The 121,896-nt window shown below is 42.2% G+C and overlaps 7 protein-coding genes and 1 long non-coding RNA gene across 14 annotated transcripts; 7 read left to right on the top strand and 1 right to left on the bottom strand.

The window, feature by feature from the left end:
* The first annotated feature begins 3,791 nt into the window (after positions 1-3,791).
* Positions 3,792-11,537, top strand: LOC106587115 (ADP-ribosylation factor-binding protein GGA3). Its single transcript, XM_014175138.2, has 17 exons — positions 3,792-3,896; positions 4,520-4,604; positions 4,855-4,930; positions 5,024-5,122; positions 5,236-5,359; positions 5,463-5,566; positions 5,904-5,984; positions 6,171-6,308; positions 6,536-6,617; positions 6,739-6,858; positions 7,102-7,338; positions 7,556-7,617; positions 7,766-8,028; positions 8,269-8,564; positions 8,705-8,874; positions 9,509-9,619; positions 9,931-11,537. Exons 1-17 carry the CDS (start codon positions 3,857-3,859, stop codon positions 10,039-10,041), a joined length of 2,199 nt encoding a protein of 732 aa, XP_014030613.1. The 5' UTR covers positions 3,792-3,856; the 3' UTR covers positions 10,042-11,537.
* A 153-nt stretch (positions 11,538-11,690) lies between these two features.
* On the top strand, positions 11,691-14,160 carry LOC106587120 (small ubiquitin-related modifier 2). The gene is made up of 4 exons (XM_014175153.2): positions 11,691-11,894; positions 12,513-12,644; positions 13,015-13,086; positions 13,440-14,160. Exons 1-4 carry the CDS (start codon positions 11,874-11,876, stop codon positions 13,503-13,505), a joined length of 291 nt encoding a protein of 96 aa, XP_014030628.1. The 5' UTR covers positions 11,691-11,873; the 3' UTR covers positions 13,506-14,160.
* A 3,605-nt stretch (positions 14,161-17,765) lies between these two features.
* jpt1a (Jupiter microtubule associated homolog 1a) lies at positions 17,766-29,117 on the top strand. The gene is made up of 5 exons (XM_014175169.2): positions 17,766-18,010; positions 19,398-19,540; positions 27,023-27,123; positions 27,377-27,404; positions 27,716-29,117. The coding sequence occupies exons 1-5, from the start codon at positions 17,955-17,957 to the stop codon at positions 27,856-27,858; spliced, it is 471 nt and encodes a 156-aa protein (XP_014030644.1). The 5' UTR covers positions 17,766-17,954; the 3' UTR covers positions 27,859-29,117.
* Positions 29,118-38,947: 9,830 nt separating this feature from the next.
* LOC106587131 (uncharacterized) lies at positions 38,948-50,205 on the top strand. 5 transcript variants are annotated; one of them, XM_014175215.2, is made up of 8 exons: positions 38,948-39,230; positions 41,259-41,341; positions 41,568-41,897; positions 42,611-42,931; positions 44,528-44,653; positions 45,659-45,712; positions 46,756-46,803; positions 47,130-50,205. In XM_014175215.2, the coding sequence occupies exons 2-8, from the start codon at positions 41,269-41,271 to the stop codon at positions 47,171-47,173; spliced, it is 996 nt and encodes a 331-aa protein (XP_014030690.1). In that variant the 5' UTR covers positions 38,948-39,230; positions 41,259-41,268; the 3' UTR covers positions 47,174-50,205. The 5 variants fall into 5 exon arrangements, with proteins under 5 accessions (XP_014030690.1, XP_014030662.2, XP_014030654.2 ...); XM_014175187.2 differs by lacking the exon at positions 38,948-39,230 and adding an exon at positions 40,700-40,718 and having other exon boundaries at positions 45,680-45,712; XM_014175179.2 differs by lacking the exon at positions 38,948-39,230 and adding an exon at positions 40,700-40,718.
* Positions 50,206-52,544: 2,339 nt separating this feature from the next.
* Positions 52,545-81,443, top strand: LOC106587151 (V-set and immunoglobulin domain-containing protein 1). 3 transcript variants are annotated; one of them, XM_045706811.1, is made up of 4 exons: positions 52,545-52,634; positions 79,444-79,773; positions 80,288-80,466; positions 80,839-81,443. In XM_045706811.1, exons 1-4 carry the CDS (start codon positions 52,568-52,570, stop codon positions 80,950-80,952), a joined length of 690 nt encoding a protein of 229 aa, XP_045562767.1. In that variant the 5' UTR covers positions 52,545-52,567; the 3' UTR covers positions 80,953-81,443. The 3 variants fall into 3 exon arrangements, with proteins under 3 accessions (XP_045562767.1, XP_014030699.2, XP_014030701.2); XM_014175224.2 differs by lacking the exon at positions 52,545-52,634 and adding an exon at positions 78,799-79,074; XM_014175226.2 differs by lacking the exon at positions 52,545-52,634 and adding an exon at positions 79,108-79,266.
* On the top strand, positions 55,489-62,945 carry LOC106586503 (CD276 antigen homolog). Its single transcript, XM_045706815.1, has 3 exons — positions 55,489-55,817; positions 56,525-56,845; positions 61,162-62,945. Exons 1-3 carry the CDS (start codon positions 55,703-55,705, stop codon positions 61,203-61,205), a joined length of 480 nt encoding a protein of 159 aa, XP_045562771.1. The 5' UTR covers positions 55,489-55,702; the 3' UTR covers positions 61,206-62,945.
* An 11,663-nt stretch (positions 81,444-93,106) lies between the features above and the next one.
* Positions 93,107-98,952, bottom strand: LOC106587152 (uncharacterized). Its single transcript, XR_001324376.2, has 2 exons — positions 98,443-98,952; positions 93,107-95,254 (listed from the first exon to the last, which is right to left on the bottom strand). It is a non-coding gene; the product is annotated as an uncharacterized lncRNA (long non-coding RNA).
* A 10,425-nt stretch (positions 98,953-109,377) lies between these two features.
* On the top strand, positions 109,378-114,965 carry LOC106588476 (uncharacterized). The gene is made up of 4 exons (XM_014177563.2): positions 109,378-109,780; positions 109,903-110,232; positions 110,582-110,760; positions 113,204-114,965. The coding sequence occupies exons 1-4, from the start codon at positions 109,639-109,641 to the stop codon at positions 113,363-113,365; spliced, it is 813 nt and encodes a 270-aa protein (XP_014033038.2). The 5' UTR covers positions 109,378-109,638; the 3' UTR covers positions 113,366-114,965.
* Positions 114,966-121,896: the final 6,931 nt, after the last annotated feature.

The following is a 121,896-nucleotide window of genomic DNA, read 5'->3' as shown; positions in this document are numbered from 1 at the left end:
TCTGCTCTGGTGGTGTGGAGGTAGACCCGCTTGTAGCCAGCCTACAATGGCCATGCGTGCTTCAATTAGAAAAATCAGACTTTCGTAAACTCTTCTGGTTAAGTGATTTGGTTGTTAATCAGATCTAATAAATAATATCACATAGTGGCCACTGCCTTTGACATTAGATCATATTGGTCAACCTTTGAAAGACGAAGTAACGTTAGAATCCTCGTAAACAAATGCGGCGTCATTTTGGCGGAAAGTATTACCCCATGATACGTTTAGTTCGATTTAACGTTTGCTACGTTGAGGAAGGGTTTGTGCTGAACGACCCGATTCCCTAAAACTTCCTTGTACGGATGTGTTATTATCAGGTTTATCTTGACTGATTTGCGTATATATATATATATATATATATATATATATATATATATAATTTTTTTTTTTTTTTGTATAATCAAGCATATGTTTATTTTCTTACCTTTTAATCAAGTCTTATTAATGAAGATGTCTTATTTCACTAGCGTAGCCTTGGCCGATGTTGGTTGTTCACAATTTGAATCAGTCATTTTTCTACATTGCGTGAATATTTTATTTTGTAAAACGGTATTGCTGTTAACATTTGGAAACTGAAACCATTAAAGCTTGAATCCTTAGTTAAAACAATAACAAAGCGGCCAACCCACCTCTGTTTTGATAAGAAGCTGAGGGATGGGCCTGGAGAAATGTAACCACTCTCAAATTCATAGATAGAGCGATGGATGCAAGGACTGACCATATCAACATGTTTTGAGGCTATGCAGTGTGTTAACATTTACATTGTTTACAAACATTGGAGTAAAACAAGCTTATATTTGGGGTAAAAGAGATTCTAGCAAAAAAAATGTCATGTTACAAATTACTTTTTTGTTTTGTTTACAGTTGGGCTTATGCCTATCATATGGTCATTTTAAAGTTTGTTTCCCATACAGACTAGTAAACCACATTCAGTTTCTCTTAGAGGGCTGTAAAATAAAAGTTTACCCCGAATCCCATTTTATTACAATGAGGGTTATGGCCCGTCACGTGACCGGGCGAGGCCGCGATGGAGGCGCACCCTGCTCTAATCAGACAACAATCTGCAGCGCTCGGTTATATTGTCAAGGCAGCATGATCCATCGTTCAGAAACATGGGAATGCAGATAAAGCGTTTTTATCAAAAGGAATCCCTTTTGCATGTGAAAACACAGAATCCTACGCATTACTCCATGTGCTTAACCTACCTCACTTTTGTTTTGAGCCAACTTTGCCATTGGTCAGAAAAAGTACAATCACTTTTCACCCGGTGCTAACTTTTGCCTACTCAGGCGCCCAAACCAGATTAACAGAATACCTTCAATGATTTATCGTCATTCTTTCTACAGCCCAGTGGGTGACAGCGTGAGAAATTTGGTCCAAAGACATGTCATTTTGGTCGCAGTCACGTGGTGTCTCCCTCATATACAGTCATTATATTGTGCACCGGTCTATGGCCGTGACGTCAGCAGGCAAAATGAGAAGGGTCTGACTGCGGCCCGGCAGTGAAACTCCAGGGAAGAACCGCCCAGGGAAACCAAATCCCTCTCTAGCTTCTCTTTCTATTGGCTCCTGACTACTTCGTTGTTCTGCCACTGGGCGGATTCGATTATGCTGAGCCGCGGGGAACAAGGCAAAGGCCGTTACGTCATCGGGCGAAAGCGGAGAGGGAGTGCAGCCGCCCTTCTCAAATAGAATAGTAATCTGTGCCACTCTGTCATTGTCAACAAGGCATCATCCATTTTTTTCAATAAAATAAATGTTTGAATTTTCTCTCTCATTTTCATTGGGAAGGTAGATCAAATCTCAAAAGCAATCATTTTTGCATGTGAAAAAACTTTGAACAGGGCTTTGAACAGGTCACATGGCTCACGCCCAGGAGGCAGCCTGGTTCCAAAACTAATGCAATCAACTTTCACCTGGCACAAAACACCTACTCAGGCACCCGGGCGAGATTAAACAAACCCCCTCATTGTAGCTAAGCCTAACCCTTTTCCTAACCTGCCTAGGTGACTCCTGCCCGTAGCACTCACATCTGTAGCCATAAAATGATTTGAAAGGCTGGTCATGGCTCACATCAACACCATCATCCCAGAAACCCTGGACCCACTTCAATTCACATATCCGCCCCAACAGATCCACAGATGGCGCAATCTCTATTGCACTCCACACTGCCCTTTCCCACCGGGACAAAAGGAACACCTATGTGAGACTACAGCTCAGCGTTCAACACCATAGTGCCCTCCAAGCTCATCACTAAGCTAAGGACCCTGGGACTGAACAACTCCCTCTGCAACTGGATCCTGGACTTCCTGACACGTCGCCCCCAGGTGGTGAGGGTAGGCAACAACACATCTGCTACCCTGACCCTAAACACGGGGGTCCCTCTGGAGTGCGTGCTTAGTCTCTTGTACTCCCTGTTCACCCACGACTGCGTGGCCACGCACGACTCCAACACCATTAAGTTTGCCGACCACACGACGGTGGTAGGCCTGATCACAGACGACGATGAGACAGCCTATAGGGAGGAGGTCAGAGACCTGGCAGTGTAGTTCCAGGACAACAACCTCTCCCTCAACGTAAGCAAGACAAAGGAGCTGATCGTGGACTACAAGAAAAGGAGGGCCGAGCAGACCCCCATTAACATCGATGAGGCTGTAGGGAAGTGGATCGAGAGCTTCAAGTTCCTTAGTGTCCACATCACTAAGGACCTATCATGGTCCAAACACACCAATACAGTTGTGAAGAGGGCATGACAATGCCTATTCCCCCTCAGGAGGCTGAAAAGATTTGGCATGGGACCTCAGATACTATAAAAGTTCTACAGCTGCACCATCGAGAGCATCCTTACTAGTTGCATTTTCTTACTTACTTTTTTAAAACTGCATTGTTGGTTAAGTGCTCAAAAGTAAGCATTTCACAGTAAGGTCTTCAAATCAAATTTCAAATCAAATGTTATTAGTCACATGCGCCGAATACAACAGGTGTAGACCTTACAGTGAAATGCTTACTTACGAGCTCCTAACCAACAGTGCATTTTCAAAAAAATATGGGTAAGAATAAGAGATAAAAGTAACAAGTAAGAGCAGCAGTGAAAAATAACAATATATACAGGGGGTTGCCGGTACAGAGTCAATGTGCGCGGGCACCGGTTAGTTGAGGTAGTATGTATATTTGACTAGATGTTCAGGAGTCTTATGGCTTGGGGGTAGAAGCTGTTTGTATTCAGTGCATGTGACAAATACAATTTTATTCTCCGAATCTGTTAGGTTAATTCACATAACCTGCTTCGTTAGTTCTCCTAACCTGTATGTTAATTATCCTAATCCGCTACCTTAGTTCTATTAACCTGCTACATTAATTCACCTAACCTGCGATGTACAATTTCCTAACAGGCTATGATAATTATCCTAACCTGCTATGTAGGCTAAACAAACCATCTGTACCGACAAATTAGCATAACATCGGCTGCCTCCTGGGCTTGAGCCAGGTGCCCCTTTCAAAGCCCCAGCTCAGTGGGCCCCAAACAAAAGTGACATTATTAAGCACGTGGAGTAATGAGTAGGATTCTGTTTTCACATGCAAAAGTTTGCTTTCGCTAAAAACGTTTTATCAGCCTTACCAATGAAAACTCTTTGAAAATCCAAACATATTGTAAGGAAAGAGATGTATTCACCATGATGTAGACAACATGACCGATCGCAGCAGATTACTGTTCGATTTGAGAATGCGGTCCTCCCTCGCCGCTTTTTCCCGTTTACGACCGGTGCCCCGTGGCTCAGCATAATCGAATACGCCCATTGGTGTATCTGCAGTGAATATGGCGGATGCGGAAGGGGAGTCGCTGGAGTCGTGGCTCAGTGAGTTACATGCTTGGAAATTAAATTATATGTACTTCTTTATTAATCGTTTTAATGTTCAACAATTTGGCCATTCACAACGACATCACCAGTGCCAGCTAGAATGTACAATTTATACAAATGTCAACAATGGCTATGTTCATTTATTTATCGTGTTTTGAGTCAATGTTTGGGTCATGAGAGGTGGCTTGCAATGAGCTAACGTTAGCTAGCTATTTTGGCAACAACAGTTCATGTTCACAATGCCCACGACCCTTTATTGACTTTTGTTAGGTAGCTAGCTAACTAAGCTTCTATTTTTTGCTAGTTGTCAAGATTTTGGGAGTTAGTTTGTTAGCTAGATAGCTTAGCAACTACTGTAACTACTGTAGTTGTTTACAAATTAACCTCCAGCTGGCTACACAACTCTGTGACTAGCTAACTGGCTACCTAATTTCCTGCAAGGGCTGCCTGCATTCGACTAGATCTTGCAGTGCTTGCGTCAAGACAAATGTGCAGTAATACATGACATGTTTGGCTTTTATCACATTCAGGTGTCAGCCATGAGCAGTTTATTTTATAAAGGAGCCTATGAAAACCCAGTCAGGGATAGATATTCATGTGATCCCCCTTCCCCCTTGCAGACAAGGCCACCAACCCATCCAACAGGCAGGAAGACTGGGAGTACATTATAGGATTCTGTGACCAAATCAATAAGGAATTGGAAGGGTATGGATGCTTTTTCTGTGCTCTTCAAGTAACGTTACTGCAGGTCCCCTGGATCATATTTCAGAAGCTGAACTCATTTCTGCAGTGTTACGGTAGTAATCTCATTGTAATCAATAGGGTTTTCTGAAGATGTAATGGTTTTAACTTTTTATTGTTGTCAACTGCATAATCTCAAATTATACTCGCTTGGAACTGTTGAATCCTTGAATTGTTTGAGATTTGTTCTGATATTATATGATTTTAATTTCAGCCCACAGATTGCTGTGAGGTTGTTAGCCCATAAAATACAGTCCCCACAAGAATGGGAGGCGATACAGGCTTTGATGGTGCGTAACATCCCACTCTTACATTGAGTATTTGTAATTTATCTCTAGGCCTATAATTCTTGGAGCTTTAACATTGACTACTTACTTTTGCAGGTTTTAGAGGCTTGCATGAAGAACTGCGGGAAAAGGTTTCACAACGAAGTTGGTAAATTTAGGTTTCTAAATGAACTCATCAAAGTGGTGTCACCTAAAGTAAGTAGATAATATCAACTGTTTTGTATTGGTCCTTAATCCCATAGTTCTGTATGTCATTTGTGGCTTTGTTAAAATGGAATCCATCCAGCTGAACCCTGTTCCTGTTCCAGTATCTAGGTGACAGAGTGTCGGAGGTGGTGAAGAAGAGAGTGGTAGATATGCTCTTCAGCTGGACGCTCTCTTTACCCGATGAGGCTAAGATCAGTGAAGCTTATCAAATGCTGAAGAAACAAGGTAGGATTTCAACATAAAAAAATCACCCTATTTCAGGTTTTCATTGGTTTTTAGCCTGTACTGTAAAGTCGCCATGGCACTTCTAACTGTTGCCTTTTTTCAGGTATTGTCACAGTTGACCCTGAGGTTCCTCTGGATAAGACACTGATGCTGTCGCCCCCCTCCCGGCCCAAGAACCCTGTGTTTGAGAACGAGGAGAAGAGCAAGGTGAGATGCTTCCTTCTTATGATGTTTGATGGAAGATCTTTGTATACGGACGCTATGAATTTACTTTGTGAAGAACGTTTTAATTGTGTTATCTTTAAAAAAAAATATATATGTTTGAATTCTGTCTTTGGGATGCAAATAGCATAGGCTAGGTCTCATCCTCTTTCTCACTGGTTCTGGCATGTTTGCTTTTCAGAGCTTCAAGTTGATCGATGATCAAAGATATTTTCTCAGGCCCTGGGTTCTGTCACAGGGCTTGGCTGCTGTGACTGGACCCTACTGTGGGAAACAGACTAGAGTACTAGAGACTCTGACTTATTATTCTCTCTCTCTGTAGCGACTGGCCGAGCTTCTGAAGAGCAAAAAGCCTGAGGATCTACAGGAGGCCAACCGCCTCATCAAAAACATGGTCAAAGAGGTTAGCCTACATGCATCATCATACAGACATGCATCCAGTGATCTAGGGAGTAGTTGTGTAAACAGAGCTGCTACACAAACATCATAATGACGTTGATGACGACCATAATGACGACAAGTGATTGAATCCGACCCTCTCAGTCACTGTGTCCCAGTGGGTTTAAGGCAGACGTGTGCTGTGTTTCAGGATGAGGTGAGGCTGCAGAGAGCGTCGAAGCGCAGCGGCACCCTGGAGGAGGTCAACAACAGTGTTAAACTGCTCAACGAGATGCTCAGCCACTTCAGCAGGGACCAATCAACAGATGGCGATAAGGAGCTTATCAAAGTTGGTCCACATCTTACTTCACTATCACTATTGTAGACTCTTCCCCCTCCAAAAAAATGGAGGTAGACACTTTTTATAGATTAACTTTGTGGAAAATAAAATGAAATCGCTTCCAATACAATGAAAGTTTGCCTGAAAAATCTGTCTTTGTTGTTAATACACTTTGGAAGCATATATGAAATGTGTTTTCATCACATATTATTATTGGTGTTGCTTTTTCATTTCAGGAGCTTTACGGTGACTGTGACAAGTTGAGGGGGACTGTGTTCAAGCTGGCCACAGAGACAGAGGACAATGACAGCAGCTTAGGTAACCAACACCCCCTGAGGCCTGCCGTCTTATTGGCCAAAATAGTCAAATCCCTCCCATTGGCCATATTGATTGGTTGGATGAGCCTTCATTGTGACCTTTGACCTCTCGTGACCCCCAGGTGACATATTGCAGGCCAGCGATGACCTGTCCCGCGTCATCAACTCCTATAAGAGGATTGTGGAGGGACAGACTGTCAATGGAGAGATGGAGACACTTGGACCATCAACTACTACACAATGTAATAACATGAGGGTTCACAGATTTTATTTTCTACCAGGGATTGTCCACCTTTTCCTTTCTGAGGCCCAGGTCTGGGGATTCTTTACAAAAGTATAAGCCCCCCCCTTCATCTGAGATCACATTGGTGTCTTATTGTATTTACCATTTTGGACTGTTTCACCCTCATCTTGTGAACTTCCCAAATCATGATAGCAGCAACAAATAAGTGAAACTCAATCAATCTCTTTCCATCCCTGGCCAGGTACCAAAGACAGCAACCAGTCTGAGATCCTGATAGACCTGGCTGGTCTGGACCTCCAGAGCCCCTCCCTACCTGAGCATCCTCCTCTAGCCCAGCACCCAGACCTCATCCCAGCCGACCTGCTGTACGGGTCTGCACCCCTCCAGGATCTTCAGGCCTGCCCTGCCATGGAGGAACCCATCCCCAGCAAACCCTCTGCCGCACTGTCTCTACTGGACGAAGAGCTCCTCTCTCTAGGTACAGCACATCCTGTATCAGCAACTTTATGTCTTGGATCTGATAAGAAAGCATTCGTTTTCTGTGTGTCTTTGTGATTCATGTTTTTGACATTGAATTCACACAGTACTCACCTAATCCCCACATATATTGCCAAAGTCTCTCCCGGGAAATGTGGGTTTTCTTTATAGAACAGGAGAATAAATTGACTGATATATGGACTGTTTGTTTGTTTCAGGACTTAATGACCCAGTTCCTTCAAAAGATGACTTGAATAATCTGTGGACGACATTTTTGCAGGTAAATGGCCATTTAAGTGTCCTAACCAGTCAATACTTTCAGAAGCATTTATCTGGTAGAAATATTTATCCTTTCTGGAATTATTGATCTTAGCAATATTAGCATGACACACATTGTTTAATGTGATGTTAAACCCCTTCTCTTCCAGGCTCCCAACCCAGTTTTGGACCTGTTTGGCAGCGCCCTCCCAGCTACTGTATTCTCTGCAGCTTCTACGACAGCCGCCAGTTTGGACCAGTTAGGAGCTTCTACAACAGAGCCTGTTTCTAAGACAGCCGCCCATGTCAGTTGCCCACAATCCTCAGTGGCGGCCTCCTTTCCTTACCCCAGTGCTGCTGCCCAGGCAGTCTCCGCCTCCCTGAACCACAGTCTGCAGGACCTGGCCATGTTGGATCTGGGTAGCCCCAAGAGGTGCTCATCTCCACTACCAATCATACTTTATGTTCCTGTGAAGGTTAGATGCTAGCTAGCATGTAGCACATCATGTAACTGGAGGCTTGAAAGTGGATAACTGAAGTAACATTTAAATGCCACCAACTATAATAACCAATTGGCGTTATTGCTTGATCTATTCTTTTGAGTGTATGCAGTAGGGATGGGCGGTACAGAGTACAGTTTTAATGTACATCCATCTGTCATCATCTACTATAGCGTGCCTGGTGTGATCAACACCGGCGACCTGTTTGGGATGGGTGAGGCTATGGGTGCCACTGCCTCCCCGAGAATTGGGATCCCCGCCTCCAGATCCAGCCCTCTCCCTCTGGGCATCCTACCGGCTGCTGCTGCTGCAGCCCCTACCTTGTCGCCTAAGACCCAGGCTGATGACAGCCCCCTTCTTCGCTCCCTGTCCCCCATCCTGATTCTCCCGCTGGGGCAGGCCAGCCCAGCCAAGTTCCCTGAGATCTCCCTAAGTAACGTCCACGTACCCCTGGAAGCCATCAAGCCAAGTGAGTCCCAGGAAGACCTTAGCCTGATTCAGGGGTTTCTGGGTATTGTAGTTTGGTAAACGCAGATGGCTCAGTACAGTGGCTGGAAGTGCAGATACTGAGTGTTTTCTTCCTCTCTCTGTCATTCTGTGATGTTTAAGGCAAGCTGTGTCCTGTGACGGCCTATGATAAAGACGGGGTCCGCGTTCTCCTGCACTTTGCCACTGACTGTCCGCCGGGCCGGCCTGACGTGCTGGTGATGGTGGTGTCCATGCTGAACACGGCACCACTTCCCGTCAGGAACATAGTCCTACAGGCTGCTGTACCCAAGGTAAAGCTGACTTGGACAGTGGACACTCACACTGTTACAACCTATTCAACTACACTGTGTTCTGTACTTACACTGTGGTCTGTACTTACACTGTAGTACAGGGATAATCAACTAGATTCAGCCGTGGGCTAATTATTTTTCTTGAGCGGATGGTCGGAGCCAGAACATAATTACAGATCATTTGTAGACTGCAAATTGACTGCAAGAAGATATCATATTTTAAAACCTTGCTTACATTTGTATATGACCACATATCTCTGTGTGGGAATACTTAGCAACAGATTCCCAACATTAAAATAACTTGGAGCTAATTTCCAGGTGTTTTGACAGTGTTTTATGTCCAACAATGGAGAAAACAAAGTTTGCTCAAAACCTGGAGGGCCAATTAAAACCAACGCTGCCAGTTGGGGAACCCTGCTGTAGTTGAGGAAAAGAACTCCTGAGCGTCATTATTTTAGCCTACTTGAATCCTCACTCTCCTGACAAGTGACATGTTCAGTGAGGTACTGCTTCAGACAGGCAGTGAAGTTTGCTCAAACTATAATATTTGTGAGTTAATAAATAAATAAAATATATATATATATATATATATATATATAAACCAAAGCCTTGTTCATTCCTTCCCCCTTGCCAGTCGATGAAGGTGAGACTACAACCGCCCTCGGGAACTGACCTGGCGCCCTTTAACCCCATCTTTCCCCCCGCCGCCATCACTCAAGTCATGCTGCTGGCCAACCCACTGATGGTGAGAGTCCTCCTAGTGTAGTTAATGAGAGTTATTCATCTGATATTTGCATGAGTTGAATATGTGGTTATTATAATGTAATAATATATTCCACTTAATAGATGTTATGGTATAGTGAGTGCATACCTTTTGTCTGTGTGATCCCTGCTAAGGTTCAGGATCCATAATTTCATCCTTTAGTTGTTACTTGGTCTTTATGATTCCTTACATCACCTACACGTCTCATTTGTGTGCTTTAGTTTGAAATCGAAAGGATGCTACAATGCTAAGCTGGCATGCTAACTCTGTGTGTGTGTGTGTGTCTCTCGCAGGAGAAGGTCCGGATGAGATACAAGCTGACGTTCACACTGGGAGAGCAGCAGTGCACAGAGACTGGGGAGGTGGACCAGTTCCCCCCAGCAGAGATATGGGGGGCTCTATAGCCCCCCTAACCCCAAAATGGTGCCAAGGACAATACAGTAACACATGGTGGGGACAGCTTGAGCTTGAGTCAGTTGACACTACAAAGACTGTATTTGGGGGAGAATCAATGTATTTGTGAATGTTTCAGATACTAGTAAGTTATTAAGCGCTATTATCATTGTGCCATTTGTTACATTGTCCTTCTGTTAGGTGTCATGTTTATTTATTTATTTATACTTCAAGCCCAATCTTCTCTGAATGGAATTGTTACAGAATTGCTGCACTTTAGAAATGCCGTACAGACTTACAATGTTTGGCTTTAGAGCAGTCATATACAATTGGAAATGTAACTTTCAACGGTCAATAAGAGCCAGCCTAGCATGTGATAAGAGTGGAAGTTATCACATGATATATATCGGGCAGTTACACAAGACTGTTACAATGAACTACCAGTAATTGTCCCTGTCCAATCTCCCTATTGTCACAGTTAATGGAAAAGAAGCCCTAGACTAGTAGCATACGGTATACATATCTCTTTTCCTCCTGCCCCCTTTCACTTTATTCCAATACCTCAGTAGAAAATGATGGTGCAGATAAATGACAGTACAGATAGCTAAATGCTGAACACTTGCATAATGTTGTTGAGAAGAACTTTGTGAATATATTCAATTTAATGATTTGTATTTTTGGGAGCAGAGCGCTATATCTGGTCAGGTGGGGTTTTTCTATTTCTACCTATATATTTCTATTAGTGCTATTTTGACATGTTTCAGTTATGGGAGGTGGTGGCCTGCCAAGGTGTGTGACTGTGAATCCTTAAGTATTTATTTATTTTTAGGTGCTTGTCATGAAAGTATTGGTTTCTAGAGATGTTGTTAGCGAAGCAAGCTCCGTCTACTGCTTTGAGATCAGTTTACTGCTGAATTCTTCCCTGCATACTGAACTCTTCCCTGCATACTTGACTTTGAATGGCTTGGTAGCAATTTTATATTAGTTTGTAGAAACCTGGGGCTTATCCAGGAGGGTGAAATATCACAGCCCTTTCAGATAGACCTGTATTGAGTAGAACTTAGTTGTTTGAATAGGGAAGTTTGTCAGCTCTATACATTACATTTCTATCTGCGATGTCTCAAACCTTGCATCCCCATTCAAACAGCCCATGGTGAAGGTGCTTTGTCTGCAGTGGTACAATAGGACATGAATCAAAATAGGGCTTATGGGTGTCCCTTGCAATGTACTAGTATGTAACAAGAGTGTCTGACTATCTGTCTGTATTCAGTCTGTCTGCGTTCTGAAGCCATTTTCTGTTATCAGTACCAATGTTACAATGGGAGGACTCTTCCAAACTTCAATATAAATTGTTGCTGTATTTATTGTCCATTTTATAGACTGGCAAATTAATTCATGTGCATTAATGTGTGGTTCTTTAATGAGATTGAACAGAAGTATGTACTGTAAATGTATTTTCAAACAGCTGTTTCACCGCATGAAAAATTAAAGTCTTCATTTTAAAGAATTGCCACATGCTGTATGTGGTATGTTCATATGCTTGCCATGGCTGCCCTAACCCACTTGCGCCCATACGGACTGATTACCGGCGATGCAACACCTATAAATAATCAACTCTCTTGGAAAATGTCATTTTACTTTGTATTTTTAAGTTTAGTTTCACACCAACAAGCAACACTGGGGGCACACACTGTGGGTGCTCAGAAATGTAACACCGTGCACACACACTGAGTGCTCAGAAATGTATCGTCTGGAAAAAGCGCAGCACAGACAGCTCTCCAAACTGGCGCAGATGGAAGTGGCGCTCCTGCCGAAAGCGCACAGTCGCTGAAGTGTAGCAGCCATGGCAGACGAAAAACCCAAGGTGAGCAATGAAACGTATTTTATTCGCAATATTTACAGTGAAGATGTATTCTCGCTATGTTGGTCTGTATGATATTCTGAAAAGGTTTGAGGTTTAGAGCAGCTAATTTACTAAACCGGTTGATTTACTAGGAAATATTTCAGAATCGGTCTGGACCGCTAGGCTAACTGCTAGCGTGAAGCTAGCTAGCGAATAATATCAGTAATAATGTGCCTTTTGTGATTTATTCACGTTTTGTCAGTCAATATAAGCAGTTTAATTTTCTAATTTAATTGTAATATTTATATTGTTCATATTCATGTGTTTTCTTGTCATGATGCAACCTAGATGACTAGCTAGCTAACGTCGAGGGCCCGTGCCCGAATAACAGTATGGCAGCTAGCTAGCTACATATAGTAGTTAGCATGCTAACATGATCAATTAGCTTGATGTAAACATTGCATTGTTATGAATCGGAGTATTCCGTGCAGACCATTGCACTTCACAATAATGTCTCTATCCAATATAATCCGTGATTTGAAAGTTAGTTTTGATGTGAATGATAGTTTAGTTACTAGAGAATGTTCCAAATATCCACTCCCTTCTCTAATCATCGAATCTGTTTGGTTTGTTTTTTAGGAAGGAGTGAAGACGGAGAACAATGACCACATCAACTTGAAGGTGGCAGGACAAGACGGTTCAGTGGTGCAGTTCAAGATCAAAAGGCACACACCTCTTAGCAAACTCATGAAGGCATATTGCGAAAGACAGGTAAGGCAACATCAGCATCCATTGGCTGACAAACATGCATGTGTAGCACATGGGGATGTGTGAAACTTACTCCTCAGCCTGAAGTATCCCCACTTGCGCTAGCGAATAGCTAGCTTTTCGCGTGCCGCTGACTGGTAAGACGCTTCAGGAGGGCGGTCACGTGTGCTACAAGGCAGAGGTCTCGAGTTCATGCAAGGTATTAGCCAAATCGGGAGGAAGTTGTACTCACTAAGCAAGCAACATGACATCCTGTACACATGCACACAGACTGACATTATTATTACAATGCACAAGTTCCCTTGATTGAAGTATTGTGTATTTTACACTATTTGAAGTTAATATTTAAGTGTCTTGTGATGCCTTTCCACAGGGCCTGACGATTAGGCAAATCCGGTTCCGGTTTGATGGTCAACCAATCAACGAGACAGACACACCAGCACAAGTAAGTTGGTGGATAAGGTTTGTTATTGTTCCTCAAATCATATGGTTGAGTTGACTGTTCATTGGCAAACAGTTTTATCCTGTGCCGGGGGCTGCCTCAAGGACCACATAGTTCCCTGGAGCCAGAGGTTCAATCCCTGTTCCTCCACTTACTTTCTCTCCTGTAATCCTCTCATCTGGCTCCCCCTTTAACATTCTGATCTGAACCTGTCAATAAAACTTCAAAATACCCCCTAAAAATATATATATATTATTTTATCCTGCCCATTTGAAGCTTGTTTACTCTGGTAGAAAAATGCTTATAAATTGCTATGATGCTATAACTGATCTTGACTATGACTTTTGTTTTTTCAGTTGGAAATGGAAGATGAAGACACAATCGATGTGTTCCAGCAGCAAACGGGAGGTTTTCTTCACTAGGGTCCTATGTTCCCCACCAACACCCCTACCTCCCCTAATAATGTATTTTCTGAAACTCTGCTTTTGAATTCCAAATCGACTTCTTAACTCCTATCCCTAGGCACCCTCATGCAGATCTGAAAAGATTGGACCAATATGGTAATATCTGACTTGCTGTGTTATAGCCATATTGGATACTTCCAATCCTTTCAGGTCTACAGGAGTAGGAGTTTTGTCAATTTGGGATTCAGCATACCTAGTTCTACAAGTGTCAATACCGTTCACTCTGATATTCACAAAATGCACATAACATACTGTTGTATATTATATCACCCTTGCATTTATTCTGTACATAACTGAGTGAGGAGTCCTATTGTCAGGTCCTATTGTCAGATCCAGTTTCATGTGCTGAACTAATCCACCAATCAAAGCCTACAATTCTGGACAATGTCTTTTGGAAGGCGTGTGTAAGTTCTTTACATCTAAATCACCCGTTTTGACGATTGCTGGTCAGACTTTTCTGTTTTTATTTTCAGAGATGGATTCTTGATCTTCATTTTTTTTTACACTTATGTTGTAGAAGTTGTTTACCATGCAACTTGTATTGATGTTCTCCAATAAGCCTGCATTTAAATTGACTCATCTGTTATTGTTGAAATAAATGTCATCTTTTTTATATTTGTCTCTGTCATAGATATATACAGTGCCTTCGGAAAGTTCAGACTCCTTAACTTTTTCCACATTGTTAGGTTACAGCCTTATTTCTAAAATGTATAAAATTATTTTTTCCCCTCAATCTACACACAATAACCCATAATGACAAAGAAAAACGTTTTTGCAAATTTATAAAAAAATAAATAAACTGATTTACATTTACATAAGTATTCAGACCCTTTACTCGGTACTTTGTTGAAGAACCTTCGGCAGCAATTACAGCCTTGAATCTTCTTGGATATGACGCTATTTGGGGAGTTTCTCCCATTCTCTGTAGATCCTCCTAAGCTCTGTCAGGTTGAATGGGGAGCGTTGCTGCACAGCTATTTTCAGGTCTCTCCAGAGATGTTCAAGTCCGGGCTTTGACTGGGCCACTCAAGGACATTCAGAGACTGCTTAGGGTTTTCCTGTTGGAAGGTGAACCTTCGCCCCAGTCTGCGGTCCTGAGCAGGTTCTCTCTGCACTTTGCTCCGTTCATCTTTGCCTCGATCCTGACTAGTCTCCCAGTCCCTGCCTCTGAAAAACCATCACAGCATGATGCTGCCACCACCATGCTTCACTGTAGGGATAGTACCAGGTTTCCTCCAGACATGACGCATGCATTCGTGCTAAAGAGTTTAATCTTCGTTTCATCTGACCAGATAATCATTTTTCTCATGGTCATAGTCTTCAGGTGCCTTTTGGCAAACTCCAAGCGGGCTGTCATGTGCCTTTTACTGAGGAGTGGATTCTGTCTGGCCATAAAGGCCTGATTGGTGGAGTGCTGCAGAGATGGTTGTCCTGGAACATTCTCCCATCTCCACAGAGGAACTCTAGAGTACCTCTATCAGAGTGACTATTGAATTCTTGGTCACCTCCCTGACCAAGGCCCTTCTCCACCTATTGCTCAGTTTGGCTGGGCGGCCAGCTCTAGGAAGAGTCTTGGTGGTTCCAATCTTTTTCCATTTAAGAATGATGGAAGCCACAGTGTTCTTGGGGACATCCAATGCTGCAGAAATATTTTGGTACCTGTCGTGGACGAATCAGAATTAGTTGGGTAACATAGATAATTAAGATGTTTTATTAGTATAATATGCTTATTTGAGGTACTTGTCATTAGAAAGTGTCCATTGGACACTGGTGTCTTTTCAGGTGCACGTCTACCTTAGCTGGGGCTCAGACACTTGGGGCCCAGAGAAGGGAGAGGTCAGACTTGTCGTCATGGGAATGTGTCTTTACCTATTTTTTTAAACCATGTGAAGGGATGGCGTGATTGATGGGGAACCAATGACTTGCTCCACAATGTCTGTGAGCAAGTCACTCCCTCCTTTTCTTTATTGTGGGGAGGATTATGGCAGTAAATGGACCCTTGTATGTCCTCTCTTAGATCTCGCACTTATCCTGTGATAATATATGGCCTAGAGGCTCACTCCCCAGTGAGCCTGTCCAGGAGTAGGGTCAAGAGGGGGTTTGCTTGAGATGGGAGTATCTAGAGTTGACAATTGATATATGCCATTGGATGAAATGGTGTTTTTGTTCTATACCGTACCAGGGAGGGACGGTTCTAAGGAGACCAGCTACTGGGCTATTCAATGAACCAGGTTGACATAGCAGTTACTGTCTGCTGTGTTTTATGGATATCTGTCATACAAAATTTAACCTTTGTGAACTGTTACTAAGTATCTTGTCAATGTACGTTGAAGGGGGTGTATCGTTGCTATAAAAGATGTCTGTAGCCATTGTGTAATTACCTCATTCAATGGTTCATTCGAGAGAGTGCATTATTGGGGGTCAAGTGCTTTTGCAAAAGTATCTTAAGTATTAAAGATGTAGTTTAACTCAGACTGGTGTGTTTGTAACTCTTCTCATTTGGTAATGAAGAAATTAGCCACCACATACCCTTCCCCAGATCTGTGCCTCGATGCAGTTCTGTCTCAGAGCTCTACAGACAATTCCTTCAACCTCATGGTTTGGCTTTTGGTCTTTTACCTTTATTTAACTAGGCAAGTCAGTTAAGAACAAATTCTTATTTTCAATGACGGCCTAGGAACAGTGGATTAACAGCCTTGTTCAGGGGCAGAACGACAGATTTGTATCTTGTCAGCTCGGTGATTCAAACTTGCAACCTTTCGGTTACTAGCCCAACGCTCAACCACTACGCTACCCTGCCGCCCCCCATCTGACATGCACTGTCAACTGTGGGACCATATATAGACAGGTGTGTGCCTTCCCAACTCAAACAATCAATCGAATTTACCACAGGTGGACTCCAATCAAGTTGTAGAAAAAGCTCAAGGATGATCAATGGAAACAGGATGCACCTGAGCTCAATTTCGAGTCTCATAGTTAAGGGTCTGAATACTTATGTAAATAAGGTTTTTCTGTTTTTATTTTTAATAAATGTGCAAAAATGTCTTAACCTGATTTTGTTTGTCATTATGGGCTATTGTGAGGAAATTGTTTCATTTAATACATTTAAGAATAAGGCTGTAACGTAACAAAATGTGGAAAAAGTCAAGGGGTCTGAATACTTTCCGAAGGCACTGTAGACCTCTGCATGTTCAGATGGTAGAGAGGAGATTGATGATGCCATCATTTACAGCAATCCTGACATTCAAATATGTATGTACACTAGGCTTATTGAATTTATCCTGCCATGTACTCTTGATGATGGGTAGCTGATGTCTCAATACATTTTGTTAGGAAAAGTGCCATTTTAATGATATGCCTGTGTGTCAATCTCACACAAACTGTAAAAGGTAATTAGGGCCCTGTGTTTTGGTTAATAATGTCACAGGACCTGGATTTTAACTTGGATTTGAAGCCTTTTCCAAAAAATTCAAGCAATTGTCTTGAGGATGGTGCTGGACCATCAGACATAAAAAGAAAAGGGGGATGTTTGATGAATAAGCTTTAAATAAAGATTAAAATCCAAGTCATGACATAATGATAATATCAAATAGAAAGATTCCTGCTTAAAAACCCCATACAGAACCAGTCAGTCAATGCAATAGAGAACAATCATTAAAAAATCAGAGGATATGAATGACAGGTCATCTACTTACCCACTAGTTCATGATTATGAACCTTCTGATCTACTGACTAGTGGAACACGATATGAATTGGTGATGATGAACCATCTGTTTACACAGGAAGCCCAATTGTGATATTTTTTTCACTAATTTGTCTTTTGACCAATCAGATCAGTTCTGAAAAAGATCTGATATGATTGGTCAAAAGTTCAATTAGTGGAATTAAAGATCAGAATTGGGCTGCCTGTGTAAATGCAGTCCAGGTGACCTTCTGTCTGATTCACATAGTCTGATTTTTCATGATTGTTCTCTATTGTATCAACTGATTGGTTCTGTATGGGGTGTAAAAACAGAAGTATTTGTCAGGAAAGGATTTATCTCAAATTGTTTGATTGTACAGAAAGGAGGGTTATAACATCTCTAGATTCAGACATTATATGGATATTTTTTGTTGTTGCTGAGGACAGTGGGCTTTTCCTAGGGCGCGCAGGTCGTACACCGATTCTCCAATCAAATGCATGATTAATAAGTCAGGAACCAATCAAAAGAACGAATCGTCCTTTTGTGGGTGGCAATTCAACCATGGAAACGCCCTCTTCACGTTTTTGTTTTAAAGGCCGATTGATCAATTTGCTTGTACCGGGTGGAGTAAAACGAGTCTGAGGTGGTGAAATATTGGTCTAAAAACGCCAAAATCGTCGTGTTATTTGCAATAGCTTATCAACTTTTACCAGCCTTTCACAAAATGACGACGACAACTATATATTCAGGCATGGAAGCTGGAGCAAAAAGCAGTTCCAGGTAAGCATCATGACATGTCAAGAGCCTTGCATTTTCAGCCAAATGTCAAATGATGCAGCCCTCATCTAGACAGCTAAGTTAGCTAGCTAACCTTTAACTATCTGGTGAACAATAGCTAACTGTCAAACAATACACTATTTTCTTAACCTCTTCGTATTAATGGCATTGTAAATGATTTTGTGAGAGGATGTATTTTACGATAAATGCATCTGTGGCCACAACCACCGTTGATATTTGCCTCTTTGTATGTGGAACAGGCTAACGTTAGCTTGCTAGCAGTTAGCTAGTGAATGTAGCTAGCTAATCATGTGCTCGTAGGTGTGTAAAAGCAAGCTAATGGTTCTGATTGCCTTCAAAGGAATCAACATTTGCTTGTTCTTTTAGCCAATGCAGGGTGCATGACACTAGAGACAGACTGCTAGCATGAAAGTTGTCGTTGGCTAGCAAATCAATTACAGTTAATTTTATGGTTGGGTGGGGCCCCATGTGGAAGATGCTTTTTCTAGCCGACTAATGTTACTAGTATCCACTATGCCAACCATGACCATGTAGCCCTCGTCCATAACTAGATTTGCTCAAATTAAATAATCACTAAACATATATTTGGCGAGCTACTGACTTGCAAAACCAACTAGGCTAATCAGACATCAATTATTTTACATCTGGTTGGTTAACTGGCTTGATTAAAGTTGATATCAGGCCGAAGCACCAGTCCCACATACAATGACATCTGGATATTTGATGACCCACTGGTTGTAGTGTGGGCTGGGGGAACCTAAAATGTCTTATGTTGAAAATCTGAAAATGAGCTTGCACCTGGGTTTACATTTACGCAAACACAAAGCATGTAAATCAAAAATATATTTTTAATTGTTAATCTTAGCAGAAGGTATTGCTTTCCATGATTATCTCTAAATGCAGAGAAGCTGCCATTTCAAAGATTATTTCATGCTTTAAAAATCCTCAAGTTTGGTCTCCATGGGTTTATGTCACACCCATTTTTCATCTTCTAAGACCTCGGCTTAAAGTTGGGTTCACTCACTGCAAGAAGAGATAGTGGAGCCCATCTCTAACATGAATTCAAAGCATTGTCTGTCTGCATAGATTAGCTCCAGTCAATGTGTCTGCTAACCAGGCCACCATAATGACAGGAGTCAGGAAGGCTTTGAAAGGAAGTGGTCTTAATGTAGTGTTGCGCAGCAGCCACTGACTTCATCCCCAAATTGCCTGGTGGTGATGCCCTTTGTCCTGCACTTTTTTTTTTCTTGAGCAGGAACTCTTACTTAGAGGGTACAAATCCTAGTTTAAGGCTATACCAGTAAGAATGATACAAGTAAGGCTAGTTATTTATTTTACTCAATACTTATCTGGTTGCTTTGTCGCTTAGGGTCCTGCGCCCCCCTGGAGGAGCCTCCAACATCTCTTTTGGCAATGATGAGGAAAAGCCCCCCAATCGCAAAAACAAGATGGCCTCCAACATCTTCGCTGAACCAGATGACCCACACGCTCATCGGAGGAACAACCCACCTGGTAACCCATCACCCTACCACAGCCTCTTGTATAATACTTATACTGTGCCTCTATAGCTGTATGTAGTGTATGTAATTTATCAATACTCCTCTGTGCGTGTCTTTAGTCTTTAAATCTTAAATTAATTTCTCAGTTTAATGTCTTAAATTCACTTTTCAAAGGTCTTAAATGCAGCTGAGATGACAAGTGTTGCCGTTATAGTGCCGCTGCTTAATTGTTGCCATTGCGGCAATTATTACTATTTTAGCTTCAAATAATACTGGAGGCACACTTTCAAAATGTTAGCGCTATCCAACCATATGTGTGTGCACGTCATGTGAGTCGGGCCGTTGCCAGAGGTGAGGGCAAGATTGCCTATACTTTAATTTTTTATTAGGATCCACATTAGCTGTTGCAAAATCAGCAGCAACTCTTCTTGGGTCCACATGAAACATGACATACAGAACATTAATAAACAAGAACAGCTCATGGACTGAACTTCATCAATACATTATTAAAAAAAAGCACACAGCCTACATATTACATTTACATTACATTTAAGTCATTTAGCAGACGCTCTTATCCAGAGCGACTTACAAAATGGTGCATTCACCTTATGATATCCAGTGGAACAACCACTTTACAATAGTGCATCTAAATCTTTTAAGGGGGGGGGTTAGAAGGATTACTTTATCCTATCCTAGGTATTCCTTAAAGAGATGGGGTTTCAGGTGTCTCCGGAAGGTGGTGATTGACTCCGCTGTCCTGGCGTCGTGAGGGAGCTTGTTCCACCATTGGGGTGCCAGAGCAGCGAACAGTTTTGACTGGGCTGAGCGGGAACTGTGCTTCCTCAGAGGTAGGGGGGCCAGCAGGCTAGTGGTGGATGAACGCAGTGCCCTTGTTTGGGTGTAGGGCCTGATCAGAGCCTGAAGGTACGGAGGTGCCGTTCCCTTCACAGCTCCGTAGGCAATCACCATGGTCTTGTAGCGGATGCGAGCTTCAACTGGAAGCCAGTGGAGAGAGCGGAGGAGCGGGGTGACGTGAGAGAACTTGGGAAGGTTGAACACCAGACGGGCTGCGGCGTTCTGGATGAGTTGTAGGGGTTTAATGGCACAGGCAGGGAGCCCAGCCAACAGCGAGTTGCAGTAATCCAGACGGGAGATGACAAGTGCCTGGATTAGGACCTGCGCCGCTTCGTGTGAGGCAGGGTCGTACTCTGCGAATGTTGTAGAGCATGAACCTACAGGATCGGGTCACCGCCTTGATGTTAGTGGAGAACGACAGGGTGTTGTCCAGGATCACGCCAAGGTTCTTAGCACTCTGGGAGGAGGACACAAGGGAGTTGTCAACCGTGATGGCGAGATCATGGAACGGGCAGTCCTTCCCCGGGAGGAAGAGCAGCTCCGTCTTGCCGAGGTTCAGCTTGAGCTGGTGATCCGTCATCCACACTGATATGTCTGACAGACATGCAGAGATGCGATTCGCCGCGAGAATAGGAGAGGGCCTAGAACAGAGCCCTGGGGGACACCAGTGGTGAGAGCGCATGGTGCGGAGACAGATTCTCGCCACGCCACCTGGTAGGAGCGACCTGTCAGGTAGGACGCAATCCAAGCGTGGGCCGCGCCGGAGATGCCCAACTCGGAGAGGGTGGAGAGAAGGATCTGATGGTTCACAGTATCAAAGGCAGCAGATAGGTCTAGAAGGATGAGAGCAGAGGAGAGAGAGTTAGCTTTAGCAGTGCGGAGAGCCTCCGTGACACAGAGAAGAGCAGTCTCAGTTGAATGCCCAGTCTTGAAACCTGACTGATTAGGATCAAGAAGGTCATTCTGAGAGAGATAGCAGGAGAGCTGGCCAAGGACGGCACGTTCAAGAGTTTTGGAGAGAAAAGAAAGAAGGGATACTGGTCTGTAGTTGTTGACATCGGAGGGATCGAGTGTAGGTTTTTTCAGAAGGGGTGCAACTCTCGCTCTCTTGAAGACGGAAGGGACGTAGCCAGCGGTCAAGGATGAGTTGATGAGCGAGGTGAGGAAGGGGAGAAGGTCTCCGGAAATGGTCTGGAGAAGAGCGGAGGGGATAGGGTCAAGTGGGCAGGTTGTTGGCCGGCCGGCCGTCACAAGACGCGAGATTTCATCTGGAGAGAGAGGGGAGAAAGAGGTCAAAGCACAGGGTAGGGCAGTGTGAGCAGGACCAGCGGTGTCGTTTGACTTAGCAAACGAGGATCGGATATCGTCAACCTTCTTTTCAAAATGGTTGACGAAGTCATCCGCAGAGAGGGAGGAGGGGGGGAGGGGAGGAGGATTCAGGAGGGAGGAGAAGGTAGCAAAGAGCTTCCTAGGGTTAGAGGCAGATGCTTGGAATTTAGAGTGGTAGAAAGTGGCTTTAGCAGCAGAGACAGAAGAGGAGAATGTAGAGAGGAGTGAGTGAAAGGATGCCAGGTCCGCAGGGAGGCGAGTTTTCCTCCATTTCCGCTCGGCTGCCCGGAGCCTTGTTCTGTGAGCTCGTAGTGAGTCGTCGAGCCACGGAGCAGGAGGGGAGGACCGAGCCGGCCTGGAGGATAGGGGACAGAGAAAATCAAAGGATGCAGAAAGGGAGGAGAGGAGGGTTGAGGAGGCAGAATCAGGAGATACGTTGGAGAAGGTTTGAGCAGAGGGAAGAGATGATGGGATGGAAGAGGAGAGAGTAGCGGGAGAGAGAGAGCGAAGGTTGGGACGGCGCAATACCATCCGAGTAGGGGCAGAGTGAGAAGTGTTGGATGAGAGCAAGAGGGAAAAGGATACAAGGTAGTGGTCGGAGATTTGGAGGGGAGTTGCAATGAGATTAGTGGAAGAACAGCATCTAGTAAAGATGAGGTCAAGCGTATTGCCTGCCTTGTGAGTAGGGGGGGAAGGTGAGAGGGTGAGGTCAAAAGAGGAGTGGAGTGGAAAGAAGGAGGCAGAGAGAAATGAGTCAAAGGTAGCCGTGGGGAGGTTAAAGTCACCCAGAACTGTGAGAGGTGAGCCATCCTCAGGAAAGGAACTTATCAAGGCGTCAAGCTCATTGATGAACTCTCCAAGGGAACCTGGAGGGCGATAAATGATAAGGATGTTAAGCTTGAAAGGGCTGGTAACTGTGACAGCATGGAATTCAAATGAGGAGATAGACAGATGAAGATAGACACATATCAATACATACACATACTATCTAGATAAAATAGGGAAAAGGCGATGTGGTGTTGCTTTATGTTTTTTGAAACCAGGTTTGCTGTTCATTTGAGTGATATGAGATGGAATGGAGTTCCATGCAATAATGGCTATATATAATACTGTACACTTTCTTGCATTTGTTTTGGGGACTGTGAAAATACCCTTGGTGGCATGTCTGATGGGGTAAGTGTGTCAGAGCTATGTGTAAGTTGACTGCAAACAATTTGGGATTTTCAACAAGTTTCTTAAGTATTAGCCCTTTGACTACAATGAAGAGCAAGATGTGCTGCTTAACTAGGTCTTTCCTTGCATCACTGGACAAAAATCAAGATAAGACCAAACTAGAGCCTGCAGGACTTGGTTTTTGGAGTGCGGTTTCAAAAAAGCAGCATCTCTTTATTACGCACAGACCTCTCCCCATCTTTACAACCATTTTAATCTATGTTTTGACCGTGACAGTTTACAATGAAAGGTAACGCCAAGTAATTTAGTCTCCAACTTGTTCAACAGCCCCACCGTTCATTACCAGATTCAGCTGAGGTCTAGAACTTAGGGAATGATTGTACCAAATACAGTGCTCTTAGTTTTTATGTTCAGGACCAGTTTATTACTGGCCACCCATTTAAAACTTAACTCTGTTAAGGGTTTCAGTATTTATTTTGCTGTGGTTGCTGAAACATATATGGTTGAATCATCAGCATACATGGACACGCATCCTTTTGTTTTATACCCAGTGGCAGGTCATTGGGGAAAAAAAATAGAAAAGCGGGCCTAAAGAGCTGCCCTGCTTTACACCGCACTTGTTTGACATTTTAGAGAAGCTTCCATTAAAGAAAACCCTCTGAGTTCTATTAGATGGCTCTGAATCACAATATGGCAGAGGTTGAAATGCCATAACGCATACACTACCATTCAAAAGTTTGGGGTCACTTAGAAATGTCCATTTTTGTCCCTTAAAATAACATCAGATTGATCAGAAATAGTGTAGATGATGTAAGTAACGATTGTAGCTGGAAACGGCTTCATTTAAAAAAATATATATATCTACAGAGGCCCATTATCAGCAACTATTCCATGTGAGAAATTGGCAGAGTTCCTGTCTATTGTCTGTTCTTTTGCTCATCTTAATCTTTTCATTGGCCAGTCTGAGATGGCTTTTTCTTTGCAACTCTGCCTAGAAGGTCAGCATCCTGGAGTCACCTCTTCACTGTTGACGTTGAGACTGGTGTTTTGCGGGTACTATTTAATGAAGCTGCCAGTTGAGGACTTGTGAGGCGTCTGTTTCTTAAGCTAAACACTCATGTACTTGTCCTCTTGCTTAGTTGTGCACCGGTGCCTCCCACTCTTTCTATTTTACTTAGAGCCAGTTTGCGCTGTTCTGTGAAGGAAGTAGTACACTGCGTTGTACGAGCTCTTCAATTTCTCGCATGGAATAGCCTTTATTTCTCAGAACAAGAATAGACTGACAAGTTTCAGAAGAAAGGGCTTTGTTTCTGGCCATTTTGAGCCTGTAATCTAGTCTAAAGAAGCCAGTTGAATTGCTTCTTTACTCAGAACAACAGTTTTCAGCTCTGCTAACATAATTGCAAAAGGGTTTTCTAATGACCAATTAGCCTTTCTAAAATGATAAACTTGGATTAGCTAACACAACGTGCCATTGGAACACAGGAGGGATGGTTTTTGATAATGGACCTCTGTACGCCTATGTAGATTTTCTATTAAAAGTCAGCTGTTTCCAGCTACTATAGTCACAACATTAACAATGTCTACACTGTATTTCTGATCAATTTGATGTTATTTTAATGGACCGAAAATGTGCTTTTCTCTCAAAAACAAGGAAATTTCTAAGTGACCCCAAACTTTTGAATGGTAGTGTACTTTTATTTTAACAGGTTATGGTCAATAATATCAAAGGCTGCACTGCAATCTAACAGTACAGCTCCCACAATCTTTATCAATTTCTTTCAACCAATCATCAGTCATTTGTGTCACTGCAGTACATGTTGAGTGCCCTTTTCTATAAGCATGCTGAGAGTCCTTTACAATTTGATAGACCACCCTAATTGGAGCTGGGCAGGTAAAACAAAAATTACTGACACCGACATTGCCCTCTTACCAAAGGGATCTTGCTTTCTTGGTGATTAGGCTGCAAAACATTTCTGCAGATAATTGGTTCTAAAACCGTTATTTGGTCAACAGTGATGTGCTTTACCTTCTTCCTGCAATGAAAGTACACTACATGACCAAAAGTATGTGGACAGCTGCGAGTTAGGGTCACATTAACAACTTTTTATTTTAGACTGATCATGTAGATCCTATTCTTTGTTTAATTAGTTAACACTTCTCTTTCCCCCTAGCAAAGCTAAACATGGGTTATTTGACCTGAAATGCTATTTTTATATATTTTTTGGGGGCTCTTTATAGAATTGATGGCTTAACTTTAAGGTGCGTTACCGTCACCAACTGGAGTGGACCTCCCATCTTTCAATAACCCATGTGGGTAAAGGTTCGTAATAACCAATGAGTAGATGGGAGAGGTGGGACATGCAGCGCGTCAAATAGCTAAAATGGTACCAAGTTCTATTTTTAGCGCCTGGCTATGAAGAAGTCTGAATTCGCGTGAGCTGTTTTGTTTGAAATTATTGAATAACCTGTACATTTTTATTTTTTTCAACACTCACTGACTAAACGTGTGCTGTCTGGTCAGCATGTTAGCCACCTGTTACACCCTCTACAACCATTGACTTATTATTTGACCCTGCTGGTCATCTATGAACGTTTGAAGATCTTGGCCATGTACTGTTATAATCTCCACCCTGCACAGCCAGAAGAGGACTGGCCAACCCTCAGAGCCTGGTTCCTCTCTAGGTTTCTTCCTCGGTTCCTGCCTTGAGTTTTTCTTAGCCACTGTGCTTCTACATTTGCATTGCTTGCTGTTTGGGGTTTTAGGCTGAGTTTCTGTATAGCACTTTGTTATTGACTGATGAAAAAAGGGCTTTATAAATACATTTTGATGGTTATGACTGACTTAATCACTGCCCTTGCTAGTTTGCTTTGTATTAACATTCACAGTATTGGTTACTTTTTGTCTCAAATATTGAGTCACTGAAACAAGCAAAGTATCAGGCCAGCTGCTATTTACACCCTGATGGCAATATGTTGGACTACCAAGAAATGTATTGGTGAATTATTACCCATGCATTCAACTGAATCATCTATTCTGTCAACAATACCTTTTTTGGGGGGGGGGGGGGGGGGGTTAAAATAACCTATTTTTAAAACCTCAAGTCTGATTTTGTAGCATAAACTGGGAATTTTATTTATATTTTTTTTTTTTACTGATGTTATTGTCTGTTTCACATTTGCAAATTGGTTAACACTGTCAGTTCCACTTTAAGAGCCAGCCCTAAATACTACTTTTTGCCAACAGGCTCATTTCTGGAGGGGAGTATCAGCAGGTGTGCGCAGACTTCACAAATGGTATTAAATTGCATTAAAAGTCTTAAATTCAACTTCATCGTCCCTGGAGATACTCTGTAGGTGGGATGCAAGTTGCAACTTCCTCCACAAGAGGGCAGATCATGTTCATGTATGATGCTGTGATTCATGTTCGCTTCACAGATATAAGAAAAGCTGTCACGGTGTTTGGTCGGAACAACAATCGACAAGCCACAATCAACAGCCTGATCAATGCTATGTGACGTCGCGCTGCCTTGAGGCAAATGGTGGTCACACCAGATAATGACTGGTTTTCTGATCAACACCCCCATACTTTTTTATATTTTTTAAATGAAAAGATGAGTGTTGGGCACATCTGTATTCCCAGTCATGTGAAATCCAGATTGGGGCCTAATGAATTGATGGATTTCCTTAACTCTTTGTTTTTAGATTTTTGCTCAGTATATGATAAATCCAACTGACTTATCTGATTTGTAGCTGTTGCGTAGGGGTGATCCACATGTTGTTTGAGTGGTTTTTGGCTTGCCCCCAGGCAGGATGTTGGAGTGGAGTGTTCCCTGTCTTTGTGGTTGGGTACTCACTCTTCCTCAAAGTTTTCATTTCTGGGCTGTAGCAATAAGTAAAATAAACCATGAGCAGTAGGATCAATCCATGAAATGGCAGAGCTAAGCAGTTTGTTTCATTCTTTTGATTAGATGAGATGTTTGGCTACTTAACATTTTAAATGATTGATAAGAGTTATCACTGGCATGCGATGTCTGTAAATTTGAATGTAAGCCCTCGCTCACTTGGTGATTTAGCCAGACAATTCCCAGGGAATGAGAATCAAACCATGTTAATTGTCATTTCTGTGTATCTACAGGTGGGAAGCCCACTGGAGTGCTGTGTGGAGAACCCTCGGCCCCACTGAGGAGATGTGCTGCCCAGTCGTCCTCCAACAACCACGAAGACTCCAACGCCGGGGTGAGATGGCTCAACGCTGAACACACACACAATCTGGAACTGTCCCATGTTGACATTTCCTCAAACAAACAATCTGGAACTGTCCCATGTTGACATTTCCTCAAACAAACAAACAATCTGGAATTGTCCCATGTTGACATTTCCTGAAAGTTAAACAATAGGCATTCTTTGAGGATTTCACTTTGCTTTCATGTAGTTGGCCTATTCATTTCTGATCTAATAATGTACCCTGTTTCCCTTCATCTCCTCTTAGAATGGAGACAATGACATAGGAAATGCTGGTGAGGACAATTTTAATGTATTTTTTACTTCCACTGTTAAACAAGTTGTCCAGATTAAGACTACAAATTCATGTTTTGTAAACTTCTAAGAAGGTTAATTTTACTCACAATAATGCTAGTTAAATTATAGCTAAGAGATTGGGGGGGAAACATGATTTTTAGTATTTTTGTAGTGTTTAATGTTTACCATTTATAGTGTTTGTTTATATTGACTTTGCTATTACCAGATGTTTAAAAGCTTCAAGCAGCAGTATTACGCTTTAAATACTTGAGTCTCAAGCATGTTAACCTGTCTGCTTTCCAATGTTTAGATAACGCAGTTGAGGTCGTTCCCATCGCAGAGCAGAGGGATGAGGCTCCCCAGCCATCCGGAGAGGCTTCCCAGCCCGCCGCGGGGATGATGTCAGGCCGCAGGAACCCCCCAGGGGGCAAATCCAGCCTCATCCTGGGTTGAGGTCCCTTCTCTTTCTCAGAACTCCGCCGTCCGTTTCTCTTTTTTAAAAGAATCTCTACCCATTCAAGTCCAGGAATTTCATCCCGTCCTCTCCCTTCCTGAGTCTGTTTTGATACCATCTTTTTTTTTTGTGGTACTTTTTTGTTGTTGACAGAAGCACTTTATGTACCTGATCCAAGCCCCTGGCATCTGTAGTGCTGTAGTCGCAGGCCTGCTGGCTGAAGGGCATTAGGTTTAAGTTGTCCCTCACTCCATCCGGTGTCATTGGCAAAAGTTCTGATGCGTGATCAATAAGGTTTCGAAAAATACAAAAATGGATACATATGAAGTTGTTGCTTTTGCACCGTGTTCATTGAATGGCAAAAACTGCATGCACGCCTGGTTTGTTCCAAGTCCGACTCAACCAAAACATTTTGGTGAACCCTTTGTTTAAAAAAAAATGTAATAAAAAGGGGGGGGGGTGTAAAGTTTTACTGTGAAGGTTTCATTTTATTTTAAGGTTATGCTGGACTAAATTGTGAATCATATTAATTGGTGGGGTACATGATCTAGTGTTGCATGAAGTTCGGGACATTTCTATGGAAACTAAAATCCACACGGGATCGAAGCTGTCAAATCAAACCCTGGTGTTATTTCTGAAGACTAAATTCAGTGAATATGTCCAGAAAATATGCTTTTGTCATGAAATGGAAAATAAGATTTAGTTTTTGTATTGTATCTGTAGTCCTTACATGTCAAAGTTATAACTTCAGTGCCAGGTTTGAGTGATTTGTTTATGATCTAATTTTTTTTTAAAGGGAAACTTACTCAACAAGTTAAAGTACACCTGTTGGTGTGTGGTACTCCATCTGATAGAATGACAAGTGACCTTATGACAGCTCTGCCTAGGTCTCGTTTTGCTTTTCTTTTCTTTCTTTTTTTTATTCTTGATGTTGGACACAATTTGGTACGTTAAGCAAATTGTCCAGAGTTCTTGTTCAAACTTCTGACTGCCTATTTTACTGTCTGCCTTGTACAGGAAAACCTGTGGTTCAATGTATGTATTTACCCACACACAGTTCAATTTTGTTCAAATGTAATTTGAATGAAATTGCACACATGGCTTTAGTGAATTCATGTTGAAGTGCTTTTCTGAAGATGTTGAATGGTCAGATGGGCTACATGATCGTTACTTGTTCATCCAAATTCATGCAGGTTTGTTTATCACTGTAAAAGTCGCAATGAATATTGGCACAAATTAAAAGTCATTTTTGACCATACATGGCTGTCTTTATTTCTGATGGCAGTGGTACAGTTGGCTGTAGTTATTCAATGACCTAAATACATTTTTAAACTGGGTGGGTTGAGCCCTGAATGCTGATTGGCTGAAAGCCATGGTATATCAGACTGTATTCCATGTCTAACTTTTTTTTTTTTAACTGCTCTAATTACATTTGTAACCAGTTTATACAGTAATGGCAATAAGGCACCTCGGGGTTTGTGGTACAGTGCCTTCGGAAAGTATTCAGACCCTGACTTTTTCCATAATTTGTTTACGTTACAGCCTTTTTCCTCAGCAATCGATACACAATGACAAAGCAAAAACAGGTTTTATACATTTCTGCGAATGTATAAAAAAATCTTGAAATACCTTATTTACATAATTACTTAGACCCTTTTACTGTGAGACTTGAAATTTAGCTCAGGTGTGTTCTTGATGTTTCTACAACTTGATTGGAGTCCAGCTGTGGTAAATTCAATTGATTGGACATGATTTTGAAAGACACACACTGGTCTACATAAGGTCCCAAAGTTGACAGTGTATGTCTGAGCAAGAACCAAGCCTTGAGGTCGGAGTTGTCCGTAGAGCTCCGACATGATTGTGTCTCAGCACAGATCTGGGGAAGGGTACCACATTTCTGCAACATGGAATGTCCCCAAGAACACAGTGGCCATCATTCTTAAATGGAAGAAGTTTATAACCACCAAGACTCTTCATAGAGCTGGTTGCCTGGCCAAACTGAGTAAACAGGGGAGAAGGGTCTTGGTCAGGGAGGTGACCAAGAACCCGATTGTCACTGAGTTCATCTGTAGAGATGAGAACCTTCCAGAAGGCCAACCATCTCTGCAGCACTCCACCAATCAGGCCTTTATATGGTAGAGTGGCCAGACGGATGCCACTTAGTAAAATGCATAGGATATCACATTTTATTTTTCACATGCGCTGAATACAACCGGTGTAGACCTTACCGTGAAATGCTTCCCTTCAAACCCTTAACCAACAATGCAGTTTTATGAAAAGTTATAAAAAGATTTACTAAAATAAACAAATTAACACAAATAATGAGGCTATATACAGGGGCTACTGGTACCGAGTCAGTGTGGGGGTACAGGTTAGTCCAGGTAATTTGTACATCTATGCATAGATAAATGACAGTGAGTAGCAGCAGTGTAAAAACAAAGGGGGGGGGGGGGTCAATGCAAATAGTCCAGGTGGCCATTTGATTAATTGTGCAGCAGTCTTATGGCTGTGTGCACTTCTGTTATTGACACAGTTCCTTCCTACACTGAATTCCAGCAGGACTGAGTCTGAGCCATGCTGGAATATTGATGAGGATTTCTGCATTGCCTTCAGTGAATGCTCCTTTGTCAGGCCTCCATTCTTCTCCTGTGTCACTGTCAGGCCTTGCAGTAGCCTGTACTCATGGATGCCAAGGGAAACCAGCCTTCCCCCCCCCAAAATGTACAAAAATAAATATACATTATTATTATTTGTATTTTTTCCTTCAATTCGCAAGAGGCTGAATGCATCTAAGCGAGTAAAACACTGCCCCTCTTTCGTAGTATGTGTAGGCCATCTAGCTGATGCTGTCCGGTCAAAAAGATTGACATTTTTGCAAGGGAAGCCAGCGAGCCTCCCTTGATTAATAAAAAAATAAAATAATAGCCAATCAGCATTGACCTAAACTGAGTGAGCTCAGCTGTGAATTGTCCTGTCTCACCTAAAAAAGTGTCAAGGGAAGCCAGTTTGGATTTGGCTTCACACCATTCACATCAAAAGCAGAACATCATTTGCAGAAAACCAATGAATTTTTGCATCTCGTTGTCCTAGCTAAATAGGAAAGAACTCCCCTCAGCTGGTTGTCTAAGTGTTAATTAAAATGGCAAAAACATGACCTGCAGACACTAGGCCCTCCATGGAATGAGTTTGACACCCCTGCTCTACAAATCGGGTGAGTAGACATGTTTTTTCCTTTCAGTTAAGACCTAGACAACCAGGTGAGGGGAGTTCTTTACTAATTAGTGACCTTAATTCATCAATCAAGTACAAGGGAGGAGCGAAAACCCGCAGAGACTCGGCCCTCCTAACTGTTTGTTACACGCAAAATGCAATGTGGACTTCACCGGACAGGTCTTGCTCTCTCGGCTTTGTGACGAAACAAAGGTGTGGTTGAATTTATTCTGCCACTGTGTCTTCTTAATGTCTCTGCCTTAGGCCTATATATCATGGTGTCAAGGCATATGAACTAACAGGTTATAGAGCAAACGACACAATTATCACAACACATGTGTTGTAATATGGCATTTTTTTGTGTACCGGGGGAAGTGGGAGGACCATAGGCCACAGCCACATCCTTGTGGGAGCAGAGCTGTTCTTCCATCCCTATGATCAGTTGTCAATGAGTCCCCCGCCTGTAAATGTTTGAAGACTTGTAATTGCTCCAGAATGTTTTGATGAGCTTGTTGTGTGGGGGATAATAAGCTAGCAGAACTACCGGGTGCCGTGCCGCAACTGATGTCCTCAAAATATAAAAAGTAACTCCCCCAGACATGGTTTTTCATTTGCGGTGCTTGTGCCTTAACGTTGTCTCTGTTTGCCAAATGTGGAATGAAAGCAGTCTAAGCACCCTGTGCTAACCTAGTCGGTGCTTTGAGTCCTCAAAAACAGCTTTCAAGAGGATCTCATTGTGGTGGGGTCATTAAGTCAGTTCATTACATTATACTGACTGCTCTATACACATCGATGGACAGCCCTTCTCTCGAGGACTCTTTGTCGGAAACATATTGACGCTGCTTGTCTCCTTTGTTTCCATTGATGGTGATATTGATCTCATGCTTTGTAAATTATACGAGGATGTATGATGCAATAAATCCAACTGACTTATCTGATTAGCAGCTGACGAGTAGGGGAGTTCCGCATGCTGTCTGAAAGGTCAGGTGGGAGACTGAGTGTTTTGTTTTTGGCTTGGAGTGTTTCCAATTGAACTCTCACTCTTCCTCCTAACTTTCATTTCTAGGTCATAATTCGCAACCCCTTGTGATGGTCAATCCATGAAATGGCCAAGCTAAGCAGTTTTAGTTTCATTCTACTTCATTGAGATGACGGCTTAACACTGTGTTCATGTGTGTGTGCGATATCAATCTAGAATTTCCCAATGTAATTTCCTCAAAGTTAAACAATGGGTGTTCCTTGTTGAGGATTTTCTCTTTCACTTTGTTTTCATGTAGTTGCCCTACTCCTTTCTGTTCTGTTTTCTAATCACTTACCATTTTTCCATTCATCTCTGTATCACATCCGGCCGTGATTGGGAGTCCCGTAGGACGGCGCACAATTGCCCCAGCGTCGTCCGGGTTTGGCCGGGGTAGGCCGTCATTGTAAATGAGAATTTGTTCTTAACTGACTTGGCTAGTTAAATAAAGGTTAAATAAAATTCTAAATTCAAAAATCTGCTCATGACATGGGGAATGCTGGTGAGGACAGTTTAATGTGCTTTTCTTGTGCTCTTGCTGATGATTATTTTTCTCCACTCATACACGAGAAATGAAGGCCTAGTGCAGTCATTTTCTACAAAAGAACATTTTTAGTTATTTATCACGGAGTGCTGCAGCACCACCCTTACTTCCTGCAGCTATGTTGAAATGTTGAATATTTAGTGCATATAGGCTTGTTTCTGTCTATGTTATTACCACATGTTTAAATGCTTAAGAGTCTCAAGTATGTTATCCTGTCTCCTTTCCCATGTTTAGATAATGATGTAGGTGCACAGGCCATTCCTGCTCCAGATCAGAGGGACGAGACGCTCCAGCTGTCAGGAGGGTTCTCCCAGCCTGCCGCAGGGATGCTGTCGGGCCACAGGAACTCCCCAGAGGGAAAGTCCAGCCTCATCCTGGGTTGAGGTCCCTCTCCTATCTTCCCTATCGCTCTCTTTCTCCGAACTCTGCCATCCTATTCTCAAAAAAATGTATTAAAAAAAGAAGAATCCCCAACCGTTCATGTGAGTCCAGGAATTTCGTCCCACCCTCCTCTTCCTTGCCTCCCTCTCCGAGTCCATTGTTTTCCATTGTTTTGATACCCCCTTTTTTTAATATTTGTAAGAATTCTTTGAAAGAAGCACTTTATGTACATGATCCAAGCCCCTGGCATCTGTAGTGCTGTAGTCACAGGCCTGCTGGCTAAAGGGCATGAGGTTTAAGTTGTCCCTTACTCCATCTGGTGTCATTGGCAAAAGCTCAAATATGTGACTCACAGATGAATGGGTGGTATTCAAAACTTAGACTTCTCAGCTTGTGCTGTACAGTTTATGACCATTGCAATAAATAATACAAAGTCCACCTTTTTTTAGCATTTCACTATCCTTCGGTTGATGAGAAATCTTCACTAGTCGTGGTGGCTCCAAATACCATAGTTTCTTCCCCGCCACTCGTTCCTTCCAATCTTCTTGCCACCTCATTCTCCTCCACCCAAAACAGAGCACTCCAGGAATTCAGGTGCATTTTCACCTCGACAGTGGCAGCATTTCACTTCATCTGGCATATGATACTCTTCCCTTCTGCCCACACTTGACACATGACCATGTCTTTTACATTGATGACACTGAAGGGGCTTGTGCACAAAAGCTCTTACAGGGCATTTCATGAATCCTATCTTTATATGAGAAGGGAGAGACTCATTAACAACAGTAGCATGGATGAAGTGAATTTATTTCAGTGGAGGCTACCTCATAATGGCTGGAATGAAGCGAATGGAATGGTATCAAACACCTGGAAACCATGTAGTTGATACCATTCCACTAATTCCCCTCCAGCCATTACCACAAGCCAGTCCTCCCCAATTAAGGTGCCACCAACATCCTGTGATTTATTTTCTCCATCCACCATACAGGTCAGTCGACGTGCACCAACCACTCCATCGATGTCTTCAGTAATATCCTCTGCCTTTTATTTCTTCCGCCACACCAGAAATAACCCGCTTGATAGACGCCCTGCTACGAAAATCCATACAGGAAACATTCCACTCAGATATATTTTTGAGTCTTAAAACACGCTTCTTCTGCTCCGCAGACACACAACAAAATCTAAATATAGACCATTTTCCTTGTGATGTTAAATGGACTTCCCAAGTAGCGTTGATCCAAAACTCTCACTCCCGACTAAAAACGAGTCTAGTGGTTACCTTTTTCCCACCACAACTTTACTTATTTTGTTTCCCTTTTTCTTCGCCATGGTAAACCACTCATTCTCACTTTCTGTACTTCTAGCTTCACCCGACTCACTAGCAGTTTCATACAAAACCTCAGTTTCCTCCATCTTCTGCCTCGAGCGAATTAAATGGTGATGTTCTTCTTCTATAGTTTAATGGCGTTCGAAACGGTTAAATGTGCATTCCGCCACCTACTGTGTGGGTGGATTATAAGGAAAAAATATTTGGGTATAAATAAATAAAATATCATACAAACTATCAAAACAAAGAAACGAACTAAACAAAATCAACCTGCTGTTCTGTAAAAAAAAACGAATTCTAATCAGGTCCCAACACAGGCTCAGAAGCCTCCTGTGATGGCAGGACATTTCCTAACAACAATAGTACTTCTAGTGCTTCTGCCATGAAGTCTTGGAGCCCCAAACACTTCTCAGCTGCAGATATAATGATATCCAGCTTCTTGGACTTCTTAGACACTAGTGCAGTACAATTAATCACTGTGGCTATAAATGTCACAAAATCCACTTTCTTCACAATGAGTGTATCCAGATCACTCGATTGACTTAAAACACTAGGCCCTTAGGTAGGCCTGGTTGCAATGCATCCACTGCCATATCTTCAACACTGTTGCCTCTTGCCCCTTCGACTCTCTTCACCGCCTCCACATAGAAGATCTGCTGTACAGCCCTGATCCTTGACACCTCAACCTCCTTCACCTTTACATGGCACTCAAGGAAGTCCGGAGTATGATCCCCATCACAGTTGCAACGTTTTCCATTCACAGATTCTTCGATATCATACTTCTCCCGTCTGTAAACCTTTGACATGTGACCATATCCTTTACAATTCTCACAGTGTAATGGTTTGGACACAAATGCTTTCACCGCATACCTCAAATATGCAAGCTTCACATATTCAGGTAGAGTCTCCTCAAACAACAATATCTCCAGGCTTTTCTCCTTCCTTCCATTTACCATACAGGTCAGGCGACGTGCACTGACCACTCCTGGGAGTGGTACTCATCATCTATATCCAACAAGACCCCAGCTATAACTCCTTTGGCAGGAGACCTGCTCTGAAGATCAGTACAGGTTACTTCTGACGTGGAAAATGTTGCCATATCCAGTGCATGCTTCTTCTGTTCTTCATCAACACAATTAACCAAATTAAGGCCGCTTCTAGTCATCTTGACTGAATCCATCTTTCCCACTGTTTTCTTCACAGTTCTTGATTTCCCAAATTGATTTCCTTGTCCAAAAAGCGCAGTCCAATAACAAAGGCATTATTGGACCAGTCCTTCTACTAAAACTTTTGCTCGTTTTATTCTAGTCTTTATTTCACTAATTTCCATTCATTATCACACATCTCAGGGGTGCGTGCTTAGTCCCCTCCTGTACTCCCTGTTCACCCACGACTGTGTGGCCAAGTACGACTCCAACACCATCATTAAGTTTCCTGACGACAAAACAGTGGTAGGCCTGATCACTGACAACGATGAGACAGCCTATAGGGAAGTCAGAGACCTGGCAGTGTGGTGCCAGGACAACAACCCCTCTCTCATTGTCAGCAAGACAAAGGAGCTGATCGTAAATTATAGGAAAAGGAGGGCCAAACAGGCCTGCATTAACATCGACGACACTGAAGTGGAGTGGGTTGAGAGTTTCAAGTTCCTTGGTGTCCACATCACCTATAAACTATTGTGGTCCAAACACACCAAGACAGTTGTGTAGAGGGCACGACATCACCTTTTCCCCCCCAGGAGACTAAAAAGATTTGGCATGGGTCCCCAGATCCTCAAAAGTTCTACAAATGCACCATCGAGAGCATCCTGACCGGTTGCAGAGCATCCTGACCAGTTGCATAACCGCCTGGTATGGCAACTGCTTGGCATCTGACTGTAAGGCGCTACAGAGGGTAGTGCGTACAGCACAGTACATCACTGGGGCCAAGCTTCCTGCCATCCAGGACCTCTATACCAGGCAGTGTCAGAGAAAGGCCCAAAAAAGTATCAAAGACTCCAGTCACCCTAGTCATAGACTGTTCTCTCTGCTACCGCACGGCAAGCGGTACTAGAGCGCCAAGTCTAGGACCAAAAAGCTTCTTCCCCCAAGCCACAACTAATCGAATGCTACTCACTGCTTATTATCTATGCATAGTCACTTTACAAATTACCTTGACTAACCTGTACCCCCGCACATTGACTTGGTACCGGTACCCCCTGTATATAGCCTCGTTATTGCTATGTACATTTCTTGTGTTACCTTTTGATTATTAATTAGATATTTTTAACTTTAGTTTATTTAGTAAATATTTTATTAACTCTATTTCTTGAACTGCAATTTTGGTTAAGGGCTTGTAAATAAGCATTTCACGGTAAGGTTACACCTGTTGTATTCGGCGCATGTGACAAATACGATTTGATTTGACTTCCCTTCACTTGACGCACTTTCAGATTCAAGCGCAGTTGCCATTTCCTCCTCTCCACTTCCAAAGCTTTAAATGGTGATTCATTCTGATCACTACATTTGTCGTCACACGGGACCACGTGCTGACACAGATCAATCACAGGCCAGCAGGCTACGAGGAGGCTCATGACCATGTGCTGACACAGATCAATCACAGGTCAGCAGGCTATGAGGAGGCTCACACCCCGATGCGCGCTCTCTCAGGAAGGATGAAAACGACTACATCGACCATGATCCTTTGCAAGTTACAGCTACTTTCACCATCATTCTTAGCTATTTTGTTGTGCCATTCAGCCCCATGGAGCCCAACAGTGGAGGTGTCTTAATACCCATAAAACCTAGCGGTCAAGAAGGGAAATGGTTCCAATCGGTTTCCACAAATCATTTTTCCCACAGTGGATTTTAGAAACACTTAAAATAAGGGCTGTGTTTCGTGTAGGTTTACCCTGGCGTGACGTTTTGATAACCATGTAAGTCTCTCTCAGACAGGTGACAAGCTGTGACAGTGATATTCAATGTTGAAGAAATGTTAATTTCATCACAGAAACCGATACATTAGTTACAATACATGACTGAGTGACTAAGACAACCACTTTAATTTTTTGTTGTTGAATAAAATATAGTCTAAATGACTTCACCACATACCAGTAAATCATCAACCTCTAGTCCTTTACCAATAATTGTACTTTTTTTACAAGCATGATTTGCATAAAAACATGTTTTTGTAGGCCCACTTGATCTGGACCCAAGGCTGCTCAATACCCTTCCTGGTCTCCTTCCCAATGAGGAGGATGGGTTTATAACCAAGTTCATGCAACTCCTGCACTTGAAACACATACATTAACACACTACATTTCTGATCTTTACAGAAAATTCAAAAGTCAACCAGTGTTTGGATGAATTGGCTCTAGAACAGTATGCTCCAACTGTAGGCCTACACAAGCACCCATCTGTCCAATGATGACAAAGTTAATTTAATGCTGTCCATCTGCCCTTTGTTCAATTCAATCATTTAATTTCATATAGCCCTGGTGCACTACTGCATCTGTATTAGATGCTGTATCCTCCATTTCCTCACAACACATTCTGGTAACATCAAATGATAAATATTTCAATAAGAACATATTCAAACCACCCATCTAAAAATGGCTGAATTATAGGCTACATGTTCTTGAATGTACAGTTTTGTGCATGCAGCAGGCATAAATATCATGACACATACTAGTGTTGCAGTATTGAAACAGGTCTCGGTCTACATTCGAGTCCGCATTTTGAGCAGTGGTGTAAAGTACTTAAGTAAAAATACTTGAAAGTATTACTTAAGTCGTTTTTGGGGTATCTGTAATTTACTTTTCTATTTATATTTTTGACAACTTTTACTTTTACTTCACTACATTCCTTAAGAAAATGATGTACTTTTTACTCCATACATTTTCCCTGACACCCAAAAGTACTTGTTACATTTTGAATGCTTAGCAGGACAGGAAAATGGTCCAATTCACACACTCAAGAGAACATCCCTGGTCATCCCTACTGCCTCTTATGTGGCAACTCACTAAACACAAATGTTTAATTTGTAAATGATGTCTGAGTGTTGGAGTGTGCCCCTGGCTATTAGTAAATTTAAAAAACAAGAAACTTATGCCATCTGGTTTGCTTAATATAAGTAATTTAAAATAAATTATAATTGTACTTTTACTTTTACTTTTGATACTTAAGTATATTTTAGCGCTTACATTTACTTTAGATACTTAAGTATATTTAAAACCAAATATTTGTAGACTTTTACTCAAGTAGTATTTTACTGGGTGACTTTCACTTTTACTTGAGTCATTTTCTATTAAGTTATCTTTACTTTAACTCAAGTATGACAATTTGATACTTTTTCCACCACTGATTTTGAGTGTCTTGGTCTCGTCTCAGACACATTTGTACCCGTACAGATAACTTATATGGTCTCGAATTTAGTCAAGTCAGAGATCAGGGGCCATGTGTACTATATGTATCAAGCCTCAGAGTAGGAGTGCATATCTAGGATTAGGCCCCCCGTCCATGAGGTCTGCTAGTCCATGAGGTCCCCTAGTCCCGACGTGACGATTCTATCCCCTTGCCTGATAGACCCACCTGCTCTCTGCTTTCTTCGTGTCAAAGAAGAAGTCCTGCATGTGCGGAGGCATATGTGCACAAACAAACGATAACTTGTGGGGGACATTTATTTTCACATGAGAAAAGCAAATGAACTGGGTATAGGCAGGTAACCAAGTGGTTAAGGAGAAACCCTCTCCTGAACCGTCACCTTGCCGCTGTTGAGAGGCTTGCGTATCGCAATGACCATGAAACGACCAATGCGACAAATCGAAACCGGAAGTTTAGACAGCCTATCAGTGTAATCTTGAATCAGATTCACTCTAACCTTCCACACTGTAACAACCTGAAGCATTTGTGCGGTAAGATTTTAACGTTTTTCGTGTCTCTAGCCTAGCTTTTCTTAATATTGATTCAAGTTTATTAATTGTTGACCATTCATATTGCATTACAAGTGTGCGTTTACCGATTCAAAAAAGAGCCGTCCATTTGGCTCCCTGATTTGCATACTGCTATTATTGATTTTTGAGCTCAAAACAACTTTTTAAATGCAGATAAGTTACAACATTATTATCGAAAGGGTGAATCCTCACTGCAGAAACAATAAATAATGGGGAGAGCGTGTGAATCTGGTCCATGGTCATGTTTGCTGTGTGTAAAAAAAACACGTAATATTCCATATTTGGCCAGGTAACATTTTATTTGAACGCGCATTTCACGATCTGACACAATGATAGCCTTCATTTGGGCTTTACGTTGAAGATTAGCATTTTCTTTAATGGTTCTATGTACATTTTTAAACATTTTGAGAGAAGAACCGTTTGGGAACCCAATGAGCCTTGTCTTTTAAGTGAACAGAGCCAAATGAGCCGGCACCCCGAAAAGACTCAGAATGCCCATTATAGTACAGACGTCAATTCAACGTCAATTCCATGTTGGTTCAACATAATTTCATTTAAATGACGTGGAAACAACGTTGATTCAACCAGTGTGTGCCCACTGCCAGTGGGTGTCTATTTGCATAGTAAAATTATGTATATTTGCACAGTGAAAGGTTTGAGTGCTGCATTTCCAAGTAGGTTATGTTTTATTTTGTATATCAAACATTTTGGAGCTTTATCTACATGTATACTATGTGGAATTGTTTGTTTGTTTTTGGATTCAAACCACAATCAAGTTAAGTGCTAAGTTCATGGGCTAAATTGTACTGACAGAACTTCCTTCTCATTTACTTCCCCTTAAAGTGAAGTGTAATGGAATTCTATGACAGAGGGGGATGTTGCACATTTGTCCCTTGATTATTGCATACATTTTTGCATCTGTAGGCCTATTTCATGCATCTTTCCATAAAAGGTCCCTCCAGAAGCCCTCACTAGGGAGCCCAAAAAATCCCTTATTCTCTCATTGCAGCTGTTTATTCCTTTGGGCATTGTTCAGCTGCATTGGCTCTAGAAGCAATGAGGATATTATGGGGGAGAATAACTTCAACCGCTTTAGTGGTCACTTGAATTAATTTAACAGTACTGTCATCTCCCACACAAGTGTTTCCTTAATAATGGAATGTGTTTCCTTCAGTGAGTGTTATGCTCTTTTGTCTATTTGTATCATGTTCACATTTTGTTGCATTTGTCTGCCATAGAAATAGTTGAAACAGACATGTTGACAATCCAGTTGGGAGGTGACCAGTAGATGGCTAAATAGGGGACAGTTGACGGTGTTGCTTATGTTAGGCCCTCATTCACGATGTACTTAGTTAAGACCTATTCAGCACTTTACTTTAGTCAAATTGGATTTGTTTCTGTTAGCAACTATTTTATTTTTATTTTCGGAGAACAGTTCAGAGGCACTTTGTGAGTGACAGGCAGTTTATAGACTTACCTCTGATGGATTCTGGGTTCTAACTCCTAAACTTGGGATAGGGTTAATTATCAGGTATCCTATTGAAATATTGAGGCTTAGGTTTAGAGGGTCTACACCAGTAGTTAATGGTAATCTGTAGGAGGAAGGTATAATGAAGCTTGGAATGTACTGAGTGTAGGGAAAACGATCATATGTGGCAGGCATTAATAAGGGGGGAGAGTCGTGGATTTGTGATGAAGGGGGTTGAGTTCAGGTCACGTTAAGGGAGAGGGGAAAGTTTATTGCCCGTATCACTTAGTTTCCTGCCTAGCAATAGAGATGCAATGTTTAGCGAGAAGGAGGAGACTCCAACCAGTGGGGTACATATACATACCTCTACTATTGTAACCATGTCTTTGTCTGTTCAGCTGTTCGATCCTTTTGGAAGAATAAACTTGGTTTAAGCGAGTTCTTACTCTGATAATTAAAACTTAACATCTCATACTGCTGTGACAAGTGTTGTCATTGTACATTTCTCTCTTCCGACTCAGGAATCCAAAGATGACCTTAGCCACCACCTTCCTGTTTTTTGCGATCCATTCTGCCTGTATTGGAGCTGGAAATTCCTCGGAGAGTAAGTTGTGCCATGAATGCCATAATAATGGTTATAAAATGTTATATACAAAAATAGATGTATTGTTTTCAGCAGATTGTTAACTTTGTGTTTTGGGAGAACTGTATATTATTTTTTACTAAAAGTTTAGTAAGATTGGTCACATTATGATAAAACTGACTACTATACCAGTTATTCTGTCTTGTATTATTGTCAATTTGTCTCTGTCATGATATTTTACTCACAGAATTTGTCAAAGTGGAGTGTAAAGAAGAATACCATGGGGTTTATGGTCAGCAGTCATTGCTGCAGTGTAATGTCAAAGCTGTTCAGAACGTGACCATCTCGACCGTGACCTGGAAGAGGGTGGAAGTTGATACTCTTTTGTTGGAATACCATGAAGATACATTTAACCTAATTCCTGGGTTTAAATTTGCTGAGCCATCCTGGAACAAGAATAATACGAATGTGTCCTTGTTGTTGACTAATACCAAGATGGCCGACAAGGGGGTGTATGAATGCATGGTGAGAACAGACCGTGGTGATGATATAGCTACAACCAGCCTCAGTGTCAAAGGTGAGTCCTGTACTGTCTACAGTTCAACCAAGTGTGATAATAAAAAGATAAGCACCTTTCAACACAAGTTCATGAAAGGAGAAAACTGAACATGTGAAATATTCAGCCACTCTTGGAGGTCAATAGAAGAATAGAATACAACAACTTTTTAAATGTGTCTCAGCTCATAGCCTTCATCAGGGTGTTATGATGCCCACATGCTGAAATGTGTTGAAATTAAGTTCTATTCAACTTCCATTGTTGTCACACACACGCACTTCCATACATTTTTGATACAAAGTTGATAAGGATGTTTATTCTGGAATATGTTCAGGGGGAGTTCAGATCTTTTTCGTGTGTGTGTGTGGGATTGGACAGCACAGCACAGCCGGAGCCAGAGTTACTTTCTGTTTCAGAATGACACAGAGTATTACCAGTGGGAATGTCCACAACTAGCCACCATAATGTCATTCTACCCATGTCATGCAATCAGTGTTTACACAATAGGCCTAGTGTAATTAGACTAAATTAGAACGAGTGTTAGAGATAGAAGAAAGGTCATTCTAGTTTATTAAAAATCACTCCTCCAGTAATCTCATTCCAAGTTATAACCCTCGGATGGATGTTGAAAAGGTGCAAAGTCTGTCTTAACGATGTTTACTCATTGACGTTGTATAACTACTGATATACCACATATGACCCACATGTATGATAGATTTCTCTCTCTCTTCCAGCTATGTACCTAACTCCAACCATGAGCTCCATCCCTGAGACCAACATCAAAGAGAACACAGATGTGACCATTTTCTGCAACTCTACAGGCGGACAACAGATAGGGTTGATCTGGTGGTTTGACCAGTTTGGCAGCAATAGGACGCGCAGTGCTGAACTGGTGGCCAAAGAGACTGACGATGGACTGTTCAGCCTCTCCAGTAGATTCAAAGTGCTGAAGGCTACTTCCAGTTCCACAAACTACACGTGCAAAGTGCTCAATGTCAATGGTGCCGAGGAGGGGATGGCATCATTTGTGATCCAGTTTGCGGTGAGAGAGTTAGGTACGTGCTGCCATGACTGTTACCTATGGGTATGAATATGTTGGTGATGTCATCCTTTGTAAAAGCAGGGTCAAGTCCAAAACCTGCCAGTCTCCCGTATTCCCTCATCCTGACCCTGATAATTGTAAAACATTTCAGCCTCAATCTAGTCTACTTTTATTAGTATAGGCCTTTTCATGACGTCTTTATCATGTGCGAGCACAATAAAAGTCAGCCTTATAATGAGAGAACAACATGTCACTGAGGAGTGGAGTAGGTCAGGCCGTAACATGCTCCTCAATCTGACTGAACATCTTCCTTGAAACTGGAAAAAAGGAAAATGCTTGTGTTGGTTTGGGTAAGAAACAACAGATATCAATAGTAATGGCATATTTTTGTAGGCACTAACTCCCCCCAATGGTTTGTTGAACAAAGCCTATGGGGAAAATGAGTTTCTGTAGGGTTTTTGGATAAACGCCAAAAATAAGGTCTGTGGTAAACATAGGCTTAGGAGATCTTATACGTTTAGTTCTACGAGATAATCTTCATCAGTGAACATAACTTTTTGTGAATTTTGAAGCCTTTATGTAATTTAATAAAGTACATAAAGGCTTCATAATTCATAAAGGTCATGTTAACTGACTGATATTATCTCATAGAACAAAACGTATAAGATCTCCTAAACCTGTGTTAACCTCTGACCTTATTTTCGGCGTTTCTCATAACCCTATTCGTTCCCCGTTAATTTTCGCCATAGAAATGGCTGAACGAACCAATAGTTACTCATTTGCGGGTTTTAGGGCTACAAGTCGGCAAGCTCTATTCATGCGTGTTTCAACAGGAATCCAGAAGCTCTTCAATGTTTGCTTAACCCAGTCTGCTTGTCATCTGATGAGCCTATAGGAAATTACTAGGTTGATCTGATCCAATAGGTCTATAGAGGGGGAAATAATGATAGTAGAGTTGTAACTACCTGCGCTAGTTGCAAATTAGAGCTCATAGTCTCCAATCTGTCTCTAATGCTCCCTCTTATCACGATTCAGTGCAGTCATAATACCTTCTTACCAGAACATTCTGTCTCTGCAATTGTGTTTCTCATCTCTGGCAGCCATTTTGAATATTCTTTCTTGTCTGCGGTCATCCAGCTGTTGTTTTTTTAGCCTGGCTGGGAATTTTCCAATACAAAGGATCCATCTAATGCCAAAACGAATTGTTCTTAGCAATGGGAAGTAAAGTAGCCCTTTCCTGCTGTCAATGACTGAAAGTGCCCTCTTTGGCCTCATGGGTGAAATGTTATGAATATTTTTCAGAATTTCACAATCAATAAAGTATTTATTTATTTATTTTTAACAAATACGGTGTTTCTATGTCAAAAGGTTCTGTTGTATTTCAGTCTTCAAGATTTGTTTAAGACTAACAATCTCTCTGTGTGACCTTTTATTTATCCCACTGCAGTAAAAGGTTATTAAGATGCATGCAGATTTGAACAGAGCTCAAGTCCATGTGTGTGAAATGCCCTGATACTGACTTTCACCTAACTAACCTTTTTCTCTTGACTTCATATGAGTTGTCTATTTATTTTGTAACTCCCAATTTATGTCCATTTTGTATGTCCAGGTAGTGAAGCTGCCAGATTGGATTCTGTGTCCACCACCAATTGGCTAGCCCCGGTTGTAGTCATAGGATCTCTGATCATTGGACTCCTTATTGCGCTGCTGTTATTTAGGAAGCGCTCCGCCCAACGTAAGTACATGAATTGTCATACTCATATAGTAGAGACTGTCGTCTGTGTATAACTCCATGAACAAATATCATTACATGGAGCTTTGATCTTGTATCTGATCATGTATATGTTTGTCATGCTAGCTGAGTGCTAGATTAACCTGTACAGTGGCCCTGCCTCTGCCAAACCTGCATGCTCTGGCAGCCATCCATTTTTTCTTTGCATGGGGGATTACACAACCTGTAATGTTGTCTGGTAACTCAGCCAATCATTTAGAGTAGTCAAATCAGTGGCGTGTTGTGGGATGCTATTAACCATGAATAGCACTATAGTTAATACTTAATCCAATCCATATTACTATTATAATATACACTGAGTATACCTAACATTAGGAACACCTTCCTATTATTGAGTTGCAAACCCCTTTTGCCCTCAGACAGACTCAATTTGTCAGGGAATGGACTCTACAAGGTGTCGATAGCGTTCCACATGGATGCTGGCCCATGTTGACTCCAATGCTTCCCAAATGGTGCGTCAAGTTGGCTGGTTGTCCTTTGGGTGGTGGACCATTCTTGATACACACAGGAAACTGTTGAGCGTGAAAAACCCAGTAGTGTTGCAGTACTACAATTGCGCCTGGTACCTACTACCATACCCCCGTTGAAAGGCACTTAAATCTTTTGTCTTGCCCATTCACCCTCTGAATGGCACACATACACAATCCATATCTCAATTGTATCAAGGCTTAAACCCTTCTTAAAACTAGTCTCCTCCCCTTCATCTACACTGATTGAAGTGGATTTAACAGGTGACATCAATAAGGGATCATAGCTTTCATCTGGAGTCACCTGGTCAGTCTATGTCATGGAAAGAGCAGGTGTCCTTAATGTTTTGTATACTCAGTGTATAATATTATAATAATACTATTATCTATTAATGGATTAAGCATTAACTGCACTAGTAGGCTATTTATTGTTCATCAACATTACTTTTGGTTTAATGATGATCTTTTTGATTTCATTTAGATTTTGTGTCATTTTTGACAGGAGCTCGAAGGCAGTCCACCTTTCCGTTAATGAGTATGTCCTTCGATATTCAGTATTTATTGAAATATTGAATATTTTATATTTATTTGTCACTTTGGATTTATGGTTTTCCATCTTTCCTAGACAGTTCACAGAATTCCCTGTAAAAGCAATACATATACTTTATAATGACCAGCATCATATTTGGAATGATGTTTTATACTTTTGTTTTATACTTTTATAGCTGTTATAAATTATAACTTTTTATAATACTTGTATAACTGTTATAAAGTATAACAACACTCCATAATGCATTCACATAGCCTGAGTGCCAGTCTGTTTGGGCTATCGTGCCAAATCCTTGTCACTCATTGTCATGCCTAACATTTTTGTCTTGACAATGAGCTATGGAGTTGGCAAGAGTAGTACAAACAGATATTTGACCAGGCCATGCTTTTCACATGCTTTTGGTTTGAGAAACTAGCCACTCAGCCTTGGACAGTGAAACTGTGGCCACTCACCCAGAACACATGTCTGTCTTCTCACCCTTCCAAATCTCCTTACTAACCACATCCTCTATCAGTTCCTCTTTAGTGTAGCTTCAGAGGGAAATATGTCTGATATGCAGTACACACAGTATCTGTCTTAGCTTTCCTATTAAACATGACTATTAGGGTGATTGAATGTAGGTCAAAGGGAAGTGTTTCCTCTGTCACAAGTGGTGTATAAAATGGAGGCCGGATGATTACTAATTGTTTACCAAACCAGTTGGCGATGATGATGGCTCCACTTTTGCATTGTTCCAATGGGGAAATCTTAAGAATTGACTCACCCCTGTACTAATTTCGGTAGTTTAGCTGCATGGCTGTGTTGAAGGGAGATTATGTATTTGGGTCATACTATTATGTAATGCTGGGTGAAATATGGGCCTATCTGCACTGAGGGAAGATTTGCTATCTTGACTAACTTTTCTGCCCGACTGTTAATTTCACTGAACTTTGAAGGAGGCAATGTTCCTCTGGAGATTTAAATGTTAGATGACATTCCTCCACAATATGTCACAGATCAGCTTCTGACTTAGTCTTTTTCTTTTTTAGGTGACCACCAAACAGATACCAGGCATGATCGAGATGTTGAGACAGAAGGTACTGTGTTCAATCTACAATTAATATAGCTAGATTTATATTGTACATCTATAATGAAAATATCGGTCTAAAATATATTGTATTTATAAAAGCTTTTTTCTATTCAGCATCATAGCTTCATAGGGGACATGTTTTTTTTTAAATGATTGATTGTCCTGTAGTTTAACCTTGTGGTTATCTTGTAGTTTACATGCTGCTCGTGCTCCTTGTAATGATTAGTGAAGAGTCTCTCCTGTTTTTACTTTCTATTATTGTGTAACATTATGCTCTTTCTCTCTTTCTCTTTCTCTCTCTCTGTCTCCCTCCCTCCCTCTCCCTCTCTCCAGGTCTAAACTGTGACAGTCCACAGAACCAGCATTCCAGTCTCTAGTAAATGATTCGTTAACTGGCAGTCTCTGGAAGGGATTGTTTCCTTGACGATCAATAAGGGGCTTGTCACTATTTTTTGATGGACTGTTTCCTGTTAAGTGTCCGATGACAGTCACTTTGGCATTCAGGTCATTCTGATTGAGGCATTTGTTTCTTCATAATCTACTGATGATGGCAGCCTTTAAGGTCTGTGGTTGATTACAAATGATATGTAACTGCCCTATATATCAATGTTTCTATACAGGGATGCCATGGTGTCACAATGCTCTAGATTCTACCACTGCAGAACATTGGTATACTGTAATACCAGGTAATCTAATCACTGTACACACTATACAACAAGGTGCATGGTTTAACATTCCATGTTTCCTATACTGTAGATTCTACCATAGTGGTTGTTAATACTATACTGTAACACCATACCATCTAATTACTATAACTTTACACACTGTTCTATACTAAGGTTGTGCGAACATTCAATTTGAACACAGCACTTTTCTGAAAAACATGTAGTAAAACTGGTTTCCCTTCTGAAAGAGGGTTTCGCAAGACTGTACAACAACCACTCTGATAACCAAAAGCCTGTTGCTCCTACCACAGATGATTATGTTTTTGGTCTTCCTCTTTCTCCTTTCTTCTTGTGTTGCGCTATCTGCTGGTGGAAAATTCAGATCAATATTTATATAAATACCAGCCTTTAAACACCGTGGTTGATGACTGTTGATGATGTTTAAAAGACTAACATGATTGGTTCTGTACAGCAGGGTTCCCCAACTGGCGGTCCACGGGCCAAATTGGATTTATTTGCCCCCCAAGTTTTCATAAATGGACTATAAAAACACCAGGAAATCAGCTCCAAGTTATTTTAATTTAAGAAGTCTGTTCCCAAGTGTTCCCACGCATAATAGAGAGACACGTGATCATATAGAAATGTAAGCAAGGTTTGAAATGATTACGTTTTAGTCAAACGTTATATATTTTTGGGCTTCTTGTGTTTCATTTGCAGTCTACACATTTTTTGTAATTATGTTCCGGCCCCCCGACTCAAGAAAAAAATCTTCCCGCGGCTGAATCTAGTTGATGATCCCTGCTATATAGGGTTGCCATAGTGTCAGTATACTGTAGATTCTACCAGCATGATTGTTAAATGGGTACTCTTAACACCAAGCCATCTAATCATTGTACCGTTTCACACTATACTAGAAGGTTCATGAGCAATGTTCCCTCTGATTTTTTTCATCACTGAGCAAACTTCAGGTCTGCTGAGCGCAAACTTGAACGTTGTGAAAATTCTGTCCCACTTCTGGACGCGTGTTTACTGTGAACACTGAGAATGTACCCACTTTAAGTTAGTTTTAACAGTGGTCAAGTAGGCTAGTGTGTCTATTTGATCATAATGTAAGCCTACCAGAGTGGCTTACCATAAAAACCAATGGAACAAATGCATTCCATATCATTTTAAAATGGAAATAGCTGTTCTATCATTCATACAGTAGCAGCAATGTGTGGTGTTCAATGTAGACCTGCATTCAATGAGACTTTTGAAGAAAACATGCGAGGCTTGACATTAGCCTGTTTCTCCACTTGTCCTTCAGACAAGGAGGTGACTGACAATGTTGTTGTGTTGTTTGTTTATGCGTGTACATAGCACTTTTCCAAAAATATGAAGTAAACTGGTTTCACCTCTGAAAGACGATTCCGATAGATACTACTATGCCTGCCACTATTCTCCCTGGACTTTGATTCTGCTACAATGTGTATGTGAAGAAATGCTAGGCTAAATATAAATAGTACATTACTTTTGACTAGAAGGAATCGGGTGCCATTTTGAATTCAACCTTTGACTTGACTTTGTGTAATCTCTGGAATTTATTGTAACATTAACCAACCTAGTTACCAACAGCCAGCCTGTTACTTCAACAGTTCTACTGCAGCAGTTTCTTTTATTTTGTCCTTCCTTTTTCTGCTGGTGGAAAATTCTGATCTATGTCAATGTTTTGCCCAGGCTCGCCTCCATGAAGTCATTTTAATGGTATGCAACAGTATACATGAACAAAAAAATGGACTAGAGTCAATTATTAATCTGAGAGAATTGGTATCAGTTTCAGGGCAACATAGACATTTTCACCTGGTGGTTGATTATGATACATTTGGAAAAACATTTAAAAACGATTTGTGTTATGCAAGGGGCAGCAATTGTCTTATATTTATATAATGATCGTTTCAGTTCCCATGATGTTTTACTGCTATCATGTTGCTGTTGATGGCATTACAAATCGACTGAGAAATCTGTTGTTGTATTGTGGCAACTTGAGGTGAATGCCGTCCACAACTAGACTACACCTCCCACAATTCCTTCTAACTCCTCTACAGTATCTGTTCCTTCTTACTTAAGTGCATACTTGGCAGTTAGCACTGTAGATACAGATATGATGAACCTATTTCTATGCCAGTCAGCATGGAACTAGTCAGGGCTCTTCCAAAGAAGGCTGGACTTTGATCTTTTTTGTTGTCGATTTTTGCTCAGATCTACCATGGTGGCTTGAGATGTTTGTGTGTGAAGTTATGATTATTTCCCAATTCAAACCAAAATAAGACATGTTATTTCGTAGTGTAAGAGGTCAGGATGAGAGAGGAATCCTGTCTATATGTGAAGTGATTATCAAGTGATTATTTTTTTTAAAGACAACTTTCTGTTTTCAGCACATAGATATGCCTGCTCTGCACCTTACCCCATACAACATACTTTGTTATTGCTACATTTTGTATGTTTTTATATGTGACTTTGTTTGTTATTAATTGTAGAATTGAAATTAAAGCTTTTTTACTTTGTCCAGATATAACATGTAAATAATATTTTGTATAATATGTCCTGGTATATTTTGCACTGTGAATTTCCTGTTCAGATCCTGCACTATACTGTTCATTAACTATAGGGCAGTGAGAAAGTTGTTACACTGAACGTTTTGTAAATATTTTCAATTGTTGTTTTTAAATACTATAATCTTTAAACAAATAAAAATCATAATTGATGGGGTGGCTAATCTGCATTCTTTCATGTTCTAAGATCTAAACTGTTTTAATAAGTTTTAAGGAACCAAAAGCAGTAAACCCATTGTGAGGAAAATGTATTTCATTACTGCACAAAGGAAATCATATTTTTTTCTTCAGAATTATGTATTATATACAGTGCCTTGGAAAAGTGTCCCCCCCCCCATTACAACCTGTAAATTAAAGGGATTTTTATTTGGATTCCATGTAATGGACATACACAAAATAGTCCAAATTGGTCAAGTGAAATGAAAAAAATACAAAAACGGAAAAGTGGTGCATGCATATGTATTCAACCCCGTTGCTATGAAACCCCTAAATAAGATCTGGTGCAACCAATTACCTTCGGGAATAATTAATTACATAAAGTCCACCTGTGTGCAATCTAAGCATCACATGATCTGTCACATGATCTCAGTATATATACACTTGTTCTGAAAGGCCCCAGAGTCTGCTACATCACTAAGCAAGCGGTACCATGAAGACCAAGGAGCTCTCCAAACAGGTCAGGGACAAAGTTGTGTAGAAGAAAAGATCAGGGTTGGGTTATAAAAATATATCAGAAACTTTGAACATCCCACAGAGCACCATTAAATCCATTATTCAAAAATGGAAAGACTATGGCACCACTACAAACCTACCAAGAGAGTGCCGCCCACCAAAACTCACGGACCAGGCAAGGAGGGCATTAATCAGAGAGGCAACAAAGAGACCAAAGATAACCCTGAAGGAGCTGCAAAGCTCCACAGCAGAGATTGGAGTATATCTCCATAGGACCACTTTAAGCGGTACACTCCACAGAGCTGGGCTTTACGGAAGAGTGTCCAGAAAAAAGCCATTGCTTAAAGAAAAAAATAAGCAAACACGTTTGGTGTTTGTCAAAAGGCATGTGGGAGACTCCCCAAACATATGGAAGAAGGTACTCTGGTCAGATGAGACTAAAATGTAGCTTTTGTCCATCAAGGAAAATGCTATGCCTGACACACACCCAACACCTCTCATCACCCTGAGAACACCATACCCACAGTGAAGCATGGTGGTGGCAACATCATGCTGTGGGGATGTTTTTTATCGGCAGGGACTGGGAAACTGGTCAGAATTGAAGGAATGATGGATGGAGCTAAATACAAGGAAATTCTTGAGGGAAACCTGTTTCAGTCTTCTAGAGATTTGAGACTGGGACGGAGTTTCACCTTCCAGCAGGACAATGACCCTAAGCATACTGCTAAAGCAACACTCGAGTGGTTTAAGGGGAAACATTTAAATGTCTTGGAATGGCCTAGTCAAAGCCCAGACCTCAATCCAATTGAGAATCTGTGGTATGACTTAAAGATTGCTGTATACCAGTAGGAACCCATTCAACTTGAAGGAGCTGGAGCAGTTTTGCCTTGAAGAATGGTCAAAAATCCAAGTGGCCAGATGTGCCAAGCTTATAGAGACATATCCCAAGAGACTTGCAGCTGTAATTGCTGCCAAAGGTGGCTCTACAAAATATTGACTTTTGGGGGGGGGTGAATAGTTATGCACGCTCAAGTTTTCAGTTTTTTAAAAACTTATATCTTGTTTGTTTCACAATGAAAAAATATGTTGCATCTTCAAAGTGGTAGGCATGTTGTGTAAATCAAATGATACAACCCCGCCAAAAAAATATTTTAATTTCAGGTTGTAAGGCAACAAAATAGGAAAAATGCCAAGGGGGTGAATACTTTCGCAAGGCACTGTAAGTAGTTACAGTACCTGAAGACTGTATTGTTTTAGCCCAGCGACAGTACATTAGTACACAGTAGCAAAACAATTCGCAACGGAAAACTTATCTTATGTTCAGGTGGTCCCTCTACATCAGCTTTCATTTCGTCCCTTGTGAATATGGTTTGATTGAGATGTGACACTGAACAGAAGCAACATGTCCACTAGAGGAATTTCTCTCCTCACATTAAAATTCTGATGCAAAAGCGTGAGAAGAGATATGAGCTGAGTTTGATTAACATTGAGAAAAATCAGCATCTGACAGATAAATAACATGAACACAACATGATGTAACTTTGATATGCTTTAACATGCCTGTAGATATGTGAATTTACAGATAGGTCTGTTGTTGTGTTTTTATAACAATGCAATCCATCTGAACTCTCCACTCACCATATTTTTAAACTAACACAATAAACCATTGAAATTATAACATATATATAGAATTTGATTCAATTAAGAATTCTAAATTAGACTGCAGTAATACATGAAGGTGTGGTTGACTGTGAGGGACTGTTATGTCAGATGTATCCTATTTCCTGTGTATTTATAAGTAGATGTCAGACAGACAGACAACAGTATACAGACAGCTGTGGTGATGGTGATGTCCCTGCTGAAGTGTTTGTTGTTCTACTTCTCATTCAATGAGTTGACCACAGCAGCAGGTAAGGCAAGCTGTTTCTTCCCACCAATCAAGGTTGATTCTGTGTTAAATCATCTTAAATCATCGAAGTGAAGGTTCTGAGTCTTGCAAATGTTTAATTTTGTGTATCCAACATATTGGAACTTTCTCCATATGTCAAGTATACTATATGGATTTTTTTTCTCTCAAACAACAACCATGTTAGTGGGGTCCTACGTCCTTTTAATCCCTTGATCATTGCCTGCATTTTTGCATCCGTCGGCCTATTTCATGCATCATTCTGTAAAATGTCCTTCCAGTAGCCCTCACAAGGGAGGAAAAAATCCCTTATTCTCTCATTGCAGTTGTTAATTCTTTGGGCATTGTTCAGCTGCATTGGCTCTAGAAGCAATGAGGATATTATGGGGGAGAATAACTTCAACAGCTTTAGTGGTCACTTGAATTAATTTAACAGTACTGTCATCTCCCACACAAGTGTTTCCTTAATAATGGAATGTGTTTCCTTCAGTGTGAAAAAAAAGCCTTTCGCAATTGACTTTTCCCTCCCATACTAGCTCTGACTTTGCTGATTGCTACTTTACTGAGGAAAAATGTATTTACTATGACTGTGATATGTGGTTGATCCATCTAGCTAGACTACATTACCAAACGTTTGTGGGCACCTGCTCGTCAAACATCTCGTTCCAAAATCATGGGCATTAATATGGAGTTGGTCCCCACTTTGCTGCTATAACAGCCTCCACTCTTCTGGGAAGACTTTCCAGCAATGTTGGAACATTGCTGTGAGGACTTGCTTCCATTCAGCCACAAGAGCATTAGTGAGGTCGGGCACTGACGTTGGGCGATTAGGCCTGGCTTGCAGTCGGCGTTCCAATTCATCCCAAAGGTGTTCAATGGGGTTGAAGTCAGGGCTCTGTGCAGGCCAGTCAAGTTCTTCCACACCGATCTCAACAAACCATTTCTGTATGAAACTCGCTTTGTGCACGGGGGCATTGTCATGCTGAAAGTACAGAATCGTCTAGAAAGTCATTGTATGCTGTAGCATTAAGATTTCCCTTCACTGGAACTAAGAGGCCTAGCCCAAACCATGAAAAACAGCCCCAGATCATTATTCCTCCTCCACCAAACTTTATAGTGGGCTCTATGCATTCAGGCAGGTAGCATTCTCCTAGCATCTGTCAAACCCAGATTAGTCCGTCAGACTGCCAGATGGTGAAGCGTGATTTATCACTCCAGAGAACGCGTTTCCACTGCTCCAGAGTCCAATGGCGGCAAGTTTTACACCACTCCAGCCGACATTTGGCATTGCACATAGTGATCTTAGGCTTCTGTGCGGCTGCTCGGCAATGGAAACCCATTTCATGAAGCTCCCGACGAACAGTTCTTGTGCTGACATTGCTTCCAGAGGCAGTTTAGAACTTGGTAGTGAGTGTTGCAACCGAGGACAGACGATTTTTACGCGCTTCAGCACTTGCCAGTCCCAGTCTGTGAGCTTGTGTGTCCTACCACCTCACAGCTGAGCCGTTGTTGCTCCTAGACGTTTCCACTTCACAATAACAACACTTATAGTAGACCGGGGCAGCTCTAGCAGGGCAGAAATTTGATGAACTGACTTGTTGGAAAGATGACATTCTAAGATGGTGCCACATTGAAAGTCACTGCGTTCTTCAGTAAGGCTATTCTACTGCCAATGTTTGTCTATGGAGATTGCATAGATGTGTGTTCAATATTATACACCTGTCATTAACGGATGTGGCTGAAATAGCTGAATCCACTAATTTGAAGGGGTGTCCACATACTTTGGTATATATAGTGTATCTTAAGATGAACACTTAAGTCGCTTTGAATAAGAGTGTCTGACTAAATTGTAAAATGTTATGCTCTTTTGTCTATTTGTATAATGTTCACATTTGATTGTATTTGCCTGCCAAACAAATAGTTGAAACAGGCATGTTGACAATCCAGATGGGAGGTGACAAATAGATCGTTTAATAGGGGACAGTTGCCTGATGGCCTGTGTTAGGCCCTCATTCACTATGCACTTATACTGAACAAAAATATAAACGCAACATGTAAAGTGTTGGTCCCATGTCTCATGAGCTGAAATATAAGATCCCAGAAAAATGTTGTGAACAAATTTGTTTACATCCCTATTAGTGAGCATTTCTCCTTTGCCAAGATAATCCATCCACCTGACAGGTGTGGCATATCAAGAAGCTGATTAAACAGCATGATCATTACACAAGTGCACCTTGTGCTGGGGACAATAAAAGGCCACTCTAAAATGTGCAGTTTTGTCACAGATGTCTCAAGTTTTGAGGGGAGTGCAATTGGCATGCTGCCTGCAGGAAAGTCCACCAGAGCTGTTGTCAGAGATTGTAATGTTTATTTCTATACCATAAGCCACCTCCAACGTCCTTTTAGGGAATTTGGCAGTAAGTCCAACCGGCCTCACAACCGCAGACAAGTGTATTGCTTCGTGTGGGCAAGCGGTTTGCTGAGTCAAAGTTGTGAACAAAGTTCCCAATGGTGGCGATGGGGTTATGGTATGGGCTGGGATGGTATAAGCTGTGGACAATGAACACAATTGCATTTTATCGATGGCAATTTGAATGCACAGAAATACTGTGAGGCCCTTTTATTTTTAAAGGTGTCTGTGACCAACAGATGCATCTGTATTCCCAGTCATGTGATATCCATAGATTATGGCCTAATGAGTGATAGGCAGTCTATAGACCTACCTCACGCAGTCTATAGACTTACCTCATACTGCTGTGACAAGTGTTGTCATTGTACATTTCTCTCTTCCTACTCAGGAATCCAAAGATGACTTTAGCTACCACCTTCCTGTTTTTTGCGATCCATTTTGCCTGTATCAGAGCTGGAAATTCCTCTGTGAGTAAATTGTGCCATAATAATGGTTATAAAATGTTATATACAAAAATAGATGTTTTGTTTTCAGCAGATTGTTAACTTTGTGTTTTGGGAGAACTGGAAGAGGGTGGAAGTTGATACTCTTTTGTTGGAATACCATGAAGATACATTTCACCTGGGTTTAAATTTGCTGAGCCATCCTGGAACAAGAATAATATGAATGTATCCTTGTTGTTGACTAATACCAAGATGGCCGACAAGGGGGTGTATGAATGCATGGTGAGAACAGACCGTGGTGATGATATAGCTACAACCAGCCTCAGTGTCAAAGGTGAGTCCTGTACTGTCTACAGTTCAACCAAGTGTGATAATAAAAAGATAAGCACCTTTCAACACAAGTTCATGAAAGGAGAAAACTGAACATGTGAAATATTCAGCCACTCTTGGAGGTCAATAGAAGAATAGAATACAACAACTTTTTAAATGTGTCTCAGCTCATAGCCTTCATCAGGGTGTTATGATGCCCACATGCTGAAATGTGTTGAAATTAAGTTCTATTCAACTTCCATTGTTGTCACACACACGCACTTCCATACATTTTTGATACAAAGTTGATAAGGATGTTTATTCTGGAATATGTTCAGGGGGAGTTCAGATCTTTTTCGTGTGTGTGTGTGGGATTGGACAGCACAGCACAGCCGGAGCCAGAGTTACTTTCTGTTTCAGAATGACACAGAGTATTACCAGTGGGAATGTCCACAACTAGCCACCATAATGTCATTCTACCCATGTCATGCAATCAGTGTTTACACAATAGGCCTAGTGTAATTAGACTAAATTAGAACGAGTGTTAGAGATAGAAGAAAGGTCATTCCAGTTTATTAAAATCACTTCTCCAGTAATCTCATTCCAAGTTATAACCCTCGGATGGATGTTGAAAAGGTGCAAAGTCTGTCTTAACGATGTTTACTCATTGCCGTTTTTGCGAACTGCACCCACATGTATGTAATATAATTTATCTTCCTCTCTCTCTTCCAGCTATGTACAAATCACCAACCATGAGTCCCATTCCTGAGAACTGCATCAAACAGAACACAGATGTGACCATTTTCTGCAACTCTACAGGCGGGCACCAGAAAGGGTTGTTCCAGTGGTTTTACCAGTTTGGCACAAACTGCAAAGGCAGTGCTGAACTTCTGGCCAAAAAGACAGACGACAAACCGTTTAGCCTCTCCAGTAAACTAACAGTTCTGAAGGCTACATACAGTGGTTCCACAAACTACTCATGCACAGTGCACAACACCAATGGAGTCCAGGAGAGGAAGGCATCGTTTGAGATCCCGTTTGTATGTTCAGCAGGTACGTTCTGCCATCGTGGTCTGTATACATGAATGATGTTTGTGATGTCATCCTTTTTGAAAGCAGGGCAAAATCCAAAACCTGCCAGTCTCCCGTATTCCCTCATCCTGATCCTGATCATTGTAAATAATTCAGCCTCAATCTAGTCTACTTTTATTAGTATAGGCCTTTTCATGACGTCTTTATCATGTGCGAGCACAATAAAAGTCAGCCTTATAATGAGAGAACAACATGTCACTGAGGAGTGGAGTAGGTCAGGCCGTAACATGCTCCTCAATCTGACTGAACATCTTCCTTGAAACTGGAAAAAAGGAAAATGCTTGTGTTGGTTTGGGTAAGAAACATTCCATGCATGTTTCAACATGAAGACAGAAGCTCTTCAATGTTTGCTTAACCCAGTCTGCTTGTCATCTGATGAGCCTATAGGAAATTACTAGGTTGATCTGATCCAATAGGTCTATAGAGGGGGAAATAATGATAGTGGAGTTGTAACTACCGGCGCTAGTTGCAAGTTAGAGCTCATAGTCTCCAATCTGTCTCTAATGCTCCCTCTTATCACGATTCAGTGCAGTCATAATACCTTCTTACCAGAACAGTCTGTCTCTGCAGTTGTGTTTCTTACCTCTGGCAGCCATTTTGAATGTTTTATTCTGACCTGCCTGGCTGGGAATTTCCAAATAAAAATGATCCATCTGATGTGAAAACGAATTAGTCTTAGCAATGGGAAGTAAATTAAGATTATATTTAGATTAGAAAAGAGCTCTAGTCTGTGTGTTTATTTTAAGATAAGTCAGAAAAATGACTTATTAAAATTAATAATCAGAAAAATTTGACCAGTCATAGCTAACCTTTTCCTCTGGATTTGATATTTTAGAAAAATATTGGAACTTCTATTTAGTAGAAATGACATTGATCTTTGGTTGACTGAATCCAGGTCTACTGGATTAGATTTGTAAAAAAAATCAATCTGATTTTATTTGTTCTAAATTATGGACTTTGTGCATCTATATCTGGTGACAGATAGAGTAGCACTACGTGTATTTAATTCAAAAACACGTGCATTTCCTATTTCATTTGTAAATTGTTTATTTTCCCCCCAAAATATGATTTTGCTTCTGATTCCACCACCCAGTGGCTTGCCCTAGTTGGGGTCATAGGATCTCTGGTCATTGTGCTGCTATTTAAGAAGCGCTCCGTCCAATGTAAGTACATGAATTGTCATACTCATACATTACAGACTGATGACAGCTCTCTTAGACTGTGTGTTACGTGGGCCTGGCTGATATGTGTGATCTCTCTCTCTGTGTGTGTGTGTGTGTGTGTGTGTGTGTGTGTGTGTGTGTGTGTGTGTGTGTGTGTGTGTGTGTGTAACTCCTCCATGAACAGATATCATTGTATGAAGCTTTGTTGGGTACCATGGATCTCTGCTTGGCATGCTAGTTTGTGCTGAATAACCTGCGCAGTGGGACTGGATGCTTTGGCAGTTGGCAGCCACCCATTTTGGCTCTGAATGGGGATGTTTACCTTAAAGTTGCACTGCCAAGTACCTCAGTAGTCAAACAACCTAGTGAAAATACTCAGCCAGTTGTCAAGTACGGTAGATAAACATCAGAAGACATCTTTACTATATGATCAGTGGCTTTCAGCCATGTGTGGTAAAGGCTTATACTAACCATGAAAAACAGTGTATTTGATGCTCAATCCAAGTCAATATTAATGGATTAAGCATGAAATGCACTAGTAGGCTATTTATTGTTCATCAACATTGCATTTGGTTTACTGATTAGATTTTTTATGTATACTGTACAAAAGTATAAACGCAACATGCAACAATTTCAGGACCAGTTTAGCAGAATTAGTTTTTTTTATTACAGACAGAAATACTCTTCAGTTTCATCAGCTGTCTGGTTGGTTGGTCTCAGATGATCCTGCAGGTGAAGAAGCCTGAGGTGGAGGTCCTGGGCTGGGGTGGTTACACGTGGTCTGCGGTTGTGAGGCCGGTTGGACGTACTGCCAAATTCTCTAAAACGACGTTGGAGGCAGGTTATGGTAGAGAAGTGAACATTAAATTCTCTGGCAACAGCTCTAATGGAAATTCCTGCAGTCAACATGCCAAATGCACACTCACTCAAAACTAGAGACATCTATGGCATTGTGATGTGTGACAAAACTGCGCATTTTAGACTGGCCTTTTATTGTCCCCAGCACAAGATGCACCTGTGTATTGATGTTGTTTAATCAGCTTCTTGATATGCCACACTTCTCAGGTGGATGGATTATTTTTGCAAAGGAGAAATGCTCACTAACAGGCTTGTAAACAAATTTGTGTGCAAAATTTGAGAGAAATAAGCTTTTTGTGCATATGGAACATTTCTGGGATCTTTTTTTTCAGCTCATGAAACATGGGACCAACACTTTACATGTTGCATTCATATTTTTGTTCAGTATAGTTTGTTTTAGGATATATTGTAATAGTAGGTTTTGTGTAATTTTTTTCACAGGTGCTCGAAGGCAGTCCACCTTGCCATTAATGAGTATGTCCTTCAATTGTCACGTCCTGACCAGTAAAGAGGTTATTTGTTATTGTAGTTTGGTCAGGACGTGGCAGGGGGTGTTTGTTTTATGTGGTTCGGGGTTTGTTGGTCTATGTTCTTGTTAGTTTATTTCTATGTTAGTTCTAGTATGTCTAGTTCTATGTTTAGTTAATGGGGTTGACCTTCAATTGGAAGCAGCTGCTCCTAGTTGCTTCTAATTGAAGGTCTTATTTAGGAGGGGTGTTTTTTTCTATGGGATTTGTGGGTGTTGTTTCCTGTTTTGTGTCTGTGCACCTGACAGGACTGTTTAGTGTCGTTCGTTGTTTTGTATACGTGTTTCTTTTGTTTTTCCTTCTTTTGATTTAATAAAGAAGATGAGTATACACGTTCCTGCTGCACCTTGGTCTAATCCTTACGACGCCCGTTACATCAATATTCAGTATTTATTAAAACATTTGATTTGAATTTGTCACTTTGGGTTTATGGTTTCCCATTTTTCCTAGACAATTCACAGAATACACTGTACAAGCAATACATATACTTTATAATGACCAGCATCATATTTGATCAAAATTATAACTCAACAAGTGATTACTACAACACTCCATAATGCATTCATATAGCCTGAGTGCCAGTCTGTTTGGTCTATCATGCCAACTCCTTGTCACTCATTGTCATGCCTAACATTTTTGTCTTGACAATGAGCTATGGAGTTGGTAAGAGTAGTACAAACAGATATTTTACCAGGCTAGCATTCACATGCTTTTGGTTTATGAAACTAGCCACTTTGGACAGTGAAACTGGCCACTCACCCAGAACACATGTCTGTCTGTTCTCACCCTTCCAAATCTCCTTACTAACCACATCCTCTATCAGTTCCTCTTTAGTGTAGCTTCAGAGGGAAATATGTCTGATATGCAGTACACACAGTATCTGTCACATGACTATTAGGGTGATTGAATGTAGGTCAAAGGGAAGTGTTTCATCTGTCACAAGTGGAGTATAAAATGGAGGCCGGATGATTACTAATTGTTTACCAAACCAGTTGGCGATGATGATGGCTCCACTTTTGCATTGTTCCAATGGGGAAATCTTAAGAATTGACTCACCCCTGTACTAATTTCGGTAGTTTAGCTGCATGGCTGTGTTGAAGGGAGATTATGTATTTGGGTCATACTATTATGTAATGCTGGGTGAAATATGGGCCTATCTGCACTGAGGGAAGATTTGCTATCTTGACTAACTTTTCTGCCCGACTGTTAATTTCACTGAACTTTGAAGGAGGCAATGTTCCTCTGGAGATTTAAATGTTAGATGACATTCCTCCACAATATGTCACAGATCAGCTTCTGACTTGTCCTTGTTGGTTATAGATCACAGTGGCCACCCAACAGACAGGCATCACAATGATGAGGCAGAAGGAAAAGTTATCCTCACTGTACATCTATAATGACTATATCTAAAACATATTATCTACATCTACTGTATTTATAATAGCTCTTTTTCTATTCAGCATCATAGCTTCATAGGGGACATGTTTTTTTAAATGATTGATTGTCCTGTAGTTAACCTTGTGGTTATCTTGTAGTTTACATGCTGCTCGTGCTCCTTGTAATGATTAGTGAAGAGTCTCTCCTGTTTTTACTTTCTATTATTGTGTGACATTATGCTCTCTCTCTCTCTCTCTCTCTCTCTCACTCTTCTCTCTCTCTTTCTCTTTCTCTAACTTTCTCTTTCTCTCAACCTCTCTTTCTATTTCCCTCTCTCACTCCCTCTCTCCAGGTCTAAACTGTGACAGTCCACAGAACCAGCATTCCAGTCTCTAGTAAATGATTCGTTAACTGGCAGTCTCTGGAAGGGATTGTTTCCTTGACGATCAATAAGGGGCTTGTCACTATTTTTTGATGGACTGTTTCCTGTTAAGTGTCCGATGACAGTCACTTTGGCATTCAGGTCATTCTGATTGAGGCATTTGTTTCTTCATAATCTACTGATGATGGCAGCCTTTAAGGTCTGTGGTTGATTACAAATTATATGTAACTGCCCTATATATCAATGTTTCTATACAGGGTTGCCATGGTGTCACAATGCTCTAGATTCTACCACTGCAGAACATTGGTATACTGTAATACCAGGTAATCTAATCACTGTACACACTATACTACAAGGTGCATGGTTTAACATTCCATGTTTCCTATACTGTAGGTTCTACCATAGTGGTTGTGATTACTATACTGTAACACCATACCATCTAATCACTATAACTTTACACACTGTTCTATACTAAGGTTGTGCGAACATTCAATTTGAACACAGCACTTTTCTGAAAAACATGTAGTAAAACTGGTTTCCCTTCTGAAAGAGGGTTTCGCAAGACTGTACAACAACCACTCTGATAACCAAAAGCCTGTTGCTCCTACCACAGATGATTATGTTTTTGGTCTTCCTCTTTCTCCTTTCTTCTTGTGTTGCGCTATCTGCTGGTGGAAAATTCAGATCAATATTTATTTCTTGCCCAGGGCTCGCCTCCATGAAGGCAGTGCAATGGAACGCAACTGTAAACCTGAAAAACAAGAGTCAATTGTTCATCTGAGAGAATTGGTTTCAGTTTCAAGTTGAACATAGAAATGTTTACCTGGTGGTTGTTTATGATACTTTTGAAAATGCCACAATTGTTTTATGTTATGAAAGAGGCTGCTATTGTCTTAATGTTGCAGTTATATAATGACTGTTTCAGTTCCCATTATGTTTTATTGCTATCATGTTTACTGCTGTCATATAGACTGAGAAATTCGCAGTTCAACGAAATGTGTTATTTCTTCTCTGTATGTGTAACGTCCGTTGTTGGAATGAGACCAAGGCGCAGCGTGGGTTGGGTTCATCATACTTTAATATAAATGGTGAACCAGCAAAAACCAAAACAAGAAGCAACACAACAAACGACCAGTTTCGCAGACTACTCACAGCAATGCAAAAACAACTTCCCACACAGACAGGTGGAAAAAGGGTTACCTAAGTATGGCTCCCAATCAGCGACAACGATGTACAGCTGTCCCTGATTGAGAGCCATACCAGGCCAAAACACAGAAATACAAAACATAGATAGGGAACATAGAATGCCGACCCCAACTCACGCCCTGACCAAACCACAATAGAGACATAAAAAGGAACTCTAAGGTCAGGGCGTGACAGTATGAAGTGTATATCAAGTGATTTGTTGGAAAAAAAGGCAACTTCCTGTTTTCTGCACATAGATGCTTGCATGCTTGAGGCCTACTCCGCACTTTAACCCGTATAACAGACATTTTTGTTGCTACATTTTGTATGTTTTTATATGTGACTTTGTTTGTTATTAATGCGATAATTGAGATGAAAGCTTTTCTCCTTTGTCCCCCCCAAAAATGTGAATCATCTTTTGTATGATGTTTTTTTGTGTATTTCGCACTGTGAAATTCCTTTTCAAATCCCACACCTTGACACTGTTCAGGTTTTGTAAATAGGATGAAGATTTTAATTGTTGTTTTTAATTACTACAATCCTATAAACAAATAAAAATCATAATTGATTGGGTGGCTAATCTGAATTTTTTTATGTTCCAAGATCTAAACTGTTTAAATAAGTTTTAAGGAACCAAAAGCGGTAAACCCATTGTGAGGAAAATTTATGTAATTACTGCACAAATATATATTTTTTATCCATCATTATGTATTATATAAGTAGTTACAGTACCTGAAGACTGTTTCTTTTTGCCCAGCAACAGTACAGGGTTGCATTCATTAATGCACACAGTAGCAAAACTATTTGCAACAGAAAACAAATATGAAATCAAACTTTATTTGCCACATGCGCCGAATACAACAAGTGCAGACTTTACCGTGAAACGCTTACTTACAAGCTTAACTAACTGTGCAGTTCAAGAAGAAGAAAATATTTACCAAGTAGGCTAAAATAAAAAGTAACACAATAAGAATAACGAGGCTATATACAGGGGGTACCAGTACCGTGTCAGTGTGTAAGGGTACAGTCTAGTTGAGGTCATCTGTACATGTAGGTGGGGGCGAAGTAACTATGCATAGGTAACAAACAAACATTGAGTAGTAGCAGCGGTGTACAAAGGGGGGGGAGTCAATGTAAATTGTCCGGTGGCAAATTTTATGAATTGTACAGCAGTCTAATGGCTTGGAGGTAGACGTTGTTGAGGAGCCTTTTGGTCCAAGACTTGGTGCTTTGGTGCTCTGGTACTGCTTGCCGTGCGGTAGCAGAGACAACAGTCTATAACTTGGGTGACTGGAGTCTCTGACAATGTTATGGGCTTTCCTCTGACATGCCTATTATATAGGTCCTGGATGGCAGGAAGCTTGGCCCCAGTGATGTACTGGACCGTTCACACTACCCTCTGTAGCGCCTTACGGTCAGATGCCGAGCAGTTGCCATACCAGGCGGTGATGCAACCGGTCAGGATGCTCTCGATGGTGCAGCTGAAGCACCTTTTGAGGATCTGGGGACCCATGCCAAATCTTTTCAGTCTCCTGAAATTGTCTTATTGGACAAGTTCAGGTGGTCCCTCCACATTTTGGTCAATCTGCTATCATTTTGTTCCTTGTGAATACAACCCTGGTTTGATTGAATCCAAGTCAGAGATGCGACACTGAACAGAAGACAACATGTCCATTAGAACAGGGTTCCCCAACTGGCAGCCCACGGGCCGGTGGTTTTATTTTGCCCCCCAAGTTTTCTGACCGCCCAAAAATATATATAAACTTTCGTTTTTTTTTTAATTTTCATTGTTGGACATTAAACACCAGGACTGTAAAAGCACCAGGAAATCAGCACCAAATGATTTTAATTTTGTAAATATGTTCCCAAGTATTCCCACACATAGAGAGATGTGATCATATACATATGTAAACAAGGTTTGAAATTATTATGTTTTCGTCAAACATATCTGTTTGGGCTTCTTGCGGTCAATTTGCAGTCTACAAATGATTTGTAATTATGTTCCGGCCCCCCGACCATCCACTCAATCTGAATCTAGTTGATGATCCTTGCACTAGAGGGAAGAGATATGAGATAGAGATATGGGCTAAGTTTTATTAACATTGAGAAAAAACAATATCTGAAAGAGGGTTGACATGAACGTAACTTGATATAACTTTGATATGCTTTAACATGCCTCTAGTTATGTGAATGCAACAGCGGTGAGCACCACCTTTTTAGCAACAAAAAAAAACATGCAGTTGAAGTCAGAAGTTTACATACACTTAGGTTGGAGACATTAAAACTCGTTTTTCTACCACTCCACAAATGTCGTGTTAACAAACTATAGTCCAACGCTCTAACCACTAGGCTACCTGTCGCCCCAGTTTCTAGAACTCTGACCTGAAGATCACTGACGTCATGATTCAACCATCTTTTTTTCAGAGAAAGCACCATAAATCCAGATAATATCAGACTTAGATGACAAAGTTTCATGACAGAATTTGCCCACAAGAAGGACCGCCACACCACCTTCCTGTTCAAGTGAGCAGAGCACAACACAGCACAGCAACAGTGAGTCCAAAAATGTATTGTATGCTACTGCATAAATTATGTAATATGCCAGGGAGATATGTATACTGTAGCTAAGAAAGTAACACTAAGTGTATGTTGCAGGGGTGTGGACTTGAGTCACAAGTATGATGACTTGCAACTCGACTTTGACTTTAACAGCAATGACTTGTGACTTAACTTGGACTTGCGCGCTTTTGACTCGAAATGACTTGATACCCTCCCCAAGCCCAAATATTAAGAATTATGCTATTAAAAAAAGTGTGCTGCGCATCAACTCTTAATTTAACGGATTACAGTTTGAATCGGACAGCAGCCAATCAAATTGTACCAGCTGAGAAAAAATTGAGTGTGGCAGTGCAGAGGAACATCGGCGAGTGAATTCAGATGGAGCCCTTGGAAAGATGATACCCTAAATTATTATTTTCGGATATAAAGACTACACTGTATCAACAAAAACGGATTGCAACTTGCAAAACATGCGGGAAGAAAATGACAGACGGAGGCGCAACAACTTCCAACTTTGTTCGACATTTGAAGCTGCACAAAGAACAGTAAGTCGTGGCTAATATAGCCGACAGCTATATCATTCATAACTTTGCCAGTGTAGCATGTTGGCTAACGTAACGTTAAATCAATGAGCCTCCACACAGTCAGTCAGTGCGGGAACGTGATCATTGCACCCAAGATTTTAAACTCGGACAAAACAGAGATGCTTGTTCTAGGTCCCAAGAAACAAAGAGATCTTCTGTTGAATCTGACAATTAATCTTGATGGTTGTACAGTCGTCTCAAATAAAACTGTGAAGGACCTCGGCGTTACTCTGGAGCCTGATCCCTCTTTTGATGAACATATCAATGACTGTTTCAAGGATAGCTTTTTTCCATCTACGTAACATTGCAAAAATCAGAAACTTTCTGTCCAAAAATAATGCAGAAAAATGAATCCATGATTTTGTCACTTCTAGGTTAGACTACTGCAATGCTCTACTTACTGGCTACCCGGATAAAGCACTAAATAAACTTCAGTTAGTGCTAAACACGGCTGCTAGAATCTTGACTAGAACCCCCAAAAATGATCATATTACTCCAGTGCTAGCCTCTCTACACTGGCTTCCTGTTAAGGCAAGGGCTGATTTCAAGGTTTTACTGCTAACCTACAACGCATTACATGGGCTTGCTTGTACCTATCTTTCCAAGTTGGTCCTGCCGTACATACCTACACGTACGCTACGGTCACAAGATGCAGGCTTCCTTACAGTCCCTAGAATTTCTAAGCAAACAGCTGGAGGCAGGGCTTTCTCCTATAGAGCTCAATTTTTATGGGATGGTCTGCCTACCCATGTGAGAGACGCAGACTCGGCCTCAACCTTTAAATCTTTATTGAAGACTCATCCCTAACAGTAGGTCCTATGATGGAGTGTAGTCTGGCCCAGGAGTGTGAAGGTGAATGGAAAGGCACTGGAGCAACGAACCGCCCTTGCTGTCTCTGCCTGGCCGGTTCCCCTCTCTCCACTGGGATTCTCTGCCTCTTATCTTTAAAATGGTGTAAAATAGTTGATTGTTTGAGAAAATTGAATTGTGGTATTTTAGTTGCTTTTGTATTTCGCGCCGTGCGATGCCATTGGCTGTTGGCTAGGGGTTCCGCAGGCGGAATGAGGTTCTGCTAGCGGAATGTCTGTCCTCAACAGGTTAAAGTTCAGTAGAGGAATGCATGGTCAAACCTTGGCCCTCTCTTCTCTAGGTAAGCTGCTCTTAAGAAAGAAAACCTGGGTGGGGTTTTATATACTGAACGTAGAAAAGTCTGTCACATGACGCCAGGTCCTGTCTGTGTCCCTGGGGGCGTGCCGATGACTTAGTTAAGACTTTGAACAGAAATACAATTCTCTCACATTAACCAGTTTAGGATAGGGGGCAGTATTGACACGGCTGGATAAAAAACATACTCGATTTAATCTGGTTACCACTCCTACCCAGTAACTAGAATATGCATATACTTATTACATATGGATAGAAAACACCCTAAAGTTTCTAAAACTGTTTGAATGGTGTCTGTGAGTATAACAGAACTCATTTGGCAGGCAAAAACCTGACAAGGTTTCAGGCAGGAAGTGGCCTGTCTGACAAGGTGTCGTTCTTCTTGTCTCTGTTTATTGAAGAGTGAGGATCTTAGCTGTCCCTTGACACTTCCTACGGCTGCCATAGGGTCTCAGAAGGCGGCAAAAAGCTGAATCGTGGCTTTGCAGGCTCTGGCTGAAACAAAGTAGCGCGTTTGGGTAGTGGCTGGTTACAGTACTGTGAGACTCAGGTGCGTGCCCGCGTCGACCGAAAGCTTTGTTTACTTTCCTCAGTTTGGCTAAATGGACATTCCCGGTCGGAATATTATCGCTTTTTTATGAGAAAAATGGCATAAAAATGGATTTTAAACAGCGGTTGACATGCCTCGAAGTACGGTAATGGAATATTTAGATTTTTTTTTGTCACGAATTGCGCCATGCGCGCGACCCTGATTTACCATTTCAGATAGTGTCTGGGACGCACGAACAAAACGCCGCTATTCGGATATAACGATGGATTATTTTGGACCAAACCAACATTTGTTATTGAAGTAGCAGTCCTGGGAGTGCATTCTGACGAAGACAACAAAAGGTAATCAAACTTTTATAATAGTAAATATGATTATGGTGAGTGCTAAACTTGCCGGGTGTCTAAATAGCTAGCCCGTGATGCCTGGGCTATGTACTTAGAATATTGCAAAATGTGCTTTCACCAAAAAGCTATTTTAAAATCGGACATATCAAGTGCATAGAGGAGGTCTGTATCTATAATTCTTAAAATAATTGTTATGCTTTTTGTGAACGTTTATCGTGAGTAATTTAGTAAAATGTTAGCGAATTCCTCCGGAAGTTTGCGGGGGGTATGCTAGTTCTGAACGTCACATGCTAATGTAAAAAGCTGGTTTTTGATATAAATATGAACTTGATTGAACAAAACATGCATGTATTGTATAACATAATGTCCTAGGGTTGTCATCTGATGCAGATCATCAAAGGTTAGTACTGCATTTAGCTGTCTTCTGGGTTTATGTGACATTATATGCTAGCTTGAAAAATGGGTGTCTGATTATTTCTGGCTTGGTACTCTGCTGACATAATCTAATGTTTTGTTTTCGTTGTAAAGCCTTTTTGAAATCGGACAGTGTGGTTAGATTAACGAGAGTCTTGTCTTTAAATAGCTGTGAAATAGTCATATGTTTGAGAAATTGAAGTAATAGGATTTTTAAGGTTTTGAAAATCGCGCCACAGGCTTAAAGTGGCTGTTACGTAGGTGGGACGAATTCGTCCCGCCTAGCCCAGAGAGGTTAACATCAGTACATAGCATCTCAACATATTCCAAATAGCTTTATCCTTATTCATTCAGTTGATACAACCATTTAGATGTAAGTCCCATAGCTGAGGCTATTATATAAACATTATTATGGTAATATGGCTGTATTGTCTCTCATGAGTTTCATAAAATTGTACCAAACGGACCAGTTCGTAGCTGGATTCTTCACCGATCTTTTATAACTTCTCCAGAACATAAATGTCGTTCGGTTCCCCCGTCCTGTGAGGTGGAAGAATTCCTTTGTCTCTCTATGAAACCTCACTCTGTCTCAAAACTGGGGCCATGAGGCAGGACATTCCCTTTGGAATTTACGACCACCTTCTGACCACAGCAGCCTGGGTGTAGGAGATAGAGGGAGATGGTGCAGAAGTAGGGGGATGGTAGAGGGGGGAGGGGGTCAACTGTGCTCGCTGTACTCAAAGAGGGCAACGTCATGACATACCCCCCTGGTGGTTTGGATCTTGTTTATCCTGCAAGTTACAAATCAACATAAAATCATGACCACGTGATGTCCCGTTTGTAGATCATCATTGCAGTCCCCTCTGGTGGTTGAACTTGGTAGGCTCTCTGAAAGCGGAGCAGTCCACCACAAGGATGAGCAGTTGATGTCCAGTTGATGATCGCCATTGCGGTCCCCTCTAGTGGTGTACCTTGGTAGGTTCCCTGGAAGCGGCAAAGTACCCCAGGAAGGGCCAGGGGATGTCCTGGTTGGTGATCGCCATTGCGGTCCCCCCCTCTGGTGGTTTACCTTGGTAGGCTCTCTGACAGGGGGCATGCCGCCACAAGGATAGGCCGTGGGTGTCCGGATTTGGGGTCGCCGTCGTCCAGACTGGAAGATCTGGGCAGTAATTTAGGCAGATGTTAACCTCTATGGGCTAGGTGGGACGCTAGCGTGCCACCCGTGGTGCACTCCATCAACAGCAGGTGCATTTCAAGAGCGGCAAATTTGAATCCAAATAAATGTCAAAATTCACATTTTTCAAACATACAACTATTTTACACCCTTTGAAAGATAAACATCTCCTTAATCTAACCACGTTTTACGATTTCAAAAAGGTTTTACGGCGAAAGCATACATTTAGAGTATGTTAGGACAGTACATTTACAAGAGTTGTGTGTAATGTTTTGTCAATTCAAAGACAGGGTCACCAAAACCATAAAACCAGCTAAAATGATGCACTAACCTTTTACAATCTCCATCAGATGACACTCCTAGGACATTATGTTAGACAATGCATGCATTTTTAGTTCTATCAAGTTCATATTTATATCCAAAAACAGCGTTTTACTATGGCATTGATGTTGAGGAAATCGTTTCCCTCCAATAACCGGCAGTCAAGTCAGCGTCACAAATTAAATAATTAAAATTAGAAAACATTGGTAAAATATTATATTGTCATTTAAAGAATTATAGATTTACATCTCTTGAACGCAATCAACTTGCCAGATTTAAAAATAACCTTACTGGGAAATCACACTTTGCAATAATCTGAGACCTGCGCCCAGAAAAATACGCGTTGCGATACAGACTAGACGTCATGTTGGGGAGATCTAAAATCGAAAATACTATGTAAATAATCCATTACCTTTGATTCTCTTCATCAGATGTCACTTCCAGGTATCACAGGTCCATAACGAATGTAGTTTTGTTCAAAAAAGCTCATCATTTATGTCCAAAAATCTCCGTCTTGTTAGCACATGATCTAAGCCAGCCGGACTTCTCGTCATGAACGAGGGGAAAAAATATATTTACGTTCGTTCAAACATGTCAAACGTTGTATAGCATAAATCATTAGGGCCTTTTTTAACCAGAACATGAATAATATTCAAGGTGGACGAATGCATACTCTTTTATAACGTATTGGAACGAGGGTACCCAACATGAACTCGCGCGCCAGGTGTCTAATGGGCCATCATCGTTCCATGGCTCTTGTTCGGTCAGATCTCCCTCCAGAAGACTCAAAACACTTTGTAAAGGCTGGTGACATCTAGTGGAAGCAATAGGAAGTGCCAAAATATTCCTCAGCCCCTGTGTTTTTCAATGGGATAGGTTTAAAGGTAATACAACACATCAGGTATCCACTTCCTGTCAGAAAATGTCTCAGGGTTTTGCCTGCCAAATGAGTTCTGTTATACTCACAGACACCATTCAAACAGTTTTAGAAAATTTAGGGTGTTTTCTATCCATATGTAATAAGTATATGCATATTCTAGTTACTGGGTAGGAGTGGTAACCAGATTAAATCGGGTATGTTTTTTTATCCCGCCGTGTCAATACTGCCCCCTAGCCCTAACAGGTTAAAGTCTTTTTATTTTTGTTACAAGCCGTGTTTCGTTAAAGCCTATTTATTTTTGTTACAAGCCGTGTTTCGTTAAAACCTGTGTAAAGTTCATTTGTTTCAATGTACCGGTAGGCACCTGCGGCTTATAGACATGTGCGGCTTATTTATGTTCAAAATAATATATTTTTTAAAATTCAGTGGGTGCGGCTTATATTCAGGTGCGCTTAATAGTCCGGAAGTTACGGTAACCGATCCATCAAGTCTGCTCCAAGTAGCAGGGGTACAGTTTCGAGGCTGGTAACATACACAGGGTGAACGAGCGATACGTCCTGGAAGTGTAGTTTCACCATGACTCTCAATGTGAGGGGCGAGGTAGTCTGAGTGACCCCTCGAAGTGTAGTGTCACATCGTTCCACTTTTAACCAACGTTTAGTTGGCTTCAAAGCCCTTTTGAGATCATCAAACAATGTTTGAGAGATGAGTGATATTGTCGCACCCGAATCTATTAGCGCATGACAAGGTAAGCAGTCCTCTAGGACTGTTTCCAGGTATGGCCGTTTAGATTCGTGGTTAGTGGACATATTCCCCACAAAGTGGAGTGGCCGTTCGCAACGACGTAATGTGCCATTTCTGTTCAAGGTGGAAGCAGATTGAGTTTTCGGATTTTGAGTGGGCTTGGCTTTAACGAAGCGTTTTACCTTTTTCTTCGCAACTTTTGTATCAGAGTCTATAGACAAAGCCCGGGGGCTTGTTTCTTGATCAAGCGGGCCCTGGATAGGGTCTTGAATGAGAGCGGGAGAAATTTGAACTTTAACGTCCTTGCTATGGGTGTTAATTTCTGCGGACCTGGTGTCCGGTAATTCCCCGTCTAGTCCTTGTGATTTATCTTTTACCCTTTTCTCAAATTGTTCTCGCTTAAGTTCTTCCCGTAGTGGAACTTCTGGAGAACATTGGTCTACGTTTTGATCATCCTTCAACCCTTTGTTACCCTTGTGCTCTGACACTTTTTGTGGGTTGGGTGCAGGAACGTAGCGAACAGGTCGATTGTAGCGGTAGTCATGTTGATGGCTACGTACTTTACAGTTATTTCGACCACGGAGGTTAATGGAATCATGGTTTCATGGTAGAAACTGTTGTTGTGCATCATCTCTCAACGCTCCAATACCTGATAATGTACCCTCTAACTGGAGTGAGTGCTCCTGGTCAAACTTCAATACCGAGTGGTCAGGGCTCTTAGCGTTGTGAACTTTTGATGCCTCAAAAGCTGTGCTTGCAAGCTCTCTGAGTTGTAAGATAAGCAAGCCAACGCAGGGCCCAAGTAGGTAATGAAGGTGGGATACATGTTCGACAGAAACATTTGTTTGAATGGTAACAGCTTTTCCATTCCTGTTTCAGTGAGTAGGCCAAAGTAAGCTGAACGAAGCCTATGTTATAAGCTTGTGGGTGTTCGTTCCGAGCTTGTTTGACGGTGTTAGCCAGTGAGCTATCGTGTTTGTGAGTCGCAGAACCACTGAATTCTAATTTCAAAGCTGTGGCAAGTTTAGCGTAGTCATTTAGCACGTGTTGCTGTTGTAGACTAATTAACCTTGTCACGTGTCTATTCGACGTTCGCTTCAACAGGTAAACCCTGTCAGAACCCGTAGCGTTCGGGTAGCCATCCAACGCGTCCTCTATGTCAGCTAGGAACGTCTCAGTATGGTTTGGCTGACCTGGAACGGGGTCAAAGGTGGGTAAATTCTTGACGAGTTTGTCAAGGTATTCCGCGCAAAGCGGGCAGAGAGGGTTGACTTCATCCTGTGGAGAAATTGGGGCCGAAAGGCCAAGAGGAGAAGCCAAGACTTGTTGTTGTTGGCCAAGAGGCGCCATATTACTCAGTGCCGAAGGGCCAAGAGGAGAAGACTGAGGGACACATGAGGGAGGCAAGGTCTGAAACCTATTGTCTTCACTCCTGTGAGTACAGGGCTCCGGTTGCTTGGATGGGTAGTCGCGCTGTAGAGCGTGACCATTCTGGATTTCCTCCAGATGGTACCTAAGGGTGGTATTCTGCTGCATTGCAGAGTCCACTTGAGCGCTTAGAGTACCGATTTTGGACACGTGAGTGTCACACCTGCTCCTTTCGGTCTCAAACTTATCTGTCATGGTTTGCAGATAGAGGTCTTGAGTACGGAGCGAGAGATTCAGTGATGAGATTTCCTCCGCTTGCTTAGAAATCAATATTTCCATCTTCATCACCTGAGTTCTCTCATCATTCATTTGGTCAGCGACTTCAATGAGTTCTGCTGATTTGTCATCCAACTTTGTCATTGTGTTCATTAACTGATCGTCTTTGGTCTGCAGCGCTTTGAGTAGAACCGTGTTACTTTGAGTAACGTTCAACAAAACTGCATGCAGGTTATCAAGTTGAGCGCTCCTGTTTGTAGATAACTCTTCAGATTTATCTAGTTTGGCGTGGACATCATCGTATTTAGTTTTGGCTAAATCGAGTTGTTCCTGTAGCATATGATTTTGTTCCTGTAGAAGACGATTTTGTTGAAGAGCTTGTGCTTGTTCATCGTCATACGTTTTTGCAATTACATTTAATTGTTCAGTTTTCAAGCGTAGTTCCATAGCTAGCAGAATTTTCTGCATTTGTCATTGGTTTCCCGGTTCTCTCCACCTGTCCCTTTATGTCTACCGTTACCTGCTCGTGCTTCAGCTGTGCACTGTGGTATTGGACAGATGCCAATCTCGGATGGCAAGACATCAGAGCTAGTATGGAGAGAACCTTTACGAGGCCTGCGCCCGATGGTTGATTTTGGAAAGCGTTGTCTGCTTTTCCACTAATGGCATTATTAGGGTTGGTATCGCTGCTAAGGTCAGAGATCAATCCTTTTATGGGTGGAGGTTCACTAATTAGCGGAGGAGTGGTGACCACCTCCTTTGATAGCTTGCACATTATTAGAAAAATTTAGAGGAAATTTTTTTTTCCTAATTTTCCAAAGTTTGGGTTTGGAATTCATTGGAGGCTGCAAAGACAAGTTCAATCTACTTATAGATGTTGACGAACCATCAGTACTGTACCAGTAATGTGGAAGATGGACATGAATGAATTTGCAAAAGCAAATTGAATTAACTAATCAATGGTAATGATTAGTCCTACCTGGGTAGGCTATCTGGGTATTAAACTTGAATTACCTGAGAGATTGCTTCATCCAGGTTAATATACAAAGTTTAAGTTGTCTCATTTAATTGGAAGAACCTAGAAAGGTATGTTCGACAATTTAACTTATTAAATTGATTGAGACGATAATCCATACAATCTCCATTGATTGGATATCATAAGTGTAAACCGTAGGTCAAATGTTGGGAACTTTCACCACTAGGGTACACTTCTCCCTTGGGCCAAAGCCACATGGGATTCCCGCTGGGGCGGGACTTCTGTCAGTACTGGATTACTGAATGGTTTTGCAAAAACCAAATTTTACTGATTGATCAATTTTAATGATACATCAAACCTGTATAGGCTATTTGGGATTTGAACTTTAATTAACCTGAGAGGTTTATTCATCTAGGTTAATGTGGGAAAAAGATTACAATGTCTCATTTAGAAAACTCATCAATTTGGATATTATTTAAAAGATTCACTTGAGAATGTAAATCTGGCAATTTCACTTATTAGTTCAATTGAATAAGACATTGATATCCGTCTGGATACCATAAGTAACGACTTGAGTGTCACCTGACTAATTCTTCTTGAAGGAAAGTACTGGTGACACTTCAGAGGTCCTTGATTGCCCACGCTGAAATGAAACATAAGTACTCAGGCCAGGACTTCCGTTCCGCAAGGCGGAGGAATTACAATGTGGCACAAAACAAAATGGCTGTTTTCCCTTTTGTTAGCTTTGCGTCTCGAGCAAGCTAATCCTACTTTTTGCATTCTTCAGGCATAACATAGGATTCCCTTGGCAAGGGAAATGTTTTACTCATAACGTATTATGTTCAAACCCTTTTCGGCGATATTTGTCGATGTTTTAACCGGAACTCGCGGCAAACAACGAAATGCGCCGTGGTCTACTCGCGTGGAAACACGAGAGAGACAGAGAGATACTTATCGCTGGTCAAGCTAATCTCTACTAAATTTCAATCGGCTGGCTCTTTGTCCTCGCTCGAGAAATTAATAATGACCGAGCCTACACGCGTCTGAAACAGCCCAGCGTTTGGCCAAACGCTCTATTTCTTAGCTTTATCAGCCCAAATACAGAAATGTATAGCTTACGCTACCCACTGACTGTCAGAGCACAACACGGAGGCATTTCTCCAGAGCACACACACACCAATAATTCCTGTCTACAATTCCCATAATGTATATAATAAACTTGGTATATTATGTAATCTGCTTTTAAATTTTATATAGGCTGAATAAAAATGAAAGCGTCATCCTATTTTGTTCAGAAATATCACTTCCAAGCACCAAAATAGGGTCCTCTCACAATGGAAAGTGGTGTGGGGGCTGTGCTTTGGCAAAGTGGGTGGGGTTATATCCTGCCTGTCCGGGGGTATCATCGGATGGGGCCACAGTGTCTTCTGATCCCTCCTGTCTCAGCCTCCAGTATTTATGCTGCAGTAGTTTATGTGTCGGGGGGCTAGGGTCAGTCTGTTACATCTGGAGTATTTCTCTTGTCTTATCCGGTGTCCTGTGTGTATTTAAATATGCTCTCTCTAATTCTCTCTTTCTGTCTTTCTCTCGGAGGACCTGAGCCCTAGGACCATGCCTCAGGACTACCTGGTATGATGACTCCTTGCTGTCCCCAGTCCACCTGGCCGTGCTGCTGCTCCAGTTTCAACTGTTCTGCCTGCGGCTATGGAACCCTGACCTGTTCACCGGACGTGCTTGTTGCACCCTCGACAACTACTATGATTATTATTATTTGACCATGCTGGTCATTTATGAACATTTTAACATTTTAACATTTTGACCATGTTCTGTTATAATATCCACCCTGCACAGCCAGAAGAGGACTGGCCACCCCTCATAGCCTGGTTCCTCTCTAGGTTTCTTCCTAGGTTTTTGGCCTTTCTAGGGAGTTTTTCCTAGGGAGTTTTTCCTAGCCACCGTGCTTCTTTCACATGCTTTGCTTGCTGTTTGGGGTTTTAGGCTGGGTTTCTGTACAGCACTTTGAGAATATCAGCTGATGTACGAAGGGCTATATAAAAATAAATTTGATTTGATTTGATTTGGAAAGGGTGGGTTTTCTAGTGACGTCTCACCTTAACCCATTCGGCCTACTTTGCTAGCGTTTATGTTGACCGGAGCGACACGGTACTTAAATACAGATACGCATATGGTCTGCCCACTGTCTTAGTGCGGTAGGCGAATAGACTAGTTCGGCTGATAATTTCTAACCTTACTCTAGAAGTTAATATTGACCGATAGAAATAGTACCGTTTGGCCTAACGGACTAAATCTGGAATTTATCCCTCATTGCTATCGACATACGACCAGAGGCTCTCAAAATAGCTTCTCCCAATGGGAACACACACAACCACTTTGTGTAGATAGCAGCCTGTTTGTACAATTCTGTTTGCACAATTGATATATAGAATTCCACAGCGAAGTCCAATTCTATCTTAGATTCCTCGCACGGGGGCTCCAATAATGTCGTGTCTTTGGCGTCATTAAACTGAAGACATGTTTATCAAATAACTCTGTCATTATTATTACGCGATTAAACTGATTAATCATGTAACTGTAATTAACTAGAAGGTCGGGGCACCAAGGAAAATATTCATAATTTTCCTAATATAACTTTCCAGATATCATAATATCTGATCCATGAGTCTTCTGATTTAATGACTTATTATTTACCTCGTCAGTCTCATTCCAAACGTCGTAAATCGTTGGTTAGCTGCACGAACCCAGTCTTCACTAAGTCATCCATACATCAATTGTCTTAAAATCATTTATTTACTAAACTAAGTAATTCACAGAAAGCATACAAAACAGTAGGTATCGTTACAAAGAAATTAGATTTACGACCGCTCTCACAGAGCCTGGGTGTGGGAGACAGAGGTAGGGGGATGGGGCATAGAAAACCCAAAGAGGGCAACGTCATGACAGCAGCTTCACGTATAAATGCAACTCATTAACCCACCCCCACACTGGACAAAGATGTATTATTAAAGGCCCGATTACCTGCATGTCCACCAATGTTATTTTAATGTTGAAATGTCCTTGTGGTCTGTCCTACATAGGGAAAGCCCGTAGAAGGCTTAAGACACGGATCAGTGAGCACCAGAGCAATATACGGACAGGTGAGACAAAACATCTGGTTGCTGTTCATTTTGTACAAGCTGGACATCCTATTAGTCCTCTGAGATACATTGGAATAGAAATGATCAAGATGTCACTGCAGGGGAGGGGACATTGAGAGGAAACTTCTTCAAAGGGAATCTTTCTGGATCCCCAGGCCCAACACACTGTCTCCTCTTGGCCTTAAGTTAAAGAGCAGTTTGACTTGATACTGTTTTTATAGTTTCAAAATGTCCAAATTGTGTTTAAAACAAATTCTAATTGATTACTGTATGTGTATGTATATTACTGTAAATATTGATCACATTCATTGTGTATGATCATATATTTTGATACATTGAATGTTAATACTGTGAAACTAGGTTATACATTCCTACCTCCTGTTTCAGGAAGTGATGTCACTAAGTACTACCCTAATATATAGGACCTTCCACCCCCACCTGGGATATGAATGTCTGATGAAGACCTAAGGGTCGAAACGTTATAAATAAACATCACCTGGGAGCATGAGCAGCAGTGTCCGGCATTATCCTTTCTGTTTTCCATGAGTTTCAAATAAGCAACCATAGCCTGCTGGTCCTGGATAAAAAACAGTTAAGAAATACTGTTCTTTAGTGGTTATTTTTGGTACAATTGTGTGTCCGATAGTTATCTTGTATGAGTGCCAAAGCGCGCTGATCGGAGTTTCCCCATCGTTGACATCTCCCTACAGCTTCCATGTCCTCCAGCTACAGCGGTAACGCTGACCCCCTTTCATCAAGCCGTCAAGAAGTCGTGCCCATCTCCCGCTACCCTCTATGATGGTCAGCATCATCACCAGCGTCTCCACCACCCTAATGTGTGCTGTCATTTTCTAATCTGGGGAATCCTGATTGTGCTACTACTAAAGAGATGGTGCTCTCGGCACAGAAACTGGGACGCTTTGGCTCAATATATATCAGGACTCTAACACTACAGGCATATTTTGTTTCACCTATATAGTTCATGTCTGTTCACTATCATTATCAGCTCTTGTTGTGTTCCTTTTGGTTTTGCGTTAAAAAAAAGATGAACAAAGTGGATGCCATGAGACCTGAGACCTGTCTGCAGGTCTAAATAATCCCCGTACACCCTACAGGTTACTTGCCTGGCTACCCAAACTCCTTGCTCCAGCCAAACGCTACACCACGCCCACTGACGCTAGTTTCTTCTCCGCAATGAATCTGGATCTGAGTAACCCCCCGATGAATTCTAGAATGGAAATCCATTCTAGACCATCTGATAGGTCCTACAAATCGATTGGTTGGGCCAGAGCCAGAACAGGTGAGTAAAGCACCGTTTTGAAAATTCATTATTGGCTTTGATACTCTGATTGGTTAGAGATGATCCTATCGCTGATGAATTGGTTTTGTACAACACCTCTCATTTTGATGTCATCACAAATGACTTAAATGATGGCAGTCTCAGACTGAAGTATGTAGCGAATGATACAGCAGCGGAATAATTCAGTTTGAGTCGTCAGGCAAACAGGTTACATATTTTGAGAGAGAAAACCCCCCCAAAAGGTTATGTAGGGTTATGTAACTAAGCTAAATGTAGCATTCAGATTTCATATGTTTCTATTATGTTTTGATTATTTACATAATTACAATATGTATGCCATTGAATTTATAGGATTTATAGCTGTCTCTTCCTTCTGTTGTAGTTATTCGGTTAGCCTTTTATAATTTTATTTATCACAGTAGAACAACAGTCTTGTTAGTTAATCAATCAAATAGATTTTATGAATACACTCTTCTGGGGAATGGTATAAAACCTTTTTCTTTCTGCCTGTTTTGTTCTAGCTGGACACTAGACGGCAGTCTCTCCTCAATAACTGAGTGAACTGGCAGCCAGAGGGTTGCTGGCTTCAATATCCCATGAGCTACTTTCCACCGTTGTGCTCTTCAGCAAGGCCTTTTTACCCTAGATCTCAAAAATAGAATTCAATTAAGGATTGTTGTTTAGATTGTGTATAATGTTCAATACTGATGGTTGATGAGGGAGTGGTGGTTGAGAAGGGGCTTTGATGACATAGACGCCACTTCCTCTGTCTTTAAAAGTCAGACCGACAGAGAGACAGCAGTAACCAGGGTTTAAGTGTTGGAGATGTTACTGCACTGGTGTCTGCTGTTGATCGGTTTCTCTCTCAGCACATCAACCACAGCAGCAGGTAATAAGACTAACTTTTTGTTTCTCCTAACATTGAATGTAGAGTCACCAGTTTGGGCTCTGTTAAGCCTTTTTGCACCAGGAGCAAAGTTTACACTAGATGCAAAGTTTGCACCTGTTTTTTCAGATGGGTATTAAACATTTTGAGACTAAAATGACATGGTAGTGTATAGTGCCCTACATGAAAACAAATGTAAGTAGAAAAAATACAATTTGAGGTTTGTTTTTGGTGTTTAACCCTTTTTGGGGGGAAAACGGGTTCAGCCTTTGAATTTCCACTATGACATTATTTTGTAGAAACATGTTTATCTATGTATTACAAATATTCTCTGACTCATGGTTTATCTTTTCATTCACCTCTTTTCTATAGAAGCAATTCTCTGGGTGAAGACAGGGGAGAAGTTTACCATGAAGTGCTCCACCACTCTAAAAGACCAGGACGGAATGTACCTGTATGTTGGGCTGGACAGGGACAGGGAGGTGTTGTATTACTACCAGCGTGGCTCCAAGCTGACCTCCAGGAAAGGCTACTGGGACAGAGTGACGACTGAGGGACCTGTGGACCAACTGACCATCACCGTCAGTAACCTGACCATAGAGGACACAGGAGTCTACTGGTGTGTTTACACAAAAGTCAACAAATCCACGTTCAATAATTTTAGCACCCAAGGCAAAGGCTCCACTCTGGTGGTGGTGAATGGTAGGTATGTGATTACACTCTAGGGCAGGGGCATTCAACTCTTACCCTACGAGGTCCAGAGCCGTCTGGTTTTCTGTTCTACCTGATAATGAATTGCACACACCTGGTGTCCCAGGTCGATATCAGTCCCTGATAAGAGGGGAACAATGAAAATAAGGAGTGGCTTCGAGGTCCAGAGTTGAGTTTGAGGGCTCTAGGGGATGTGATATGTTTCTCTTCTCATGAATTAACGGTCAATTTCACATGTAGAAAAATGTGTGTAATCTAGAACCCAGACTAGTGTTTCTCAATCTGTGGTTCATAGACAGGCAGGTGTTCCAGACTCATTTACTCAGCTCTCGAGGGTTAGTTTCCATATAAACAACCATGGCTTGCTGGACCCGATACAAACAAGTTGAGAAACACTGTTCTTCAGTGGCTTTTCTTTGATGCAATTCTGTCTCCGACAGAGTTATTTTGTGTGAGTGCTGCAGTATACTGATTCGATTTTCCCATTTGGTGATTTCTTCCATAGACGATGCCCCACAGCTGCCATGTCCTACAGCTACTGCAGTAACGCTGACCCCCTTTCATCTGGCCAATGAGAAGCTGTGCCCATCTGGCGTGGTAAACATCATCATCATCATCATCATCACCAGCCTCTTGACCATCCTGCTGTGTGCTGTCATTTTCCTCATCTGGGTCGCTCCACGGGTGAGTGTGCTGAAGGTTGCCTTGGTGATGGGTCAATCACGTGTATCTGTCAAAACGTTGTCCTTTATCAAAAAGTTGTCCTCGTCCTGCTAAACATGTTGAGAGCATAATACTGGTGTGCAGATTTATATTTTTTTCTAAACTCTGTCAAAACACAATGTCCTTTCAATGCCAGTCATTGTAGTGACTAAAATGGACAAAGGGAAATTCAGATGCATTATTTTTTTATCAATGTCCAAGAATAATTAAAAAGTGGTTGAAAAAAACAATTGGAACCATTTCCATGTTTAACCGCTAGGTTTTATGGGAATTATGGGAATTATTTGCTTGTAGCGCATAATATATGAATGAAGCAACATTCCTGTTTCACAGGTGAAGAGGTGCTGTAACCAGGGAGGATCCACACCCCAGGTCTTTCCTGAGTCTGTCTATGAAGACATGGCCAGGAAACACACTTATCCACCAGACACACAGGTAGAATCGTAGGTAGCAATTGTACCCCTATTCTGTCTCTACCAACGGAGGAACTAGGACCAGTGAGTTCTTCAAATGCTTTTTCTGAATATTGCTTCTTTACTTTCTCAGAATTGAAAAGCCTGTTCTGCTGTATTTCACAGTTCTAGCCTCAATGCAAGTCTTTGTGGTAAATTGTCTGTGTGTGTGTGCACGTATGTGTCGCACCATACCATGCTTATGTGTGTGAATAAAATCTCTATATGATAAGTATTCGTATTTCAACAGAAGACCAGCGGGAAGGAGGGGAACAGCCAATGTTATATTCCAGGGCTATTCAACTATATTCTTACGGGTGCTAGATGTAAAAAAGTTTTATTTCAGGGAGGGCGGACATTTTCCACATGCAATGCACACACACCAATAAAAGAAAAGGCTCAACGCTCGCTCACCATTTTATTATTTATTTATCTCAATAAATAAGACAATAACTATAGTGCTTTTCATTTTGGCACTGAACGTCAGATTTTGGCGCAGATATTTTATGAATGTTGATCTTTTATGAAGAATTGATCAAAGGGCCAGTCTAAATTAATAAATGGGCCGGATCTGGCCCGTGGGCCGCCAGGTGAATATCCCTGTTTTAGTCCATAAGGTGTAAAGGTTATAGCAATGGAGGCCTACCAATACCTTTTTTTCAGTACATCAGGTCATACGTTTTATATTGGTTTTAGTTTGAAATAGTGCTGTAGGCTGTGGTGTGTAGTGTTTTTAGGTCACTGGACCACTCAGGAAGCTGTTCCTGTGCATGTGGTCTGCTACAAAGTCAAAAGAGCTTCAACGTTAAAATGAGAACAGTTTGTTAAAACCTTTATTATATTTGATCATAGGTACAAATGTTTTAGCTGCCTAAACTTTATCAGGTACATCAGGATATAAGCCTACGAGTCAGTTTCAACTTCCTAAACATTATTTCCACTTTGAAAACCAGTTATTGTGTAAAATATGTTTTGGGGTGGGAAACATATTCACACCGTTTATTGCCTTTTAATCAAAATATTGATACATAATTAATAGTCATGTGATATTCAACTTGTGTATTCATGTTTATGTTGTATTTGTATACAGTTGAAGTCGGAAGTTTACATACACTTATGTTGGACTAATTAAATTTCTTGTTAACTATAGTTTTGGCAAGTCGGTTAGGACATCTACCTTGTGGATGACACAAGTCATTTTTCCAACAATTGTTTACAGACAGATTATTTCAATTAATCCCAATTCCAGTGGGTCAGAAGTTTACATACACTAAGTTGACTGTGCCTTTAAACAGCTTGGAAAATTCCAGAAAATAATGTCATGGCTTTAGAAGCTTCTAAAGCCATGGCTAATTGACATCATTTGAGTCAATTGGAGGTGTACCTGTGGATGTATTTCAAGGCCTACCTTCAAACTCAGTGCCTCTTTGCTTGACATCATTGGAAAATCAAAAGAAATCAGCCAAGACCTCAGAGAAGAATTGTAGACCTCCACAAGTCTGATTCACCCTTGGGAGCAATTTCCAAACGCCTGAAGGTACCAGGTTCATCTGTACAAACAATAGTACGCAAGTATAAACACCATGAGACCACGCAGCCGTCATTCCACTCAGGAAGGAGACGTGTTCTGTCTACTAGAGATGAATGTACTTTGGTGCGAAAAGTGCAAATCAATCCCAGAACAACAGCAAAGGACCTTGTGAAGATGCTGGAGGAAACAGGTACAAAAGTATCTATATCCACAGTAAAATGAGTCCTATATCGACATAACCTGAAAGGTCGCTCAGCAAGGAAGAAGCCACTGCTCCAAAACCGCCATAAAAAAGCCAGACTACGGTTTGCAACTGCACATGGGGACAAAGATCGTACTCTTTGGAGATATGTCCTTTGGTCTGATGAAACAAAAATAGAACTGTTTGGCCATAATGGCCATCGTTATGTTTGGATGAAAAAAGGGGAGGCTTGCAAGCCGAAGAACACCATCCCAAACATGAAGCATGGGGGTGGCAGCATCATGTTGTGGGGGTGCTTTGCTGCAGGAGGGACTGGTGCACTTCACAAAATAGATCGCATCATGAGGTAGGAAAATGTTGTGGATATATTGAAGCAACATCTCAAGACATCAGTCAGGAAGTTAAAGCTTGGTCGCAAATGGGTCTTCCAAATGGACAATGACCCCAAGCATACTTTCAAAGTTGTGGAAAAATGGCTTAAGGACAACAAAGTCAAGGTATTGGAGTGGCCATCACAAAGCCATGACCTCAATCCTATAGATAGTTTGTGGACAGAGCTGAAAAAGCGTGTGCGAGCAAGGAGGCCTACAAACCTGACTCAGTTACACCAGCTCTGTCAGGAGGAATGGGCCAAAATCCACCCAACTTATTGTGGGAAGCTTGAGGAAGGCTACCTGAAAAGTTTGACCCAAGTTAAACAATTTAAAGGCAATGCTACCAAATACTAATTGAGTGTATGTAAACTTCCGACATCAACTGCATGTGTATGTGGTACGCATTGGTGATGTTCAGCTATATTTCTTACAGTATATTGGATGTTTGGAAAGCTTTCTATCTAAACCAAGTGAAGACAAGTTCAGACAGGAAACCAGAGTATTTGCATCAGCTGATATCGCACCAATTAGGTTCACTCTACTGTAAAATGGCGGTCTATTTAGTCAACCAGGTAATACACACTAAATCCATGATGGCTGCTGCGTGCAAGCTATGCACTGGTGTTCTTGTTGACATGCTATGCTGTAACATGCAGTACTCGCCCTGCATGTCTGCTTTCTGACCACCCACCCCAGACTCCACCTGTTTGGGCACTGCTTTTGTTTCAGTCAGGGGGATTAGTATAGCATACCTTGTTCACTGTTTATTATTATGTTATTATAATGCATGCTCTGGCAGTGAGCTACCCAGAAGGAGCAGAGCCTAACGCCAAGAGTAACATATATAATGTGTTTTAATATTTTCTAATAAATGTCCAATTAAAATGTCAATATACATGAGCAGCATCATGAAGTTGTTTTTTCAACATACTATCTTCTACAATCATATCTAAAATCATAACCATAAGTCAAGTACTCTATTAATGTCACACATATCCTGTAAGCCAGACCTCCGTGTGCTGCTGGTGACAGTGACTTCTGATGTGGTGGCAGCAAACACATGCGAAACTAAACCCAACACCTCAGGGGAACATAAATGCATCTCTTTTACACGCCATCATTTTCAGAAACCAGTGAGTGAATAACTCCACAACCAAACACACAGAGCCTACCCTGCATGGCATACGAATATGGAGCGCAGGCTGTATCCCCACTCTCACACACTCTACTAGTTATTTATTATGGAGAGACATGTTGAGAGAGAAGTGTGTCTTAAAAGTCAAACTTTTTCTGAACGTATAAATCTTACTCTTAATCAGAATTCTTAAGGCCGATGTGGTTTTGTGTCTGCTACAACGGGTTGGTCAAATCAAGCATTGTGGTTGGTTGAGACGCGCTCTAAGCCATACAAAGAACCAGTTTAGCACGGGTAGACCTATAACGCAAACACGAGCATCTTGTTTTCTGTTCCATCTGAGAAATCCCTGCGCATCCATTGTCTCATCAGCCCAGCCAGCCAATTGATTAGCTGGATCGCCACTGTACAAAGCATCTAGACATTACTTCCCCTTGCTTATAGCCTAACGTTTGGTTTGCAACAACTGTCTCTCAAAATTTGCTAAATTGTTTCAATATTGAAATTCGATTCCCACTGTCCTGTTTGATTTGATTTATTAGGATCCCCATTAGCACCGGTTACTTTTACTGGGGTCCGACCTTACAAAAGACTTTACGATTTACATTTAAAAACATTAACATGTAGTGTGTGTGTGTGCGCATCTATTAGTTACACATACATGTCAGTATATACACAACGCCAAGTGGGTCATGGGGAGAGGCATAGTGCTGTGAGGTGTTGCTTTATTTGTTTTTTTAAACCAGGTTTGCTGTTCACTTGCGCTATATAAGATGGAATGGAATTCCATGCACTCATGGCTCTGTATAATACTGTATGCTTCCCTTTTCTGGACCTGGAGACTGTGAAAAGACCCCTGGTGGCATGTCTGTTGGGGTGTGTGTTATGTGTTATGTGTGTAAGTTGACTATGCAAACTATTTGGAATTTCCAACACGTTGTTTCTTCTAAAAACAAGAAGTGACGCAGTCAATGTTTCCTCAACTCTTAGCCAAGAGAGACTGGCATGCACAGTACTAATATTAGCCCTCTAATTACAATGGAGAGCAAAACATGCCGCTCTGTTCTGGGCCAGCTGCATCTTAACTCGGTCTTTCTTTGCAGCACTTGACCATATAACTGGACAATAATCAAGATAAGATTAAACTAGAGCCTGAAGGACTTGTTCTGTGGAGTGTGGTGTCAAAAAAGCAGAGCATCTCTTTATTACAGACAAACCTCTCCCCATCTTTTCAACCATTGAATTTACACTGAACAAAAATATAAATGCAACATGAAAAGTGTTGGTCCCATGTTTCATGAGCTGAAATAAAAGATCCCAGAAATGTTCCATATGCCCCAAAAAATGTTTTGCACAAATTTGTTTATGTAATGAAAATTATAAGATTAAAGGTTTGACTAAATGATTTCACCCTGAAAATGTATAACCGAGTGATTATAAGATGAAGGTACTAATGTGTGTGTGTGTGTGTGTGTAGGAAAAGTTGAAGCTTAATGATTTAGCAGTGTAAGCAAGACATTCAAGGAAAAAGGGGAGCTATTAACAGACAGCAGACAACTTGTGACTACTGTGAAACTGATAACAGGAAGAAGGTCTCCGTTAGGCTTACAGTAGATTATGTAACATGGGGCAGGATATGATAAGCAATGTATGTGATGGAGAAGACTTGTAAATAAGCATTGACAGTGTTAAAGAAGAGGAGGGGCAGTCGTAAGGGGTATGACATATGGTATGACCAAATGTTAGGTGTAAAAGGCTGTGTACATTGTATGATATTCAGAGCTCTCGTAAATAAACATTCTGACCAATTGTAAGCTGGCTCTCCGTCTGCTTCATTCAACCAGAATCTTACACCCTCTGGGGGGCAGACTGAGTAGTTTAATTGAAGTTCGGTTTAAGAACATTGATAACTTAATTCACGTAACAGTTTACATTGGTGTTAGTGAGCATTTCTCCTTTACCAAGATAATCCATCCACATGACAGTTGTGGCATATCAATAAGCTAATTAAACAGCATGATCATTACACAGGTGCACCTTCTGCTGGGAACAATAAAAGGCCCCTCTAAAATGTGCAGTTTTGTCACACCACACAATGCCAAGTTGTCTCAAGTTTTGAGGGATTGTGTAATTGGCATGCTGACTGCAGGAATGACCACCAGAGCTGTTGCCAGATAATTTTATATACATTTCTCTACCACAAGCCACCTCCAACATCGTTTTTAGAGAATTTGGCAGTACGTTCAACCGGCTTCACAACTGCAGACCACCTGTATGGCGTCGTGTGGGTGAGCGGTTTGCTGAAGTCAACGTTGTGAACAGAGTCTCCCATGGTGGCGGTGGGGTTATGGTATGGGCAGGCATAAGCTAAGGACAACACACACAAGTGCATTTTATCAATCACAATTTGAATGCACAGAGATACCGTTAGGAGATCTTGAGGCCCATTGTCATTCCATTAATCCGTCACCATCACCCCATGTTTCAGCATGATAGTGCACAGCCCCATGTTTTAAGGATCTGTACACAATTCCTTGAAGATGAAAATGTCCCAGTTCTTCCATGGCCTGCATACTCAGACATGTCACCCACTGAGCATGTTTGGGATGCTCTGGATCGACAGATATGACAGCATGATCCAATTCACACCAATATCCAGCAACTTCGCACAGCCATTAAAGAGGAGCAGGAAAACATTCCACTAGCCACAAACCTCTACCTTTTTATTTTATGGTATCTGTGACCAACAGATGCATATCTGTATTCCCATTCCTGCGAAATCCGTAGATTAGTGCCCAATTTATTTATTTCAATTGACTGAATTCCTTATATGAACTGTAACTCAGTAAAATCATTGAAATTGTTGCATGTTGCATTTATTACTGACCACCCATTCCAAAACTGTCTGCAACTATTTGTTAAGGGTTTCAGTGACCTCATTAGCTGTGGTTGTTGATGCGTATATGGTTGAATCATCAGCATACATGGACACATATGCTTTGTTTAATGCCAGTGGCAGGTCATTAGTAAAAATAGAAAAGAGTAGAGGGCCTAAATAACTTCCCTGTGGTACACCACACTTTGACATTAGAGAAGCGTTCATGAAAGAAAACCTATTAGATCGATAGCTCTGAATCCACAATATGGTTGAAAAGCCATAACGCAAGTTTTCCCTATACAGCATGTTATGGTCAATACTATCAAAGGCTGCGCAGAAATCTAACAGCACAGTTCCCACAATCATCTTATTATCAATTTATTTCAACCAATCATCAGTCATTTGTATCAGCGCAGTACATGTTAAGTGTCCTTTTCTATAAGCATGCTGAGAGTCTGGGATCACTGGTAGGTTGGCCATCCAGAACTTCACCTCTGTCCATCAGGGCATCGAGGACAGTGGCCTTGGACTCAAACAAAGAGCTGTCGAACCCAAGGAGGTTGAAGCTCTTCACCCCCTCTTTAAGCTTTGTTTAAGCGTCGTTCTGATCGTGACGTCATGTAACATTTCTCACAGCACTCTTTGTGTGGATGGCTGAGCTTCTGCAGATGTCTCTCTCTCACCTTCCCTTGACCTCTAAAAACTTTTCTGTGGGTGCGTGCATTTGCTACGTCTGCCAATCCGGACTCGCGCTTCAAAGTTCTGAGGGTTTATGTGAGGAGTTTTGTATGCGATTGCAAAGTCTTGGCTCCACTTTTTCAAATTGATAGTGCATGTATTTGTTCAAGACAGTTATCTCAAAACAGTACCTGGAAACATCTGCAGGAAGAAACTATCTACTAGGTAAGTGCTAACTTTGTGACTGGCGTTACTTCTGCTTTGCTAGCTAGCCAATTCAATCTGTATCGTGGAAATTCAGCGTTACAGCAATCACATCAAGCAGCTGAAATGACAGCAAACTATGTGCATTTTCATTTGTTTTACCTTAGTTTCTATTGCCAATTATTTGGATATATCCATTATAATAATATGCACGGCAGGTGGAGATGACAATCAACAAAACTGCAACATGTTGCATCGGTCGGATAGGCACGCAGCGAGGCTGATATTAACCGCCGCTGTACCAAACCAAATGCTAGGCTAGGGCCCTTATGATGCTTCCTATCAAAGTTAGACAGTTATAGTCTGTCCTGGGCATCAATCTCATTGGCCCTCTTGAGAAGAGAACAGCGTCTGGTAAACAGCACGCCCTAACCATGACTGACCTCTTCAGCAAATGGGTAATTGCTGAACCCTTGGAGGGCAAATCAGGAACAGAGATCGCTTCAATAGTCATCAACAAACTTCTTGATTTTGGACTTGTGGACCACATCCTCACTGACCAGGGAGGGGAGTTTGCAAACGATAAACGTAGTCTTAATGTCACTGATGTCAAACATGGGTCATGAAAAGTCTAACACTTTTGAATCATAACCATGCAAGTGCTATGTTTGTCACTTTTTTTTATTTTTCATCTCAACAGATCCATGTATAGCCACAAGGTTTTCCCAGCTAGAAGCAGAAACGGAGCTAGCAGCAGAAATTGAGACCAAGGATGTGAGTATACAAATGTAGTAATTAATGTAATGTCTAACGCAAACATCTCCGCTCATACGCAATGTATTAACAGTGTTACAATTTCTCTCAATAGGTGAAAACACTTCCCGTGTGTGCATTCATATCCTGGTTGCACAGTTAGACAAACAGCAGACATATCCATGAACGTGTCCTGTCTTGTTAACTGAAGGCATGAAATGCAGATTGACTAAACTTTATTACTTTATCAGCTTTTAAAATGACTGCACTCTCCTGATTTATATTTAGTACTTTATTTGCGAAGGTATTTACATTCTTATAAACTCTAAACCCAAACAGGATGTCCAGACAAACAGCAAGGTCCTTCTTCCTCACTGTGTGAGAGCTGATCCTGAGAAAGGGGACCCTTACATCCTTTGTGTGCGTGTCCACTTAATGATATATGCGACCGCTGAAGACCTAAGACTAATTTAAAATGGCTGGTGCAGGAGGTCTCATGAGATACGCATGTATTTAATATATTCAACAAGTCTTCGATGGTGCGTCCGAGTAGATCAGTGTGTACGCCTCAAAAGGCTTCCTCCAAGGCATCGAGTCAGAAGGTCTGGACTTGCTGAGGTACCTTAACCCTCTCCATACTTGAATTCCAAAACACATGGGAAATTGTGGTTGTGGTATATTAACCCTTTACACTCGTGGGAATTTGCCTATATGGATTGGGCTGAATTTAAAATGTTTCTTACAGAAGAAATATGAAAAGCATATGCATACACATGGTAGCAATTGAAAGGAAACAGTTTGTAGAAGCAGAAATATTAATTAAATCTGAAAATACTCTGAATACCATCAGTAACATAACAATATTCCTGGAAAATATAGTGTAGGTGCAACACAAACAAAAACAATGACAAGGGTTTGAGTGAGAGGACTAACTGGAGTCTCCAAGTGGCCACACCGCTCTCTAAAGTGTGCACAGTTCCTAAGTCATGTTTATGACTCAAAGAAGAGTCCTAAACTATAAGGTGTTTTGTCGAGCTCTCCTAGTTGTGCCGCTGAGGAACAAGAGCAAACACACTTTTAGTTTTGTTTGTAACACTTTCCATCCTCGCCATCACACAATTACTGTTGTTGTTTACGCCATCCAGAAACGGACCATTATAAATCACAATCTGGGTCAGGTGGGCATCATTTGAAAGCTTGTTGTATTGCCAACATGACCAGCGAAGTTATAAAATATGATATTAGGCTTAATACCTTAACTTGATTTCCTGAGTTATAGTTTGAAGTTAAAATGTTACGTTATATCAACCCAGCTAGGCAATCAAATGTTTCAGTGTAATAGCTTACGTCTTACGTGTACAGTACCAGTCAATGCAATTCAGGGTCAGAGGTTATAGTAAATACAACCCATATTTATCTTCATTCATTTCCCCTTTTGTACTTTAACTATTTGCACATTGTTACAACACTATATACCTGTATAGACATAATGACATTTTAAATGTCTTTATTATTTCGGAACTTCTGTGAGTGTAATGTTTACTGTTAATTTGTATTGTTTATTTCACTTTTGTTAATTATCTACTTTACTTGCTTTGTCAATGTTAACATATGTTTCCCATGCCAATAAAGCCCTTGAATTGAATTGATTATAGGTTTGGTAAGCATAGAATGGAGTCATGAGTGCTGCAGTGAATATTCTTCAAAATAGACAAACAGAATAACCCAGGGTATGGCGCCATGTCATCTTGTAACTGTACATCAAAGAAAGTGATCTTAAAGACGAGTCACGAAAAAGCTGTGACATTGGAGAAAGACACAAACAAGCTAAAAGTGACCGTCAATAAGATTCAAATCAAAGTTAATGAACTTAAAAAGGAGAACACCGTTCTGAGAGAAGCCTTACTTTACATACAGACTAGATCCATGAGAGATGATCTGTTACTTACAGGTATCCAAGAGAAAGGAGACGTTCCTGAATGTGTAGTTAGAGTTCCTCCTTAAAGCGCTTCAGATTCCACGCGAAGCTATGGATAAAATCCCAACTCGAACGTGTACACCGCTTTGGGCAGAGAAGGCGCAGGTATGAACGCCCAATCGTTGCCAAATTTGCTTTCTTTAAATAAAAAATGATGGTTAAAAGCCTGGGTAAAATTCTTGCTGGCATGAATGACCAGTTCCCAAAGGAAATTGCAGACCGGCGCAAAGTTCTGTATCCAATCTTCAAGGGAAATGTATTGAAAGGGAAACGCTTAGCTCTCATAGTCGATAAACTGTATATTGATAACCAATTGTTCACAGACACAAAGACTACTCCATGGCTATCCTAAAAATTACAAAGTTCTCATAGAGGAGGCAAATAATGAAACAAAAATAATGTTATGGATTGGTGCGGATCCTTATTAACATGCCAGTAGTTATGTGAATGCCATAAAGTTAATTTACAGATGGGTCTGTTGTGTTTGTATAACAATGCAATCCATCTGAACTCTCCACTCACCATATTTTTTTGTCCAACACAATAAGCCATTGAAACTATTATAACATGTATAGAGAATTTGATACAATAAAGAAATCTAAATTAGATTGTGTATAGTGTTCAGTAATACAGTGGTTCTTAACCAGGGGTACTAGGACCCATGGAGGTACTTGGCCTATCCACAGTAGGAACATAATAAGACTCATGTTTAGACCATAGGCTTACTGGTAAAATGCATAAGGCGGTACTCTAGGCAGAGCAACATTCAGTTGGTGGTACAGTAACTGCGAAAGGTTGGGAACCACTGCAGTAATACATGAAGGTGTGGTTGACTGTGAGGGATTGTGATGTCAGATGTTTCCTATTTCCTGTGTATTTATAAGTAGATGACAGACAGCGGTATACAGCCAGCTGTGGTGATGTCACTGCTGAAGTGTTTGTTGTTGTTCTACTTCTCATTCAATGAGTTGACCACAGCAGCAGGTAAGGCAAGCTGTTTCTTCCCACCAATCAAGGTTGATTCTGTGTTAAATCATCAGTATGGTACATATGTATCTTTGAATCTAACAACCTTGGTTTCTCTTCCTTTCATCTCTTTTCTATAGAAGCAATTCTCTGGGTGAAGACAGGGGAGAAGTTTACCATGAAGTGCTCCACCACTCTAAAAGACCAGGACGGAATGTACCTGTATGTTGGGCTGGACAGGGACAGGGAGGTGTTGTATTACCACCAGCGTGACTCCAAGATGACCTCCTGGAGAAGGTACTGGGAGAGAGTGAAGACTGAGGGACCTATGGACCAACTGACCATCATCGTCAGTAACCTGACCATAGAGGACACAGGAGTCTACTGGTGTGTTTACACAAAATTCAATGAAGCCACGTATGAAAATGATTTGAACCAAGGAAGAGGCTCCACTCTGGTCGTGGTGAATGGTAGGTGTATTTTTACACTCTAGATGTGATGTGTTTTACTCTTCTCATGAATGAACAGTCAATTTCACATGTAGAAAGAAATTGTGTAATATAGAATCCAGACTAGTGTTTCTCAATCTGTTGTTCATAGACTGGCAGCGGTCCCTGAGGTGTTTCAGACCAATTTAGTGAACTCTCAAGTGTTAGTTTCAATATAAACAACCATAGCCTGCTGGTCCCGATACAGAAAAGCTGAGAAACACTGTTCTTCAGTGGTTTTTCTTTTGTACAATTCTGTATCTGATAGTTATTTTGTGTGAGTGCTGCAGCATACTGATTAGATTTTCCCATTTGGTGATTTCTTCCATAGACGATGCCCCACAGCTGCCATGTCCTACAGCTACTGCAGTAACGCTGACCCCCTTTCACCCAGCCAATGAGAAGCCGTGCCCATTTGGCGTGGTAAACATCATCATCATTAGCATCTTGACCATCCTGCTGTGTGTCATCTTCCTCATCTGGGTCACTCCACGGGTGAGTGTGCTCATGGTTGCCCAGGTGATGGGTCAATCACATGCATCTCAAAACATTGTCCTTTATTAACAAGTTGTCCTAGTCCTACTAAACACATTGGGAGCATATTACCAGTATGCTATATATTACCAGTAAACTTTGTCAAAACACAATGTTCTTTCAATGCCAGTCATTGTAGTGACTGAAATGGGCAAAGGGCAATTAGGATGCATATTTTTTTATCAATGTCCAAGAATAATTAAGTGGTTGAATTAGTAAAAATGATTGCTTGTAACACATAAGATATGAATGAAGCAACATTCCTGTTTCACAGGTGAAGAGGTGCTGTAACCAGGGATGATCCACACCCCAGGTCTTTCCTGACTCGGTCTATGCAGAAATGGCCAGGAATCAGAAGAATCGTAACCCTATTCTGTCTGTGGTTGTTAATTTCTTTACTATCAAATGAGACAAATGTATCACACAAGTCAGAGTTGTACTTAAATTAAATCTTTAATCCCTTAACCCGTTCACACGTACCATCACACGGGTGTGATCGTTCTACAGTGGTCCCTGAAGCGTACGATGACTAGAAAGCTCATTTAGAACGGCCAGTTTCGAATAACGCAACAATCAGCATTTGAGCTGGCCACACTTTTTTCCAGAAATTTACACAAACACAGTACTTACAAAGTTATGTCCAGAATGTGAGCAGTTTATTTTTAGTCTACATTTGTCCTAGCGCTAACTAAGGAAAGATTGATGCAACACAAGTGGTCATATTTTCTAACTCTCGGCTGACATAAACTACAATATGAATTAGCTAATAGCAATTACTATGTATAAGTAATCACATCACGGGTGAGTAAAACACTTTCTAGAAATCGAAAGTAATCCGAAGATTAGTTTCAGCGTGCAGCATCGTCTACCATCGTTCACATCCCACCATTCACTTCCTGAAGTTCTCAAAAAATGAGTGAACCCTTACTCACCTCATTTTGTTATTACATTTACATTTAAGTCATTTAGCAGACAATCTTATCCAGAGCGACTTACAGCATCTTTGGTCAGACAGACGATCACGTGAAACCCAGAATGCATTGTATGTCAACAAACCTGGCTCCACACATAGCTGGAATTAGCTTAGCTCATCAATCAGTACAACCTTCAAAAAATTATTTTACACACATACTATGTGCCCATTACAATCTATGCAAATGTAACAGTTTCTTCCGTCCCTCTCCTCACCCCTACCTGGGCTCGAACCAGGGACCCTCTGCACACATCAACAACTGACACCCACGAAGCATCGTTTCCCATCGCGCCACAAAAGCCGCGGCTCTTACGCGATTTATCACCGGTACCGTAATTTCCGGACTATTAAGCGCACCTGAATATAAGCCGCACCCACTGAATTTTTTTTAAAGTATTATTTTGAACATAAATAAGCCGCACATGTCTATAAGCCGCAGGTGCCTACCGGTACATTGAAAAAAATGAACTTTACACAGGCTTTAACGAAACACGGCTTGTAACAAAAATAAATAGGCCTTAACGAAACACGGCTTGTAACAAAAAATAAAAAATGACCAGTAAGCTTTAGTTGTCTTTTTGCACCGAGTCAATTCCTCACGCTGCTGTTTCCAACGTCTTATCGACTCATTAAGACCAAGCTCCCGTGCAGCAGCTCTATTTCCTTTTCCAACAGCCAGATCAATCGCCTTCAACTTGAAAGCTGCATCATATGCATTTCTCCATGATGAGGGTGACAAAATGACTACCATAATCAGAATCATGGGAAGTTTGAGAGCGCTCGATTTAATCTAAACAGTAAACAAAAAAGTTGTTTGACCTTAACCCGTTCGGCAATTTCATTGGTCTAATGAAAGCTTCATGCCGCCAAAAAACTGAGCACATCACAGAATGTGTTTTTTTGGCAGAAAAAAATTGAAAGCGGGAAAAATCCATATATTAGCCGCGTCATTGTTTAAGCCGCGATGTTCAAAGCGTGGGAAAAAAGTTGCGGCTTATAGTCCGGAATTTACGGTAATTGATAAACGTGAATAAAATAGTAAATATATCAATAATACCACACAACATTTTCTGATTGTGATTTATTAATACAAATGGCGCGTGCAGGCAGTCAATCATGTAACCTATCACTCCCACTCTGAGCCATTCAGTGTTGTTGTTTATGTATATAGCTAATGAGCTAAGCTGTAGCATTAGCAATGTCTTTCAAAAGGAGACAACTCACAAATGTGGAAATTCTGGAGATTTAAAAAAATTCTGACAATGAGTCTGAAAGTCAGGAATCAGATTCTAACAGTGAGGAGCTGCCCCCCAGCCATTGAGAACCCTGAATCTGAGGACCCTTGTCCACTGACAAAGTCCTAGTTCAATTTGAAGATGCTGGTGGTGATGGAGGCAGACCGATAGTGGATGAAGTACAGGAGTTCTGTGGTAGCTGGAAGGCTGCTAGCCATTGCACCCTCCTGGCCCTGCTGTTTGCGTTGATGAGTCCCAGTCTGGAGTGCAAAGCCCCTTGCCATTTCCATCTGAGGCAGTGCTTCAAGTTGTTTCTGACAGAGGAGCTGGTGGGAGACATGGTAGAGACCAATCGCTATGCCTTGGAGCTACAGGAGAAGAGAGAGCCAGGAGTAGGTGGGGACAACCACAATTAGTGAAATGTATACCTTTCTGGTGACAGTCCTTCTCATGGGGATAGTAAAGAACTCCTCCATACTTTGCCACCCTCCTTTCTAGAGGTCGACCGATTAATCGGAATGGCCGATTAATTAGGGCCGATTAAGTTTTCATAACAATCGGAAATCGGTATTTTTGGACGCCGATTTGGCAAAGTGTATATGAAATACAAATGGTATAGAGAGAAATAGTCCTATAATTCCTATAATATCTACAACCTAAAACTTCTTACCTGGGAATATTGAAGACTCATGTTAAAAAGGAACCACCAGCTTTCATATGTTCTCATGTTCTGAGCAAGGAACTTAAACGTTAGCTTTTTTACATGGTACATATTGCACTTTTACTTTCTTCTCCAACACTGTTTTTGCATTATTTAAACCAAATTGAACATTATTTATTTGAGGCTAAATTGATTTTATTTATGTATTATATTAAGTTAAAATAAGTGTTCATTCAGTATTGCCATAGTTGTCATTATTACAAATAAATAAATTTGGCCGATTTTAATCGGTATCGGCTTTTTTTTGGTTCTCCAATAATCGGTATCGGCGTTGAAAAATCAGAATCCGTCGACCTCCTAATTGTTTCCAGAGGCAGTTTGGAGCTCGGTATTGAGTGTTGCAACCAAGGACAGACTATTTTTACGCGCTTCAATACCCGCCGATCCCTCGTGTGGCCTACCATTTCACTCAGACGTTTCCCACTTCACAATAACAGCACTTACAACTGTGGCAGCTCTAACAGGGCAGAAAATGGACAAACTGACTTGTTGGAATCCTATGACAGTGCCACTTTAAGTCACTGAGCTCTTTAGTAAGGCAATTCTACTGCCAATGTTTGTTTTTGGAGATTGCATGCCGGTGTGCTCTATTTGATGCCTCTCAGCAACGGTGTGGCTGAAATAGCAGAATCCACTCATTTGAAAGGGTGTCCACATATGCACTGTGTGTGTGTGTGAGTGTGTGACACACAGTGCATTCAGAAAGTATTCAGACCCCTTGACTTTTTACGTTATAGCCTTATTCTAAAATGGTTTAAATCTAGACAATACTCCATAATGAAGCAAAAACAGGTTTTTCAATTTTTTTGTTGTTGCAAATGTTAAACTGATATCACATTTACATAAGTATGCAGTACTTTGTTGAAGTACCTTTGGCAGCAATTACAGCCACGAGTCTTCTTGGGTATGATGCTACAGATCCTCTCAAGCTCTGTCAGGTTGGATGGGGAGTGTTGCTGCACAGCTATTTTCTGGTCTTTCCAGAGACGTTAGATCGAGTTCAATCTTGGTTTCATCAGACCAGAGAATCTTGTTTCTCATGGTCTGAGAGTCTTTAGGCACATTTTGGCAAACTCCAAGCGGGCTGTCATGTGCCTTTTACTGAGGAGTGGCTTCCGTCTGGCACTCTACCATAAAGTCCTGATTGATGGAGTGCTGCAGAGATGGTTGTCCTTCTGGAAGGTTCTCCCACCTCCACAGAGGAACTTTAGAGCTCTGTCAGAGTGACCATAAGGTTCTTAGTCACGTCCCTGACCAAGGCCCTTCCCCCCGATTATTCAGTTTGGCCAGGCAGCCAGCTCTATGAAAAGTCTTGGTGGTTTCAAACTTCTTCCATTTAAGAATGATGGAGGCCACTGTGTTCTTGGGGACCTTCAATGCGGCAGACATTTTTTGGTACCGTTCCCCAGATCTGTGCCTAGAGCTCCGAGACAGGATTGTGTCTAAGGACAATTCCTTCAACCTCATTGCTTGGTTTTTGCTCTGACATGCACTGTAAACTGTGGGCCCTTAAATACACAGACATGTGTGCCTTTCCAAATCATGTCCAATCACTTGAATTTACCACAGGTGGACTCCTACCAAGTTGTACAAACATCAAGGATGATCAATGGAAACAGGATGTATCTGAGCTCAATTTTGAGTCTCATAGCAAAGGGTCTGAATACTCATGTAAATGAAGCGTCTGTTGTTTTTTTTAATACATTTGCAAAAATGTCCTCATCTTTTTTGGGATTGTCATTATTGGCTATTGTGTGTAGATTGCTGAGGACTATTTTTTTAAATCTATTTTGGAATAAGGCTGTAATGTAACAAAGTGTAAAAGGTCAAGGGGTCTGAATACTTTACAAAGGCACTATATATATATCCTTTAAGAGTGTGCTCCTAATCTAAGCTCGTTACCTGTATAAAAGACACCTGGGAGTCAGAAATCTTTCTGATTGAGAGGGGGTCAAATACTTATTTCCCTCATTAAAATGCGAATCAATTTATAACATTTTTGACATGCGTTTTTCTGGATATTTTTGTTGTTATTCGGTCTCTCACTGTTCAAATAAACCTACCATTAAAATTATAGACTGATCCTTTCTTTGTCAGTGGGCAAACGTACAAAATCAGCAGGGGATCAAATACTTTCCCCCCCTGTGTGTGTGTGTGTGTGTGTGTGTGTGTGTGTGAGTGATTGAATTATGAGGCCTACATTTTGCAATGTACAAATTATAATTATTTTCTGGCCCCACTGCCATTTGCTCCGACAAATACTTTCCCGCAGCTGAATCCATTTGCCTACCCTTCACGTGTATGTTATCAGCTGTGAGAAAAGTGTGGTGAAGCAGCCCTGTCGTTTGAGACACTACGTCACTATTCTTAGCTGTTTTCCTGCTCAATCTGTTGTCTTGCAACCATGGCCTGTACCCTTTTGTTAATATAGGTTGAAGATACCCATTAACTTCAACCTATGTAAATAAGGTGAGAAACTTAAGGCAGGTTTGCTATTGAGAATGCACAAGGTAAGGTAGGAGGTGATACTGGGTGCAGGTGTTCCATCCTGTTAGAGGACATGAAAGATAGGGCAGGAATACAGTTAGAGTTTTAGCTCCCATTTCCTTTCCACTTTGATGGAATCAAAGACAAACTATACAAACATATTTCCCATTCCGCTGAATATACAGTACCTGTACAAAAACATATAGTACTTATGAATACATTTTATCTATAGATAACTAGAAAGGCATCAAATCTACATATTAACCTACAGCTAGTCTCGCTCTCAACCCTGAAAAGCCATGCAGCTGAGTGAAACTAACTATTACGTGTCACATATCAATTTGGTACCTTGGGTCTAGCACCAACTCACGAAACCCCCGTTTCTCGGCCGTGTAAATTGGGGCTACGTCTTTGCAGATGTAAGTTGTAATGGCAGCTGTTATCTCGTTCCATCTTCGTGATTCTTTGCAATATGGTGTGCCGCGGGCAAAAACCTCTTGCAACGTCTGAGTCAGAGGTTTGTTTTGAGCACTCGACTGTACTTTCTTGGGTCTCATCCGTAGACTCTCCGTACTGTTTCACATGATTCTTGCGTAGGTGGTAAAATAGGTTAGTGGTGTTTGAGCCTGTTGTCGGGAGAGGACGGTTTTCTGGTTAGTGTCTGACTTTTCATACCCAAACCACGTCCATGCGACCGAAGTAGCCCCTCTTTTAAGTACGAGCTCTATGTCACGTTAACACTCCTCCATGTTTGTTTGTGTTGCAAATTTCCTTCCACACGCAAAGCGTCGTCCAATTGACGAAAAATATTGCCGTAAAGGGTGATTTGCGACACAACGAAATAAACTGGACGTTTTTCTATCGTTTCATATTATGCTCTATCGTCACACGATATGTCGTCATATCCCCCAGCCCTAGGTTGTGTAGAATAGCAGATCCAAAGTAGCCAAGGGAGGTGATAGGTGGAAATTGCAGAAAAGCAATACTTTAATGTATTGCAGATGAAGAATTTCAGGATACATGGCTTGTCTTGAAAAACAGATGGCTGTAGCAGTTTTTAACCTTCATTTAACCAGGCAAGTCAGTTTAGAACAAATTCTTAGTTTCAATGACAGCCTAGGAACAGTGGGTTAACTGCCTTGTTCAGGGGCAGAACGACAGATTTTTACATTGTCAGCTCGGGGATTCGAGCTTGCAACCTTTCGGGTTACTAGTCCAATGCTCTAACCACTAGGCTACCTGCCGTCCATAACCATACTTAGTCAAGTAGATTTTAGTTTAAAACATAGAGCTGCATCAAGTAGAACATGATTAGTGTTACTACTTAGAGATTGAAAGCATGTGTGGGCTGCTTGCTAATTGCATAACTCACCACACCTGGCTACAACTTGAGCAATCAACTTAGTAGCAAACAATTAAGGTCAGGCACACCTAAAATGGCAGCTAGCTCTGCACTAGTTCACTTTATCCAAACCACACATATATACTTTCAAGCATTTTAGATGTTGTAATGAAAGAGCAGGCCTCGAACCCTCGGCCCGGCGCGCTGTCGATTGTGCCGCACAAGCATGCTCATGCAGCAGGATTGATTTCCACGCTTATTAACCCAGGGTCGTTACAATATTAACTTCATGAATTATCTTTTAAAATGGTGATGAGGCCATGCTAAGGCTGCCTCATCACACAGGTATAAGATGTGTTTACAGTGATAGATGCTCTGCTGTGGCTTCCCTTGTAAGCTGGAAAATATGTGACAGTCATTTTGCAGACAGTACCAGAAACTGTAGTAGTTAAATGTATGCTCACTAGAGGGCAGCAAAACCATGGTCATGTAGGCCTTTATAGGGTTATGGGAGATTTATTTATTTATTTATTTAACCAGGTAGGCAAGTTGAGAACAAGTTCTCATTTACAATTGCGACCTGGCCAAGATAAAGCAAAGCAGTTCGACACATACAACAACACAGAGTTACACATGGAGTAAAACAAACATACAGTCAATATTACAGTAGAAAAATAAGTATATATATACAATGTGAGCAAATGAGGTGAGATAAGGGAGGTAAAGGCAAAAAAGGCCATGGTGGCAAAGTAAATACAATATAGCAAGTAAAACACTGAAATGGTAGATTTCTTCTGGAAGAAAGTGCAAAGTAGAAATAGAAATAATGGGGTGCAAAGGAGCAAAATAAATAAATACAGTAGGGGAAGAGGTAGATTGTTTGGGCTAAATTATAGCTGGGCTATGTACAGGTGCATTGATCTGTGAGCTGCTCTGACAGCTGGTGCTTAAAGCTAGTGAGGGAGATAAGTGTTTCCAGTTTCAGAGATTTTTGTAGTTCGTTCCAGTCATTGGCAGCAGAGAACTGGAAGGAGAGACGGCCAAAAGAGGAATTGGCTTTGGGGGTGACCAGAGAGATAAACGGATGGCACTGTGATAGACTGCATCCAGTTTATTGAGTAGGGTATTGGAGCTATTTTGTAAATGACATCGCCGAAGTCGAGGATCAGTAGGATGATCAGTTTTACAAGGGTATGTTTGGCAGCATGAGTGAAGGATGCTTTGTTGCGAAATAGGAAGCCAATTCTAGATTTAACTTTGGATTGGAGATGTTTGATGTGAGTCTGGAAGGAGAGTTTACAGTCTAACCAGACACCTAGGTATTTGTAGTTGTCCACATATTCTAAGTCAGAACGTCCAGAGTAGTGATGCTGGACAGGCGGGCAGGTGCGGGCAGCGATCGGTTGAAGAGCATGCATTTAGTTTTACTTGTATTTAAGAGCAGTTGGAGGCCACGGAAAGAGAATTGTATGGCATTGAAGCTCGTCTGGAGGGTTGTTAACACGGTGTCCAAAGAAGGGCCAGAAGTATACAGAATGGTGTTGTCTGCGTAGAGGTGGATCAGAGACTCACCAGCAGCAAGAGCGACATCATTGATGTATACAGAGAAAAGAGTTGGCCCAAGAATTGAAACCTGTGGCACCCCCATAGAGACTACCAGAGGCCTGGACAACAGGCCATCCGATTTGACACATTGAACTCTATCAGAGAAGTAGTTGGTGAACCAGGCGAGGCAATCATTTGAGAAACCAAGGCTATTGAGTCTGCCGATGAGGATGTGGTGATTGACAGTGTTGAAAGCCTTGGCCAGGTCAATGAATACGGCAGCACAGTATTGTTTCTTATCGATGGCGGTTACGATATCATTTAGGACCTTGAGCGTGGCTGAGGTGCATCCATGACCAGCTCTGAAACCAGATTGCATAGCGGAGAAGGTGCGGTGGGATTCGAAATGGTCGGTAATCTGTTTGTTGAAATGGCTTTTGAAGACCTTAGGAAGGCAGGGTAGAATAGATATAGGTCTGTAGCAGTTTGGGTCAAGAGTGTCCCCTCCTTTGAAGAGGGGGATGACAGCAGCTGCTTTCCAATCTTTTGGAATCTCAGACGACACGAAAGAGAGGTTGAACAGGCTAGTAATAGGGGTTGCAACAATTTCGGCAGATCATTTTAGAAAGAAAGGGTCCAGATTGTCTAGCCCAGCTGATTTGTAGGGGTCCAGATTTTGCAGCTCTTTCAGAACATCAGCTGACTGGATTTGGGAGAAGGAGAATATACCAAGATACCATTGGATACCATTGGCCATACCAAAAGATACCATTGGCCATGTTCGAGAGCATCAAATCCATGATGCATTGTGGGTAAATGGTGACTGACTGATCTACAAATATTCAAGAGTTGTTATTTATAATGCAAGGGGATTTGTAGATCAGTTATTCGGCAGTCGCCTGCAATGTCAAACAAGCCCAATGGTTGCGCTCCTCTGCTCAGACGTTGCTTGCATTAACCAATGGTTGCATGACACGTCATTGACTGTCATCAACTGACATATTTCTCCAACATATGGTTAGCTGATACTTAAAAAACCTATCCGGGCGTTGTAAGATCTGTCAGGTGTCAAACTTCTAAGCTCAGGAACACAGAAATGTCTATGCGTTCAATGGGCTCATTTGATATTCACGTTTGCTGTGAGAAAAATGGCTAAAATAATTTGAATACATTTTTACAGCAAACTTCTAAAAATGTAGTCACAGCTTGTAAACTAAAATGCCCATAAGTAGGCCAACAGAAGCCTACCCACTGGTCACACACTGGTTGAACCAACGTTGAATAGACGTCTGTGCTCAGTGGGTGCTTTGTCACAGCCTTTTGTTTTAAACAATCAGCAGCCTAATCAATTCTGATTGGCTGCATGAGGCCTATATGGCTTTTATTTTTTGCACATTAAGGCGGCAGTTATGTCAACATCATTCATATCAAAAACGGACTACCAGAGGAGGCTGGTGGGATGAGCTATAGGAGGGCGGGCTCATTGTAATGGCTTAAATTGAATAAATGGAATGGTATCAAACACAAACATATGGAAACAACGTTTGACTCACATTTACATTTAAGTCATTTAGCAGACGCTCTTATCCAGAGCGACTTACAAATTGGTGCATTCACCTTATGATATCCAGTGGAACAACCACTTTACAATAGTGCATCTAAATCTTTTAAGGGGGGGGGTAGAAGGATTACTTTATCCTATCCTAGGTATTCCTTAAAGAGGTGGGGTTTCAGGTGTCTCCGGAAGGTGGTGATTGACTCCGCTGTCCTGGCGTCGTGAGGGAGCTTGTTCCACCATTGGGGTGCCAGAGCAGCGAACAGTTTTGACTGGGCTGAGCGGGAACTGTGCTTCCTCAGAGGTAGGGAGGCGAGCAGGCCAGAGGTGGATGAACGCTGTGCCCTTGTTTGGGTGTAGGGCCTGATCAGAGCCTAAAGGTACGGAGGTGCCGTTCCCCTCACAGCTCCGTAGGCAAGCACCATGGTCTTGTAGCGGATGCGAGCTTCAACTGGAAGCCAGTGGAGAGAGCAGAGGAGCGGGGTGACGTGAGAGAACTTGGGAAGGTTGAACACCAGACGGGCTGCGGCGTTCTGGATGAGTTGTAGGGGTTTAATGGCACAGGCAGGGAGCCCAGCCAACAGCGAGTTGCAGTAATCCAGACGGGAGATGACAAGTGCCTGGATTAGGACCTGCGCCGCTTCCTGTGTGAGGCAGGGTCGTACTCTGCGAATGTTGTAGAGCATGAACCTACAGGATCGGGTCACCGCCTTGATGTTAGTGGAGAACGACAGGGTGTTGTCCAGGGTCACGCCAAGGTTCTTAGCACTCTGGGAGGAGGACACAATGGAGTTGTCAACCGTGATGGCGAGATCATGGAACGGGAAGTCCTTCCCCGGGAGGAAGAGCAGCTCCGTCTTGCCGAGGTTCAGCTTGAGGTGGTGATCCGTCATCCACACTGATATGTCTGCCAGACATGCAGAGATGCGATTCGCCACCTGGTTATCAGAAGGGGGAAAGGAGAAGATTAATTGTGTGTCGTCTGCATAGCAATGATAGGAGAGACCATGTGAGGATATGACAGAGCCAAGTGACTTGGTGTATAGCGAGAATAGGAGAGGGCCTAGAACAGAGCCCTGCGGGACACCAGTGGTGAGAGCACGTGGTGCGGAGACAGATTCTCGCCACGCCACCTGGTAGGAGCGACCTGTCAGGTAGGACGCAATCCAAGCGTGGGCCTCGCCGGAGATGCCCAGCTCGGAGAGGGTGGAGAGGAGGATCTGATGGTTCACAGTATCAAAGGCAGCAGATAGGTCTAGAAGGATGAGAGCAGAGGAGAGAGAGTTAGCTTTAACAGTGCGGAGAGCCTCCGTGACACAGAGAAGAGCAGTCTCAGTTGAATGACCAGTCTTGAAACCTGACTGATTTGGATCAAGAAGGTCATTCTGAGAGAGATAGCAGGAGAGCTGGCCACGGACGGCACGTTCAAGAGTTTTGGAGAGAAAAGAAAGAAGGGATACTGGTCTGTAGTTGTTGACATCGGAGGGATCGAGTGTAGTTTTTTTCAGAAGGGGTGCAACTCTCGCTCTCTTGAAGACGGAAGGGACGTAGCCAGCGGTCAAGTATGAGTTGATGAGCGAGGTGAGGTAAGGGAGAAGGTCTCCGGAAATGGTCTGGAGAAGAGAGGAGGGGATAGGGTCAAGCGGACAGGTTGTTGGGCGGCCGGCCGTCACAAGACGCGAGATTTCATCTGGAGAGAGAGGGGAGAAAGAGGTCAAAGCACAGGGTAGGGCAGTGTGAGCAGGACCAGCGGTGCCGTTTGACTTAGCAAACGAGGATCGGATGTCGTCGACCTTCTTTTCAAAATGGTTGACGAAGTCATCCGCAGAGAGGGGGGGGGAGGGGAGGAGGATTCAGGAGGGAGGAGAAGGTGGCAAAGAGCTTCCTAGGGTTAGAGGCAGATGCTTGGAATTTAGAGTGGTAGAAAGTGGCTTTAGCAGCAGAGACAGAAGAGGAAAATGTAGAGAGGAGGGAGTGAAAGGATGCCAGGTCCGCAGGGAGGCGAGTTTTCCTCCATTTCCGCTCGGCTGCCCGGAGCCCTGTTCTGTGAGCTCGCAATGAGTCGTCGAGCCACGGAGCAGGAGGGGAGGACCGACCCGGCCTGGAGGATAGGGGACATAGAGAGTCAAAGGATGCAGAAAGGGAGGAGAGGAGGGTTGAGGAGGCAGAATCAGGAGATAGGTTGGAGAAGGTTTGAGCAGAGGGAAGATATGATAGGATGGAAGAGGAGAGAGTAGCGGGAGAGAGAGAGCGAAGGTTGGGACGGCGCAATACCATCCGAGTAGGGGCAGAGTGAGAAGTATTGGATGAGAGCGAGAGGGAAAAGGATACAAGGTAGTGGTCGGAGACTTGGAGGGGAGTTGCAATGAGGTTAGTGGAAGAACAGCGTCTAGTAAAGATGAGGTCAAGCGTATTGCCTGCCTTTTGAGTAGGGGGGGGGAAGGTGAGAGGGTGAGAGGGTGAGGTCAAAAGAGGAGAGGAGTAGAAAGAAGGAGGCAGAGAGGAATGAGTCAAAGGTAGACGTGGGGAGGTTAAAGTCACCCAGAACTGTGAGAGGTGAGCCATCCTCAGGAAAGGAACTTATCAAGGCGTCAAGCTCATTGATGAACTCTCCAAGGGAACCTGGAGGGCGATAAATGATAAGGATGTTAAGCTTGAAAGGGATGGTAACTGTGACAGCATGGAATTCAAAGGAGGCGATAAACAGATGGGTCAGGGGAGAAAGAGAGAATGTCCACTTGGGAGAGATGAGGATTCCAGTGCCACCACCCCGCTGGCCAGATGCTCTCGGGGTATGCGAGAACACGTGGGCAGACGAGGAGAGAGCAGTAGGAGTAGCAGTGTTATCTGTGATAATCCATGTTTCTGTCAGCGCCAAGAAGTCGAGGGACTGGAGGGTAGGCTGAGGTAGGCTGAGATGAACTCTGCCTTGTTGGCCGCAGACCGGCAGTTCCAGAGGCTGCCGGAGACCTGGAACTCCACGTGGGTCGTGCGCGCTGGGACCACCAGGTTAGAGTGGCAGCGGCCACGCGGTGTGAAGCGTTTGTATGGCCTGTGCAGAGGGGAGAGAACAGGCATAGACAGACACATAGTTGACAGGCTACAGAAGAGGCTACGCTAATGCAAAGGAGATTGGAATGACAAGTGGACTACACGTCTCGAATGTTCAGAAAGTTAAGCTTACGTTGCAAAAATGATTAAAATGATACAGTACTGCTGGCCGGTGAAGTAGGCTAGCTAGCAGTGGCTGCGTTGTTGACTTTGTTTGAAAGTGTAGCTGGCTAGGTAACCTCGATAGTTTCAGTACTACACCTTATCATGATACAAAGGCAACTATGTAGCTAGCTAACATAACACTAATCAAGACGTTCCTTTGTAATGTATTTAGTTTCTACAATGCTGCTCGTCGGTAATAGTTGGCTAGGTTTGGAAATGGCGTCGCGGGGGACGAAAATAGCTGGCCAGCTAACCTCGATAATTACTCTAAACTACACAATTATCAAACTATGACAAAGACAACTTATTGACTAAAATGACTACAATGATACAGTACTGCTGGCTGGTGAAGTAGGCTAGCTAGCAGTGGCTGCGTTGTTGACTCCGTTCCATAAATTCCATTCCAGAAATTACAATGAGCCCGTCCTCCTATAGCTCCTCCCACCAGCCTCCTCTGCAGACCAAGTATAGGCAGCCTGGATCAAAATGTTGTTGTTTTAAAAGGTCAGCGTTGGAACTAACCATTTTAAATTCATATGTACTGTATTTCATCAAGGTAAATGTTTCCTTTAGGCTTCACAAGAAGAGCCCAAATAATGTCATGACTCCAAATCAATTGCACTACATTGTGTCATTGGACATCCACTTTAGCCTTGTCAGGGAAATGCCCTGACTCTTAGACGCTGCCCAAATGCTCTGTCTAATCGCAAATACGCCTCGCATGCAAAACAGGTTTGGAAACATTTCTAACTTAACTTTAATATGAATGACAACATTTTTCAAACACAAAAGATACACTTACTGTATACATTACACAGTATAGCGAAGTTGCAGCCAGCTGTGTTTTGAGTAACACCTGCTTCTGACCTGACTGGAAATGTGGAATGGAATGGTCCAATGGAAATGTGTGTGCACGGTGAGAGGATGTGTCATTCCATGGCTGAAGGCTGCTACAGCTGGGTGAAACTTTCTAAACTGCTTACAGTAAGAGTATCTTTTGTATTTGAGAGATTCTTACTCACTGGTACAAAAGTTACGGCAAACCGTTACGGGGTAGACTCCAACAGTGAGAACAGTGAAAGGACAAGCGAGATCTAGTACAAGAATACTTGGACGAATACTCAATTTATTTTTTCGGGGAAAATGTTTACTAAATCGTGCCCAAACGACCAGAGCATGACATAAGTGATGCGAATTCGGGTTGTTGGGGAATTTGTTATTTCACTAGTGGGGAATGCACTCTTGTGCACCCGCCAATCAATTCCAAGTAGCTTTATTTCAAAAAGATCTTGGAAGCTTGTTGTAGCTGATGTGATATTTTTGAGTGCATGTCTGTCTGTCTGAATTTTCAGCACTTAGTTTGATTCCTTTGTATTTTAATTATTTTAATTTGAACCTCTTTTATATACATTTCTGAATATATTTTAGTTTAATGATATATGGGCTAGTGTTTTTCCCTACATGTCTGCATGTGTACCATATGCCTGGATTTCCCTGGATTTTCATTACTTGCATGACTTGTCATTATACAAGTCAAAGAGCCTACACTTAGATGCAGGGAGCAGTACAGGTCAGTCGCCTCTACTCCTTTTCTCTCCTTTTTATTATCAGACTCTCTCCTTTTTTTTCTTTATTTCTCTCTTTTTTAAATGTTTCTTCTCTCCCCTCTGACCAGTGTGTGTATGCAGACTGAGTGTTCTCCATCTAGAGGAGAGCCCCCTGGACTTCTCTAGCAATTAAGGCCTCTGTCGGTCTCATTATGCATCATCCCTTTTTCCTTCTCCTTCCTGCTCTCTGTGGCTGTGACATGCTGGCCCTCTCTAGGCTGTACTCTATTAATACACATAGTGGTGTGTGTGTCACAGCATACCTCTGCTCACTGGCTCTTCTCAGACCCCATCTGTGCTTCCCACTCGTTCCCAACGTTCAGGACCACAGGTCGGGCTCCTGGGATCAAGTGGATCAGAGAATGGGAAAATAACACATGCTGATGCCACAGTGTTTTTTAGTGTTTTTCATTCATTTCCGTTTTGTCAGTGATGTGTACGCCGAGGAACTTAAAGCTTCCCATGTTCTACACTGCGGTCCCAAAGCTGGTTGAGAGAATGCCAAGAGTGTGCAAAGCTGTCATCAAGGCAAAGGGTGGCATCTTTGAAGAATCTTTAGTACTTTTTTGGTTACAACATGATTCCATGTGTGTTATTTCATAGTTTTGATGTCTTCACTATTATTTTACAATGTAGAATATAGTAAAAATAAATAAAAACCCTGGAATGAGTAGGTGTGTCAACTTTTGACTGGTACAGTATGTGATGGAATGTATAGACATTGTAGACAGTATGTGGATAGAATAGTATATCTGAAGAATACGTGGGTAGAATAGTATATCTGAAGAATACGTGGGTAGAATAGTATATCTGAAGAATACGTGGGTAGAATAGTATATCTGAAGAATACGTGGGTAGAATAGTATATCTGAAGAATACGTGGGTAGAATAGTATATCTGAAGAATACGTGGATAGAATAGTATATCTGAAGAATACGTGGATAGAATAGTATATGTACAGCAATAGTCGAATAGGATGACCTTGACTAGAACACAGTATATACATATGAAATGGGTAAAATAGTATGTAAACATTATTAAAATGACCAGTAAAATACACTAATTTCAGAGATGAGTGATTCAGGACCAGCGGGATTCCAAAAACTAAAACGAGGCTGCTACTGAAATCATAGCTGTGGGAAGTAGGGGTGCTGGGTGTGCTGCAGCACCCCCTGATAAATTGCAATAAAAAAAAAATACTCAGAATTGTAACAAGCAATCTTCGATTGAAGTAATAAACAATGATGATAAAGAAAGCACATGATACACAAGGAGGCTACTTCGCTAATAAAGCATTTGGCTTTGAGCAGGAATAAAAAAGTTGTTATAAATCATTTCATCATGTTGATCATGTGACACGTCAATGCGCACAGACGCTCGTTATGATTTGAGGAAATCATTGGGGATCATATGGGCCTATTGTTTACATTATACCATAATTATCACTGAACTGACCAAATACCAGGCCCAAAAGGACCAACCGTGCAATAGAAATGCAATATACTAAATGGTGTAAACCAGAAATGAGGTTGAGTAAATTACGTACAGTTATAGGAGGGATTCTTTCTCTGTGTGTTCAGTTCACTATTTCATTTTTGCTTGGTTTAGAGGTAAAGACTGCTACAGAGCTATTTCTCTACTCCCTCCACATTATTTACAACCCTGGATTGAGTGAACTTAAGTTAGACATGTGACACTGAACAGAAGCAACATGTCCACTAGAGGAATTTCTCTCCTCACATTAAAATGATGATGCAAAAGCGTGAGAAGAGATATGAGCTGAGTTTGATTAACATTGAGAAAAATCAGCATCTGACAGATAAATAACATGAACACAACATGATGTAACTTTGATATGCGTTAACATGCCTGTAGATATGTGCATTTTCAGTTGAATCTGCTGTTGTGTTTTTATAACAATGCAATCCATCTGAACTCTCCACTCAACATATTCTATGTCCAACACAATAAACCATTGAAATTGTAATAACATATATAGAGAATTTGATTCAATAAAGAAGTCTAAATTAGATTGTGTATAGTGTTCAGTAATACAGTGGTTCTTAACCAGGGGTACTAGGACCCATGGAGGTACTTGGCCTATCCACAGTAGGAACATAAGAAGACTCATGTTTAGACCATATACTTACTGGTAAAATGCATAAGGGGGTACTCCAGGCAGGGCAACATTCAATTGGTGGTACAGTAACCGCGAAAGGTTGGGAACCACTGCAGTAATACATGAAGGTGTGGTTGACTGTGAGGGACTGTTATGTCAGATGTATCCTATTTCCTGTGTATTTATAAGTAGATGTCAGACAGAGACAGACAACAGTATACAGACAGCTGTGGTGATGGTGATGTCCCTGCTGAAGTGTTTGTTGTTCTACTTCTCATTCAATGAGTTGACCACAGCAGCAGGTAAGGCAAGCTGTTTCTTCCCACCAATCAAGGTTGATTCTGTGTTAAATCATCAGTATGGTACATATGTATCTTTGAATCTAACAACCGTGGTTTCTCTTCCTTTCATCTCTTTTCTATAGAAGCAATTCTCTGGGTGAAGACAGGGGAGAAGTTTACCATGAAGTGCTCCACCACTCTAAAAGACCAGGACGGAATGTACCTGTATGTTGGGCTGGACAGGGACAGGGAGGTGTTGTATTACTACCAGCGTGGCTCCAAGCTGACCCCCAGGAAAGGCTACTGGGAGAGAGTGAAGACTGAGGGACCTGTGGACCAACTGACCATCATCGTCAGTAACCTGACCATACAGGACACAGGTGTCTACCTGTGTATTTACACAAAATTCAATGAAACCACGAATGAAAATGAAATCAACCAAGGAAGAGGCTCCACTCTGGTCGTGGTGAATGGTAGGTCTATGTTTACACTCTAGATGTGATGTGTTTTACTCTTCTCATGAATGAACAGTCAATTTCACATGTAGAAAAAATGTGTGTAATATAGAATCCAGACTAGTGTTTCTCAATCTGTTGTTCATAGACTGGCAGCGGTCCCTGAGGTGTTTCAGACCAATTTAGTGAACTCTCAAGTGTTAGTTTCAATATAAACAACCATAGCCTGCTGGTCCCGATACAAAAAAGCTGAGAAACACTGTCCTTCAGTGGTTTTTCTTTTGTACAATTCTGTATCTGATAGTTATTTTGTGTGAGTGCCGCAGCATACTGATTAGATTTTCCCATTTGGTGATTTCTTCCATAGACGATGACCCACAGCTGCCATGTCCTACAGCTACTGCAGTAACGCTGACCCCCTTTCACCCAGCCAATGAGAAGCCGTGCGCATCTGGCGTGGTAAACATCATCATCATCATCATCACCACCACCAGCCTCTTGACCATCCTACTGTGTGCCATCTTCCTCATCTGGCTCCCTCCACGGGTGAGTGTGCTGATGGTTGCCCGGGTGATGGGTCAATCGCATATATCTGTCAAAACATTGTCCTTTATTAACAAGTTGTCCTAGTCCTACTAAACACATTGGGATCATAATACCAGTATACAGATCTACTTTTTGTTCTAAACACTGTCAAAACACAATATCCTTTTAATGCCAGTCATTGTAATGACTGAAATGGGCAAAGGGCAATTCAGATGCATAATTGTTTTCATCAATGTCCAAGAATAATTAAAAAGTGGTTGAATTAGTAAAAATTGATTGCTTGTAGCGCATTATAAGATATTACATTTTATTTGTCACATACGCCGAATACAACAAGTGTAGATGTCGGAGTGTGCGCAACTGGTCGAAGGAAGTCAGGTGCAGGAGAGCAGAGATGAGTGAACAGGCACACTTTATTCAGGCAGAGGAAATCAGCCGGACGCAACTGCGTCACAACACTCCGGCCCAAGGAAAAAAAGCGATAGCGCACAAATTACACAAATAACAAAACCACGGGTTACAACAATACCCGGAGCAAAACCAGCCTGTAGCGTCACCCACATAACGAACGAACAATACCACACACAGACATGGGGGGGAACAGAGGATAATATACACATAGGGTAATGAGGGGAATTAAACCAGGTGTGCGGGAAAACAAGACAAAACAAATAGAAAATGAAAGGTGGAGCGGTGATGGCTAGAAGACTGGTGACGTCGACCGCCAAACGCCGCCCAAACAAGGAGAGGGACGACTTCGGCGGGAGTTGTGACAATACACCCCCCCCCCCCCCCCTTGACATGCAGCTACAGCCGCGCGCCGACACCGGCCTCGGGGACGACCCGGAGGGCGAGGTGCAGGGCGATCCGGACGGCGACGGTGGAACTCCTGCAGCAGTGAAGGGTCCAACACGTCCTCCACCGGAACCCAGCATCTCTCCTCCGGACCGTACCCCTCCCACTCCATGAGGTACTGAAGGCCCCCCGCCTGATGCCTCGAATCCAGTATGGAGCGAACGGAGTACGCCGAGGCCCCCTCGATGTCCAGAGAGGGCGGAGGAACCTCCCACACCTCAGACTCCTGGAGCGGGCCAGCCACCACCGGCCTGAGGAGAGACACATGGAACGACCTCGTTCCGTCTCCTCAGGACTTTAAATGGCCCCACAAACCGCGGCCCCAGCTTCCGGCAGGGCAGGTGGAGGGGCAGGTTTCGGGTCGAGAGCCAGACCCGGTCCCCCGGTGCGAACACCGGGTCCTCACTGCGGTGACGGTCTGCGCTGGCTTTCTGGTGCAGCACGGCCCGCTGGAGGTGAACATGGGCAGCGTCCACCGCAAGAGCCTCGATCTGACTCTGATGCCAAGGCGCCAGAACCGGCTGGTACCCCAGTACGCACTGGAAGGGGGAGAGGTTAGTGGAGAAGTGGCGGAGCGAGTTCTGAGCCATCTTGGCCCAGGGCACGAACGCCGCCCACTCCCCCGGCCGATCCTGGCAATAAAACCGCAGAAACCTACCCACATCCTGGTTCACTCTCTCCACCTGCCCATTACTCTCGGGGTGAAACCCGAGGTAAGGCTGATCGAGACCCCCAGACGTTCCATGAATGCCCTCCAGACCCTCGACGTGAACTGGGGACCCCGTTCAGACACTATATCCTCAGGCACCCCGTAGTGCCGGAAGACGTGCGTAAACAAGGCCTCCGCAGTCTGTAGGGCCATAGGGAGACCGGGCAGAGAGAGGAGACGGCAGGATTTAGAGAAACGATCCACAACGACTAGGATCGTGGTGTTCCCCTGTGAGGGGGGAAGATCGATGAGGAAATCGACCGACAGGTGCGACCATGGCCGTTGTGGAACGGGTAAGGGGTGTAGCTTACCTCTGGGCAGGTGCCTAGGAGCCTTACACTGGGCGCACACCGAGCAGGAGGAAACATAAACCCTCACGTCCTTGGCCAAGGTAGGCCACCAGTACTTCCCACTCAAACAGCGCACTGTCCGACCGATGCCTGGATGACCAGAGGAGGGTGACGTGTGGACCCAATAGATGAACCGGTCACGGACAGCAGACCCACGTAACGAACCAATGAGGGGAATTAAACCAGGTGTGCGGGAAAACAAGACAAAACAAATGGAAAATGAAAAGTGGTGCGGCGATGGCTAGAAAACCGGTGACGTTCGACCGCCGAACGCCGCCCGAACAAGGAGAGGGACCGACTTCGGCGGGAGTCGTGACAGTAGACCTTAGAGTGAAATGCTTACTTACAAGCCCTTAACCAACAATGCAGTTTTAAGAAAATACCTAGGAAGAAATAGAGGTAAGAAAAACAAATAATTAAAGAGCAGCAGTAAATAAGAAAAGCTGGGCTATTTACAGGGGGTACCGTTTCAAATGGTCTCGGTAGCCATTTGATTAGCTATGACTGAAGCAACATTCCTGTTTCACAGGTGAAGAGGTGCTGTAACCAGGGAGGATCCACACCCCAGGTCTTTCCTGACTCGGTCTATGTAGAAATGGCCAGGAATCACAATTATCAACCAGACACACAGCAGGTAGAATCGTACCCCTACTCTGTGTCTACCAAAGGAGGAACTAGGACCACTGAGTAGCTTCTTCAAATGCCTTTTCTGAATATTGCTTCTTTGCTTTCTCAGAATTGAAAAGCCTGTTCTGCTGTATTTCACAGTTCTAGCCTCAATGCAAGTCTTTGTGGTAAATTGTTTGTGTGTGTCGCACCATACCATGCTTGTGTGTGTGAATAAAATCTCTATATGGAAAGTATAGGAGGGAACAGCCAATGTTATATTCCAGGGCTATTCAACTATATTCTTACGGGGGCCAGATGTAAAAAAGGTTAATTGCAGGGAGCCGGACATTTTCCACATGCGACGCACACACACACAAATAAAGCACTTTTCTTCTAATGAAATGTTGCTAAAAGTAGTTAGGGAAGAAGTGGAAAGTGCTCGATCAACGTGAGTTTAGGTGCAACCAAAAAAGTGCTCCTCATTGAAAAGGAAAAGGCTCAATGCTTGCTCACCATTTTAACTATTAAAAGATTCTTATAAGTAATTTGGTGATTTGAAAATCATCTGAAAACTAAGTATCTCAATAAATAACAGACAACAACCATAGTACTTTTCATTTTGGCACTAAACTTCAGATTTTGATGCAGATATTTTATGAATGGTCAGAATTGATCAAAGGGCCAGTCTAAATTACTGAATGGGCCGGATCTGGCCCGTGGGCCGCCAGTTGAATATCCCTGTTTTAGTCCATAAGGTGTACAGTTGATAGTGATGGAGGCCTCTCTATAACTTTTTTCAATACATCAGGTCATAAGATTTATATTCGTTTTAGTTCTGAACAATAGTGTAGGCTGTGTTGTTCTCTAGTGTTTTTAGGTGAAAAGCTGTTCCTGTGCATGGTGTCTGCCACAAAGTTAAAATGAGAACTGTTTGTTAAGACTTTTATTATATTTTATCATAGGTACAAATATTTTAGCTGCCTAAACTTCATCAGGTACATCAGGATATAAGCCATTTTTACATTACATTTGATTATTCTATGGTTTTAGTTGAGATAGCTAGTAGGTTAAAACCATAATGATCTGAGTAAAAATGTTTCATGCTGATACGGAGTAATGAGTGCATCTTGTGGTTGGAAAAATAATTATTCATTTTTACCAAGTGACGTAGTATTTGTCTTACACTATGAGTCAGTTTTTTACTTATGTTTCAACTTCCTAACAGCTTTTTTCACTTTAAAATAGTTGTAACTGTGTATTGTATCTTTTTAAAGGAAGAAAATATTCTCACCATTTGCCTTTTAATCAAAGTATTGATATATTCATGTGTAATTTAACTTGTGTATTGATGTTTATGTTGTATTTGTGTATGTGGTACGCATTGGTGATGTTCAGCTATATTGTATGTTTTGGAAAGCTTTCTATCTCAACCAAGTGAAGACAAGTTCAGACAGGAAACCAGAGTATTTGCATCAGCTGATATTGCACCAATTAGATTCACTCTACCGCTTTCTGACCACCCACCCCAGACTCCACCTGCCTTGTTCGCTGTTTATTATTATTATTATTATTATTATTATTATTATTATGTCATCATTACGCATGCTCTGACAGTGAGCTACCCCAAAGAAGCAGAGCCTAACGCCAAGAGTAACGTATTGAATGTATTTGAATATTTTCTAATAAATGTCCAATTTATATTTCAATATACATGAGCAGCATCATGAAGTTGTTTTTTCAACATACTATCTTCTACAATCAAATCCAAAATCATAACCATAAGTCAAGTACTCTATTAATGTCACACATATCCTGTAAGCCAGACCTCCGTGTGCTGCTGGTGACAGTGGCTTCTGATGTGGTGGCAGCAGACACATGCGAAATTAAACCTAACACCTCAGGGGAACATAAATGCATCTCTTTTACACGCCATCATTTTCAGAAACCAGTGAGTGAATAACTCCACAACCAAACACACAGAGCCTACCCTGCATGGCATACGAATATGGAGCGCAGGCTGTATCCCCACTCTCACACACTCTACTAGTTATTTATTATGGAGAGACATGTTGAGAGAGAAGTGTGTCTTAAAAGTCTAACTTTTTCTGAACGTATAAATCTTACTCTTAATCAGAATTCTTAAGGCCGATGTGGTTTTGTGTCTTCTACAACGGGTTGGTCAAAACAAGCATTGTTAATCCAAGATGGCGTAGCAGTGCGGACGTGTTTGTCGTTGTCCCATGTAAATTAGTTTTTTTTTTTCATCTTTTTTTGTATATATTTCAATCTCCTTTTCCATTTTTAAATGAAATATACCTTCCGGTAACCCGCCTCACCCAATGTGATATGGATCTGCTATTCGGAAGTTTACATACACTTCGGTTGGAGTCATTAAAACTCGTTTTTCAACCACTCCACAAATGTCTTGTTAACAAACTATAGTTATTGCAAGTTGGTTAGGACATCTACTTTGTGCATGACACCAGTCATTGTTCCAACAATTGTTACAGACGTATTATTTCACTTATAATTCACTGTATCGCAATTCCAGTTGGTCAGAAGTTTACGTACAGAAGTTGACTGTGCCTTTAAACAGCATGGAAAATTCCAGAAAATGATGTCATGGCTTTAGAAGCTTCTGATAGGCTAATTGACATCATTTGAGTCAATTGGAGGTATACCTGTGGATGTATTTCAAGCCCTACCTTCAAAGTCAGTGCCTCTTTGCTTGACATCATGGGAAAATCAAAAGAAATCAGCCAAGACCTCAGAAAAAAAATGGTAGACCTCGACAAGTCTGGTTCACCCATCGGAGCAATTTCCAAACGCCTGAAGGTACCACGTTCATCTTGTGGCAAACCTCTTCAAAGTTAGGAGCGTTTGTCACAAATTAAGTGGGAAACTGTCACCAAAGTCAGCCCAGAATGAAAGTTATTTCGAACATGACAGTACCTGTGTGTTTGTTTCTCTGTCCTGGTCCACCCAGGCCGCAGGTAAGGTCAAGGATAGCAGGGTTTGGTACACAAATCTGGTTCTCGGTAGGTCCAGGTCTAAACGCCAACAGGTAAGTCCAAAACAGTCCAGCTCGTACACGGTAAATCCAGCCAATGTAGATTGTCTCTTTCTCTATGGTTCATAGATCCTTCCCGCCCTCTCGCTTCCTGTTTTTTCTTGACCCTTTATCTGTGGGTCGGCTCCACCTTCTGAGGGTTCCCCTTGCTTCTGGAAATTGTAGTTTTGGCAGTCGGCCATTTTGTGATCTGTAGTTCTGATTGGGGTGGCCATTTTAGTGATCGGGCAGAGCCCGTTTATTAGTTCTGCCCTCACATATCTGCCATTTATCACTCGACCCCCATTTCCCATTTCCTTTCCTGCTCTGTGTTTCAAGTCAAAGTGAAATGGTTGGAGACTCAAAAACCACCGCATCACCCGAGCGTTCTTCTCTTTAGCCCTATGCATCCAGGTGAGTGGTGCATGGTCACTGATGAGGGTGAAGTGGCGCCCCAGCAGGTAGTATTTCAGGCTTTCCAGAGCACACTTTACTGCCAGCGCCTCTTTCTCAACAACTGAGTAGTTGGTTTCCCGTGGTTCCAGCTTCCGGCTTAAAAACAGGATGGGGTGTTCCACCCCTTCTACCTCTTGGGACAGCACTGCTCCCAAGCCGACCTCTGAGGCATCCGTCTGAACCACAAATTCTCTCTCAAAGTCTGGTACCACCAGCACTGGATTACAGCAGAGGGCCTCCTATAATGTCCTAAATGCTTTGGTGGCCCTTTCATCCCACTTGACCATGTTTGGCCCTCTGGCTCTAGTCATGTCGGTGAGTGGGGCGGCCACTGTGGCATAACTTGGGATGAACTTCCGGTAGTACCCGGTCAGCCCTAGGAAGGCTCGAACCTGCTTCTTATTTACTGGTTTCGGCCATTCTCTTATTGCCTCCACCTTCTTACGTTGGGGTTTGATTAATCCTCTTCCCATGGTGTATCCCAGATACTCCGTTTCCTCTAACCCCACGTAACACTTGGCAGGGTTCGCCGTGAGCCCTGCCTTTCTAAGGGCGTCTAACACTGCCTGTACCCGGGGTAAGTGGGATTCCCAATCTGGGCTGTAGATCCCCACGTCATCTAAATAAGCTGCGGCGTATGCTTGGTGCGGTTTTAGGACCTTGTCCATGAGCCGTTGAAAGGTGGCTGGGGCCCCGTGTAGGCCGAATGGCATTACGGTGTATTGAAACAAACCGTCAGGGGTTGCAAAGGCTGTCTTTTCTTTGGCCCTGGGGGGTCAGAGGAATTTGCCAGTACCCTTTTGTCAAGTCCAGGGTCGTAATGTACCGAGCTTTACCAATTTTCTCCAGTAGTTCGTCTACTCTGGGCATGGGGTAGGCATCAAACTTGGAGATTTCATTTACCTTCCGAAAGTCGTTACAGAACCACAAAGACCCATCGGGCTTTGAGACCATCACAATTGGGCTAGACCACTCACTATGTGACTCTTCGATCACTCCAGCTGTCAACATTTTCTCCGTCTCTGCTCTATTCGCTGCCTGTCGAGCCTCGGGTACCCGATATGGCCTCATGCTCACTTTTCTCCCTGGTAGGGAAACGATATCATGAGCTGTAACCTCAGTTCGGCTGGGTACCTCTGAAAACACATCTGTTTTTCTGGATCAGGGTCTTTACTTCCTGTACTTGTGCTGGGGACAGAGTAGGTGAAATATTTACTTCGGCTGTCTCCTGAGTGTGTGTGTGGGTACGTGACCATTAGTGTTTCTCTCTCCCTCTCCATGCTTTTAACAGGTTTATGTGATAGATTTGTTCCTGGGGCCGGCGACCTGGCTGTCGGATCCGATAATTAACTTCTCCTATTCTCTCCAGTACCTCATATGGTCCTTTCCATGTGGCTAGTAGTTTGCACTCTACCATGGGGATCAGTACTAACACCTTATCTCCCGGTTGAAATTCCCTCAGGGTAGCCTGCCGGTTATAAGTGTGCCGCTGGTGCTCTTGTGCTTGTCTCATGTGCTCTCTGACGATGGGCATGACTGTGGCTATCCTGTTTTGCAGTGCCGTGACGTGCTCTATGACACTAGTATACGGGGTGGATTGGTGTTCCCAGGTTTCCCGGGCGATGTCTAAGATTACCCGGGGGTGCCTCCCATATACCCGCTCGAAGGGAGAAAACCCCAGCGAGGCTTGAGGAACGTCTAATGGCAAACATCAGATATGGCAACATGCAATCCCAGTTTTTCCCATCCTTGTCGATTACCTTCCTGAGCATTGACTTCAGGGTCCGGTTGAATCTCTCAACCAGCCCGTCCGTCTGTGGATGGTAAACCGATGTCCTCAACTGTTTCACCTGCCACAATTTACAAAGGTCCGCCATAAGGCGGGACATAAAGGGGGTCCCCTGGTCAGTAAGGATCTCCTTTGGGACCCCTAGCCTGGTGAACAATAGCACTAGTTCCTTGGCGATATTTTTGGAAACCATTGTCCGAAGGGGAATGGCTTCTGGGTAGCGAGTGGCATAATCTAGAATGACCAGAATGCATTGGTGCCCTCTGGCGGATTTGGGTAGTGGGCCCACTATATCCATCGCTATCCTCTCAAATGGCGTTTCGATTATGGGGAGTGGCACTAACGGGCTTCTAAACGCTGGTCGGGGAGCTGTTACCTGGCACTCTCCACAATGTCGAGCCACTTCAGCCTGAATTCCTGGCCAGTAAAACCTCCTTACAATCCGGTCTCGGGTTTTATCGATACCAAGGTGTCCACCCAGAATGTGCCCATGAGCTAGATCCAGTACTGTCTTCCTGTACCGGGTGGGGACCAACAACTGTTCCACCACATCAACCCCTATTTTTGAGACTCTGTACACCAAACCAGTTTTCATGATGAAGTGGGGAAAACTATTAGGCATCATCCCATCATTTATGGGAGTACCATCTACGACCTGCACGTCTGCTCTGGCTTGCTGCAGGGTTGGATCCTGGTGTTGGGCCGTCCCGAAATTAGTCATGGTCCCTGCCAGGTCTGCTGGTTCTAGATAGTCGTCCTCTGGATTCAGATCGACCCCAGCCCCACTAGTACTGGGCTGTTCATTATCAACGTGGTTTGCCACTTCATCCTCATCCTCCCCTACTAGTACCTGTGAGGTTGGCCCCTGGGAGACCTCTTTTCTTGGCCTTGGTTGAAGGCCCCATGCGTCTTCCTGCTTGGTCAGGGTTGTTGGCTTCTCAAATATGCTGTTCTTTTGGCCTAACTTCGCAAAGTTAGGAAAGTATCTACCCAATATTACATCATATGGCATCTTTGGGACCACGCCGACCTCATAATCCAGCAGACCGTCCTCTGTTTCTATGCTCACTAATGCTGTGGGGTACAGACGGGTATCCCCATGAATGCACGTAACACTGATATCCTGACTTGTAACCAGTTTATGAGTCGGCACTAGGTTTGCAACGACCAGGGTTAGCATACTGCCGGAATCCAGTAGTGCTTCAACCTCTTTCCCTTCAACCTTCACATATGTTTGTTTCTTGATCTTTCAAGTACAGTGGTTACCACAGGACATGCATACCATATCTCATCTTTTTCACCGAGGTTACATTGCATGTCCCGGTCGATTACAATTGTAACAGATAATAGGGTTTCGGGAGGGAAACCTCCTCGACCCCCAGTCCCGGTTTCCGGCTTTTTCCTTAGTGTCTCGGCCTGATTCTGATTCTTTCCTCATGGCCCCATGCTGCTCTCCTCCCCCTCCACCTGTTGGAACTGTCTTACCCTGTCCGCTGGTTCGCCCAGACCTGGGGAATGGGAATCTTTCCTCCTGCGCCTGCTCAGCTGTCCCTGCCGTACAATACCGTTCAACCAGGCCCACGAGATGGTCGGCGGAAAGTACCTCGTTCTGGCCAACCCATAGTCGCACTTCTTGGGGTAGACCTCGCTGAAACTGGTTGAGTACAATGGTCTCAATGACCTCGGCGGACGAACGCGTCTCCGGTCGCAACCATTTCCGTGCCAGGTGAATCAAGTCGAACATCTGTGTTCGGGGGGGTTGTCCCGGTCTGTAGGACCACTGGTGGAAGCGGTGTGCCCTCACGGTATCGGTCACTCCCAGTCTAGTCAGAATCTCTCCCTTTAGTTTATCGTAATCCTGTGCATCCTTCAACTCCAGGTCGAAATATGCTTTTTGAGCGTCCCCTGCCAGGTATGGTGCCAGAAGCCCTGCCCATTCTTCTTTCGGCCTTTTCTCCCTCTCTGCCGTCCTTTCGAAGGTGGTAAGATATGCTTCCACATCATCCTGCGCCGTCATTTTTTGAAGAAAATGATTGGCCCACCTTTGGGTATTTGCAGCTGGTAACTGAGCCCCAATTTGGTCCGCTAGCCCCTTTAGGCCTTCTCTTAACTGCCGGGTGTTTCTCTCTTGCTCTTCTCTGAGCAGCTGGTTGGTGCGGTGCTGGACCTGTAACGTGTCCTGATACATTCGCATTGCGACCTGATCAAATCAAATTTATTTTTATATAGCCCTTCGTACATCAGCCGATATCTCAAAGTGCTGTACAGAAACCCAGCCTAAAACCCCAAACAGCAAGCAAAGCATGTGAAAGAAGCACGGTGGCTAGGAAAAACTCCCTAGGAAAAACTCCCTAGAAAGGCCAAAAACCTAGGAAGAAACCTAGAGAGGAACCAGGCTATGAGGGGTGGCCAGTCCTCTTCTGGCTGTGCAGGGTGGATATTATAACAGAACATGGTCAAGATGTTAAAATGTTAAAATGTTCATAAATGACCAGCATGGTCAAATAATAATAATCATAGTAGTTGTCGAGGGTGCAACAAGCACGTCCGGTGAACAGGTCAGGGTTCCATAGCCGCAGGCAGAACAGTTGAAACTGGAGCAGCAGCACGGCCAGGTGGACTGGGGACAGCAAGGAGTCATCATACCAGGTAGTCCTGAGGCATGGTCCTAGGGCTCAGGTCCTCCGAGAGAAAGACAGAAAGAGAATTAGAGAGAGCATATTTAAATTCACACAGGACACCGGATAAGACAAGAGAAATACTCCAGATGTAACAGACTGACCCTAGCCCCCCGACACAAACTACTGCAGCATAAATACTGGAGGCTGAGACAGGAGGGATCAGAAGACACTGTGGCCCCATCCGATGATACCCCCGGACAGGGACAAACAGGCAGGATATAACCCCACCCACTTTGCCAAAGCACAGCCCCCACACCACTAGAGGGATGTCTCCAACCACCAACTTACCGTCCTAAGACAAGGCCGAGTATAGCCCACAAAGATCTCCGCCATGGCACAACCCAAGGGGGGGCGCCAACCCAGACAGGAAGACCACGTCAGTGACTCAACCCACTCAAGTGACGCACCCCTCCCATGGACGGCATGGAAGAACACCAGTAAGCCAGTGACTCAGCCCCTGTAAAAGGGTTAGAGGCAGAGAATCCCAGTGGAAAGAGGGGAACCGGCAAGGCAGAGACAGCAAGGGCGGTTCGTTGCTCCAGCCTTTCCGTTCACCTTCACACTCCTGGGCCAGACTATACTTAATCATAGGACCTACTGAAGAGATAAGTCTTCAGTAAAGACTTAAAGGTTGAGAC

This window comes from Salmo salar, chromosome ssa02, assembly GCF_905237065.1.
Source record: "Salmo salar chromosome ssa02, Ssal_v3.1, whole genome shotgun sequence".
Lineage (NCBI taxonomy): Eukaryota > Metazoa > Chordata > Actinopteri > Salmoniformes > Salmonidae > Salmo > Salmo salar.
The sequence above is the reverse complement of the archived record's forward strand: the minus strand, read 5'-3'. Positions and strand labels throughout refer to the sequence as shown.

Excerpts from the sequence above, each read along its gene's own strand:
- jpt1a (XM_014175169.2), top strand. The coding sequence starts at position 17,955 with ATGACGACGACAACTATATATTCAGGCATGGAAGCTGGAGCAAAAAGC. Across the intron at positions 18,011-19,397 it reads GGAGCAAAAAGCAGTTCCAG|GGTCCTGCGCCCCCCTGGAG; the intron begins GTAAGCATCATG and ends TTTGTCGCTTAG. Across the intron at positions 27,124-27,376 it reads ACGAAGACTCCAACGCCGGG|AATGGAGACAATGACATAGG; the intron begins GTGAGATGGCTC and ends ATCTCCTCTTAG.
- LOC106588476 (XM_014177563.2), top strand. The coding sequence starts at position 109,639 with ATGTATCCTATTTCCTGTGTATTTATAAGTAGATGTCAGACAGAGACA. Across the intron at positions 109,781-109,902 it reads TGAGTTGACCACAGCAGCAG|AAGCAATTCTCTGGGTGAAG; the intron begins GTAAGGCAAGCT and ends TCTTTTCTATAG. Across the intron at positions 110,761-113,203 it reads TCATCTGGCTCCCTCCACGG|GTGAAGAGGTGCTGTAACCA; the intron begins GTGAGTGTGCTG and ends CCTGTTTCACAG.
- LOC106587120 (XM_014175153.2), top strand. The coding sequence starts at position 11,874 with ATGGCAGACGAAAAACCCAAG. Across the intron at positions 12,645-13,014 it reads AGGCATATTGCGAAAGACAG|GGCCTGACGATTAGGCAAAT; the intron begins GTAAGGCAACAT and ends GCCTTTCCACAG. Across the intron at positions 13,087-13,439 it reads AGACAGACACACCAGCACAA|TTGGAAATGGAAGATGAAGA; the intron begins GTAAGTTGGTGG and ends TTGTTTTTTCAG.
- LOC106587115 (XM_014175138.2), top strand. The coding sequence starts at position 3,857 with ATGGCGGATGCGGAAGGGGAGTCGCTGGAGTCGTGGCTCA. Across the intron at positions 5,360-5,462 it reads TCAAATGCTGAAGAAACAAG|GTATTGTCACAGTTGACCCT; the intron begins GTAGGATTTCAA and ends GCCTTTTTTCAG. Across the intron at positions 8,875-9,508 it reads TACAGGCTGCTGTACCCAAG|TCGATGAAGGTGAGACTACA; the intron begins GTAAAGCTGACT and ends CCCCCTTGCCAG.
- LOC106587151 (XM_045706811.1), top strand. The coding sequence starts at position 52,568 with ATGGTGATGTCCCTGCTGAAGTGTTTGTTGTTCTACTTCTCATTCAAT. Across the intron at positions 52,635-79,443 it reads TGAGTTGACCACAGCAGCAG|AAGCAATTCTCTGGGTGAAG; the intron begins GTAAGGCAAGCT and ends TCTTTTCTATAG. Across the intron at positions 79,774-80,287 it reads CACTCTGGTGGTGGTGAATG|ACGATGCCCCACAGCTGCCA; the intron begins GTAGGTATGTGA and ends TTTCTTCCATAG.
- LOC106587131 (XM_014175206.2), top strand. The coding sequence starts at position 41,047 with ATGCAATGTTTAGCGAGAAGGAGGAGACTCCAACCAGTGGG. Across the intron at positions 41,088-41,258 it reads AGGAGACTCCAACCAGTGGG|GAATCCAAAGATGACCTTAG; the intron begins GTACATATACAT and ends CTTCCGACTCAG. Across the intron at positions 41,342-41,567 it reads AGCTGGAAATTCCTCGGAGA|AATTTGTCAAAGTGGAGTGT; the intron begins GTAAGTTGTGCC and ends TTTTACTCACAG.
- LOC106586503 (XM_045706815.1), top strand. The coding sequence starts at position 55,703 with ATGAATGTATCCTTGTTGTTGACTAATACCAAGATGGCCGACAAGGGG. Across the intron at positions 55,818-56,524 it reads AACCAGCCTCAGTGTCAAAG|CTATGTACAAATCACCAACC; the intron begins GTGAGTCCTGTA and ends TCTCTCTTCCAG. Across the intron at positions 56,846-61,161 it reads CCCGTTTGTATGTTCAGCAG|GTCTAAACTGTGACAGTCCA; the intron begins GTACGTTCTGCC and ends CCCTCTCTCCAG.